This window comes from Clarias gariepinus, chromosome 18, assembly GCF_024256425.1.
Source record: "Clarias gariepinus isolate MV-2021 ecotype Netherlands chromosome 18, CGAR_prim_01v2, whole genome shotgun sequence".
Lineage (NCBI taxonomy): Eukaryota > Metazoa > Chordata > Actinopteri > Siluriformes > Clariidae > Clarias > Clarias gariepinus.
The window spans coordinates 22,164,768-22,281,100 of NC_071117.1; the positions used below are offsets into that span (position 1 = coordinate 22,164,768).

At 36.7% G+C, this 116,333-nt stretch overlaps 5 protein-coding genes and 1 long non-coding RNA gene across 7 annotated transcripts; 2 read left to right on the top strand and 4 right to left on the bottom strand.

Moving 5' to 3' along the window:
* Window positions 1-9,115: 9,115 nt before the first annotated feature.
* Window positions 9,116-22,436, top strand: knstrn (kinetochore localized astrin (SPAG5) binding protein). Its single transcript, XM_053477233.1, has 8 exons — window positions 9,116-9,248; window positions 9,370-9,488; window positions 9,599-9,625; window positions 9,712-9,811; window positions 14,271-14,385; window positions 17,745-17,806; window positions 21,857-21,931; window positions 22,015-22,436. Exons 2-8 carry the CDS (start codon window positions 9,382-9,384, stop codon window positions 22,144-22,146), a joined length of 618 nt encoding a protein of 205 aa, XP_053333208.1. The 5' UTR covers window positions 9,116-9,248; window positions 9,370-9,381; the 3' UTR covers window positions 22,147-22,436.
* Window positions 22,437-27,033: 4,597 nt separating this feature from the next.
* cfap221 (cilia and flagella associated protein 221) lies at window positions 27,034-49,151 on the top strand. Its single transcript, XM_053477265.1, has 25 exons — window positions 27,034-27,079; window positions 27,290-27,421; window positions 29,098-29,198; window positions 29,904-29,990; window positions 30,079-30,174; window positions 30,291-30,391; window positions 32,712-32,815; window positions 33,901-34,060; window positions 34,232-34,349; window positions 34,575-34,701; window positions 35,482-35,590; window positions 35,744-35,831; window positions 36,004-36,090; window positions 38,362-38,457; window positions 38,748-38,854; window positions 39,292-39,307; window positions 40,448-40,528; window positions 41,339-41,419; window positions 41,832-41,939; window positions 42,032-42,193; window positions 42,409-42,567; window positions 44,081-44,181; window positions 44,674-44,769; window positions 48,698-48,808; window positions 48,928-49,151. Exons 2-25 carry the CDS (start codon window positions 27,292-27,294, stop codon window positions 49,040-49,042), a joined length of 2,541 nt encoding a protein of 846 aa, XP_053333240.1. The 5' UTR covers window positions 27,034-27,079; window positions 27,290-27,291; the 3' UTR covers window positions 49,043-49,151.
* Window positions 49,152-54,375: 5,224 nt separating this feature from the next.
* Window positions 54,376-59,583, bottom strand: LOC128506343 (cyclic nucleotide-gated channel cone photoreceptor subunit alpha). Its single transcript, XM_053476766.1, has 5 exons — window positions 59,558-59,583; window positions 59,349-59,459; window positions 59,065-59,166; window positions 55,872-55,978; window positions 54,376-55,760 (listed from the first exon to the last, which is right to left on the bottom strand). Exons 1-5 carry the CDS (start codon window positions 59,581-59,583, stop codon window positions 54,376-54,378), a joined length of 1,731 nt encoding a protein of 576 aa, XP_053332741.1.
* A 14,463-nt stretch (window positions 59,584-74,046) lies between these two features.
* Window positions 74,047-85,018, bottom strand: atp1b1b (ATPase Na+/K+ transporting subunit beta 1b). The gene is made up of 6 exons (XM_053476552.1): window positions 84,681-85,018; window positions 82,560-82,688; window positions 81,643-81,798; window positions 78,662-78,846; window positions 75,902-75,985; window positions 74,047-75,427 (listed from the first exon to the last, which is right to left on the bottom strand). Exons 1-6 carry the CDS (start codon window positions 84,772-84,774, stop codon window positions 75,167-75,169), a joined length of 909 nt encoding a protein of 302 aa, XP_053332527.1. The 5' UTR covers window positions 84,775-85,018; the 3' UTR covers window positions 74,047-75,166.
* Window positions 85,019-90,870: 5,852 nt separating this feature from the next.
* On the bottom strand, window positions 90,871-101,933 carry mpc2a (mitochondrial pyruvate carrier 2a). The gene is made up of 6 exons (XM_053476449.1): window positions 101,865-101,933; window positions 101,005-101,229; window positions 99,298-99,338; window positions 96,804-96,888; window positions 96,055-96,166; window positions 90,871-92,242 (listed from the first exon to the last, which is right to left on the bottom strand). Exons 2-6 carry the CDS (start codon window positions 101,129-101,131, stop codon window positions 92,191-92,193), a joined length of 417 nt encoding a protein of 138 aa, XP_053332424.1. The 5' UTR covers window positions 101,132-101,229; window positions 101,865-101,933; the 3' UTR covers window positions 90,871-92,190.
* Window positions 101,934-112,876: 10,943 nt separating this feature from the next.
* Window positions 112,877-115,484, bottom strand: LOC128507061 (uncharacterized). 2 transcript variants are annotated; one of them, XR_008355770.1, is made up of 4 exons: window positions 115,335-115,435; window positions 113,339-113,465; window positions 113,074-113,211; window positions 112,877-112,975 (listed from the first exon to the last, which is right to left on the bottom strand). It is a non-coding gene; the product is annotated as an uncharacterized LOC128507061 (long non-coding RNA). The 2 variants fall into 2 exon arrangements; XR_008355769.1 differs by having other exon boundaries at window positions 113,339-115,484.
* Between the last annotated feature and the right edge of the window lie 849 nt (window positions 115,485-116,333).

Consider the following 116,333-nt stretch of genomic DNA (forward strand, 5'->3'; position numbering starts at 1 on the left):
ATAGAATTAAATGCAAATTGGATTGAAAAGATTCTGTTCTAAACAGATTACATATATAATAGATGCAAAATCATCAGGGGTAAAAAAAGGTGACAAAGATGCAAATCCACTTTAATGTAGGTTTGGTTCTTTACAGCTATTGCAACTGCTGTTTCTTTAATTCACAGACAGGGCTTGGGCTTTTTCCTCCGAAAAAGTTGCCACCTCTGATCACTCAATCTGCAAGTTATTGGCAAAGGTTTTATCTTGTTCCAAACATTTATCTTAAAAAGAAAAATAGAATAATAAATGTTGATAAAAGGTGGCACTTTGGCTGAGGAGCTCAACTTATGTTGTAATTATTGTTATAATGTTAATGTTATTAATGTTAAACGATTAGTCCCACATCCCCAACATCACCAAAGTTATACATGGACGCCCCTTGTGCACCATGGACGCCCCTCTTCAGTCGCTAAAGAATTTAGAAGAAACTGGAATTTTCTACAGTTTTGTACTTTGAGCCAATAACAAAAGTTGACTCTAACTTCCAGCCACCTAACATCTGCTATCTGTTATCACCCAAATGAGGGTGGGTTCCCTGTTGAGTCTGGTTCCTCTTGAGGTTTCTTATTGCCATCTCAGAAGGTTTTTCCTTGCCACTGTCGTCCTGGGCTTGTTCATCAGATCATTTTGATTTATACATATTTTCTTACACATTTCATCCTCGTTTCCCTAATTTCCTTTGACCTTGTAAAGCTGCTTTGTGACAATGACAACTGTTAAAAGCTTTGTACAAATAAAATTTAATTTCATTTAATTCAATTAGGAATACATTACGCAAGCTAAAATTATAACAAATAATGTTCACATCACATCCAAATTCTTATGGCCAGAATTTGCTAGCCTAATTAACAGTTCCTGGCTTATCGATTTACATCATTACTGGCTCATTATTGTCAGAACACTACTGTAAGATTATTATCTTGTTTGAGTGTAGCAATGCAAGCATTCATGTTTTAGCATTGCTACACTTAAACATTGAGTGGCAAAATGTATTCTGCATTTGCCCAGAACAGCTTTTTGACAGGTAGCATTTTTTCAAACAAACAAACCCACACGTAGCTCTCTTCCATCTCGACTAACCTGGGACAGAAGCCAACTCTGAAATCAAGGTTCTCATTGTATTCCCTATGACTGTCCTCGGGGACCCAGACCTTCGCCATTTTAGAAACTCATCAGAGCTGCACAAATGGCAAAACCAACCTATTTTGAGTTCAAAATGGCAACATTTACAGAAAGTGACAAACTTGCATAAGTGAAATATGTAAACTTATATTTTCTTTGTCAGTACTCTAGTAGGGAAAGGCAAATTTCCCAGTGGGCTTCTGTGCATATTGTGTGTGTGTGTAAGCTGCTAAACCCTCTGTGACACAATGTGTCTGTTCATGCTGCAAGTGGAGCTTCGTGCATTGATTCCATAAGGGGGTGGAAGTATTGCTTTAGCATTGTGCACTATGCTAACATGATTGCATCATATCTATACTTCAGACTTGTCTGATTTTCCAATTGTACTCTGTTCCAAGTACTGTATTGGATTGAGAGCTGGTGACTGGGAAGAGCAATGTACTGCATTGACCTACACTGTAATGTTCACAGTTGGTTTGACAGGATTTTGAAACATTTTAGGTCATGCCACATTTTCATGCTGAAATAACCATTATGAGGTGACAATCCTGGATGCCACATTTACATTTGAAATTTCCCTGTGCAGAACTGCTGCCCAGGTGAATTTGGCAAACCTGTTTTATTATTATTATTATTTTTTTTTTATCTGTCCAAGAGAACAATGTTATCTTTTATTGTTAAATGAAATTTTCCATCACTCCACTGCCCCTGTAACTTTTTGTTCTGCTATCATGAGTGTTCAGGTAGGTTCAGGTAGTGTTTGGTGATTTACTTGCTTAAATTAAATAAAAAGCAGTTTTGTTATTCAGATTGTACACTCACCTAAAGGATTATTAGGAACACCATACTAATACAGTGTTTGACCCCCTTTCGCCTTCAGAACTGCCTTAATTCTATGTGGCATCGATTCAACAAGGTGCTGAAAGCATTCTTTAGAAATGTTGGCCCATATTGATAGGATAGCATCTTGCAATTGATAAAGATTTGTGGGATGCACATCCAGGGCACGAAGCTCCCGTTCCACTACATCCCAAAGATGCTCTATTTGGTTGAGATCTGGTGACTGTGGGGGCCATTTTAGTACAGTGAACTGATTGTCATGTTCAAGAAACCAATTTGAAATGATTCGAGCTTTGTGACATGGTGCATTATCCTGCTGGAAGTAGCCATCAGAGGATGGGTACATGGTGGTCATAAAGGGATGGACATGGTCAGAAACAATGCTCAGGTAGCCCTAGGTATTTAAACGATGCCCAATTGGCACTAAGGGGCCTGAATGTAAAAACATCCCCCACACCATTACACCACCACCAGCCTGCACAGTGGTAACAAGGCATGATGGATCCATGTTCTCATTCTGTTTACGCCAAATTCTAACTCTACCATTTGAATATCTCAACAGAAATCGAGACTCATCAGACCAGGCAACATTTTTCCAGTCTTCATCTGTCCAATTTGGGTGAGCTCGTGCAAATTGTAGCCTCTTTTTCCTATTTGTAGTGGAGATGAGTGGTACCCGGTGGGGTCTTCTGCTGTTGTAGCCCATCCGCCTCAAGGTTGTGCATGTTGTGTCTTCACAAATGCTTTGCTGCATACCTCGGTTGTAACGAGTGGTTATTTCAGTCAAAGTTGCTTTTCTATCAGCTTGAATCAGTCGGCCCGTTCTCCTCTGACCTCTAGCATCAACAAGGCATTTTCGCCCACAGGACTGCCGCATACTGAATGTTTTTCCCTTTTCACACCATTCTTTGTAAACCCTAGAAATGGTTGTGCATGAAAATCCCAGTAACTGAGCAGATCGTGAAATACTCAGACCGACCCGCCTGGCACCAACAACCATGCCACCCTCAAAATTGCTTAAATCACTTTTTTCCCATTCTGACATTCAGTTTGGAGTTCAGGAGTTTGTCTTGACCAGGACCACACCCCTAAATGCATTGAAGCAACTGCCATGTGATTGGTTAATTAGATTAGCAATAATTAAAAAGCATTAGCATTAATGAAAAAAGGAACAGGTGTTCCTAATAATCTTTTAGGTGAGTGTACATGCCTATGTGTTTACTGCATTATTGATAAAAAATTCATGAATGCTGTTTACAGGTTGAACCAATATGAAAAAAACTTTTAGTCTTCCTAACTCCTTATGCAGAATATGTTACCTCCAGACACTGCTGCGTGTGGGCTTGTTATATTTTACTTGGGCTTGTTATACTTGATTATATATAATATCTCAGGGATACACCTTAATTAACCTTTCTTACATTTTACACTTGACTGCAATAATATGATCATGTCCATTCATTCTTTTTATTAATAAGCCATCAATATCTCACTGAGTTCAATTAATGTACAGGAATTTAAATGATCCACTTGTACTATACATATGATCATGTCCTTAGGATCAGTGCATTCCCGGTTAATATGAAAACTGTTATTGTCGCATGAAAGCACCTTAATGTACAACTGTTAGATTACCTCCCTGACCGCACTTTTAGATATCCTCTTTTGTAAATTTTTTCAGAGTAATTTTAAATGTACAGTAACTGTAGCCCTAACCTTGCACACCTTGTTTGTATCTTGTTTTTTACTTGTAAACTGACTTGTTTGTGGGGTTAATAAAGTATTCTATCTAATTATCTACAAACATACCTATCTATATCCATAACAACTATAAGATTGCTAAATTCTACTGTACAAAACAATAACTCATAAAATAACTCATTGTTCTATTTACTTTTTAAATGCCAGTAGTGTAGTAAGTGTGTAGAATGTGAAAATATCTTCTCTATGATAGGGGTTATTATTTTACCTATAACAATTCTGACAGTGTTACCATTTATGTATATTGCCAGTGAATACTGACCATATGTTTTAAGTTGTTGAGTACTTCTAAATCCAGTTTGAGCGGCTGTGAGCAGTGTGAGGATGATTATTGTACTCAGCTGTGAGGGTTCATGAGGGAAAAGGTGAAATAATGTATGTTATACACTGTATAATTCTATTATTCTATTCATTATATTGCCTAGGCTGTGCTGAATAAAGGACACAGCACTCTATACTGCACAATCCTGAGCCTTATATACATTTATTTAAAATAAAATAAAATCAAAAATGCTAAAATGCAAAGTTTTAAATGCCTTATTTATATTCTCTCAGCATTCATTCTGTCACAAATTTGAATACATGTCCATACTCTGGTCCACATCCACAGTTGTCTTTGACATTTTAAGGATACCTGACCTTTTGAATAGTTTATGGTCTTGTTTTTTTAGGGGAAAGAACATGATTTGCTAGCAGTCAATTATAATTACAAACTGCCCCACATGACATATAATAAACTACTGAAATACTTTGGAGATCCTTATGTAAGGAATGGCATGTGGAGGACAGCTGCCGGATTTAAATTAGGTAACACATTTACGCAGTTATTTCTGTAGCCTAGCTAACAATCCTCGTCACTGCTGGCAGCTTACTCAAGACAGAAACTTTAATCAAAACAGGTACAGGTCATGTTCATTAATTCAATCTAATTCAATAGATTTAAATCTGTTTGTATAAGTGTGTGTTTTCAAAAATAGACTTTACACAAATCTGGACTAAGATTTAAATCTCTAGAGAGCAAGTCAGAGTCATGAAACATGAGGAAGGAAACATGAGAGGAACAAGACTCTAAAACAAACCCACCCTTTCCCAGGTGACTACAAAAGGGCAAAAAGCTCTGAGTAGAAATATCAAACAGCCCCAGCCATGTGTCACAATATAATCATTTTTCAAAAGAATGATGTAGTTGTGTACGTTTTTCTTTGCATAAATAACAGGGGTGCCTAATTTTATTAACTAGTAATCCAAATGTAAATGTAGAAATTTGCACTGAGTTTTATTATGTTTGGAAAGCCAGTCGCCATGTTGTGTGACATCTGTGTGGGAAGACGAGGCTGAGAGCTTGAGCCAGATAGCGTTTACTGTACAAACAAACCAGATGGCAGCCAGGAACGGAAGGAAATGATTTTTGTTTTGTTGCTTTCTGAAGGCGCAAATGGATGTGAAAACTTAGATAAAGAACGGAAAATAGATTTGAACCAAAGGAGCATTCTGATATCAGCTCTGATCTACAAAATGGAAATGTTCAAATAGCACTGGTATACAGATGTCGGTATATTTGGTAGTTTTTAAGAAAATTTAATTTGGACTTTGCAGAAGACCAGTAACCAAGTGCTGAGCAGCGAGAGAGTGTCAGTGCATGTCTCTGTCTACACACAGTAAGCCCACTAATAATCAGAGAAAAGAAGAAAAACACCTGCACATGATGTTTCAAGAATGCCTCCCCTTTCTTTATTATAATCTATCTATAATCTATCTATCCATCTATCTATCTGTTTCTGGGTGAAATTTTGACAAGGCACTTTTCGATACTTGATGCTATCAAAGCAATTTGGTTGGTTCCATAAAAATAACAAAGCTCGGTACTCAGTGCAATAAAGACATCTTTAGAACATCCCAAAGACTTTCAATGAGGTTAAGGTCAGGAAGTGACTCCTTCACAGTTTAAGCCTGGTGAGTCTTTGTACTGTTGTCCTGGAATATGCCTGTGCCACCAGGAAAGAAAAACAAAACAAAACTAAACTAAACACTGCTTTTACAGTAGGTACTATACATAATACATGGTATAGGGTCAATCTGGACTCATCAGACCACATGCCCTTTTTCCATTGCCCCAAAGTCCAATATTTATGTTTCCTTGCAAATTGAAGCTTTTTTCTGATAAGTCTCATTAACAAGTGGTTTCCTACAGTACACTGTGTCTCTCTGTGTGTGTGTGTGTGTGTGTGTGTAAATGTTTAACACACACACATAATTAAACACAGATGTGATTTTTACTGGGCGGCACAGTGGTGTAGTGGTTAGCACTGTCCCCTTGCACCTCCAGGGTCCAGGTTTAATTCTCGCCTCTGTGTACAGTAAATAGAGTTTGCATGCTCTACCTGTGCTTGGTGGGTTTCCCCTCAGGTACTCCGGTTTCCTCCCACAGTCCAGAGACTGTAGACTTGTTTAGTCAAAGTTTCCTGAAGATCACTGCCCAAGTTGTTACAGGGAAGGACTTTGCGCATAATGATACTACAATTTCACATGATACCACACTACATATAATTATATAATAATGTAATTATAAAATGACATTGTCATATAATGATTTATTATGGTGAAACTATTTGATGTGAGATTAACCATACTGTATTAGCTGCATTTTTGTAAAATGACAACTGTCCAACTAGCAGAAGTGGACTTTTCACATGTGTCTTTGTGTGTGTGGATGCAACCAGAAGCCTTATAAGAATATAATAGATTAATAAATCTACAGTTTTAGAGGAAATCACAGAAGGTAAACATTCTAAATAAATCATGATGATGCCTCTCCATAGATCAGAGCCTGCATGTCACAGATGAAGGTGTGGCTATTTATAAGGATGATGCTTTACATAAAGTAGACCTGATTAGATCTGCCCTCAGTAACTCAATTTATTTCCACTTTTATTTTCCACTGTCACATTTATAACTAACCAAATTTCACCAAAGTCGATTCCGAGTTGAGCAAATTACAGGTGATTTTGTAGAGAAGTCTGTATCTCTTCATCACACTGGATTTGTTTGATGGTGGATCTTGACCACTCCAATATGGCAGACGCGCACACGCTGAGACAGGACGCGCACACGCTGGCGCCATACTGCTTAGTGCTAAACTGCTAATCTGCTAAACTTTCATCTGTCCTCATCCTCCTGGACCTGTCAGCTGCATTTGACACCGTGAACCACAAGATTCTATTATCTATTCTTACAAGCCTTGGAATTTGTGGAACAGCGTGGCAATGGTTTGCTTCTTACCTAAAAGAAAGGTCATATGAGGTAACATGGAGGGGATCTACATCTGCCCCACGTAGACTCTCTACTGGTGTCCCGCAGGGCTCAGTACTTGGTCCTCTTCTGTTCTCCCTCTATACCCGGTCTCTTGGTAAGGTCATATTATCGCATGGATTCTCATACCACTGTTATGCAGACGACACTCAACTTGTTCTCTCCTTTCCTCCCTCTGACACTCAGGTTTCCACCCGGATCTCAGCATGTCTGGCAGACATCTCTTTTTGGATGGCTGCTCATCAGCTGAAGCTTAATCTCAGTAAAACCGAACTGTTGTTTATCCCTTGTGACTCATCTCCAGGTCAAGACCTTGTGATATCCATGGACAACAACCAAATCACTCCCTCAACCACTGCCCGCAATCTTGGGGTAACCGTGGACAATCATCTGTCATTTTCCCCACACATCGCTAACCTTACTCGCTCTTGTCGATTTCTTCTTTACAATATCAGAAGAATTCGCCCATTTCTTTCTTCACAGGCTACTCAGGTGCTTGTTCAGTCCCTCGTTATTTCAAGACTGGACTACTGCAACTCGCTCCTGGCAGGCCTGCCTTTGTCCACGATTCGTCCTCTGCAACTGATCCAGAATGCAGCAGCACGACTCGTTTTTAACCTTCCCAAGTTTTCCCACACCACCCCACTCCTCCGCTCCCTGCACTGGCTTCCTGTAGCTGCCCGCATCAAATTCAAAACACTGATGCTTGCCTACAAAGCTAAAAATGGCCCAGCACCCACTTACCTCTCTGCGCTAATTACACCACGAACTGCACCACGTTCCCTCCGATCCTCCAGCACTGCTCGCCTCATCCCACCATCTCTCAGGGATCGAGGGCGGCATTCATCCAGGCTCTTTTCTGTTCTGGCACCTAGGTGGTGGAATGAACTTCCTCTAGATGTCCGTACATCAGAGACTTTGACTATCTTTAAACGACGACTCAAGACGCATCTGTTTCTCCAGTATTTGGACTAACCCCCCCCCAAAAAAAATAAATAAAATAAAATAAAATAAAAACTCAGATGTGTTGGACTAATGGTACTTAGTTATTAACCTAGTTAACCCAGTGTAAGTATGTATCCAATGTTGTAAACATTAAAGCACTTTTTGTAAGTCGCTCTGGATAAGAGCGTCTGCCAAATGCCTAAATGTAAATGTAAATGTAAATGCTAAAGCCGCGGTGCATCAGTAACACGCAGAGAGGGAATCAGAGAGAATCGTAGAGAATCAGCTGAGATTGAGACTGATCCGCAGTTCGAATCGGGTTTTTTTTTCAGATCATATATATATTTTATATTGCAGTACATCTGCAATTAGATAGATTTAAAATTAAAACAAACCTTTTCGACAAACTCCGCCTTCTGTGTTATGATTGGTTATAAGAATTCGGTGTCATCTGGTTAAATCCATAGTTTACAGTTTTATAGCCTCGAGGATCTTCTGGAAAAACGTTTTTTTTTTTTAATTTATTTATTTTATTTTGCTGAAAGCAACAACATACAATGCAAACCACATATAGTAGCCAGGGAGAATAAAAGGAGCAGTACATTGATAAAACACCACCACCACCAACAACAGAAGATTAATAAAATAAATAATAATACATCGCCAAAAATATAATAACAACAAGAAGAAGAACAACAACAATAATAAATACAATTTAGGAAAAACACTGTAAAGGAGCGCCAGAAAAAGAAACTAGAAATGTATTCCGTCTGGCACAAATAAATACAAAATTGTAAAAGCTTTGAATTAAAAAAAATAAAATTATTAATACTTTAATAACTTAATACTTTTTAAATATATGTCTTAAATGTATTTGATTTTTCAATACATGATGAAGATAAACTATCATTAAATTTACATTTATTACAAAAAAAATTGATTATAATAAGCAATTATAAAGATTACATTTATTATCAAATATTTATCCTCCTTCACAATTTTTTTTGAAAGCACCCCGATTATGAAAATGACGTAACTATTCCCACGCATGCGCTCCTTGCTTTTTTTTTTTTTTTACTTTGAGCGGCATGACACGGCCCGCCCAGCGTTAACGACTAAGTACTCAAGAAGAAGAAGAAGTTGACGGAAGTGACGCAAATATTTTGAACGCTTACCGCGCTGAGGGTTGAGTGTATTTCTGGATTAGTTTAACGCGGTCTGTTTATTCGGTAAGTTCTCAGTTTAATAAGAGTTAATTCTGATTCCATTACATACTGTGTGCAGTCTCAGCAGTGTATGAGCAGCGGTTAGCTTTGTGTGTTTATCTTCAGTGTGTGAATTGACATTTAGTCCTCAGGCATTATGAAGAGAGCGGACAGAGCTCTGGGTAAAGACACAGCGATTCCCTCACATCCTAACTTAGCATGTAAGAAAGTTAACACCAGGCCTGAACCTGAGACTCTGATCAGGTGAGTAGTGAGAGATTATATTAGTTTGTGTATGAGGTTTGTTTTCCAGGAGTTTATTTGTCACTAACACACTGCAGTCTGTGTAATGGTGAACTGTAATTCTTTTTCAGGAAGAACCCAGGCAAAAGTCTTAAAGGGTGAGCAGATCAAAAAAAGGATCATAAATATGTTTAGCAAAGTGATTTCTGTATTCATGCTGATAATGGATGAATTCATGTTTTAGCCCCTCAGTGAGATTCGGATTCCAGAGTGATGTAAAAGAACAAAATCGGCTCTTGGTGCTGATGAATGAAGATTTGCAGAAACAGGTTACAGATTTGAAGGTAAAGTTCATTAGTTGCTCAAGAGTTCAATCACAGCATACGACAATACTGTAACAGCATGTTGCATTTTTATGTAGAAATGTTGTGGTACAGCTGGTAAAATTGTTAAGCTCCGTTAATGGCATTACTAATGTATATCCTTACAGTTATATTTGCACCCTATTTATTAAAATGTTGTCTCTATGAAATAACCTAAAAGATTTCTTAAAAACTCTTAAACGATTTAATAAAGTTTTAGTATTATTTTTTAAGTTACTAAAAATATGAACTTGAAAGTTTTCTGAGGATCCAAATGTTTGTTTGTAGAAAGTTTTATTAAATGAGTTAAAATATAAAAAACATAAAGGTCACTTTTACACACATTCATGGCAAAAAGATAGTGTTGCCTTCTTTCATGCTAGGTTGTTTATCTGTCTGTCTGTTTGTTTATCAGTGCCTAAATGACAATTAAATAAAGTCTGGTCCTCACTAACGTACAGTACACTGTATGGACACTAAAAATAATTGGCCAGACCTGTAAATTATTGAATTTAGGTGTTTCAACTCAGGTTCAGGCCACTTATTCCCAGGGAGGGAAATCTTCATATGAAGATTGGTTTGCAAGCTTCAGCATACGAAGACATTTTTGACAATGCTGTGCTTCCAATTTTGTGGCAACAGTTTGGGGTCCTTTTTTATTCCAACAAGACATGGTTTTTAGTGTAGAAGAACTTGACTGGCCCACACAGAGCCCTGTGACCTCTACCCCATCGAGCACCTTTGGAATGAACTGGAGTGGAGATTGCGAGCCAGGCCTGTAATTTTCATCATAGGTATACTGCAACCATAAGAGACAAAATAATAATAAAAAATCCAGAAAATCACATTGTAGGATTTTTAAAGAATTCATTGGTAAATTCCTCGGTAGAATAAGTATTTGGTCACCTACAAACAAGCAAGATTTCTGTCTCTCACAGACCTGTAACTTCTTCTTTAAGAGACTCCTCTGTCCTCCACTCGTTACCTGTAATAATGGCATCTGTAAAAAAGACACCTGTCCACAACCTCAAACAGTCACATTCCAAACTTCACTATGGCCAAAACCAAAGAGCTGTAGAAGGACACCAGAGACAAAATTGTAGACCTGCATCAGGCTAGGAAGACTGAATCTGCAATAGGTAAGCAGCTTGTTGTGAAGAAATCAACTGTGGGAGCAATTATTAAAATGGAAGACATACAAGACCACTGATAATCTCCCTCAATCTTACCCCGGGGGTTAAAAAGATCACAAGAACTGTGGGTAAAAATCCCAGAACCACACGGTGGGACCTAGTGAATGACCTGCAGAGAGCTGGGACCAAAGTAACAAAGACTACACTCAGTAACACACTGCGCCGCCAGGAACTCAAATCCTGCAGTGCCAGACGTGTGTCCCCCTGCTTAAGCCAGTACATGTCCAGGCCCTTGCGAAGTTTGGTAGAGAGCATTTGGATGATCCAGAAGAGGATTGGGAGAATGTCATATGGTCAGATGAAACCAAAATAGAAATTTGTATTTGAAGGAGAAAGAATGATGAGTTGCATCCAAAGAACACCATACCTACATTGGAAGTGAAAACATTATGCTTTGGGGCTGTTGTTCTGCAAAGGGACCAGGACAACCAGTCCGTGTAAAGGAAAGAATAAATGGGGCCATGTATCGTGAGATTTCTTGATCAAAGTTTTTTTTTTTTTTTTTTTTTTTTTTAACTGTACAGAAAAAACACAAAACCAAACCCCCATCCCTCCAACACCAGACAAACACAAGGATGCCATAACAATCCGATGTCCATAAAAAATTAAAATAAAATAAGTAATCTTCCCCACACCCTTTCTTTACAGTACAATATTATCTGAGTTCATGCCCTCAGCAAAAGTTAAGAAAGACTTAACTTGTAAGCCAAATATTATAAAATATGCCAGTAGACCCTCTAACTGTTTACCTAATTTTTCTCCAGTTTAAGGCAGTACATCACTTCCCTTATCCAATGTTGGTGGATCAGGATCTTTTTTTAACTCAAAGTCAAAATTAATCTCCTAGCCAAAAAGGGAACAGAAGGCCAATATTTTAATTTTCCTTTGGTTAAAACTAGTGTTTTCTGGGGGCACACCAAACAATGCAATAAATGTAGATGGCTCTACTATCTCTCCAAATATTATAGAAAAAGTCTCCAAAAACATTTGTCCAAAACATGGAGAGTCTCGGACAAGTCCAGAATACATACAGCAGAGTTGCAGGAGCCTGCCTGCATCTGTCACATGTGGTGTCTATATCAGTTTTAATCTTAGAAAGTCTAACTTTTGACCAATGTAGATGATGCACAATCTTAAATTGTATTACAGCATGTCTAAAGCAACTGGATGATGAGAGAATTCCCCGTATCATTTTGTGCCTGATTTTCTCTGAAATTGGTTCATCTAAATCTGTCTCCCATTTATTTCTGAATAAATCTAAGGGTGTTGAATCATACATATTGAGTAATTCATAAATCCAAGCTCACAATTGAGGCAGAGCTATATTATTAATTAAAAGATATAATGAAATAATAACAACAGTAAAATGAATAAAAAGTAGAGAAAGAAACCTTAACCGTACATTAATAATAGAATCAGTGATGTTTCCATCAGCAGTGAAACTATTAAGTAAATATTGTTGTGTCAGAATTATCTGTAGAAAGTCTCCTGCTCATTGCTGAATAGTACCTTCTACGCCCTCTGGGAGGAGCTAAAAACAATGCAAACAAAAAGGTCACTGTTCCACTGAAGGGTGGCCTAGGCTGGAAAACGGTATAGACGGATAGAAGTTAAGTGTTTGCATAATTTTCAATCCTCTGCGGGGATAATGTGCTTCTTGATATAATGTTGTTCTTGATATTGACCACGTTGATGGGCCGCTTTCCACCTTTTGTATCATGATTTTCATTTGTTTTATTTCGGAGTGAAACTGCCGCATTATTTATAATTTACTTTTTAACGGATTGTATCTCGTTTTTAGGGGCACTGAAATCATCGACAAGCGCATTTTTTAGTTCAGTCTAAATTACTGCCGAGATATCTTCTTTTAATGAGCGAAGAATCTCTGATTTTCTCTGGACTCCCTGGAGGGTCTGGTGTTGCTCCAGACTGGGCGATGGTGGAGCACGAAGACAAGGCGACATTGGGCCTATTGTTGGTTGATGCGTTGTATTTATATTTGTGTAGTTTTTCCACCATTGACCCGCATATTAATTTTCACAATATTTCAAAGTGAAAATCATATCAAATTTTATATAGTGTTTTGTAAAATAAAGCGCTAAAGAAGAGAATAAAGAAGAGTTCGGCGAGAGCACAAGCCAAACATGTCCTACTCCATTGCCATGCAAGAGCGCCCCCGTATCGTGAGATTTTGAATGAACCTCTGTCCATCAGAAACTCAGAGTTTTATTGCCAAGTACGCTTGCACGTACAAGGAATTTGTTTTAGTGACAGAGCTTCCAGAACAAAAGACAAACGAAAAGAAAAACGGCATGACACAAAAAAAGGGGGTTGACATCAAATTGAGTAGGATGTGAGATACTTTTAAATAAGTTATATAAATATCTGAAATTTGTGGTATTATACAGTATATTGCACTGTGGTACTGTACACAATATTGCACAAATATTTATTGACAGTTAGAATGATGTTTAACTGTTCATGAGGGAGATTGCCTGGGGAAAAAACTGTTTTTGTGCCTGACTGTCTGTCCTGCAAGGGCATTTAAGATAAAACGTGGCTGGGTCATCAAGCATGACAATGATCCCAAACACAATGCCTGGGCAACAAACTAGTGGCTTTGTAAGAAGCATTCCAAGGTCCTGGAGTGGCCTAGCCTGTCTCCAGATCTGGCTGCCCAGCGACAGCCCCAAAACATCAACAGGAATGGGCCAAAATACCAGCAACAGTGTGTGAAAACTTTGTGAGAACTTACAGAAAACGTTTGACCTTTGTCATTGCCAACAAAGGGTTTATAACAAAGTATTAAAATAAAATTTAATTATTGACCAAATACTTATTTTCCACCATAATTTAGAAATAAATTCTTTAAAAATCCTACAATGTGATTTTCTGGATTTTTTTTTTCTTGTCTCTCATAGCTGAGGTATACTTATGATAAAAATTATGGGCCTCTCTCATCTTTTTAGGGGGCACAATTGGGTGGCTGACTAAATCCTTTTTTTTACCCCACTGTGTATGTGTGTGTGTGTGTATATATATATATATATATATATATATATATATATATATATAAACTATTTAATATTTTATATATATATATATATAAATTTAATTATTGTTATTCCAAGCATTTCTGTAAGGAACATGGCTGTAACATAACAAAATTAAATAGACATGAAGATCTTTTCTGATTGTATACTTGGACTTTTTTGCCTTTTATTAGTTGTTTTGTTTTCTCTGTGTAGGAAAGTGTGTCTGTATTAGAACAACGCTGTGGTGATCTTCAAGAAAACAACACTGAAATTAAAAAACATCTTAGAGACTGTCATGTACTACTTATTGCAGAAAACCTTGATCCAGGTAACATTTTTTGTTTTAATGAACTAAAGCATGATGTTTATGTCACAAGTCACTATAGTACACATCTTATATCCACCATATTACTATTTATTAACATGCATACTAAAGTTTGGTCACTTAACTATTAATGAAGCATATTAGTGGTATGAACATAATGGTGATGCCTTTTGAACAGGTGTGATGCAAACCCAATAAATTGATTCACAAAGTTCTTTGTTAAGACCCTAGCTTAGTGACCACCAAGTTTACAGAGGAGTCTGTCACCACAGCACCTTTAACTCTTTTACCTAAAGTAATCGTGTTCAGAAAGATTTTATTTTCAGCTACTGTATATCCATATCTGATGATACCAATTTTCGGGGATATCCACATTCATTGCATCATAAGGAACACCAGAACAAGGCAGAAGTCACTTGTCTGGCACTTGGAAGATCTTGACAGATAGCCTAATCTTCACATTCAAATTCAAATTTTATTTGTCACATACACAGTCATACACAGTACGATATGCAGTATGATATAGCTTGCTACTTGTATAGTCCATAACTGGATAAAATGAAAATGTAGGAACTGCACAGTAAGGAGCAAATAAACAGGAGTAGTGCTTCAGTTGTTTATTGTGTTCTACACATCTTGGCCTGTTTGGATTTAATTTCCAAGGTTTGTTTTGGTTAAAGAGTAATGCTGCATTCAGCTTTACATAAAAGCATGAGATGAAGTAGAGATTAGTTGCCCTGAAACAGATTTAGGGTTAAAGTACATTACTTAATGTCTTAACATTGGCAGCTTGGTGGTGCTAGGCTTTGAACCCTGGACATTGTTTATGCAAAGAGTCGAGATTTGCAATATTCTGACAAACGAGGAAGTTTTTTAAGACCTCTGCAATTTGCCCTGGCCACTTCCTGACTGATGGCAGCCCTATGTTGTATAATCAATGCTTGGAGTTTGTCAGAATTTTTGGGTTTTTGTTTGTCCACCACCCCTGAAAGATTGACCACAACTTCTTAATGGGAGTAACATCTGAGGACTTTCCTGGCCATGGACCCAACCTTTTGATGTTTTGTTCCCCGAGCCACTTAATTATTTTTTTTGCCTTATGGCGAGATGATCCATCATGCTGGAAAAGGCATTGTTCATCACCAAACTGTTCTTGGCTGGTTAGGAGAATTTGCTCTCAGAGAATTTTTTTGTAATATTTTTTATTCATGGCTGTGTTCTCAGTCGAAATTGTGAGTAAGCGCACTCCCTACACTCAAAAAAATAACTTGTTGAATGAACGTAATTAAATTATGGAAAGAATTTACACCTGATTTAATGGCTTTCTCTTAGCGTTAAGCAATTTTGTTGGCCCAACTTAATGTTCTTAGGTTCAGTCAAATTAATTTTATTAGGTTCATTTAACTTATTTACTACAGCTGCGTCCAACATAATTTAATACTGTTAACATTAATGAATAGCGTTGGTACAACACATTTTTCAGTTGTAAATTAAGTTGATCTAACTCAAGTAAATTTAAATTTCAAGCCCTGGTCAACAGAATTCTGTGAAGGAAGGAAGCAGAAGACAAACGGGATAGACAGAGATTTTTATTTTACACCAGCAGCAACTTACAAATGAGGTCTCAATTTAAAAAGATGTACAAAACATAAAACACCACAAATAAGTATTAATCATAGAAAAAAAAAATTAACACCAACAGAAAGTTTTGTAATTTATAACTGTTCGTTATGACTTTTAAATATGACCGTTAGAGACGGTTGGTCAGGAAACTCCTGAAGTCAGATGCAGACAGGACACTTTCACTCACAAACTCCTGTGAAAAAATACAGAGATAGATTCAATTAAAATTCATGATACTTAATTTATCAAATGAACAATATTTATACTTTCTTCCTCTCGCTTCACAACTCATGAGAACAGACCGAAACCAGAACCGAACCGCAGATTAAGCACGCGCATATAACCGTCGGGATTTTAAGTGTGATTAAAAATACAAGAAATAGCTTAAACCAAAATAACGTGACTAAACATCGCTGAACAGCAGGTGACATTTATGTTCAGTATTTGGTTTCTATTTAAAAAGACGGGAATTAATTCCTGCTTACCTTTTCCACACGCCCGCCAAACGTTTGTCTTCTCAACACGCTGTGTTCTCTTCTCGCGATATTTCCGGTTTTGCTATTTCCGGTTTTCATAGTGACAAGATCTCTCTGGTTTATCTCAACATGATTAAATCTAATACATGTTAAGTTGTTGAATTTCATGTAAATACAACATAATTTATTCATGTTCATCTTGAAAACATGAAATTATTATGTACAAAACACATATTACATTTTAGTACATGTAACAGGTAGCCATGTTCATTTTTTTGAGTGTAGGCCGACAAGAAACCCTACACATAAACATTTTAGTGTTTTCCCTGCTACCAGCTTACCTTATTCAGCTACAGTTGTGGTCAAAAATTTATATGCACTTATTATAAATAATACCTGGCCTTATAATAATTTCTTAAAACTGTGTTTTTTGTTTTCGGTTAAAAATGATTGTAAGTCATACATTTTTAATAGAAGAAAAACCCAAGAATAAGGAGCACACGATTTCAGTTATTTTGCGTTTTCTGATTGCAGCACAGGGTCATAATTACTGTATACATACAGGATCGAAACCATAAATGAAACCACATCGATTATTATTAATTTTATGTTTTTGAAAGTCCTCCAAGGCTTCTCAACTTCCTGTTAGTTTGTGTGACAGCACCTATTGGATTGACAAACACACCATACAATGGCATAGTCCAAGGAGTTCAGTACAGATCTGAGATTGAAGATGGTAACTTTGCATAGGTCGGCAATGTTTCTTGGAACCATTTCTAAACAACCAAAGTTGGGTTGGTTGGTTAGGAACCACCAAGACACAGGTCTGTCATGAAATTAAAGGTGCTGGAACACTAGTGTCCCAGTCTACAGTCACATGAGTTTTATATCACTATGGACTTAAAGCTTTCATTTAATAAAAGAAGCTACTGCTCAAAAGAAAGACACTTTTAAAAAATATTTTCTTTTTGTTTGTATTAAAAAAACTACAAATTAATTAAGCAATCAAACTTTTATTGATAATAAATAACAGTAATAAGGCTGTTTAACAATAACAAAACTTGCTTCCAAGTGCTTCCAAACCGCCGACATACTCCGTGTTTGATGCGTAATGACAGCGCAAACGAGACGGGAGGATGGGAGAGACGTGGCGACAATTTCGGCTTTTATTTTCGGCGCTTTCTTACGTTTCGGCGGCCGAAATTTCGGTGCATCCCTAATTTTTATCCAATTATGCATTAATCCACTTAAATCTGTATTCAGTTTCAGGGGAGAAATTTGGTGAAGCAGCAGAACAGAGGGCAGGACAAAGAAAAGAAGTCATGGTAATTTATTTATTTATTTATGTATTTGTTTGCTTCATTTATTTATACTTGATACTGAATTATGTGCTATTTTTTTATTGATACCTTTTTATTATAAAGTGAATCATTAATGATATTCTTAAGACAAGTGTTTGTCAGCTAATGTTTACATATAGATATTGGTTCAGCTGTTTTATTAAAAGCTGGTTAATGGTGGTATGAAAATTGTCAGGACAGTTGCAAAAGATTAAAAAATTCAGAACATGGCATTTCCTCTTGATGTTTGTTTGTGCCAATAATGTGCACAATTTTTGTGATCACTATTTTTCAAAATAAAAACCAAATAATGTATTCATGTAGATTTGTTCATTCACATTAATTCTAAACACATTACTTCACTGGATTCGCTGTTTAACATACCCCCCCCCCCCCCCCAAAAAAAATAAATAAATAAATAAATAATAATAATAATAAAGAACAAAATTACACACTTTGAATGATTTCATTCAGTTACTGTAGGCTTTAATTAGGGCACACGTTGGGGTGACTAGTTCATGTGTGATTGCTCATGCTATTAGAACCACCATTTCACAATTTTAGTCTTATAATATGCTCAGGTCTTCAGCCAAGTCTGGACTCATCAGACCACATGACATTTTTTCATTGCTCCAATGTCCAATCTTTATGCTTCCTATCAAATTGAAGCCTTTTTTTCCTGATGAGTCTCACTAACAAGTTTAATGCCAATCCTGTGAGTTCTCATCACACATTGTGTGTGTATATAAAAATGCCTTTACTTTAACTATTAAACAGCAGGTTTTTACTGTTATATTTTTAATTATTATTTTTACCATGTAACCTCACAAAGCGTTAATGTGGTCTCCTGTCATTTTTTTATTTAAAAAAAAAAAATTTCGGACAAAATGTCTTACACAAGTTGATGCTTCAGCAGTATGCTTCCAGGAATATATAATGTGTTGAAGGGTTCTTGGTGGTTGTCCTTATAATAAATATTACAATACAATAATTTGACCCTCCTGAAATGGCAACGCTATTTTGGCCAGTTTTTGTAAACTTGAATTTACTGAATGAACTGGAGAGCAGATGTGAGCCATAACAATGTCACTGCAGTAAAAGAGATTAAAAGTGACTAAATATAACTAGATTGGTTGGAAGGGCGCATCTATCGACCCATCATCCAGCCCTGGAGCACAATTTAACTTTTTCTCTGGCTGTTTACATTTTTTTTTTTTTTTTTTTTGGAATTCATATTGCCTTATAAGTAATGTATTCTCTTAGGAATGTAATGGCATATTTGTAGCATTTTAAGGTTGTAGGCAAAGCAATTGGGAGAAAAGCCTTTCTTTGGGCTTGAAAACTTTTTTTTTTTTTTTTTTTTTGCCTGACCACATCAGTCGACAAAGAAAAACAAAGACTGTTGATTTCTTTGTTTGAAGCTGGGCAAAAATTTGACCCTTCTGAAACGTTCATGTTCTTATTCGAATAAGAATATATATATATATATATATATATATATATATATATATACACACACATATATAACTATTTTTTATATATTTGTGTATATGTATGTGTGTGCGCGCACACAATAATGAAGAGACTGTTTTATCAAAAAAATTAACAAGGAATATCGATAATCACACTTGCATGAGCGCATACTAACGGAATTACTGCTGTTAAGTAAAAAAAAAAAACGAACCTGCACTTTACCTTAGAAAAGAATCACGACAGAGCAGAGTTTCTGTGTAAGGCAGAGTGTGCGCGTCTATGTGTGTGTGGGAAGCAGAGAGGAGGATGAGGGGGTGGTAGGGGGTTTGCAAAGGCGAGGGAGTATGTGTGTGTTGGTATGTGTGAAGGAGCACGGTGTCAAATTACATACACGCACAACAGGCTGATACAGAGAGGAAGAGAGAAAATGGATTTTTAACTTTCTAATGAGACTTTATTTTGCTTTATACGGGCGCACACATGTTTTATATACAATACACGCGCACTGTACACACATGCTTACAAACACAAAATAAAATATGTTTTACACACACACACACACACACACACACACACACACGTGGTTGATTATTCCAGTAAGAGATGCGCACTTAAACCCAGCAGGGGAGACGATTACCCACAATCCTACAGCAAAAGAGAGAGAAAAAACATTGGCTTAGTTGTAAGCACGTGACGCTTCTCTGTACTCGTAAACTTTGACTAATTTTCAAAGTAAAAATTTATTAAAAATCTTTGCTCGTCTTGCGGAACACTCGCAATCCGCGTTACTCATCATCCGAGGTTCCACTGTATATATAAGTAATATGCCTGTGAAATCAGGATGGATAAACTCCATATGTGTAATAACCTAGTCATTCAGTACATTCAGGTCGTCAGCTGACTTTTTACCACATTACTAATCCTAGACCTAACCAACTGAAGCAATCCCAGATCATCACATTGCCTCCAGAGGCTTGTACACTATGCATGGTGGGTGCATAGCTTTGTGCGCTTACCTTCTTACCCTGATGCACCCATTGCACTGGAATAGGGTCAATCTGGACTCATCAGACCACATGACCCTCTTCTATCGCTCCAATGTCCATCACATATCTTTATGCTTCCCACTTTTGACTTCTTTGGCCAGGAATTGCCAATGACATAAGTTACCACTTTATACACATTTTTCTCACACATACACACTTCCGTAAATTTTCTTTTCATTTTTGTGAAGCTGCTTTGAGACAATGACCATTGTTAAAAGCGCTATATAAAAAAAATTGAATTGAATAGAAGTTAAATCACTTAAAAAGTTTGACACAGATTCTCTGGTTGTTTTTGACTGTTGATCACAATTACTACGTTAATCAGAAAGTGCTTTATTTCCAAATTACCTTGGCACAAGCAATTTGTTTTAATGACAAGCTTCTAGAGAGAACACCACCACACAAAAATCCTTATTTATAAATATCAGTGGTATTGCTCAGTATTGCATATATTGTACATATTAATATTGGCTTTATTTTTTATTACATAGTGGCGAGAACATTTAACTGTTCACGATGTAGAAGAAACTGTTCTTGTGTCTGGCTGTCTGACCAGATGGCAAAAGTTCAAGGAGAAGATGGCTTGGATGCGAGAAGTCCAAAGTGATTTTCTGAGCCATTTCCTTCACTCTGAATATATACAGTTCTTGAAGTGTGGGCAGGGGAAAACTAAAAATCCTTTCAGCAGTCCAAATGTCCTTTGATAAGTGATTTTGAAGCTTAGCCAAGCCTGACAGAGCAGCTCCTGTGGCAGGTAGAACTTCCTCAGCTGCCGAAGGAATTACAACCTCAGCTGAAGCTTTTTGATAATGAATTGTTAAGTGAAAAGTCAATGTGATTGTCAATTGGCTTTGGGGTGAAAAAAAAAATATCACTATAAAACTTTAACTATATATAAAGTAATTCTGCACAACCAGAGCTGTACCTTTGTGGCACAAGGGGAACCTACATAATACTGGGCATGTTGTGTTGGTCATGTTGTGGCTGATCGATTGGTGTGTATCTCATATCTGGACAGGTTTCACAGTATCAAAATAATCAATGTTTTTCATTTCACTTGTCAGTGATTTTAACATAATGGTTGATCAGTGTATCGACAAGATGTTATCCAGACTAATTGCTGCCTAAATGATGAGAGTTCAGTAATTAGCACAGATTGACTATTTTCATCTTTTGTGTGGATAAAGAAAAATCTTATAAATGTATACTCTATGTATTACATTTTAAAATACTATTTCTACATCACAGTGTTGGCCTGTTGCAAATCATTGTTTTTTATTTTTATTTAGTGCTCGTACAAGTATTTTCCAATATGAATAAATGACCTAATTTTTTTTCTCTTAATGGATTTTATTTATTAATTTTATAATGTTTGTTATTTATCTTTATTTATTTTTGTTAAGAGCACACTTACGAATGAAATGTTTTGGCAAGTATTTGAAGAAATTGTATTGTATAGTATTTGAATTTTTTTTTATTTTATTTATCTTTTTTTCTTTTTTTTTTTTTTTTACAGACTGTTTCCCAAAACCTTTTAACCGAGCTGAAGCAGTTTGAAGATTTTACAAACGAGCACAGAACACATTTAACAGTAAGTTGCAGTATTCAGTCTTCTATATGCATAAAAGCTTTGTTGTATGCATTAGTCACTTTCTCATAAATCTGTGGTTCTAGGAGGTGCAGAACACCATGAGAAGTCTTAAAGGAGCCAGAGAAAAGCTTCACAAGGAGCGGGAATCATTTTGTATGTATGCAGAAAACATGGAGAAAGCACTGGAGGATGCAGAGAGGCTGCTGATAGAGTGAAAAATACAGTTTTTGATAGGAGAAGGAATTAGATGGTTATTTCATAAATAAAAAATTTTGTGCTCATTCTTTTTAAATAAAAAGTACTACAAATAAATTAGGCTTGTCTTAGTAATACTATCTCCTGCTTAACTGTATGTGATATCCTGTTCAACTTGTATCAAACTTCCCCACAAATAATTTTGTATAGTCAGTGTGGAGGAAAATAATAAAGCTTTATATGTATTAGCTACAAAATCACAAATAAATTGTGCATTATTTAAGTTGCTGAAAATATATTGGTAATTTTTGTTTTGCCTTTGCTTTTACTTTGTTTGTCTTCACTGCTCCAAACCAATGTTATTTGGATGGTTCTTACTTTTATACACTTACACACACACACACACATACACTGCTTCTTTTTTCCTTCTCTGTTCTTCTTTTTTTCCCCCTTCTTTTCATTCCATCTCAAATTTGACACAGTTAATCAGCTTGCCACAGTTTATCTATACATTTTGCCAGCTGCGCCTCCTAATCATTTTTTAGGACCGATCAGAGGGATTCAGGCAATTTTCAGTCTCTGATGGAGAATTTAAGCTAACAGATGATCTTTTCCAATCTAATCAGTCTGTGTTTAGACTGTTCACAACCATGAGTGAGTTTTGCACAGATAATCATTTAAAATTAACTATTTGCAGTTGCGTGAGAGAACCTTTTTTTTTTCTTCTTCCTTTAACTTTTTGGCCTAACTACAACAAATCCAGTACTCCACATGTACACAGCCAATCATGGTGATGGTCTTTAGCATGTGAGATATGGAGTCAGCAGTGTTGCCAACTCCAAAAAAGTCTAAAAGTAAAAGACTAAAAGTCAGTAGAAGTTGCTAAATGATATCATCGCGTAATTTACATGTCATGACAAAAAGTGAGTAGGAAAAAAAACATATTGATAGGATAGCATCTTGCAGTTGATGGAGATTTGTGGGATGCACATCCAGGGCACGAAGCTCTCGTTCCACCACATCCCAAAGCTGCTCTATTGGGTTGAGATCTGGTGACTGTGGGGGTCATTTTAGTACAGTGAACTCATTGTCATGTTCAAGAAACCAATTTTAAATAATTCGAGCTTTGTGACATGGTACATTATCCTGCTGGAAGTAGCCATCAGAGGATGAGTACATGGTGGTCATAAAGGAATGGACATGGTCAGAAACAATGCTCAGGTAGCCTGTGGCATTTAAACGATGCCCAATTCGCACTAAGGGGCCTAAAGTGTGCCAAAAAAACATCCCCCACACCATTACACCACCACCAGCCTGCACAGTGGTAACAAGGCATGATGGATCCATGTACTCATTCTGTTCACATATATATATATATTTTTATATATATATATATATATATATATATATATTATATACAGACCCATCAAAGCCTCCAAAAGTCTCCAGTAACACCAGAAAAAAGTTGCTAGATTTGTCGCTAGTTGCTTTTAGACAAGTCGCTAAGTTGGCAACACTGGGAGTCAGTCCCAGGTATAATTATATTTATTGTTATTTATAATGTTATGTATATTTTCAATAGTCAATATTAGATTAAACACATATCTGATCTGTATGTTTTTTTTTGTTTGTTTGTTTCTATTTACTTATATTTACTGGTCAGAAGAAAAGCAGCATGACCTTTATTGAGCATAGTACAGGCATGTAAATTGTTAATGCCTCCCTGTCTGTGTGTGTGTGGTGTATGTGTGTCTAAGAGAGAGAGAGAGAAAGTAAATGAGAATATAATATTATTAACAATTACAAGAATTTAACATGCAAGCTATAACAGAGTAGTTCATGGATTATTATTAGAAGTAGTACTGTACTAGTAGTGTTCATAGGCCCTTGGGTATACAATCTACAGTTAAACCCCAATAGTTTAATTGTCAAACTATTGATTGGGATAGACTTTAGACTTTATCTAATTTCACCATTAGCCACCACTGATCTACAGTAATCCATTGAATCTTGCTTCTGGTGGTAAACATTATATACATGTTATAATAAATATTTTATTAATAACATTATTATAGCCTACATTTTTTTTAATATATATATATATATATAAAAAGAAAATTCACGTGTACATTTCTAGAAAAGATTTGGGGTCCATATATTCCTACCTCTAGTGTTACTTTACTAACGTATTAACACTTTTTATGGTAATATCCAGCTATGTGAATCTCACTGATTTCTTAAATATAGTAATGTTATTGTATAATTTTTAGATTAATTATTAAGTGACAGAATTATTATGCTGCAGTAAAGAATCCAAACTATGTAGCCTACGATGTGTGATTGAGTGGAGAAACATAAACTCCACAGATTGCCAAACTGAGAGCATGGATCACTCAATTCACACAGATTATTAAAATGTGCTATGGATAACTTACTGTATATATAGATTAGATAGGTGAATACAGTCATAGTGCTTCTTCAACAATGACAAGCTGAGACTGAGACAGATCAGCAAATCAGCAGGTTTCCACAGCGGAATATCCAGTCCGGCACAGGTTTATGCCGAATGTCCTTTCTGACGCAACTCTCCCATTTTATCCGGGCTTGGGACCGGCACTGCATCCAGATCAGCAGTATAAGTATGAAAAAAAAAACACAACACTCAAAATACAGAGTTATCTAATATGCAACATGCACTTTCATCCACTGCTGTGTTTATCCGTTCAATGGCCTTGCCTTTTTATGCTTTTTGGGAAACATTTATTTATTTCATAAGGACACTTTAAAAAGCAAGACAAGGCATACAGATAGTAAAAAGGAATTCAATCAGGTGGCAGAAATTATTTTTCATACCATTCGAACACAATCTAATATTTGGAAACAGACACTTGCATGCTAATGGTCTACAAAATATCTATAGTTATAAGAAAAAAATATGTTATCAATTTTAAGGACAACCAGCTGGAAAAAAAAAATGCTCTCAATACTTAATTATTGCTCCTTTAAGACAAATTGCTGCATCAATGCAGCATGGCATGGAGGTGACCAGGTATTATTAAAGACCAGGTTGCTTTGATAGCAGTCTTTAACTCGTCTGTATTGTTGGGTCTTTGTTTCAGCAGCTGGAAAACGAAATTGGAAAGCACCCAAAATATGCAATAATCACATATGATCAGTTGATATTGAGATGCGTCTGGTACATATGCCAGGACCGTAGCCAGCCTGGTGCAAGGGGGGGTTCTTTTTTTTTTTTTTAAAGTGGACCTTTTTTCTTAGCATTTTGTATTTGAGTATTTACTCATTTTGTATTTCATTTTGAGGTTTAAATACTGCATTTTAGTGACATGTTCTGGATTATCTTGTCTGCTGGTATCATAATGTGCATGCTTTTGAAAAATACTACCAATAATGATCTAATAATAATAATAATATACAAATATTACGGAAAAAGACGATCAGTTAATGCACTTACAAGACTGTGGGATGAATATTTTTTTTTTGTGGGCTTCTTTTATTTTATGTTTTATTTAACAATTATTCATGATAAACTTCATTCGAATGCTGTCTACACCGCGTATAGACACTAGACAGCATCGCCTATGGTTAATAAAATAATGTAATAAATTTACTAATTTAATATAATAATTTATTAATTTAAAATAAAATGTTAATAAATCCTAATACTATGCATGCTCAAGCAGGTTTGTTTACGCATTGAACTCGTCGTTCTTTCTTTTCTTTTTTCTTTTTTTGATGGATTAACATTTTTAACATAATAAATTCACAGATCCATCAGATAGGCTCCTGTCTGTTAATGTTTATTTAAGATGTTACAGACTTGTCATAGCCATTCAGACTGCTCAAGAAAAGGCACAAGAGAACTATTCTGTGAATGATGTGGGGTTGACGATTAGCTACCACTTAACTAGCGTTAGCAATTTGATCTTGAGGTAGCAGACCTATTCTGCTTACTCTGTCTTTTTAAACATATGTTCAATATTCTGTGATAATGACGCTGCTGCCTGCTCCCCCTTCCGTCTCTCCTGCTCTTTTCGACCCATATTATTTACTGCTGGATGCCGCCTCACAGATTTAGAAAACGTCAGTTGCTGCGCGGACTTGTCACATGTCGCGTTTTTTTTTTTTTGTAAATTGTTTTGTAATAAAGTGTTATTTTAAATAATGACTAACAATTTAAATCTGTTTCAAAAAATAAAAAAATATATTAAAAAAATAATAACAAAAAATTCTGGACCTTTGGCAGTGGGGGGTGGGTCGTTCGAACCACCCGAACCCCCCCTGGCTACGGGCCTGTATGCCTTGTAAGGCCTTTACAGCAGCTCTAATCTGAGGTGAGATTTACTGTATTGGTGATTTCTGAGGCTGGTAACTGGTGACATCTCATCTACATGCACAGACTGAGGTGGAAATAAAGCCCTTGACCCTGGAGAGGTGCAAGGCGACAGTGCTAACCACTACTTTATCACCTTTCTACTACCATAGCAATGGCAGCAACAGGACACCACTGACCACACAAAATGCACACCAGTGAAAGTTTTTTTGTTTTGTTTTTAAAGCTTGAAAACAGCAGATTGTGTGTGTATATACAGAGTCAGCCATAAAACTGTATACACACTACAGGAAAAAGAAAAACTTATATAAATATTTTTAACACAAAATTTAGATAATATTATGAAAATCTTATTAATATTAAATCAATAAAGTTTACATCATACTATGTTTCTTTTTCAGATTACTTAGTTATATAATATATATAAGCTTTTATTTTGAAAACTGTTACTGGCGCGTGCAGCTTGAGCCGGTAGTGTCGACGACGTCCCGCTGCTTTGTTGCTATGGTAACGGAGATGTTGATACTGTGACACAGGAAAAGACGAGCGCGCGTACAACATAACAGAAGTAACCCGCGTCTCTAGCGCCCCCAGGCCGTTAGGTAACATGAACACATTGTTTTGTAATACAGTAAATTCGTTTTATGCGTGATATTTGCAAACAAACCTAACAAACCGGGTAGCTGCGCATGCTTTAATTAGCCTAATTAATAAATTGGCCTCATTATGAACATCGTATAGCGTTCAGTGTTTTATATATGTATAGTGAGATTAGTCTTGGATCTAACTCTCACTTCCTTATATTGGATTAGAAATGGAGGTAATGCTGCAAACTCCAAAGAGGCTCTCTGTTAATGCGAAGAAAAAGAAAACTCTCCCTCTTGGCCAGCTGCAGGAGGAAACACGCAGGTCCACTAAAGTCCCTCATCATCTTCTGGAAACTAGTAAGTGTCTAATTCATTTTAGATAATGGACCAGAGCTACAGAACATAACTTTAGGAAACCAGCAGTACATCAAAGTCTAATTGTGTCCAATAAAATGTGTCTTAATGAGCAGCCACATTAATAGGAACTCACATACAGTAATATCATAAAATTACTGGTCAAATGCTACACTTCAAAAACACCTAAAATAATCAGAAACACACGGCGCTCCTTTGAGAAAAAAATAAACAAATTTTACTAAGCTGTGTCAATGAAATAGTATAATAAGGTGTGGGAATTAAATACTGTGTTGTGGCTACAACATATTAACACAAGGAAATTAAATTGTACATGAGGTGTGGTCGGGAACATCACTTTAAATAAAGTAAAGCAGCTTGTATATACATTTATCTAATGTAATGTCAAGACACACACACAATAAAAAACCCTTTTTAATATTTTTTGGAAAACAACACATGGCATGTAGATTAACAACCATTTGTATAAACGAATGATTACCTTAATTTACTCTCTGGCACAATAAATACTCTACGGAGCCCCTCACCTTTTTAAGTTGTGACTATAAACTGCTCAGTTTCAGTGAGCCTTAGATTCCTGTTTCGGATTGGTATTAGCTGTTTCCGAATACAGGGGTGTAATGCCTTGCAGAATTACGGTTATGAAGTCCCGAAGTTTTTGGTAAAGTGGAAAAAAACATTACATTTCATTTAGATGTAAATGCGCACAGCATTTTGTGACATCAAATGCCACCAGACTGAGAAAGTCAATTCTTGGTGTTCCTCTGAAAATCGAGTTACTTCTTGGTATGTCTGTGCACTTAAAAAAAAAAAAAAAAAAAAAATCAGCAAAAATGTCAACAGTTCTGTGTTTCTCTGTCAATATGGGGTGCTGTGTGTACATTAATGAGGGAAAATTTTTTTTAAATGATTTTAGCAAATGGCTGCAACATAAAGAGTGAAAAATTTAAGGGAGTCTGAATACTTTCCGTTCCCACTGTATGTATATATACTGAGAATATTAGCTTTAAAATCAATTAACAAACAACCTTATTTGTTAAATATAAATCACTGACTATACGGTATGCTGTTTCTAAAAGAAAATATACATCAGTCATCTGTTAGCTGCCAGGCTAAATTATGTAATTCACAAATGAAATCACAGCATTATATTTTACATAATTGCCTACACATATCTGAAGTAATATTTAAAAGTTGAAGTCTTCAGCGACATGCTGCCTGTTTATTTCGTGATCTCTGCTTTTTCCCTGGTTTGTATTGGTTCAATTTTTTTTATAGCATTTTAATTAAAAACTTAAAACATTAATTTGAATTAAGTGATTAAATAGAGAAGATCATCCAAAACAATTCACAATAAACTGTATTTGTGTATCATGAAAAAGTTTTGTTGTTTAATTTAAAAAGTGTTTTTTTCATTAGTAAACAAGAGTTTATATAGTTGTTAAGTGAAACTGTTTTTTCACTCTATTATGCTGTTGAGTATCTGTGATTGGTTTAATTGAATAACTTTTAAGCTGTATAAAAGAAATTCTTTCACTTTTTAACTGAGGGTCTTTTGTGATATTAAATATCTTGCTCATATTAATTTGCTTAGATTTTTTTTTATTTGTTCAGGAAAACAAATACAACAACAACAAAAAAATATTTTCTCTCCACAGGGAGTTTTGCCAAGGTTAAGAGCAATAATGTTGTTGAGGCTGAACCATCAGAGCTGCATTTTAGTGGGTTCGAGGTGGGAAAGGATTACAAAAAAGTTGTGGTATGTCAAGTGCTCAACATTCATTTAGCAACACACAAATACTGTTTATTGGCCCTTAAGTTAGATATGAATAAATTAATTTGTAGAAGCTGTTAAACAAGCAATTTGGTATTTCTTAAAATCCTCTCATTTAAAAAACTATCCTTGAATAGTGCTGCTACTGAGTGTGTGAAAATTAACATAAGACACGACTAACTGACTTCATTCATTGTTGGTTTACATTTACAAAAAGATTATGCTGTCAAGTTTTAAAAGTTTGTGAATATGTTGTGAGATACAGTATGTAAAAAAGCAGACATTTGCTATTAGGGGCATTGACTGGAGAAATATTAAATATAAAAAAGCCACTGTTTATAAGAGGAATATGATATCATAACTCAGACAGTGTGAACGTTGTTTCTACAGTATGTGTAAGTTACAGGTCTGTACTTATTAATGTGTAGCATACTCCATGGTGTGCTGCATGTTGCCATGAACGTCCTGTTACTACCACCTGCTTTTCCAGCGCTGTATACTTTGAGTTTTATGGAAATTTGTTGGGCCAAATGCAAATCAGCCATGCGGCTTATGGGCATGCTAATTCATGGAAAAAAAACACTTAAGATTTTGTAAAGCTAGCTCAAATTTTAAATTTGTTCTAAAAGTGATTTAGGAAATTTAATCTAATTATATATATATATATGTGTTTTTTTTTTTTTTTACCAGAGACTGATTAATATTTCTTCTGAGGTGATCCACATCCACATACTTCCTACCCAAACTAAGTACTTTGAAACTGAATATACGCAAAAGGTAATGTTACAAATAAAGATCATTGTTAATCCCTGTGGTTCGTGGTAGAATGTATTATTTTTTTTACTTATTTTTACTTAATATTTAGAGTCGGCTAGTTCCAGGACTTGCTCACACTGTGACTGTGCACTTCAGTCCAGATGAGTGGCGTTACTTTTTTGACAGCATCAGGATCCATTGCAAGGTCAGGCTATTGTTTAGATTTTTTATTACAGATGTGTTAGATACAGACAAAATAAATTGTAACAAATATTTGGATGCCTAGACTTTAGATTGTGCTACACATTTGTTTGTTTTTAGGGGGAAGAGACCTTGCAGGTTCCTATTCATGCTTATCCAGTTATTGATGATCTTAATATTCCACCTTACATAAACCTGTTTCCTGTGCCACTGGGAAAAAGGTACCTGAACTTCTTTTTAATAGCTGATCACTGTTTACATCCATCTTTACATCAAAAAGTACATCAGGTACTTTGGGTCTGTACAGTATACTGAAGCATGCTCATAGTTAAACTCAGTTGTTAATTTATTTGACGTAAACCAGAGTTTTTATATATATATATCTCAACAACTTGTTAAAAGTAGCAAAAGTAGAAAAAGTAGAAAAAACATACACTCAACAAAAATATAAACGCAACACCTTTGTTTCTGCTCCGATTTTTCATGAGATGGACTTAAAGATCTAAAATTCATTCCAGATACACAATATTACCATTTCTCTCAAACATTGTTCACAAATCAGTCTAAATGTGTGATAGTGAGCACTTCTGCTTTGCTGAGATAATCCATCCCACCTCACAGGTGTGCCACATCAAGATGCTGATCTGACATCATGAGTAGAGCATTTACATTTACATTTAGGCATTTGGCAGACGCTCTTATCCAGAGCGACTTACATTTTATTTCATTACACATCTGAGCAGATGAGGGTTAAGGGCCGCGCTCAAGGGCCCACCAGTGGCAACTTGGTGGTTGTGGGGTTTGAACCTGGGATCTTCCGAACCGTAGTCCAATGCCTTAACCACTGAGCTACCCCTGACCCCCACAGGTGTACCTTATACTGCCCACAATAAAAGGCCACCCTGGAATGTGCAGTTTTGTCTCACAGCAAAATGCCACAGATTGAGCATTGAGGGAGCGTGCAATTGGCATGCTGACAGCAGGAATGTCAACCAGATCTGTTGCTCGTGCATTGAATGTTCATTTCTCCACCATAAGCCATCTCCAAAGGCGTTTCAGAGAATATGGCAGTACATCCAACCGGCCTCACAACCGCAGACCACGTGTAACCACACCAGCCCAGGACCTCCACATCCAGCAGGTTCACCTCCAAGATCGTCTGAGACCAGCCACTCAGACAGCTGCTGAAACAATTGGTTTGCATAACCAAACAATTTCTGCACAAACTGTCAGAAACCGTCTCAGGGAAGCTCAACTGCATGCTCGTCGTCCTCATCGGGGTCTTGACCTGACTCCAGCTCGTCGCCGTAACAGACTTAAGCGGGCAAATGCTCACATTCGATGGCGTCTGGCACGTTGGAGAGGTGTTCTCTTCACGGATGAATCTCGGTTTACATTGTTCAGGGCAGATGGCAGACAGCGTGTGTGGTGTCGTGTGGGTGAGCGCTTTGCTGATGTCAATGTTGTGGATCGAGTGGCCCATGGTGGTGGTGGGGTTATGGTATGGGCAGGCATCTGTTATGGACAAAGAACACAGGTGCATTTTATTGATGGCATTTTAAATGCACAGAGATACCGTGATGAGATCCTGAGGCCCATTGTTGTGCCATACATCCATGAACATCACCTCATGTTTCAGCAAGATAATGCACAGCCCCATGTTGCAAGGATCTGTACACAGTTCTTGGAAGCTAAAAATGTCCCAGTTCTTGCATGGCCAGCATACTCACCGGACATGTCACCCGTTGAGCATGTTTGGGTTTGCTTGACCGGCGATTACAACAGCGTGTACCAGTTCCCACTAATATCCAACAACTTCGCACAGCCATTGAAGAGGAGTGGACCAACATTCCACAGGCCACAATTGACAATCTGATAAACTCTATTATGTTGCACTGTGTGTTGCACTGCATGTGTTGCACTGCATGAGGCAAATGGTGGTCGCACCAGATACTGACCGGTTCTGAGTCCCCAGACCCCCAATAAATCAAAAAACTGCACATTCCAGGGTGGCCTTTTATTGTGGGCAGTATAAGGTACACCTGTGCACTACTCATGATGTCAGATCAGCATCTTGATGTGGCACACCTGTGAGGTTGGATGGATTATCTCAGCAAAGCGGAAGTGCTCACTATCACACATTTAGACTGATTTGTGAACAATGTTTGAGAGAAATGGTAATATTGTGTATCTGGAATGAATCTTTAAGTCCATCTCATGAAAAATCGGAGCAGAAACAAAGGTGTTGCGTTTATATTTTTGTTGAGTGTAGTATTTTTATACATATATTAATGTACAATGTCTACACTGTCACTGAATAAAAAAAATAATATCAGGTCATCTAGTTCACAGCTATGAAAGTAATACACACTATAAAAGTTCGCAGAACACAGCTCGTAAATGGAGTATTCTCAAGGGGAATAATTAAGGGGAGAAGAGATTTTTTACTTCTTTTTTTGTCTTTATTGTTTTTGTAGTTGTTTTGATGATGTGGGCTACTAAAACTCTGCAAGGCATGTTTTTTTGTGTTTTTGCTTAAAGGTCCACATGTGTGATTCCTCTGAGTTGCAGTTGTCCCGTAGACTTTGAGTTCCAGGTGTACTGCTTGAAGTCTCATGAAGCATTTACTATAAGTCCTTTGTCAGGTAATGTCACCTGTCCAAGAAATGCTCTTAGGCCTCTATGGTGCCACATGGTGGCATGATGTCTAGCACAAGGGATATTACTAGCATAAAGAGACGAGTTCTTTAGTTGCTGCAGTGGATTTTTTGGGTTCTTCAGTTCAGTGAATGTACATTACCAGCATGTATCTCATAACTCTGAAGTTGTTTACATTTTTAAAGATGTGTCTGAGGTCATTCATTAATAATTATCCACGCCTTACAAACATAGATATTTGCCATTAAGCCTGAAACCTAGCTATAGGAAATGCAGACTTAAGGCAGGAGTACTGTTTGACCATTATTAGCTTGATCTGATATTGTAAGACAAAATAGTCACAAAATAGTCAAAAAAGTTCAGAATCACACATAAACGAAACACGAATGTGTTTTCTCAAAGTTGACACCAAACACATACTGTACACTGCCCAGCCAAAAAAAACCCCTAAAAAGTCATACAATGTAATATTTCATTGCTTTTGCCTTGGTTACAGCATTTATTTTCATCCAGAGTTACATTAATTTTTATCCATAATCTTTTGATGACATTTTGTTTTGATGGTGGGAGTGTTGGTTGGACAGCTGTGTAAAGCCCGCTCCATGCCAAGGATTATCAATGGGGTTAAAGTCTGGCCAATCCATGTGTAAAAAATATCTCATGCTGCCTAAACCACCCTTTCAGAATTTGAGCGAGATCCTCACATTGTCATCTTGGAAAACGCTTGTGTCATCATTGAAGAAAAAAAGCGTTGATTGGAAAAACCTGGTCAGCAGTTTATTTAAATATTGTAGGCAGCTGATCTCACTTTTTGCACACATCATGTTGCTAAAGCCAGAACTGAACAAATGAAGTACCCTATATTATAACACTGCCCCCAAAGGATTGTAATGTAGGCACTAGCCATGACGAATACGCTTGGCGCACATGACGTGCATGGCATGGTAGGCATGGTAGGAACTTCCTTACTTACTGTACTGTATCTTCTTACACTAAAAATCTGAGACTCTTGAGACAAATGCCACACACACACACACACAAAATTTTAATTTTCTTTTCCTTGTGTTACTAGGAATCATCCCAGCAAAAGGGAAGACAGATTTATCAGTAACATTCACACCACAGCAGTATGGAACAGCTGAAATCACTCTACAGCTGGTCATCTCTCAGTTCAACTCAAAACCCTTCATCTGCACATTAACAGCATCATGCTCTCCTAATCTGATTATAAAGTACTGTTAGTTTTTTAAATTTTTATTATATTTCATACTAATGTTATGGTGCAGACATTTGGAATTATGGATTATATGTAATCATAACATACTGTATACAGTAACTATGAAAGCAATAATATTGTCACATCATGTTCGTAACTAAGTGTAATAGTCCTGCCTTTGTATTAGCCAACAGAGAGAAAAAGAAAAGAATGCTGAAACTGTTAAAAACATACAGACAGAAGGGGTTGTGTATCTTGTTGATCCTAAGCAAAAAGTTAAAGTGACACCACCAAGGATGGAGAAGGTATTCTGTATTAATATATAAACATACACACACACACACACACACACACACACACACACACACACACACACACACACACACACACACACACACACATATGCATATATGTATATATAGCATATACAGACACTGGAGTCACCTAATGTTTTTCTCATTTGAGTTTAAAGCTTTACAGTCTGAAATAATCATATTGTCCTTATATATATATATATATATTTTTTACAGCACACTAAGAAGATAAAATCAGACCCATATACACAGAGTTCTGATGTGGATATTTTCAGCCATTCTAGACTTGCTAAAATGTTGATTCAACACCAGGACAAAATGAGCTACAAGGATCTCAGACAGGGTGAGTAATAGAAATAAATTCATAATTCAACGGAATATCTACAGTACAGGAACAGGCCATCACACAAATCAAGATTTACTGTATTTAGAATTTTATGAAATTATTTTTCTCCATAGAAATATGTAGAATAGCATCAATATATTGTATGGTGCTTGTTTTTGTTTGTATGCTACTATATTTTACTTGACATTGAATAAAACCTGTTTTTGCACTAGTGCCATGACAACATTAGGTTACAATGTGAGATGGAAATGAGAAGGATTGGAAAGAGTGCTTACTAGGGTCATTTTAGGCCACGTAAATAGCAGAAATATCTTAGCTCTATTAAAATCGTTAGCAAAAAATATAACATTTTGCATTCTATTAACAAAAGTCCAGATATTTTGAAAAACTTTTTTCTAGGAAAATATTTGTCCAGCATTCAGTCGAATTCTTTTGTGCAGTATAATTACTGAAGATGGGAAATGTAAGCACAGTGATCTAGTGATTTACAGTTCTTGAGACCAAAAGGACAGTCTGTATGCACATAAATAGAAAAAGTTATGGTTGCTGTAGAAAAAGTGACTTTTTAATTTAATGGTCATAGAAATCTAATTAAAAGTTTAAGAGTAAAAACCATGGTAACAGGCATTCATAGTCACCAGGGGAAGTGATTTCAATTATGTGATTTAATGCTGAAGAAACGGGGCACATTACAGCTATTGAGGTGGAGGTTATTATTGAATTTTTACCAGCATTTACCATTAAAAAAAATATTTAAATGTATTTAATTTATTAAAGCCATGTCCCATACCAAGACTGCGCACCTGACAAGAGAGATGAAAGAGGCTGCATTTGAAAATCAAATTCAAGGAAATGTTCAAAAAGACAGAGCTAATCATCTTCAATGGTATGTAAAATATTGACATACAGACAGGGCTACAGCACCAGTCGAAAGTTTGGACACACTTCTAATTCTTTGATATTTCCTTTTTTTTTTAATGAGGGAATTCAATATATGCAGTTTTACTGGAGCTTGTAGGATTTTATATCATTTCTTTAGGCAGGTGCAGTTAGGTGATGATTTTTTCTCAGCAGAACAGAAAATAAAGATTCTGAAGAAACAGGAAGTTGCAGCTTCTGAGTACATGGTACTTTCTTTATTCAATTACCACAGAGTTCATGTTCAGTAACAAATGTTTTTATGTATTAATATTTATGTTTTTATTAACCTGCTGTATATATATATATATATATATATATATATATATATATGTTTTTATGTTTAAACAATGTGATTACATCTTTTTTTGTGTGTTTTAGATGAAAAAAGACATTGGTGGCAGAGAGATAAATATTGCCCAGACTACAAAACTATCATCTCGTCGTGTTGTGCGTTGCTCAGGACAGGTAACTACTGAGGAAAAAAAGAAATCAATGCCCACTTTTACATAAAGTCAGATCTGTAAGTATTTGGACATTTTTGTATTGTATTTTTTTCCTCTTATTAGGCTTGAGTTGAAGTAATCAAAATGTGAAGACTTTCAGCCTTAATTATTAAACAAAGCTGAAAAAAGCTTTAAGAGTCACTGACTAGCTGAAGTCTGGGCAGCAACATCAAAAGGCATACAGTATAGTTCAAATGTTTTACACAAGGCTACATTTATTTTTTACATTTTAGAACAATATTTTTTTTCCTCAAAACTGTGAAATTTTGTGTTCTTGCTAGAAAAATATCGTCAGGTGCATTTGCAAAACCCATCAAGCACCATGATGAAACTGGCTTTCATGCAGACCATTAGCATTGTTCTACAATGTAGAAAGAATTAAATAAAAAGAAAGAAAAATCATGAATGATCATGAAAGTGTGTCCAAACTTGCCTAAACAGGGTGATTGTCGGGTTGTAACTCACCAATAATCAGAAATGTTCATTGTAAGCATATATATGTTGAACTGGCTGAATAACTATTATAAAACATGATAAAAAAAATTCCCCTTCTCAGGCAAATTAAATCTCAAGCAAAGAATAAAACCCCAGCCCTCTGTGACACTTAGTTGTGTCCAACCCATTTTTTGCACATTGTAGTAACTGTAGGAGATCTAAACCCCCCAATGTTGAACTCGATGTTATGCCCTTGCCAAAAGGCACCAAAAGACAACTGTCATGAATGATTGCGGAATTCTTTTTTGGTGAAGAAAACCCCTTCACGATATCCAAAACACTCCGAAAAACATCAGTCTGAAAGTATAATTTCTGTATACCAAAAGATTATATAATAACAGGACCTAAGACAGGAGTTTAGACAACAGGAGGGAGTACTTACAGAGAGTAATAAGCAAGACAGAGCCTGTGCAAAACCTAGCTCTTAAGTCTCTCTATGGCCCTCTAGTGGGGTTTCCCTGATATAACACCAACACTCCACTCCAGAGTGCCACGTTATGGTCCCAGTCATCTCCAACAAAATCTTTTGTCTGGCTTTTTGATACAGAGGCTCTATTTACACTGGGCATTGGCATGGGCCAGAGCTGGGCATTGGCACTTAAATCCAACAGAACTATGTCTGTCTATGGATGTCTGCTCAAATCAACAATTCCAAAAATCAAAAATATGTAGGTTTACACACAGGCGTATATAAAAGTATATAAAAGTTCAACTGCAAACAATGATAATGATAAAGTTAAGATAAAGTTCTTTTTTATCTTTGTAAAAAAAAAAAAAAATTAGTTCTCTAGAGATGTTTTTTTTTCAGTCCAGCAAGACATTCTTTATCTGCAGAGGCAAGGTGGTTTGGTTTTGTTGTGATCGCCCGAAGTTGTCTCTTGGAGTTTATGATCTCTTTACGTTATGGCATGAGTGTGTATGGCTACCAATGAGACTGGGTCACTGGTGTTTACTGATGATGTGACTGCTGAAGGAAGTATCAGAATGAATTCTGAAGTTTTTGGAGCTATCATATTTTGCTCAGAGTAAGCTAAATTCTACAAAACTAATTAGACAGCCCTTCACAGTACAAATAGATAATGGCAGAAACATGCCACTAAAAAAAATCACCAGGCAAAGAAATGGAATGCTCTGTCAGTTTTTCACTTATTAAAGAAAAAGAAAAAATGCACAGATAATCAGCAACTGAAGGTGCTTAAGGAAAGACTTGGCAACGCAGCACAGGGCAGGAAACACAGCATTTGATGATGTCCACGAGTCCCAGACTTCAGGTTGTCAGTGACTGCAAAGTGTTAATCCTTCATTATAGTTTGGTGATGGTGGTGTACAGAGGCAAAAATACTATAATTGTATCTAAACACTTATGAAACCTGACTGTTTGCCAATCTGCGGGTTGCAAACTGGGCCGGGGCTAAATGAGAATTGGATCTCCATTGGATCTCAAGTGAGGTCAATCTAACAGTGAAAGTGATACACAAAATGTTTTAAGCTACTTATTTTCTTAAATATTTCATTGTGCTTGGGTGATTATTATGATTTAAAAGTTAACTTTTGTTTTCTTGTAACCAAACCAAATAGCACATAAACCCAAAGTATATAGGCCTATATATTTTTTCTCAGCAATCAGAATAACACGTGTGAAAGTATCCTAATAATAACTTATACCAAATATTTTGATATGCTTCTCCACATTACATTTTTCAAAGCCTGAACATAATGATAGTCATTTGGGTTGCAGTGGCCTGATTCCACTCCTGTGTTCAACATTTATGGTAGTGGCCAACTGGAGGTCAGAAGGCGTGTGCTTAGGCTCTTCCAACAAATTGTTCGTAAGGTAAAGTAGTTTATTTTTGGTAATTTAGGAATTATAATTTATCATTGCTTATATGCTTGTAATATTTTGGATTACAGTAGTATTAAGTAATAATGTATTTAAACTGTATTTTGGTTAGGATTATAGATCTCTTAATTTCGCTTTAGCTGGCAATGTATGGCATTTAAATCATTTCTAATAAAATATACCATGTAACCCATACAAAGGAACAGATGAGATTTTTAGATTATCTTTATTAAAGGTACCAGCTTATTAGAAGCCACAAAATACTCATCGTGTTATTTGTTTAGATTATTCTGCGTATTCGTATGGATAAGAGACTACTTCTATTGCGAGAAAAAGGTTCCATTGCAAAGTTGCAAGTTGGAGAAGGAAAAGACAATGGTGAGAGAAATAAGTTTTTGACTGTCTATTCTGACATTTATATAACATTTTGCTACAGTATACAGTATGAAGACTTTTTTTTTTGTTTTCCAAAATTTGTGTTTCATCTGGCAGTTCAAGCAGTAGAGCAATTCCTGTTTAATGTTTACAGCTGTATCACTTTTTAGTTTTACTTTTTGTAAATACATAAACATTTTTGCAGGAAAGTTTACAGAAATATAGAAAGAAACAAAAAAAATGAAAAAAGTAATGTAAAACGAAGTGTGCATCCTTTTGTATACAACTGTAGAAATATGAAAAGACTAATTATAAAAATCAATATTTCCACATTTAATTAAATATGCATAATAAATTCATTTAATAATTTATTGTAACCTGGCTAGATACAAACAACTGCACAGTACAGGTAGTGGGTTATCTCTGACCCAAATCAAGAGCAGTGTGCTAAAGGAATATTGTGGAGAAAGTTGTTTCTGATTGGCTGTTTCAGACAATATGTCATGCAGCTGTGCACATGGGCAAAGTACACAAATCCTGTGCTTGAGTAAAAGTGGAGATATCCTAGGTAAAATATTACTCAAATAAAAGGAGAAGTCCTCTGTTTACAATTGTAAAAGAAAATTCATTAAATTTATGAATCAAAAGTGCTAAGCCTTAGCTCACAGTAGCCATAAAGTCAATGGGAAAGGTGTATCCGGGATGCTTCTTGGCTATTTGTAATCGTTAACATCTCTGATTTCAAAAACTTGCTACAGTAAATGATTTAAAAAGGAAAATCATGCTATTGTGCATAATAGCCAGCAAGTGGCGATATTACTGCTTCAACTATTACACGACACCCTGATTATCTAACGCAATGCCTTGCAGAACTGTGGTGGAGTATAAAACTAAAGTGAAATAGGTAACAAAGTAAATGTAGTTAGAACTTTCACCTCTGGTGTGCGTACACACACACACACACACACACACACACACACACACAAACTTGCAGTGAACCCTGCTACATTTAGTCAGTGTTTTCTCTCTGTTTCATTGAGTAATATTATTTGCACTTTGCTGCATCTATACAGTACAGTATATATTTAAGCAGCATCACTCAAGAGGGAGTGCTGTTGTACTGAATAATGGCATGTCTGTGGTGCAGTCATAGGTACAAGAGGGTAGATCAAGTGCTGAAGATATCACAGATAATAGCAAATAATATTTTAAAGTGGCTATTAGTCTTTTTTTAAATTTTTTTTTTTATTTTATTCACTTTTGTGGGTTTGAAATAGCAATCGTGTAAAGCATATAAACTGGGAAGCAGTGCAGCAAGTTCATTACGCCAAGCTATTCATTAATGCATATTTGCTTTGCTTACTGTACTTACTGTAATACTTGTACATTATTTGAAGGCTAATTCATTTTCACACTACATAAGCATAATGAGGCCTTTGAATTATTCAAATGAATTGAAATTTAATTAAATGCAGGATTTTATAGACGTGTATGGGGATGTTGCATTCCAAATGTTTCAAAACTTTCCTAAAATGTGCTTGATTTTCGTATTTTACACTACGCTCCCTATGTTTGTCTCAAATCTCTTGTTTAAGGGGATTCTGGAGAGAAAAAAATACATCAGTTACCAGAAAAGCTGCTGCGTTTGACATCACCCATCTTTCCATCTCCAAACCACCCGGAGGAACTTGTGAGTACCTTTATAGCAATAGAGAAAATCAGACAATCAGAATTATGTGCAAAAGTGTTCTACTCTTGTCTCATCAGGCCATAACACATTTTTCCACATGATTTGGGGTGATTGTGTATATGTTTTTATTGTGTGAGGCAACCACCTTTTCTCATACATGTGGAGAAATCTGGATATACTGGACAACTGGAGTAAACTTTTACACGTGTATTCCTGCAGCAGCCATAATGTTGCCATAGGTATCTTGGCAACCTCAATTATTGTCTTGTCCTATTGTGTAATTTGTAAGGACTTCATGTTTTGGTAATGTCAATGTGGTGCAACATTTTTTGTCACTCATTGATGATGGCTTTTATCATGTTCCATGGTACATTTAATGTTTTGGATTCCCGGAACCAATGCTGTATTAAAAATGTTAAATTCAAAATATTACATGCACAGCTAGTTTTTAAATCATAATTTTTTACTTTAAAACTTTAAATCAAAACTGTTCTTTTTTCATTTGAAATCTGTTAGTTGCTTAATTACAATTAAGATGGAAAGTAATCAAATGGTATATATGGGTTTTTATATTTTTTATACTTTACAAAATTTATTACAATTTAATGGAGGAGACGTTTTATAGCCACTAGATGTTATACAGTTCATAAATAATAGAGTATTGCAACTGTCTTTTTGACTAATGAGACTAATGTTGTAGTAGATGTAATTTATTTATAGATATTTATTTGCAGATGCATCAGAAGTTGTATTAAGAATTTGGGACATATTTTCATATTAATACAGAAAATTCATCTCTTTGTTTTTTAGACAAGTAAGATGATTGGAAAAGTTCACGTGGGGCTGATTGAAGAAGATTTGACTTGGACCGTTCCATATTTTAATCTAAAGGTACTCCCTTGTCCTTGTCCTTGGAAATACATATATACAGCATATTTTTGGAAAAAAAAAGGAACAGTGCTCTTCAGTTCTAGAGAGAATTCTTTGAGTCTCGAGGGCGTATGTCTAAACTGTGCCAGGAAGGAAGGACATCAGCAATGACCTCAAAGATGCAGTTCTTGGAAGCATGAACAAATATATTTTCATCTCCAAACATCTTGAAATGTATTATTATAAAGTGAGAAGGATTGTTTAGAAATAGAAAGCCTTTAAGGCTCCAGGTGTGGTAGTATAAGGTTTTTTTTTTTTTTACGAATGTTGTTTTCTCTAAGCTGAGTATTATTTCTCAGCTGATTCAGTAACACCACTTGGAAAAAGAAAATTATATGCCCTGAAACTGTGGTATTAATGGTTACCTCACCAGGTTCCTCAGCAGTTTAAGTTGATGGGCTATCAGGAAGTAAACGTGTACGATTCCAAAGCCTTTTGTACCCAAAACCAAAAGCTTAGGCTGTTGCGCACAGGAGCACAGGTAACACAGTTAGTTGCATTCAATAATGATATTTCTTTTAACCTAGTTTAGTTTGTATTGTTAGTTTGACATTTGTGCTGCACATTTTACAGAATGAACTCCTGCCCATGATGATGTTTCCTGATTTAAATACCTGCAAGGAGGAGCAGCCACATGAAGAAAAGAGAGCAAAGCCAGACCTCAACCCTGCGCTCAGTTTCAAAACTCCTCATAATGTGTTACATCCAAAAAATGTCCACCCTCTTAGGATCTTTGTAAATACTTACCTTTATTTTTATTTTATCTCTATTTAAGCAGTGTAAAGGAATTTAATGTATTTTAACACTATTTGACTAACTGTCAATGTTAATGAGTCTTTAGTGCCAAAACTGAGCTACTGTATATTACATACCTTTTAACTAATTTTTGCTCATTATTGGGTGAGTTTATCATGATAACATCTTATGCTTACTGCCTTTGTTTACTTCAGAACCCTGCCCCAGGTGTGTGTGCCTTCAAACCAACTCCTTCATATCTGGAGAGTGACCCAGAGTTCCACCTTTGTCCACTTACAAGACACATCATCTGCAGTGATCACGTTGTGGAAGACCATAACAATAGCACTCCAAAGAAGTTTTTAGACAGAGAGGCAAGCCGCTGTAAAAAAAAAAAAAAAAAAAAAAATATATATATATATATATATATATATAATTATTATTATTATTATTATTATTAAATAATATATATATATTATTATTATTATTATCAGATGTTAGGAAAATTTAAAAATCGCTAAAATACCAAATAATACACTAGAAAAACTAGTTCAGTCTGTTATGTTTTTAGCTTTTAAAATATATGCATTTCTATGTACAATTCAGGTCAAGAGTTTAAAGTACAGTATATACTATAAGTCTATATAGTAATAAATGAAGGTCTTCAAGCTTGGTTTTTCACAACTTCACACATTTCATGTTCTTTTTGCAGCTCAATATAGTGAATTAAAATATATTAAGTTAATTGCTTTCAAATTACCTTAATGTGAATAAAGTAGATATCCTTACTTTACGTTCATTGTTATATATATTGTCATAGAAATAAACTTAATATATTTTAATTCACTATACATTATAAGAGTCCCAGTTGGTCAAAACTTTACATGTAGTATCCAGAAGGTTAAACTGAACCACAACTCAACAAAAAAAGGAGCTAGTGAATGAGATGCGAGCATCAGGTACAAAACTATGTATTTAAAAAAAATACATCATCACTGCATACAGGCTTATACTAGGACCCCTACACTAAGTCCTTTAACCAGCCAGATTAAATTTTGCAGATGGTCACCAGTCTTATGGAGAGATTGTTGCTGGTCAGGCAAACAAAATTTTAACATTTTTGGCCATTTCGATCTGTGCCTTGTATAAAGACAAAGGATAAGGCTTTTAAATCATAAGAACAATCCCAGCTTTAAAGTATAGAATTTTCACCACAATATTTTACGGTGCAATGCTTAAAACGGGACTCTGAGGACGTTTCTCTGATGTACTCTGGAAAATAGATCATGTGGATGCTTGGAGCAAGACATGAACCAAAAAGTTAAAACATGGTCAGAACTTCAGTACAGTAGGTCTTCCAGCAGGGCAGTAAACTCAAAGTCCTGACCATAGAATATGTTTGAACTGAAAAAAAAAAAAAAAGTATATCTGAGCACAGAAGCCAACTAACCTGACTGTAATTTCTGTTATGACAAATGAGCAAAGATTTCAGGAGAGTACTGAGAAACTTTTGCAAGGCTACTCCAAGAGACTTGGGCAATTTGTAGCAATACAATGTAATGGCAATGACAACATATACTAACAAAGTATGTACATTTTGATCAAAATAAATTATATATTTATTATGGGAAAGCTGACAAATGTTTATTATGTATTATTTTAAAATGACCTTTTATGGAAATGTTGTTACTTTAATTGATTTAACACCCTAAAGTAACATAAAATATGTGGCGTTGTGGACAATTCTGTTTGGCTGCATTCATGATATAAGCTTTTGCATTAAATGAGCTCCGCTTTATCGTATATAATAATATTTTTAGTTAGTATATTACTGTACTTCATTAAACATAAAAAAGAAATCTATTTATTTTGTGATGCACCCTGCAGGACATTATAAAAGGGACCATGCTTTGGAAGGAGTTTTCCTGCCTGGAATTGAATACTGTTTCCTTTGTTCCAGCACAAACAAGCAGTCAGAGCCCACGAATGTAAGAACACGCATAAACATGCACACAAACTAGCTATCTAAAATTTAAAAATTATATCTGTGAAAATCAGTGACTTCCAATTTTGCTCCCAACTCTAACATTAATCACTTAGCATGCCTTCATGCATTAAATAATACATAAAATCTTCAGTAAGCCTTTCATTCTAAACTCTCTTCTGGCTTTGAGAAATACAAACTACATGTGCCACTAGTCCATCAAAAGAATAAAACAGTTGTAATTTTTTTTAAAATAATAAACTCCTATATTGTTCTGTTGGCTTGTGTAGTTAGTGTGCACTATCCTGTGTATATATTGTCTTGTGTATTTATTGTGTATTTTTGCATGTGCATGTCATATGGGAAAAAACAAAATGAAGAAAAATCACTTGAGCTGATTATTAAATTTACTTGGCCAAGTTGATAAACCTGAGACATACAATCACATTTTCTGCTAAATCATGACTTGAATTTAAGTATGTGTTTCTATATGCAGGTGTGATCCTTTCAGTGATTTGCTGCTGCCCCTGGAAGCCCCATCATCAATGAAAGACCTTCCTGAAAACATGAGAGAAGAAATTTCATTTGAAAAGTAAGCTATAATTAACTATATATATATATACAGTATACATACAGTATATATATATATATATATATATATATATATATATATATATATATATATACAGTATATATACAGTATATATATATAAATACTGTGTATATATATATATATATATATATATACACAGTATTTATATATATATACAGTATATATATTATGGCAAGCCGTAAAATATCAGGAAAATATTCATGAGAGAATCAAATTAAAACTCTCTATATATTGAATGAAAAGTCTGAATATATTGATTGAAACATGACGTCATCGAAACACAGCGCCATCTTTAGAAAGAATGAGCGAGTCCACGAGAAACTTGGTTGCTGTGATTTTAAGAAATGAAGAGATGGTCAACACGTTAGTGTGCGGCCCAAAGTCCATTTCCTCCTCTTTTACACGTCCGAGTACTTACACTAGTGTTGTATAAAGTGATGTTTGGTAGCGAGAGTTAAGATGGTTAAGACTCACTGATTCGTATTCAATTGATGTGATGTGCAAACAACAGAATTAGGCGAGCTCGTAGCCAAGAACATTCACAGAGGGGCGAAATTCATTAGAGCAAGCCACAAAGAAACTGACCGTAATAGCCTAGTTCACGACAAAACGCTGTGCTTAAATACAATGCAAATTAACGCAACTGTGACACATTAGGGAGGAAAAAATAATAACTCGTGGCGGGTTTAAACGTATTTGAATGTGGAAATCTGATATTGAGTGCAACTTACAGCACCACTTTGGGCCGTACACGCACTCACTAACGTGTTGAAAATCTATTCATTTCTCAGAATCGGCGAGACAGGGGTAGCTGCAGATCGGAGTAATGGGCGTGTCAAAAGGTTGGGGCGTGCCGAAAGGTCTTTATGATTGGTTACGCAAGGTGCCTGTTTAAAGGCTAATATTAAACGCTATTGTTCTTTCTAATGCGTTTACGTAATGCAGCCAATAATCCTCTATATTAAAATTCCATTTTTTTCCTGTAAAATATCGATATTACAAATATTCCTTTCTAAACATTCTACTGCGTTGCCACGGGTTACTGACGTCATCCTCACGCATTTGAGTCATGGTCGTGGCTAAAAGGGATATATAGCTCTAACTTGAAACTAACAATGAAATGAATTGTTATACCTATTGGATCACATCAAAAACTAATCCTTTCTGTAATACAAAAAGTTTTATTGTTGTATAGTGTGAGAAAAAAAACGTTAGATTGATGTGCGCATGCCCAATAGAGCTCGAGCTGTATTCCTTCTAGCCTTAACTGTATTAAACCCATAATCAAAATCAAATTACAATTATTTAAAAGAATATCGTACCACAAGCTGTTCATAAAATTTTAATGTAATTTTTATATTTTTGAAATACTATTAACTTTGTATTGGTTAAACAAGACCAAAAAAAGTTACAGAATTAGTCATTCAGAATGTTTTGAACTGACAGTTGTTTTTCTGTAGTTTTACTAAAAGTGCATAAAAACTAAAAACATTCTTGTGTATACTGTTGTTCACTGTTTTTTATACTGTTTTATATTGCTTTTTATAATGTCACTTTAATTAACTAAAATAAGCACACTTGCACTATTCTTAATGCACTGTTCCATTTTTCACCATATCAGCCTTCTGTGTTGCAAACTGTCCCTTTTTGCAGAACAGTAACTCAATTATCTTACCTCTGTTGCTCTCCAAGTTTGTGTTATTTGTGTAAGTTTTTTTCAGTGTTATTTGTAACAAGGGTTGAGAGAAACGTAATTTCAATTCTCTATATGTATGCACTGTACATGTAGCAGAATTGAAAATAAAGTTGACTTTGACATTGCCTGATAAGGACAAATATGGTTCATAAAACACCACAGAGGAGGAGGAGTACAGTTTAGTAACCTTTGAAGTGGCACATATTCAGTAAACAGACACAATTTTAGCCAATAAAACATTTTATTTAGAGGCACAGCTGCTTCGTTTAAGACTGTACTCCACCCAACCTGTACACTCAATCTGCTTATTTTTACATTTATGGCCAACGCAGAAGCTCCTTTCACCAATGAGAAACCTTTCGGCACGCCCCTACTGTACCTTTCGACACGTCCCCTACCTTTGACACACACCCCCTAACTTTTGACACGCCCCCTAAATTTCCGCACACTGATTGGCCAACGCAAAAGCTCCATTCACCCACCAGTTTCTTTCGAACATGCCCTCTACCCTTTGGCACACCTATAGCTCCAGCCTGCAGTTATCCCTACTTGGAATCCGCATCAACCAAGTTTTTTGCTGACTCACTCATCCTTCCTAAAGATGGCGCTGTGTTTCAATAACATTATGTTTCAATCAATATATATAGATTTTCATTCAATATTGTAGTATTTTACCACCAGAAAGAATGTTGGAGAGACAAGTGAGCTTAACTGCTGCCCAACACAATGGCTGGGAGGACTTTATTTTGCACAGCACAGTATAGCATGAGCAGCACATTCACACAAGAACATAATCCAATTCAGCCTAAACATGAACCAGAACACATTCAACAGGTCACACACCCTAACACACAAACCAGGCCAAAGCCACCAACCCAAACACCCTTTCCCAACAGGGTGAACACATTGACCCCCCCCCACAATGCATGATGGTCGTCAGCTGCCGCTCCGCCCACGCCACAATATATTTAGAATCCATATAATATATTCATATATATATTAAAAGAAAAGTCTGAATATATTATACAGTATATATATATATATATATATATATATATATAAAGAGAGAGAGAGAGAGAGAGAGTTTTCATTCGATTCTCTCATGAATATTTTCCTTTACGGCTTGCCATTATATATATATATATATATATATATATATATATATATATATATATATATATATATATATATAGCCTAAATATATATGAATGATCACAGATACCTTGAGAAAGTGACTTTGTACGAAATTTTCACTTAACTATTGGGGTGAATCTAAAGGGCCTTACAAGGAGATTGGTACCAGTGACCTTAAGTACACGGCTGTATGGTGTAAATAAATCAGCATGTTAACCCTGGGTGAAATATACCTCATTTTTTAAGGCAACCAAAATCTAAATTAAACCAGTAATTACCAGAAATACTAGAAATTTTATTTAATTAATGTTACATGTCTGTTCAGTCAGGTCAAAAAGAATTTAGACAGTGACAGGATTTCTGACTCTGTATACCACCAAAATAAATTCAAATTAAACAATTAAGACGACTGAAGTATTGAATCTTCAGCTTTATTTCAAGTATTGCATTAACTATTTAACTATTTCAGCCATTTAATCAAAAGACCTTCATTTTCAAGTTCCAAAGTAATTGGACAGCTAACTGAAACAGTTTGGTTTGTCAGTATACAAGACTACTTTAATCTTTGATTTTCTCTCTCTCCTCACATTTCCAACAAACCTTTTTCATGTTGCATTTTTGCCTTATGGGATCATTTTTTTCATGCAATTTATGGTATCATTATCTTGTTCAATTTCTGTATCAAACTTCGTTTACTACATGTAGGTCTGATCCTAGGGCTGAAGTACAGTGGACATATTTCTTTTAAATAAAGGCCAGTAATTGGTCTTCAGTACTGTCTCTGTGCTATGATGAGGCCTAAATTCTGAATGATCCATTTCATATGAAAATGTGGCCATATTTTCTATATGTAATCTGAGTCTTAGTATTAGATCAAGTGTGTGACCAGCACATAGTGATTTTAAAATTTGCCTTGATCAGGAGTCAACTAAACTTTTGTTATGTCCCATTCATTTTTCTTTATTAAACTGGAAGTATCTGACTGCCTCCATAGTGATGGATGAGTGTGTAAAAAAAAAGATTTGATGAACTGCAAGCATTAAAAAATGCATTTAAAGAAGTGTGTTCTCCCAACAGGGCTGAAGGTTTAGAAGTCAGTCTTAATCCTGACATGGTTCAAGCTAAGTTTGATGCCTTGGAAATGTCACTATCTAAAACACTGACAGAAGATTCCATTAAGGATGACAGGTGGGTAATTAAATCATAGCATGTTTTCTTACAGTTGTAAACTACAGTATGTACTTTAAAAGAATAAAACAACAAAAGATATAACTAAAATAATATATCTTTGTCTGTTTACTTCTTAGAGAAGCACATGAAAAGCCAATGGAATCAAGTTTAAAATCACAAGCCAACAAACTGGGGTCCAAAGTCTTAGCACGGATGAAACTCATGAAATCTTTGAGCTGCCATAGACTTTAATCTGCCATAGACATACAGTATCATTGTGACCAATTATAGCTTATTTCTGTGTAGTATAATTTGGGTTAACAATAAATCAAGTGATCAAATAAAAACACATAATCAAATAAAAACTTATTTTGTGTATTAAATGCTCAAATAAAATTTTGTTGGAGCCATTTGTGTTTAGTTTAAATTAATACAAACTGCAGCAGGGATATGGGATTATTATACAGTATATTCTACCAAATCTTTCAAAAATATCTAGCCAAAATAACATGATAAAAGGACAGACCATGTTATGGAAACAAAGCTGCTATTAGCAAAGGTGTACATACACAGTAAGGAATGGATATAATTTTTTAATATTTGATTGCATATCCCTAAGTTAAGTATTTTTATTTACCTGTGTTTTAATATTTGTTATGATTAAAACAACAACAGTAATAACAATAATAACAATAATAATAATAATAATAATAATGTTTAAAAGAACCTTTACTGTACTGACCATATAAACATTATTTTTTAAAATAATTTTCCTCAGTGTAGCGTCATGCTGCATTTGTGATGTCTTGCACTTAAGAATTTGCAAGTTTTTAAATAGCGATCATGGATGCACTTTTATATTTATAGGCTTGAGTGGCTACTGGCACTGTTCTAATATCGTGTACTTTAGACAATCATGCAACATTTTGGATGAAATTGGGAAGACCCCTTTAAATTTAGTCTGGTTATGATAGACCTGTTGTTGTGTTTTTCTGCTTTAATAAAAAATGAAACAGTTGATGTTTCTTGACATTATGCAGTGCCATATCATTTATTTTCATCCAGAGTTGCATTAATATTGGTAAAGTTCATATATTAATGACAGGAGGGTCGAACCACTCCATGAAGTCTTCCACAGCATATCCCAAAGAGTTTCAATGTCACATAATGTTACTGAGTCTAGACCTGAGAAACTGAAGCAACCTTTGTAAAACTGCATCCAGGGACTTACATTGTGAGCACTGTATGATTATGGACATCTTTACATCTTTATAAGTTACTACTTATAGGGCAAATAGGTTACCTTTTTCCATTGCTTCAAAGTTCAATGCTCCCTAGTATTTTTATACTGTGATTAACATCATTAATAAGTGTTTGTGTTGCGCTGTGAATGTGGAAATGCTCTTACTTTCACAACTATAATATGTATATAATTCATTACTATACACAGCCGAAACATTAATTACTGCACTTTAGTAATTCACAACATATTATCCCCCACAGTAATAAAGTAATTAAATCTTAGCTGGACTCAGTCAAAAATTTTGCGAGTAAAAATGGAGTTTGACCTGGTGACTGTGACCTTATGACTTACATGGTTTTCATAGTCATCAAACTGCTCAGTGATCCCTTTTGATCATTTGATACAGGTATGCCTTAAACCCTTATTTATATCCTCTCAAGACTTTCCTTAACACACCTGTAAAATAACAAACGCCTAAATTATGGCTACAGTATAAATATTTTAAACTAACAGTTATAAATGTAAAGCCCATAATTTTCATTATTTTCTATACCTTCTTTATCTACAGCTTGTGCCCCCTGTGCGAATAAATTAATTAATTAATAAAAGAATTACTGCGGCTAAACCTGATCAACAAGAAATTTCCCCCTAATAAATGTTACTCTTTTATTTTTCCAGAGCTTTCTTTTATAGAATTTGATAGATTGCAAAACAGCTTTGAATCCACAGACTTTAAGGGAAATAAGTATTCAGATACATAACGTTTTTCATATAAAAAGTAGTCACAAGGGTAAAAGAGTTTAAACACCACAAATCTACATCAATACTTTGTTGCAAAGCTATTGTTAGCAGTTACAGATTTGAGACGTTTATCGTAAGGAGTAATTCAATTTTTACTATATTTGAGGTTCAATTTTGGCCAAATCTTATTGAATTCTGAAAGGGTATAATTCAATTCAATTATATTTGTATAGCGCTTTTAACAATTATAACAATTATAAATATATAACAAATATAACAATTGTCATTGTTGCAAAGCAGCTTTACACAATCAAAAGAATTATTAAGTTTGTATGGAATGTGAATGCGTATGAATCAAAATGGTCAGTTTGTCCCTGATGAGCGAGCTGAGGGCGAGAGTGGCAGGAAAAACTCCCTGAGATGGTAATAGGAAGAAACCTTGAGGATATAAGGGCATCATTGATAGATTTGCATTTTAAAACCCTGTCAGGAGATCCACACTTTATCTTTTCTTTTAGAAAGCAGTCTTGGATTATGTTTAGAGTTATCTTGGAGATATATCACCCTTGACATGTAATGTCCTAGTACCATTTTCTGTAGGGTCATGGACAGACATTTGGAGGGGCTTTTACTCCATGCCAAGAAAGTGCAATCTTAAAGTTTTACAGTAGATGTCATTCAACAGTATGAACCTATAAGTTGTTTTAAATATTGCCATTTAATAAAGCACAAATCAATTTATTTATTGGTTTGTTTGTTAAATATTTCAAACTGTAAAAAATTGTTTACAATTTGAAATATTAAACAAACAAACAAACCAATAAATAAATAAAGCCTACAAATCTTTTGTTAATTTGTAGAAATACGCTTAACATTGTCATATAAAAATCTTCTTCCAAAGAATGTGCATTGATATTTTAAACATCTTGTAAAATGAAATATAAAAAGATTTTGCATACTCAAAATTATCTTTAAAAAAGTGATTGTATTAACATCTCAATTCTCCACGATTAAATAAAACGAATAGCTCTATTACAGTATTTAAATTTTTATTTACCCTTTGTTTGTTGCAGGGAACAAAGGACAGCTCTAAGTCGAGGAACAAATTGTTGTTTTTTCCTGTTTAATTAATTTTTTTAATTTAAAGTTTGAATGAAGTTTATTTGTCATTAATTTGGCCCAGGCAATTTTTTTTCAACCTTATTTAGGTATCTCCAGGTGGTACCATCTATTATCTGTTATCAAATTTTATGTCTTATCAAAATTGAGGAAGCACATGTGCATAAGTATTCACAGCCTTTGCCATGAAGCTCAAAATTGAGCTCAGACGCATCCTGTTTCCCCTGATCATCCTTGAGATGTTTCTGCAGCTTAATTGGAGTCCACCTGGGGTAAATTCATCTGATTGGACATGATTTGGAAAGGCCACACCTGTCTATATAAGGTCCCACTGTTGACGGGTCATGTCAGAGCACAAACCAAGCAGGACTGTCACAGGCACAAATTTGGGGAAGGTTTCAGACAAATTTCTGCTGCTTTGAAGGTCCCAATGAGCACAGTGGCCTCCATCATCTGTAAGTGGAAGGAGTTTGAAACCACCAGGACTCTTCCTAGAGCTGAGTAGAGTGGCCAGAGAGTCTCATCAGACCTTGGAGGAAAAAAAAAAATTAATCCTTTTTAAAATAAGGCTGTGACATAACAAAGTGTGGAAAAAGTGATGCGCTGTAAATGCACTGTACTTTAATCAACAGAATAACTTAATACAGTAACATTACATTTTGCTTTAATTCTAAGGGTCCTTTTTTCGGCCAATATTATAATTTAATGCAAAAGATTTTAAAAAGTATGTACAGTATTAGTATTACTAAGCACAAATACAGAATGATTCACACAGACACTTAAATTGGCAGAAATACTAGTACAAAAGAAGCCCATGTATTTATAAAAACCCAAGGGTAATCAACAGAGAGACCTGAACAAGTCTAAGCAGGCCCTGTAAGTGATTTAGCATTTCTGAGAATCTTTAAATGAGCACTATTGTTTACAATAAATAGTACACACTATGGGCTTCCATCCTTATTTTGTGGTTATTCATGTCCTACATGTAAAATTGTCTTCCTGGGTTAAATATGGATTAATAGCTGACTTTTACATCAAGATTAACTAATAATTATTATTTCTGTAGATAGATATTGTATTTGGATGGATGGATGAATTTCAATGCTGTTCTTTCTTAATAGAGATGTACATTTACCTTTTAGTAGATAATGTGATCAATCTGTAGTGGTCTTGACACAGTTTAAATGCAGTACATTTTCTCCAGGAGTCATTTAATGAAACACAATTTTTAAATATCAAATGACTTTGTTGGTGATGGTTAGATTGTAAAGCTTTGTTTTTTGTTGTTAATAAAACCTTTAACATTATTCATGTCAAGTCCCATGGGTTTTTGTTATGTTGTCATTCTTCTATATAACTCACAAACATTAGAACAAAATGTCCTTTGTTAAGGATCATAATGCAGCACATCACGATACAGTAGAACATCATAAAGTGCAGATTCATTTAAGAAATTTCCCTATGGGATTAATAAAGTTTGAATCTTGAATCTTGAATCTTAGTTTAAGAGTAGTACAGGAAAATATACAATGAATACAGCAGACACTACTGTAAATACAAAGTGGACAGGGCTGGCTAAATAAATAAATAAATAAATAAAGGTAACACCGGATGGAAAAAAAACACTGTATTGCCATTTCTATAATAAAACAAGAATTCCAATAATGGAGTAAAAATTTATAATTATTTAAATTGGTTAAAATTTATTTTTTAAGCATTTTACAGTTTCAATTTTTTTAAAAAGTTGCTCCATTGTTAATATATTGTAGCAATCAAAACAATAACTGTTTCTTTACTTTTTCCACACACACACACACACACACACACACACACACAATTGTTAGAGTTAAACATTGCTATGGCATAAGGACAGCATACTTTTTGTAAAAAAATTTTAAAAATATGTTATATTACTTTAGACAAGCTTGTAGAGTGCTTTACATCTTAAAAAATATATTACACAATATTTCTTTACTTTTGTTGTCAAGAACTCATATTAGGACATCTGTAGTTACAAAAATGTACCTTTCATCTCAAATTATACATGATGTCTGTGGGAAACATCATATACTACATTGTAGAATTATTAAAGAAATCTATACTTTGATAATATATGCTTTACTGCAATATTTTTTGCAATATTTTTTGTTTAACCCCTTAACGTAAAGCTTAAAGTTTACACTTTAATCACTTCCTGATTACTTAATTTCTTGAAAAAAATATTTACTTATGGATCTGACTGTAATATTGATAAAAGCTTTGTGGCTAGGACAAATGACATCAACCTTGCTTTATTCTTGGCACATGAAGACCGTCAGTTGTACATAGAAAGTGGTAAATTTTGCAAAGATAAGTTAGTGAAAAGTCACTCACTATCCATACATTATACAGTACATGCATGCATTACCGCAAATAATAATATTTTGAAGAATACGTCATCATACATCATGCATTTAAGTGTATTTCCATGAGATCCAGACTATTAGCTTTTTAAATTCTCAATTGCATTGAGTTGTTCATTTAACCAGAATGCTTTAACTCTGGCCTCCATATTGATAAGCTTTTGCTTGACTCTACCCTGCCTGGCTGCCCACTCTGCTGATATGTGTGTTAATTTGGTTTGTATTGTCTCTACATTAGTTTCCATTTTGGCCACTTTGTCTTCCAAGTCTATGGCTTCTGTCTGGTTTGCCAGTGTCTCATCAATCAAACCATCCTTCAACAATATGGCCCTACCTTTTTCTTCCAGAATGCTCTTGGCCTCTGGATATTCAGTCAGGGCCTCCATGAGGTCGTCTTTTGAGAGGGCAAAGAGGTCAGAGTAACCTACACTACGTATGTTGGCAGTCCGTCGATTCCCAGCTTTACTGCCTTTGATGCCCAAGATACTAATCTCACCAAAATAGGCACCATCACTCAGTACTACAAATTGTGTTATGCCATCATCTGCTACCACAGCCAGGTTACCTTCTTTGATAATATACATTTCACGACCGATGTCACCCTTCTTGCAGATATAGTCTCCAGGGCTGAAGACCTGCGGCCGAAGCTTGAGCACTAGCTCGATGAGCAGTCCTGCCTCACAATCCTGAAATATACGCACCTTCCCCAGTGTTTCCAAATGCACACTGATGGCAATCTCTGCCTTTAGCTTATCTGGAAGGTATTTAAGAACTTCCTTTTCATTGCAGGTCTTGTCCTCTGTCCAAATGTAGTCAAACCACTTGACAACACGGGCCTCTAAATCTTTATTGACCTTACGGAACTGCATGTACTGCTTTATGGAGTCAATCTGTTCTTGAAATAGAGCACGCGAAGCATTCATGTTGGCGATCATTGCACCAACATTAGAAACAATAGTGGCGAAAATTAGCACACCAATGAGAAAATCTATAATTACAAACAAATACTCAATATCCCTAACAGGTGGTGGAGTTTCTCCAATAGTGGTCAGGGTGATTGTGGACCAGTACAGACAGTAGGTATACTTCCTAAACAGGCGGCCATACTTAGGATCGCTAATGTTAGGATAAACCCAGGCATCACTTCCAAAGCCAAGTGTTTTGGAGATAGCAAAAAAAATGCATGCATTCCAATGTATGATTATTAAAATATAGAGCACAAGGTTGCCGATTCGATATATATTAGGAAAGTTGGTCCTTGTCTCAGTTCGGTAAAAAAACTCAAAAAGACGAGCCATTTTAAAAAGGCGATTGAATCTCAGCTCTGGGCTGTCAATGCCAAACTGCAACATTAATAAGTCTGTTGGCATCATGCTTATCAGGTCGAATTTAAATTGAGGTGTTTTTTTGTAGTGTTCCCACAGCCTCTTGGAATCTTTAACGAGCAAGCCTTGCTCCAGAAAACCTAGTAAAACATATATCATGTAGGTTTACTTTGGTAATACAGTGAAATAACAGGGTATACTGTTATATCAAAAAGAATAAATGTAGTGCATGAATATGCCATGTGGTTTACCTGTTCTGGATCTTATAAAAGTGTCAATGTAGTAGATAACATCTGAAGTATAGTCCAGTGCTACCCATAGCATGGTGTAATCTTTTTGGAGCTCATTGAAACAGGATCTAGAACATAATCCTTTTATTTAGAATAATAATACTTTAAATAATTATAATTTTTAACACAACTGTATTAATAAATGTGCACACTGTCCTGTTATGCCTTGATAAATAGAAATACTCAACAACTGGATTAATAAATGATTAATACTCAACGACTGGATTAATAAATAAACCGAATATGTTTCAGATGTTTACATGAGAGAATCACTGCAAAATAACTGAGATAGTTGTGGTGTTACTGAATAAAGTATTACTAATCCTAGGGTTGCATGACCCAGCCTGGGCTTAAGAGGTGGCCAGGGACTGGGACTGTGCTGTGTTGTTGTTTTTTTTTCTTTTTTGTCAGCATATGTACCTGGTAAATTAGAGCCTTTTGAAAATCAGCTTTGGGACAATGCTGATTGCATATTATATGATATATATAAAGACATTTTTTATGGAATTGTGGCAGAATGTGGCTATACTGGGGACATAGATAGAGCAATATTAGGAACATTGAGGTGTTTCAATGCTTATGTAAAAATAATAATATATAGTGTTAACCATTTCTTAGACTAATAGTATATGAGGAAGCATAGGAAATTGTATAATTCAAATAATACTAGGCTTGCCGTGTGTTAGGGCGAAGTTCTAGACAATCTGCAAGAGCCTTGTAGTAGGGCTGCTTTTGTTCCAAAATGCAGGGAGCCAGTTCAGGTCTGGAGTGCAGTTAGCCTCATGTTCAACTCCCAATTAAGTTTTTATATATATATCTCACTAAATGAAAACAAGGATCTGTTTTAAATATCACCTCTTTAATTCAATTTTGTTGTGTAAAAACAGAAAAAAAAAGGATTTAATTGTAGGTTGTCTTAGGATTAGGCAAAAGCAACCTCAGACAAACATCAACATATAACTTTTTTTCACTGTGCCATAACAATAACTTAAAGTGATTTCCCACACAAGACTAATCATCTCCACGTTTGTTGTTGTTTTTTGCAACATTGCACAGAAATGAACACTCATTGACATTGTTCATCTGTGCACACACCCCTACGCACTGTAGACCGGACAATCATGGACAATGCACATTTGCACACACTTGCACACATATTGCACATTTGCACAAACAATGCTTAATTGCACTTAAGAACAGTTTAGAACAGTTGCACACTTCATTCATTCCACATATTATTTGCATTTAAATTTATTTTTGTCTGTACAGTTTATTTTTCTTATATCTTGAAAACTTGTATATTTTGTTCAACTTTCTTATAGTTAAGATATTTATTTATTTATGGCCTCTTCTATTTTTATGTTTCTCGTTATTATTTCTTGTAATCTTTTTTTTTTTTTTGAGGTCACGGGCGGTCATGTAAGCATTTCACTGCATATTGTACTGTGTATGACTGTGTGTACTGTATGTGACAAATAAAATTTAAATTTGATTTGAAATTTAAGTTATTAATTAATAATTGACAACAGTTAACAGCTAAACTGTCTTTCACATTGTTTTAGTCCATTTTTTTACAACATTGCATCACTTCATTGAGATTTTTGAGCATTTGCTTTTGCACAGACCTGTTTTGCACAGACATTGTTCCAGAAGTCTTGTGGTTTGTTCAGATGCAGTTTTAAGAACCTCTGCCATGTTTCCTTGTTCTTCACAGAAGTGTTTCTTTTCCTTGCAACCTTCCTTGCAGTACTACAGTACTTCTTCAGTCTCCTTCTTGTTGTGTTTTCTTGGACTTTAAATTTAACATGCTCAGTGTAGGTTCTGAGATGTAGTTCTTGTTTTTTTTTTTGTTGTATTTCTCTGAGCATTGCACAGTCTGATCTTGGCCTAAATAAGCTGGGGCGTCATCTCCTGGGAAGATTGGCAACTGTCTTGAATGCTTTCCACTTGTGAATAATCACATCAGTCTAATATTCTTGCCAATAAAGGAAATCATGCTTTATCACAATCTGCTCTTATATGAGCTAATCTCAAAGTGGTAACGTACCTGTGCATGAGTATCTTTACTGTACCTGCACCCACCTCTGAGGAAGCCCACAATAATAAAAATATGCACACAACTCTCAATATTCGTGCAAATTTACATTAAACATTTCAATCACTAATTTGATTAACTTGATTTGAGTCTTTTTAACGCTTTGTAAAATCAGATTTGTGTCAAAAAGCAAAAATAAATTAACTGAATTAAGTGAATCTAAATTAACCTAAAAAGAAATAAATAAAATAAATGAATAAACTGACCTTAAATGCAGAAATTGCAGAATATATTTAGTATTCTCAGTGTTTCTTCATTGGTCAGCTTTTCAGTTTCCCTGCAGAGGTCTTTGTTTGAGGTGTGTAGGTGGTTCTTACGGGTGGTGTTAGAAGGGTGTTACAGGACTGTGTCCTCATTGGCCAGTTAATTGTATAGACATCTAACCATAGATGGGAAAGTATGTAGACCTTTTTTCCTTTGATAAAAAGCACTATAATGATGACATTTCTCAGATGATTTCACTGAGACATTTTATAGAACATTATGACAATAAACTATGTATGGATTAGCCTAATTTTCTGGCTTAATACTTATAGTGATGTCCAGATATGATGTGATATAATTTATTGTACATGAAATGTACAAAAAACATTTTTTATTGTTCTAAACATACCTGTATCTCTCAGTGAAGTGTCAATGAAGTGACCTTAAACATATTGTTTATGTTTTGCACTTTAGATTTTTTATTTTTGAATATTTTTTATTTACTTTCAATTTCTGATTTCTTAATGCCAATAAAAAGAGGCCACGTCAACAGATGAAATAGATAAACAGATACCGCACATCTTTCCCTAACTCATGCTTTCGATATTTTAGAAACTAGTTATTGGTTTAAATGTTTAAAATGTGTTAAGCTGTAAGCCTCATTATGCAATGATGCAATTTTGAAGTTTGCTCATTATACAGATGTTTGAACATACAGTATATTAATGTTATACAGATTTTTTTATATGCACCGATGGCAGTTACTATTTAATTTTTAGTATTAGGGGAAGTGCCTTGGAGTAGTTTTATAGTCAGGAAATTTATTTTATTTTTTTGTGTAAGCTTTAAATTCACCTGGTCACAAGCATCATCAGATTGTAGAATGCAGGCGCTGCCACAATGATAAGCCAGTAATAATATAGGTCTGTAGCGGGGTCCATGATCAAATAATCTTTTCTGAAAGAAAATATGAACATATTTATCTCTGTCTCAAACCATCAACATTAACATGATAATTCCATACTTCCATACAGGTGAGGTCGCATATTTAGTGCTTCCTCAGTCTATCTAGTGCAATATGACAATTTGCATGATATTACAGCTTCAGATATCTGAACCCATCCACTGCAAGTACTTACATTTTTCTCTGTTTATTTTGTTTTACTTCTTTGTCATCTTTCTTGTCAACCTTGTGTTTCCTTTCTCCATCTTGTTTGTCATCTTTCGTGAGCTGCTTGTCAGTCTTTTTACTTTATAGTGGCAGACCATATGATTATAACATCATTATAAGCTTATTAATGTAAGCACATTTTAATATATTTCCAAAAAAAATTTTTTTTTCACTTACTCATCTGTGTTGCTGCATCTGTTCATATTGAGTGTAGCAAGTCTCCAGTGGCTGGTATACTTGTTTGAAATATCAGTAATCACCAGAAACTTTATTTCTGTATAAAGCATTATCAAGCAACAAGCCTTACCATACAGTATCTTAACATAAAAGTTATTTTACCTATCTAGCCTCTTCTGATGAAGAAATAAAGACTTAAATTAAAAATCCTTATTATACCCAACAAAATATAAGCAATGCCATATGATGAACAGCCTAATTTTTCCTGATGTTTAATACAAACCACAACAAATTAAAATATCCCTAAGATGGCATTATTAGATACACCATACACTATTATACTAAGATCTATCAAGAGAAAATTGAGTGAAAATGGTGAAAATTATCATTAGCTTTATTTTTTTTTAAATTTAGACTATTTAAACCTTGCCTTATCCCCAGTCCTGAAACCAGCTTTTTTCTTTAGGATAAATGTCTTAGTAAACCAGGGTTTATCACTGTTGTGATTCACCCAGTTGAAATTCTCCTGAGTATTTTTATAGCAGAATATGTTCACTGAAACTGGTGTCACTGCCTCTGTGTATGAGTATACAGACTGTTGGAAGCAGCCTTATGTCATGCACACTCAGAGCGCGACCGGCACTAGGACCCGGAAGTAAGGCGGTCGCGAACCAGGAAGTATAAAAAGGGTAAACAAACCTCTACACTCTGCTCAGTCATTTGAGTTCGCCCATGTCGCCTCGGACCGTTTCACCGAACCGTGAGTACTCACCCTCTTGGGTTTACTTCCAGATTGAGTGTGTGTTTATAGGACGCGGGTTAGATTTGTGTCTCTCCCTTGCTCCCCATTTGTGAGAGTCCTTAGATCAAATAGCGTGATTATCCTGCCTATTCGTGTCACTCCGCGTTTGGGTTTACCATTCACGCTACAAAGGGCTAACCGCTAAAGCTACGTCTTCTGTTCTCCTCGGGTTAGTTCATGACAGAATGACTGAGCCTTCCGCGGTAAACCCAGCGGAGCACGCGCGTCTTTGCGATGTGGTGGATCGGCATGCCAAGCTAATCGACAAGCTAACCGGGGATCTTACTACTCTGCGCCGGAGCATCCGAGACGTCGCGGCCTTGCGCCGCGAGGTAGCGGAGCTTCGGCGGGAGAACGCGGATCTCCGCGCAGCTGTTGCTGGCGCGGCTAGCCGGCCCCCCGCCGCGGAGGCCGCGGCGCCGCATCAACCCCCCCCCCCCTCCTTCTGATGTTTTTCTCGCGCTTCCAGATAAATGGAATGGCACGGACGGGAAATGCAGTGTGTTTTTGACAGCGCTAGATCTGGTGTTTGAGTTTAATTCCACCAAATACTCCACCGATCGGCTACGCATTGCTCTTCTCGTCTCGTTGCTAACTGGGCAGGCAGCTGAGTGGGCCACGGCGGTACTGCGCTCCGACTCAGACACAGCGCACTCCTACAATGAATTCTCACGTCAACTACAGCTCACTTTTGAACATCCTGCTGGTGAGGTGGAGATCGGTACCAAGCTTTATCACTTGCGGCAGGGAGAGTCGTCCGTGAGTCGCTACACGGCGGATTTCCGAACCCTCGCCATCCAGACCCTGGAGGGTCTCATCCAATTGGCCCTCCGGATTGACCAACGCATGCTCTCGCGCCCGAAGCCAGCTCCTCGGACCCTGCCGCCCTCCATGTCCTCGCCCACCTTCTTCACCCCGGCCCCGGTTTTCGACGCCCGATCTACCGTCACTTCTACAACCACCGGACCTGCCGGATCTCCACCTCCCGCCGTGGTTAACACAGGAGCCGGGGAACCCATGCAATTAGGACGCGCCTCCTTGACCGCTGAAGAACGGGAGCGACGATTTAAGGAGGGACTCTGTGCCTATTGTGGGTCAGCGACGCACCACCGAGCTATCTGTCCAGTTCGACCGGGAAACGGCCAGACCCGGTGAGGAAGGAGGACCACTCGCCGGGTCATATCCAACTCTCCTCCACTTCGACCGATTCCTCCCGTCTCACGGTTCAAGTACACCTCTATTTTGGCCACAAACAAGTTAGGAGTACTGCGTTCATCGATTCCGGTGCCGCAGGTAACTTCATTGACTTCTCTTATGCCAAAAAATTGGGGTTAGAATTCGAGGCGTTATCCCAGCCGGTTCGGATTACCGCCGTCGACGGTCGGCCCCTCTCCACCAGTCCCATCACCACCCAGACTCGTCCCATCACCCTTATCATCGATAAACATCAGGAACAGATCAACTTTTATGTCACCCCCATCTCCTCTCCTCCAATCATCTTAGGTTTTCCGTGGCTCATCCAACATGACCCTCTCATCTCCTGGAGGCAGAACCGGATTCTACAGTGGGGCGCGACCTGTACCGAACTGTGTCTACGGGCTGCGGCTGGGACGTGCTCTAGGGAGTCCGAGGCCCCCGATGTCGATGTCAACGCCATCCCCGCCGCTTATCGGGACCTGGCGGAGGTCTTCTGCAAGAGACGGGCCACTCATCTTCCCCCTCACAGACCGTACGACCTCGCAATAGACCTTCAGCCGGGAACTGTCCCACCCCGCGGCCACCTCTACTCATTGTCATCCACAGAGATGCAGGCTATGGAGGAATATGTGACCAACGCTCTCCGCCATGGTACCATCCGGCCATCCTCTTCGCCTGCTGCCGCGGGGTTCTTCTTTGTGAAGAAGAAAGGAGGCGAACTTCGCCCATGTGTTGACTATCGGGGGCTCAATAACATCACCATCAAGAATCGACATCCGTTGCCTCTTACCAACTCAGCCCTGGACGTCCTCGCTGGTGCTACCATTTTCACAAAGTTGGACCTCAGGAGCGCCTACAACTTGGTACGCATCAGAGAGGGCGATGAGTGGAAGACGGCTTTCATCACCCCTACAGGACACTATGAGAGTCTAGTGATCCCATTTGGACTGTGTAACGCCCCCGCCGCTTTCCAACATTTCATAAACGATGTCCTCCGGGACATGCTAGGCCGGTGGGCATTCGTTTACCTGGACGATATACTCATCTACTCCCGTTCTGTTGATGAACACATCCAGCACGTCAGGGCGGTTCTAAAGAGATTACTTGCCCACCAGCTGTACTGTAAGTTGGAGAAGTGCGCCTTTCACGAGCGCTCCACCACGTTCCTGGGTTTTATCATCTCGCCCCAGGGTGTGGCCATGGACCCGCAGAAACTCGAAGTTGTGCGTCATTGGCCCCTACCCAAGACCCTCAAGCAACTTCAGCGGTTTCTCGGGTTTGCGAATTTCTATCGTCGCTTTATCCGGGACTACAGTACAGTTGCCGCGCCACTGACCGCCCTGACTCGCCCATCATCTTCCCCTTTTCGACTAAACCAGACCGCCGTCTCTGCCTTTAAGAAACTCTGCTCCCTTTTTACCACTGCTCCTATCCTCCTCCACCCGGACGCCAGTAAACCCTTCGTTGTAGAGGTGGACGCTTCAGATGTGGGCGCTGGAGCTGTTCTCTCTCAACGAGGTCCAGATCAGAAACTACACCCATGTAGTTTCTTCTCCAAAAAATTCGATTCCACTCAACAGCGATACGGGGTAGGGGACCGCGAGCTGTTGGCCATAAAGTGGGCTTTGGAGGAATGGCGTCACTGGCTCCAGGGCGCCAGGGACCCATTCATCATCTGGACGGACCATCAAAATCTAATCACCATCCGAAACCTCAAGCAATTAAACCCCAGACAGGCGCGGTGGGCTCTATTCTTTGAGCACTACAATTTCCATCTCTCTTACCGCCCGGGGTCTAAGAATACCAAGGCAGACGCACTCTCTCGTCAACATGAAACTGACAGCCCCCGGGTAGACCCCGCGCCTGTCCTACCACCCTCAAAGATCATCGCACCCCTACTATTGGATTTGGAAACGAGGGTTCGCCAGGCGCAGACCACAGAGACCGAACCGGCAGGTGTGCCGCCTGGACGGCTCTATGTGCCCACCAACATGAGGTCCGAAGTACTCCAGTGGGGCCACTCCTCCCCCATCTCGGGACACCCGGGCATCTGACGCACTCTGCAGTTCCTCCAACGGGACTTCTGGTGGCCATCCATCGTGAAGGACGTCCGGGAGTTCGTTCAGGCGTGCCCGGTGTGCGCCAGGGCAAAGGACACCAACCAACCTACCTCCGGCGAACTCCAACCTCTCCCCGTCCCTCGCCGACCCTGGACGCACATCGCCGTCGATTTTATCACGGGCCTGCCGGCCTCCGAAGGAAAAGACACCATCATGACCATCATCGATCGGTTCTCTAAGGCCGTGCACCTGGTGGCCCTCGCCGGACTCCCATCAGCCAAAAAGACAGCGGAACTGATATTAGAGCATGTAGTCCGTCTGCATGGGTTCCCAAAGGACATCGTCTCGGACAGAGGCCCCCAGTTCACTGCCAGGTTCTGGAAGGCTTTCTGCCGTCTGATCGACTCCACCTGCAGTCTATCTTCTGGATACCACCCTCAGACTAACGGTCAGACGGAGCGGGCCAACCAACAGCTGGAGCGCTATCTGAGATGCTTCATAGCAGACCGACAGCGCTCCTGGGCTCGCTACCTCATCTGGGCAGAGCTTTCACACAACCTCCACGTCTCATCGGCCACAAAGCTCAGCCCCTTTGAGGTATGCTACGGTTTCCAACCTTCAGTGTTCAACCACCAAGAACCGGAGGTCGACGTACCGTCAGCCCAACAGTTGGTCCGCAGGTGTCGGCGGTTGTGGAACATTGCCAATCGGGCCATCCACCAAGCCAACGCCCGCTACACCACCCAGCATCGCCGCCGACACCCCCCGGGACGATTGTACCACGTAGGTGACAAAGTTTGGCTCTCCACAAGAAACCTCCGCCTTCACACTGAATCCAAGAAACTTTCACCCAGATTCATCGGTCCCTACCGCATCTCCCTTCGGATAAACCCAGTCACCTACCGGCTCCAGCTGCCTGCGGCGCTCCGAATCCACCCAGTATTCCACATCTCCCAACTCAAACCTTTCATCACATCACCCATGATTCCACCCACCCCCCCAGCTCCTCCTCCCCGGATCATTGACGGTGGTCCCGCCTACACCGTTCGCCGGATCCTCGACTCGCGCCCTCGGGGTAGAGGAATCCAGTACCTGGTCGATTGGGAAGGTTACGGCCCCGAGGAACGGTCGTGGATTCCGGCTCGGTTTATCCTCGATCCTGAACTTATACGGGACTACCGTCGTCGGGTATCCTCCACCTCAGGACCGTCTGGAGCCGGTCCTGGACAGGGGGGTACTGTCATGCACACTCAGAGCGCGACCGGCACTAGGACTCGGAAGTAAGGCGGTCGCGAACCAGGAAGTATAAAAAGGGTAAACAAACCTCTACACTCTGCTCAGTCATTTGAGTTCGCCCATGTCGCCTCGGACCGTTTCACCGAACCGTGAGTACTCACCCTCTTGGGTTTACTTCCAGATTGAGTGTGTGTTTATAGGACGCGGGTTAGATTTGTGTCTCTCCCTTGCTCCCCATTTGTGAGAGTCCTTAGATCAAATAGCGTGATTATCCTGCCTATTCGTGTCACTCCGCGTTTGGGTTTACCATTCACGCTACAAAGGGCTAACCGCTAAAGCTACGTCTTCTGTTCTCCTCGGGTTAGTTCATGACACCTTAAATCATCCTAATATGTCAAGCTTTGCCAAGCACACAAACAGCTCCTCCACAGCTTCAGCTTTACACAACTTTGATGTTTTGTAGGCTGTAAGCTGACTAAATGACCTACTTTTCATCCCTGGTGGCATGAGCATATTCCAGGAAGATATTACCAGAATACATGTTAAACTGAAAGGGTTTTTGAGAAGATGAGAAATAATTCTAAACATAAATCAGCCACCAGTGTGAAAGTACACTATATGGATGAAAGTAGGCCAAAGCTATTATTTATTGGATTCCTACTGGCAGTTTGGGGAAGGCCCTTTTCTATTCCAACATGACTGTGCCCCAGTCAAGGACTATAAAGACATAGTTTGATGAGTTGTGATGGTTTAAAGAACTTGACTGGCCCTAACACAGAGCCCTGTTACTTCTTTTTATTTAAAATGAATATAGCAGAAAAACAACAACATCCTGTCTGTTGAGTGTCTGCAAACTGAAACAGTATGTGAAGGAGAGTGATCAGAGGAAAACAAAACAAGGATTTATAAATATGAGAATTTACACATACATAAAAAAATGAGGATGGGTTCCCTTTTGAGTCTGGTTCCTCTCATGGTTTCTTCCTATTACCATCTCAGGGAGTTTTTCCTTGCCACTGTCGCCCTCGATTTGTTCATCAGGGACTATCTAACCATGGCGCATACACATTCACATTTCATATAAACTTAATAATTCTTTTGATTGTGTAAAGCTGCTTTGCGAAAATGACAATTGTTAAAAGCGCTATACAAATGAAAATGAATTGAATGAAATTAAATATTATTTTTTTAATGTGTGTGTAAATTCTCATTTAAATAGGTATAGATATATGTCCTTGCATTCCTAGATTTTGAGTGGTTTGCACGCTTTGCAATTTTAACATATAAAACACGTATGCTCAATCTTCAAAGTAATAGGGGGCCAGTGTCCTTTAGATTTTATGTGTTGTGTGTTCTGAGATGTTTCTCTGTTCTAACCAGAACACTTTTTTGAGTAACTGTAGACTTACTGTTAGCTCAGACTAGTCTGTTTTGTTTTCCTCTGATTTCTCTCCTTTCACAGACTGTATCAGCTTGCAGATGCTCCACAGACACGATGTTGTTTTTTCCTGCTCTATTCTTGTTAAACTCTATTGTGTATAAAATTCAGGGACTAGCACTTTCTGAAATACTTAAACTAGACCATCTGGTACCAACAATTTTAACAAGGTAATTTTTATACATAAATTTGTTTATTTATAGAAATAGCTGTTTTTTTCAGTAAAAATGCATAAGTTAATAGATTAGCTGTATTAGCTAGATTTGTCTAGTCCATTCATAAATGAGGAATAGGCTAATAATCTCTAATAATGTCTTTTTTCCTGAGATCTAGGTGAGATGAAATTCTCCTGAGTATCTATAAGACTAAGACACCCACTAGCTGTCTTCTAATAAAGAATAAAGACCTGTCTAGTAACAAGGTATTTATTTTGTATTAACAATTTTTTTTTTTAGCTAACATTACTCATGACAAATGTTGTAAGATATTAGCGGTGTGTTGGTTGTTGTTGTTTATTGCTATTTATAGTTTATTTTTTTAATGTAGAAACTTTTAATTTTCTTATATTTGAAAGCATCTTTGTTTTAAATCTTTTCTTATTTTATCTTAAAGATGTTCCTAAAATATATATTAATATGTATATAATATGTATGTAATATATATATATATAAATAATTTACTTTGTGTACTTCAATGTGAAGTCATAAAGCCATTATAAAGACAGTAAATGTGATTAAATTAGCAATTCAAAATAAGGAAAAATGCATTTATTTTTTGCTCTTTTGTATATTTGCTTTTTTGTTCCTATGTACTCTATACATTGTTCTGTAGTTTCTGTTTTTCTGTAGTGTGCTTTTTAATAAAATATGAAAATACAGTTTTAACAGAAAAGTAAAAAATGAATTATTATTGTATGGCATAAATAATGCAGTCACAACCACTGAAAATGCAGTTTAAAGACTTACCCGAGGTGAGTAAAAATCAGTTTGGTAGAAATCAATTCCTTAGTAGAAATTAAAATGGTCTGTTCCAGTGTATTTTAAACAGCATTCTGGCAACTTTCCAGTGGACTATGAGCTATTTTATATGAGATTTGTCTCACTAGTCCCTTGGCATTTTGACCTGCTGCTACTGTATGTGTGAGGTGGAGGAGATTCCCCTTATGATGCACTATGATGAAGCAACGTCTGACTGCACCCAAACCAAGAACACATTTATATAGTCTTCCTTATAGAGTATTTACACATTCTTCTTGTTTACACATCTTTTGTAACTAGAAATACATTTCTAGCAAAATGTTGCATGAAGTAAACAACTAAAAAACTTGTTGCCTAAAATAAATTGTTTAGTTTATAACCAATAACAGCAAAAGTGTGGCAACCATTTTTCCTGTTTTAGTACAGTAGTCTGTTTTCTTTCTAAAAATAAATACAAACTGATTATTTTGGCTATGACTTTATGTAATATGAGCATAACATGCTGTACAAATGTATAAGCCTTGTTTACAGACCTTGTTGAGAAGTCAGCAGTAATTTCCACACTAATGTGTGTAGGTAATTGCTTAAGTCCCTTGACCCCTTAAAGTGATTGGTTCCCCTGAGATCCCTTGTTATTTACCTTGGACAAAGATAAACATACTGAAAAACAACATATGATAAGAGCAAGTTGACAGCTAAATAAGCTACCTCCATTATTGCAGTTTTGAGTTTTTTTTTTGTGTGTTTTTAAATGAACCAAGAATTATTGCAAACAAACAAACAAACAAACAAAATATACAAATATTGAGTCACAACAGTGTTAAAAATGCAAATGGCAAAATAGTGTTTCAAAATTGTTTAGGCAAAATAAGTGTGAATTTTGTGTTTTTTTATGTGAAACAGAAAGCATTTCCTGTAAATTAGATCAAGGTGAAAGTGTTGACTTTTGGTGCACAGAAAACAAGATCATGAAGAAACTTGAGGTTACTTGTCTTGGTGTTCCCTTTGGCGTTATACTCAGAATCCTATTTCATTGATGTCAAAAACAATCATAACCAATTTAAAAGACAGTATATATCTACCCGGTGTAATAACAAATGGTGGTTAAGAGATGATAACCAGTGATACAGTAGCTTTACATCCCATAAAGGGATGAGCAATATGGCCTGCATGCCCCTATAATAAACTTAAAAATTGGCAGGTGCTGGCCTACGGAGCCATCTGCAAACCCTACATGACAAACTGAATGACTGCCAGGTACACCTTAATAGTAGAAAAGGTCTTATGTTTATCCACTTGCTCCTGGAGAAAAGAAAGAATGTCTGGCACTGAGCATTGGAATAAAGTAATCTATTCCTCAAATACTCACAACTCATTTACAGTATATAAAGATCTTGTGGATGGTGCTGTGGGAAAAGTGTCAGTGACCCTCTGGGGAAGCCCCATCTTGTCTAGATCCCACCTTTTATAAACTAATCTTCTAATACAGTCTCATAGGGTGAGATGCATCAGATGGGGAAGGAAAATCTCCTCCAACATCTAGTGGCAGCTTGTCGTCAGTATCAGTGATGATTCCCTCTCTTAAACTCTCATCAGTGTGGGTAAGATAAGGGCTAGGAGAGCAAATAATGGTGAATGATGCTTCAGATAACAAGTTTGCAAATTAGCATATGCAGCATATGGGATTGCAGCCCACCCTGTCTGTCTATGTACTGCCTGGGAAAAGATTCTATTCTAAAATTAGGGAGGGGCAGTTGCAAACTCTTAGCCATGTGGTGCATTAGCACTCTCTTGTGGTGATCCTGTGTTTTGCAGTCCTGACTGTACTGTGCATGTGCAGAATTACACTGATGAAGCTAGGGGTTTAAAAAATATATATATTTTTTTTATTTTGCTATATCAGCTCATTGGCCCTGAATTGACATTGGTTGTGGTTTCCTTGGTGTATTTCATTGGTATGTCCGAAGAGGTTATTACACAGTCTTTGTCATGACTATGTCATGTGCCTTGGTGTGTTAACCTACAGTGAAGACTTCTTAGCATGAAGCCAGTACAATGTTTAAAGGAACCAGATCCTACTATTACTACTTGAATGTGTTGGAGCCCAAGGCACATGAAACATTCTTTTTGCAACCACAGGGACACAGCTTTGGAGGTGGTTTGTGATGTTGGGGAAGATTTTATGAGCTACAGTGTATTATGGCTAGTGTGGTGGGTAGTGAAAGTTTATTTAGCCTGGTCAGCTAATGTGTGGTTCTAGGTCCTTGGTGGTAGGAACTCCCAGCCCATGCTATGGTGCAGTGGGGCAGTAGACTCCACCTGCAAGCATGATTACCAGCCAGACATTTATCAACTGACCATGTGCCTGTCCATTTTTTCCTCATGGCTTATTTTATTACAGGGATAGTGGAAAGGATCAGACAAAGCTCTTCCTACACTTCCCACACCTGCAGTATCTTTCCACACACAGGACATGCATACACAATTTGCCTATGGATATTGCATACGTTTTGTAAAGTTATTTCTCTTTTTCACTATAGTGCTTACTCTACAAAAATCCCACACAGTTTTGTTAAGTACTGTATATGACAATGTAAAACAACATATTGATTTCTTAGAATGTTGCTGCATCAAGTCTGTGCAGGTACAATCAATCATTTATACTTCTGAACTGGTGTGTTTGTGTCGCTTCACAACAACAGTAATGTCGTCAATTCATTGGTTGGCCGAGAGGGTTTCTATAACACCATGTTCATTCTCTTCACCATTCTCTAATGACTTTTTTTTTTTAAATGACACCTGGCTGAATGTCAATACAAAGCAGCCCTCAAACAAAACAGTAATAGTAAATGTGAATAGGTATTGTCAGGTGTTTGTTAATTTTATTTGTATTAAGTAAAATTAGGAACTTTGAATATATAGCAAATATATGCACAGTTAAGCTGCGTTAAAGATAACACAAGGTTGACACAAGACCCTATGCTGGTGCAGGTCCTGGGTTCCTTCTGGTGCATGACAATGCTCGGCCTCATGTGGCAAGAGTATTCAGGCTTTTCTTGAAGAATGAAGGAATTGATACCATTGACTTGTCCCTACGCTTGCCTGGCTCAAATCCAGTAGAATCCACAGGCTGCACCTCAGACGGTCCAGGAGCTCAGTGATTCCCTGGTCCAGATCTGAGACAAGTTCCCTTAGGACACCATCTGCCGGCTCATTAGAAGCATGTGGGGGGCCATATGAACTACCGAGTGCTGACCATTTTAAGTTGCTGCAATGATGGAATAACTTACAGCATCATTTTTAAATCATTTTGCATGATTTTTTGTGTTATGATTTAATGTGTTTGTCTTTAATTTTTTTGAGCAGTGTACAGTAGTACATAGACAATGAAACTGAAATGCCTGGCTTTGGACTACAATAATTAATTGGTATGGTGTAGGGCCTCCTTACAAGTCCTGCACAGTGGCCAGTGGGATTTTGAGCCATTCTTCTTGTAGAATAGTGGCCAGGTCCACTACGTGATGCTGGTGGAGAAAAATGTTTCCTGACTCGCTCCTCCAAAATATCTCAAAGTGGCTCAATAATATTTAGATCTGGTGATTGAATCAGTCAGACCATAAAAGATGTTCAACTTTACTTTCATGTTCATTAAACCACTCTGTTACCAGTCTTGCTGTGTATATTGGTGCATTATTATCCAGATAAATGGCACCACCTTCAGGATACAGTGTTTGAACCATTTGGTGCACATGGTCCTCCAGAAAAGTTCGGTAGTCCTTGACAGTGACGCACCCATCTAGCACAAGTATTGGCCTCCATGCTTTACTCTGGGCATGCAACAGTCTGGGTGGTATGCTTCTTTGGGGCTTCTCCACACTATAACTCTCCCGGATGTGGGAAAGAGAGTGAAGGTGGACTCATCAGAGATCATTACCCTGGATAACGTGGCTCTTGACTTGCTGTCTTGTTCACAGAGGCACCAGTGAGACGTGCACCAACAATTTGTCCTCTTTTGAACCCGTAATGTTGTGTGCATTTCCTGGAGACTATTCCAGGAGACTTAGGGCACAAGGCATGGTAAACCCTGAAGGGGGTGGGGGGGTGAAATGGGAGGGTTGTATCAGAAAGGGCATCCGTCGTAAAACCTGTGCCACCCTTTCAGACCAAGGCATTTGAAGGCATTCAAGTCATGCAGCACTGGTTTTCCAACATCCATTTCTCTTCCTCCTTGTCAGTGCTTTGACAGACTCTTGCCACTTACACATAGTGGAGAGATTCTGGAGTAAACAATGGCTATATGTAAGAAATGTGAGTGCACCATGGTGACCATGTTTTCCACACAAAGGCTGGGAAAAAAAAAGAAAGATTTGTGTGACCCCTTGCCGGGAGCAGCTAAAAGACCAACAACAGCAACAACAACTTTAATGAAGTATGTATTCATGTCAACAAATGCCTTTTGGTGGTCATTGTTTGGGTTATTGTAAAAAAATGTGTGCTGAAAGGCCATGAGGTGGTAAAGTCAGAAACAGCAAATATATGGACAGTAAAAATTGCAACACTGGTATTATAATAAATGGGAAATTATTTAAGTGCATGATAATACTTTTATCATGGTCAGGGTTGTGGTTGATCAGGAGAACACTGGTCATAAGGTGGGAATACATGAATGGGATACCAATAAACCATAGAGAACCACAGACACACACATTAAGGTGCAACCAAGGAGCAAAACTATCAATTTTGGACTTTGGTATGTAGGAGGAAACTTAAGAGACCATTTGAACATAGGGAGAACATACACAGAGACCCTGAATAAATTTGCAAGCTTGAACTAAGCATAAAATAGAAACAATTTTTCTTCTTTTTGGCGTTGTGTGAGTCACTTCCCCAGGAGCAACTACTGTATATAGATGATGTTGGACCTGTCAAATATACTATATGTAGTAGTATCCAGTTCTGGAAAAGTAAGGTGTGTGTGGAAGTCATTTTTAATTGGCTATCAATGCTAGCACTAACTTGCTCAGATTTATGATTAAAGATATTATTAAACTATTACAAATGCTGACCAGAAGGTGGGTAGAGACGAGTTACTTTTACTCCATTAGATTTACTTGAGTAACTTAAAAAAAAATATATATATTACTTCTATGAGTAGTTTTACTGCACCATACTTTTTACTTTTACTTGAGTAGATTTGCAAAGAAAAAACGCTACTCTTACTACACTACATTCGGCTACACTCGACCTGTTACTTTTCTAACTATTTTTTGTACACATGCAGCCGGTGGATCTACCACATGACTGTTTCACCAATCGGATATAGCAGTAATAATCACATGACTCCGTTTAACCAATCAGGTCTTCAGCCGGTTTTCTGTAAATTCATTCTACTGTGAATCTGTCCTACAAAAGCTCACTGCGCAATGCGCAAACAAAAGTTTCCGGATCTTTCTTAAATTTTGCAGAACGCCTATAAATCCATGCCACTACTAGTGGGATCTTGCAGTTAGTGTACAATCTTGCAGTAAATATAGAATGCTTTTTTCATGTTTGTGTGATTATACGTATGTTACCTTGAACTGTACATATAATGTTACTTTAACTGTCTATGAATATAGACACGCCAACACACGTGTGATGCATCCCTGGCATCATATACAAAGCATGTTTCGCTTGCAAAAGAACAGCTTTATACTGCAGTGTCTTCTCTATCGGCGAAAAACAGACACACTTCAGCAAATATACTTTTTAAAACTGACATTTACAATTTAAACAGTTACTCAGTACTTGAGTAGTCTTCCAATCTCTTGATCCATACTGGTCCATATTCTTTGATTCCTGGTCAAAAAGATGACGTTCAGCCTCATAGACTTGCTTTACTCTCCAAATCCAGTTGAATCCAGTTAAATGCCTACTTTAGATCTCAGATCGATATACTATTCAATATACTATTAAACCAGTAACAAATATAAGTGGCAAGAATGTGTATTTACTTATTAAGAAAATTGGAATCAACATCCATTTCTCTTCATCCTTGCTATCAGTGCTGTTACAGACTCTTGCCACTTACACATTGTGAAGAGATTCTGGAGTGAACAATGGTTATATATTTTAGAAATGTGGGTGCACCATAGTGACCTTGTTTTCCACACAAAGGCTGAGAAAAAAGAAAAAAAGATTTGTGTCTCTTTTTTTGATTGTTTGGGACTAGTTAAAGACTTTGTTGTTGTTTTGGACATGATTGGACTGGAGAGTTTGCTGAAACCCTGTCTACTGTTATAATCTATCTTTTGGGTACCATGCCAAGATACACACATGCTGTATGGAACATAGCTTCTAAAACCATTGAAAATGAGCTGCTAGACTGTATGATCATGAGTAATTGTTGATGATTTTCAACGTCCTATTTTGGGGCTACACTAACACTTTATTAAATAGTAGAATATAACAGAAGTCAAATGTGATTTTGTTTAAACCTATTTTGTCTAACCCAAACAAAATCTTATATCACAATCTTCTATGGACTACTGACAGTTATTCCAAAAGGTCCACCTTCACCGGTCTTGTAAGTATCATAGCATTAAGTAATATGTAGTACGTACTGTACATAAAAAAAACAACATTTTTTCACCTTTGCAACACGTTTTTCCAATTTTGTTGGTTTTACTTGCTCAGCCAGCCCAAGGCCTAAGTTTAAATGAGGTAAGAAAGAATATATAGACAACATGCAACACCATAATTATAATCAACAAATACATAAACAAGTTGTTTGTTTCCATTTTTATTTAATCTCGCTTAATTCCATCCAAAGAATTAGCTCTTTCTCCAAAGCAATGTGCACTTTTAGAGAAAAGGCTTACACTTTCTCAACAATCTAAAGTTATCTTTATGCTGTGCTTTTGGGAAATTTCAGCATAAGAATTAAAGGGAGAGACAGGTTTGATGGTAGACTTTGACTGCACAATTCTACAAAACATTTTACAGATGGGTCACTGCAGTGTTTATAACATTTTTATGCTGTCGTAATATTTTTTGTATAATACCACACATTTGTTGCAAAAAAATATAATAATGTGCAATTATAGAATTGGATCACCTTATACACACTCTTAAGACCTTGTTTTTTGATTGATGCATCAGATCAAGGAGTACAAGAACATTATACTCAGTACTTCCAACATGGGTTAAACAGGTTTACATTTAAAGGCAACATTTACATACATTCAGTGATTAAAAAACAAAAACAAAAAACGACTATCCATATCCACTGAAACATTAAAGAAAAAAGAAGCATGACGTGTATTAATAAAACCTCTAAAATAGCTAAATGAAACACTACCACATTTGTGTTGACAGTGAATAAGAACTGCACAGTTAACAAAGCTAGAACAGCTTTGGCTTGCTTTGAAATAACCTACAGAACCTATGTAAATATCATGCATTGTTTTAATGGAAGAAAGCCACAAAAGGTGGCAGTACAGGAACAGATAGATAAACTGTGTTGATTACATTCAGGGTGGACTTGATGTCCCTTAGATAAATTACCTTATTTTTAGTCTAGTTTCAGAATAGACTGTTATTAGAATATTCTAATATGCTATGGCTACTCCTTCAAGCGTTTGCATTCTAACTCTCTACAGAAGCAGAAAATCTTGCACTGAAGCAGACATAATTAGGTCTCACATTATAGTTCATTAGTCTAATTGTTGAAACTTCCTCTGGTGACGTTTCCTAGGGCAATTTCTGACAGGAAACATTTGTATACTGATAAAAACTTTCTCTCAGTAAGACTGTGGAAGACCAGTGAGGAAATTGCACCTTGGTAGACCCCAAGTCTAGAGAGTTTTTATTTTGCCTTAAAACTGGGTGAGACTGATGGTACTGTGCTCATAATGGAGGTCAATAGTTGTTAATTTTTATTTTTACATCAAAACGCCCCTGGTAGCGATCTTTGTCACTGTACAGTATGTTCTCACCGTACACTTTGCACTCAATACGTATCTCTTGGTTCATTGTAATGTTTACGAACTGAATGGCCACCAAAGGTTGTAGGTAGTGTGGGTGCAGAAGCTTGCCATAGTAAGGATAATACTGAAGAGGGAATCCTCCACCAATTCCATAGTATTCCACTTGCCCAAGCAATTCTTCATCTTCTTTTTTCTACAAATGTTTAAGAGATTACAATATGAAATCCATTTTACTATTTACCAAATCCCACACATTAGTATACTGTACTGTATATAGTATATACAGGTGGTACTGTATATACAGTATATCACCTGAATGCCACCACATATTTTTAAATGCTTCTTAAACTATGTCACAAGGCAGTTGAACACACTTGGAATTGCTAACCACCTCACATACAAGGGCTCACAGATGCCAAAAATTGACCCTAGCTGTAATTGTCTTTATAATGACAATTTCATTGTCTCTAGATATGTATTTCTTAGTCAGGGATGACTCTGGCTCCCCTAATGGCAGAGTAAATGCTTTATTTTTGTACCACACATTACAAATGTGATGATGTTTAAAAATCAAATGAAATATCAAACATAATGACTTCCTTTTAGAAACTTACAAGTATGCTGGTTATTTGTAAACTGTTGGATACCAGCAAAGGATTTTACTTACCTTACTTGTGCAGTGAAGAGGTATCAAATTAGGTTGAACTTTAGACTTGACCTCTTCTGGGACACTGTCGTTGGACTGTGGTGGCTAAAAAAAAGTCAAAGTGTAAATGACCAGCCCAATATATGGGTTGTACAATGAAACTGAAACACTGCCAATTTAGTGTTGGAGGGTTCATGGTTAAATTTGACCAGCCTGGTGGCCAATCTTTAATGATGCACATTCCATCACTAAGAGTGTGAAGGTGTAATTAGCAGAGTAATAGCACAGTTTTGCTTAAAATATTGCAATACACATGACATTATAGGTGGCATATTAGAGTTCAAAAGAGGACAAATTGTTGGTGGACGTCTTGCTGGCAAATCTGTGACCAAGACAGCAAGTCTTTGTAATGTATCAAGACACATGGTATTCAGGGTAGTGCACCTCAACTCTCCTGTTTCCACCAAAACTATTCCTCAGGAGCTCCACAGGGTCAACGTACACAGCCGGGCTGCCAAAGCCAAACCTTTGGTCACTTACGCCAATGCCAAACATCAGTTTCAATGGTACCAGCAGCAAAAATCTTGGGCTGTGGACAATGTGAAACATGCATTGTTCTTTAATGAGTCCACCTTCACTGTCTTTCCCACATCTGGGTGGATCAGTGATGGTTTGGGCTGCAATATCATGGCATTTCCTAGGCCTCATACTTGTGCTAGATGGGCGCGTCACTTTCAAGGACTACCAAACCATTCTGGAGGAATGCACCCAATGGTTCAGACATTGTGTCCTGAAGACGGTGCCTTGTATCAGGATGATAATGCACCAATACACACAGCAAGACTGGTGACAGAGTAAAGTTGAACATCTTCCATTGCCTGCACAGTCACCAGATCCAAATATTATTGAGCCACTTTAGGGTGTTTTGGAGGAGCGAGTCAGGAAATGTTTTCCTCAACCAGCATCACATATAGTGACCTGGTCTGGACCAAAATACTGGTATTTTGCCGGAAGAATGGCTCAAAATCCCTCTGGCCACTGTGCAGGAATTGTATCTGTCATTCCCAAGATGAACTGATGCTGTATTGGCCGCAAAAGGTGGCATACTAATGAAATTATTGTGGTCTAAACCAGGTGTTTCAGTTTATTATCCAAGCCCTGTATATGCAATATAAACCCGATACCAAAAAAGTTGGGACACTGTACTAATTGTGAATAAAAACAGAATAAAATGAAGTGGGAGTCTCAAATTTCATAATTTTATTCAGAATAGAATATGGATAACATCTCAAATGTTGAAAGTAAGACATTTTGAAATGTCATGCCAAATATTGGCTCATTTTGGATTTCATGAGAGCTGCACATTCCAAAAAAGTTGGGACAGGTAGCAATAAGAGGCCGGAAAAGTTAAATGTACATATAAGAATCACAATTTGCAACTTATTAGGTCAATTGGCAGCATGATTGCGTATAAAAATAGTCTCTCAGAGTGGCAGTGTCTCCCAGAAGTCAAGAAAGGCAGAGGATCACCAATTCCCCCAATGCTGTGGCGAAAAATATCAGAAAGGAGTATTGCAGAGAAAAATTGCAAAGCATTTGAAGTTATTATCATCTACAGTGCATAATATCATCCAAAGATTCAGAGAATCTAAAACAATCTATTCGAGTAATGGTCAAAGCCGGAAAACCATACTGGAAACCTGTGATTTTCGGGCCCTAAGACGAAACTGCATCACATACAGGAATGCTACTGTAATGGAAATCACAACATGGGCTCAGGAATACTTCCAAAAAACATTGTCAGTGAACACAACCCACTGTGCAGCCGTTGTCGGCTTAAACTCTATAGGTCAAAAAGAAGCCATCTCTAAACATGATCCGGAAGCGCTGGTGTTTTCTCTGGGCCAAGGCTCATTTAAAATGGACTGTGGCAAAGTGGAAAACTGTTCTGTGGTCAGACGAATCAAAATTCTTTTTGGGAAACTGGGACGCCATGTCATCAGGACTAAAGAGGACAAGGACAACCCGAGTTTTTTTATCAGCTCACAGTTCAGAAGCCTGCATCTTTGATGGTATGGGGTTGCATGAGTGTGTGTGGCATGGACAGCTTACACATCTGGAAAGGCACCATCAATGCTGAAAGGTATAGCCAAGTTCTAGAACAACATATGCTCCCATCCAGATGTCGTCTCTTTTAGGGAAGACCTTGCATTTTCCAACATGACAACGCCAGACCACATACTGCATCAATTACAACATCATGGCTGCATAGGAGAAGGATCGGGGTACTGAAATGGCCAGGCTGAAGTCCAGATATTTCACCCATAGAAAACATTTGGCGCATCATAAAGAGGAAGATGTGACAAAGAAGACCTGAGACAGTTGAACAACTAGAAGCCTGTATTAGACAAGAATGGGACAACATTCCTATTCCTAAACTTGACAACGAGACGTTTGCAGACTGTTATAGAAAGAAAAGGGGATTCCAACTTATTTTCCCCTTAAAATTATAAATTTTTTCAGTTTAAACATTTAATATGTCATCTATATTCAATTCTGAATAAAATATTGAAATTTGAAACTTTCACATCATTGCATACTGTTTTTATTCACAAACAGTGTCCCAACTGTATTGGAATTGGATTTATATATATATATAAAATGTATGTATTATTCATGAGCCTCTAGGATGTGCCTTGGCTTTAGTATTTAATTTTTAAAGTTTTATGGATAATTTTACATTAAAATAAATGTAACATTATGAAAATTCAGCATACACACCTTTGGTCTAAAATTTACAATCCTATTAAGTTTGATAATCAGACAGGGTTTTCCATCACTGAATCCAAAATACTGATCCTCAGTGCCTGAGCAAGGCCCAAGTAGATCCTTTCGGAATCGACATGCCTTTCTAATACCTATTTCACTTTCCAGATCTCCTCTGTTCTTATAGCCATCAGGTTGCTCTACATGGAAAAAGATAAAATTATAAAAAGTGAGAGAGAGAGAAAGAGAGAGAAAGAAAGAAAGAAAGAAACAAGAACAGTCAACAATACACCAATATTGGAATTAATAAGGCACTGCATCATGTACTGTATGCTATGCCTACATGCCTTTTTTGTTAACAGGCTGTTAACGCAGAGCTGAAATGCCCTTCTCATTATCTCTGGAGATTTTATTCATGCACCCCCATCCTCCAGTCTACCTACACTTACCCAGTATGTTTCATGCCACACCAGAGACAATAAAACACTGGATTAATTTTATGCCAACTTTAAGAATGCTTAAACTGCAACACCCCTCACCCCTTGGGAAGATCAGATCGCAATCTGGTTCATCTCCTACCTGTGTACAAACCCCTTGTATGCAGGTAACCGGCTGTTGCCCACACAGTAAGGCCATCGTCTGATGAGACCAGTGAGGCTTTGAAAGACTGTTTTGATACAACTGTGTGGGAGGAACTGTGTGATCCACATGGGGACGATATTGACAGCTTAACAGACTGTATAACGGATTATATTAACCTAATGTATTAGGAATGCACAGTGTTTTCCCAACAAGTCATGTATTAACTCTTGATATAAAGACTCTCCTTAAAGAGAAAAAGAGGGTTTTTAAATCAGGAAATGAGGAGGAGCTGAAAACTGTGCAGAGAGAACTGAGAAAGAAGATCAGGGAAGGAAAGGCATGCTACAAGAAAAAGATAGAGGATAAGCTGCAGCGGAATAATGTTAGCGGTGTGTGGAAGGGGCTCAAAACTATCACTGGTCACAAGAAGTCCAGCTCTCAGGTGAAGGGCGACCAGAAGTGGGTAAATGATACGAATTTATTCTTTAACAGATTCCATCAGCTAACCACCCCTGCCCCATCTAATCCCCCCTGCTGTAACCACCCATCTCCTCTTTCTCTGCGTGAATCTCAGCTCTTAGTCAATCAATTGTTGGTGGATCCTCATCAATGGATCCACTTCAGTTTGCCTATCAGCCTGGCATTGAAGTGGAAGACGCTGTCATCTTCCTCCTAAATAGGACTCTTTCACACCTGGAAGAGGCTGGAAGCACAGTGAGAGTCATGTTCTTTGACTTCTCTAGTGCTTTTAACAGCATCCAACCTGCGCTTCTGAGGTAAGAGCTGGAGTACATGGGAGTGGACCGTCATCTGGCTTCCTGGATTCTGGATTACCTCACAAACCGACCACAGTATGCAAGGACTCATGACTGTGAGTCAGAAATGAGTGTCTGCAACACTGGAGCCCCACAGGGAACGTACTGGCTCCCTTCCTTTTCACAATCTACAGTGCAAACTTCATGTTCAGCTCAGCAACTTGTCACCTGCAAAAGTCCTCTGACGACGTCAGTCTGATTGCAGAGGATGATGACAGGGACTGATTCAGAACTTAGTGGATTGGTGCCAACAGAACTGCCTTCAGCTAAATGCCGGGAAGACAAAAGAACTAGTGGTGGACTTCCGCAGGCACAAACATACTTCTTTCTCACCAGTGAACATTTAGGGAAAGGACAGAGAAGTGGACTCGTATAAAAACCTGGATGTTCATCTGAACAGCAAACTGGACTGGACAGACAACACAGATGCTATGACTCTTTTTGTTAAGGAGACTAAGGTCTTTTGGAGTTCAGGGAGCACTACTGAAGACTTTTTTTGACTCAGTGGTTAGGTCAGCCATATTCTATGGAGTAGTCTGTTGGTGCAGCAGCATCTCTACTGCAGACAGGAAGAGATTCGACAAACTTATTAAGAAGGCTCAGTTCTGGTGATTCCCCTGAATACTGTACAGGAGGTGGGAGAAAGGAGGATGGTAGCTAAGCTATCATCATTGCTGAAGAATGAGTCTCATCCCCTGTATGAACCAGTTACATCTCAGAGCAGCTCCTTCAGCGACAAACTGTTACATCCCAAGTGTCTGAAGGTCTTTTCACCCTGCTGCTGCTCTGTACAGTCAGAGCTACTCCCAGTGAATCAGTCTCCATATTCCACACAGTTGTATACCGCTATATAATGTTACAATATCTGAATTTTAATTTTTACAATTATTACAATATCTTAAATATGACATTACAATACTATCTTACAATACCAATATCTTATCTTAGATTTGGGTGCAATAGCAACTGTGCAATAACACCATTTGAAACTGCAACATTACCCTAGTGCAATTCATTGCAACAGAACTGTGCAATAACATTTTAAACTGTGCACTACTGGCAATAGCGACTTTTTAAACTGTGCAATATTACCCCTGTGCAATTTGTTGAAACTAGTGCAATTTGTTTGTTTGGAAGTGCAATTATTGTTTTTTCTTTACTTTTTCTCTTTAAATTTATACACTGTTCTATTCCTATTTTATTATTTGAACAATTTCTTTTTCGCTGCTGTAACAAAGAAATTTTCCCGCTGTGGGACGATTACAGGGATATCCTATCTTATCTGAACATGTTTATTCTGAAACATATTCAGAGTTCTGACCTCTGCCATCAACAAGGCATTTTTGCCTAGAGAACTGCCCTCACTGGTTATTTTCTCTTTTTCAGACCACTGAAAATGCTTTGTAAACTCTAGAGATGGTTGTGCATGAAAATCTTACACCAACCCCCCCTGGCACCAACAACCATTACATGTTTAAAGTCAATTAAATCACCTTGCTTCCCCATTCTGGTGCTCGTTAACCTTAAGCCTAGACAATCCTTCCAGTATAGTAGATTATAACAAAATATAATTTAAATAAAAAATAAAGGCTAAAATACCTCCACAGTCTTCAAACTTCAGTTGATCACGCTGGATTTCATCATTATAAGCCTGCAGAAACGTTTTTATAGATTTTGTGGTTTTCAAATATGTAGATGGATCATTCACGGTGAAGAATATCTCTGCTTTCTCCGAACGTGGAGAGTGAGTAAGTCCTGCACACCAGTAACATTAAAATGAAAAACTGTAAAAACTGTATATGTATGGCTGTCATAAACATAATTTAATTTCCACAATTTAAGTTTGACAAAAGATTACTGAAAACCCAGAGCTTGTGCTATATTTTTTATGTAACATTTATTATATGACCACCATCTTAGAATAAAGATTGATTAAATCTATACAGTTTTAATATGCATTAGAAGTAAAACACCAGAGTGTTACCTAATAAGAAAACAATCTTTTGTAAGGGAGATTTGTTACACCTCATGGTATACCTGAATCCTGTTGTCTCCTGAATATGACTGCGTGTGTGAGTGCGAACCAATTTATGCAACCAATCAGGGGACAGGCCCATAAAGTATAAACATAATATTTGGATGAAAATCCTTTGCAGTGAGCCTGAAGTCTGGAACCCATGGACATGAAGGTCAGGTTTTTATTGTAGTTACCTTCAGTTGCTGCTTGTTTGTGTATCTTTCTGGCCTTCAGTTTAGTGTTCAGTACATGAAAAGCATGTTCTATTCGATCAAGAGCACTCACATGGACTTATTCACACCAGTGTATGGTACAAATATTTGAAAAAATCAGCAGTGTAACATAACTGGTAGCTGGCAGTGGACTTTTTGTATGCTTACATTTGTTTATGCATGTTTCAAACCCTTAAAGCCTGTCCTGATTTGAGATAAAGATGAAGCTACCGTTTCAGAAGACTAAATGTGGGGAATGCAATGCACTGACACAGAAGAGCTTTTACCTGGAGGAGTAATTCTGTCCTGCCAGGTGGGTTTGTAGCTACTCAAGGTAAGAAGAAGTGCCTGGATGGTGCCAATGAAGATTCCAGCCAGGAAGCCATAAAAGATGACATAGAACAAGAGGATTTTTGCTGTCAGGAGACAGACAAACAGGAACAGTTTGTAAGAACAGACCAAGACACAGGATTTTATTACTGTCACTATATTTATTTTGGCAATTAATATTGTACATGTCACTTCACTCTAGTCCTTTTAAAAATCTAAAATGGAAGGATGTGTGAAATCACACAATTGCTTCGCTTTTTGGATTTTTGATAACAGTGGTAAAAATCAGCATATGGTGCTACATTTTTAAACCCTGGGAATCATAAATTCATGTTCCATATAGAAAGGTTATGTGCTTCCACACACACATAACCTTTCTATACCTTCCAACTGTGACTGTATAAACAAGGTATAAATTATACAACATAAATTTTACTTTAAAAGAAAATACATTTATTCTATTTTTGACAGATACTTGTTAGTATAACATAGGTAATGTACCATTTAGTGAGTTGATAAAACATTTGTTACAAGTGCGACACAGTGCTGGGTTTATGATGATGTTTGCTTTTTTTCCATTAAAAATATAATATGACAAGAACAAAATAACTTTCATGTAGTGTACTGGTTTGTTTACTGTGTGAGAAAACCCACCAAGCACGGGGAGAACATGCAAATCCCATGCATACAGACCCCAGGTGGGAATCGAACCCGGACCCTGGAGGTGCAAGGCAACATTGCTAACCACTAAGCCACCATTTACGCAACCAAGTTTTGTCCATTAGGACATTAAATTTTATTTCAAACTGGGGTCTGTATGCATGGAATTTGCATGTTCTTCCTGTGCTTGCTGGGTTTTCTCCCACAGTCCCAAAACATGCAGATTAGGCTTACTGCCATTTCCAAGTTGCCTGTAGTGTGTGAATGAGCGTGCGAGTGTGTGTGTCGTGAGATGGATTGGCACCCTGTCCAGAGTGTACATCGCCTCATGCTCTCCTGGGATAGACTCCAGGTCCCCTGTGACCCTGTATACAGGATAAAACGGTATAAACTATGATTATAAATTTACACAACCACTCTCTGACTTAATGGGTTATGAGACTGAACTCAGAATTGACCGATCATGTTGTAACTCATGGTTCATAAGGAGCTATCATCATTCAATATCATAAAAAAGTAAAGTTGACGTCATCATGGTTTTATCCACTCTGTCGTCAGCTTAACAACAGGCAGCACAAAGTAATCAATGAGCTGCTATAGTTGGATGCGGGATGACCGCTGGTGAAATATTAGATGAGCAGTTTGAATCCCAACACCCCAAAGAGTAGGCCTTTCACCTTGAGTCACCTTGGACAATGATGCATTTTTAACCCCTACCATGCAACGACATAAGAATGAAACATTTGATATCAACATTTTCAAATGCACTATAGTATGCTTGGTTTGACATATTTGCTGAGCTGTTATAATCAGTGAGGCCATGTTTTAAGTCTTTATCAAATAAAGGAGGAAGACTCAACTTAAGGCTGCTTGTAATAACCTCAACCACTCTTTCTTACAAAAGTGACATGACTGTCTTCCTGACAGCCTAATAACAGCATGATCTTCACTTCACTACGTCATGATCCTTTATGACCTTTCTACCTGCATCATCAAAGACATCGCGTTATAAACACTGCATATAAATGTCAAACTGTAATGTGCTGTTGAAGAAAAATATTAACACAGATAAATAAATAGGTAATATCTTTCAGTTGCGCGCTGAGGTGTGGGGACATGTGAGAAAAGATATGAAGGTATCCATTTTAAGCGAGATTGTTACTTTTCTTCATTTAGGTCGGTAATGTGTGCACACACAGCTCGTGGCTGGAGCGCGTCATGCGTTTGCTGCAAAGTCAAATCTAACAGGTTGCGTCGTGACCAGACAGCAGACAGCCAGACGGCACCCGGACCCGGTGGAAAGCAGACGCTCGGGGAAATAAAAAACAAAACAAAACAAACAAGCACACACACACACAGTGAAACATTTCTACGCAAAGAAGCCTTACACTTTCCTAAATATCTACATATATTCTTACCCCAACTGCCACCGGTGCGTCCCAGAAACTCCCTCGTATCGGAATTCCACATAAACTTCTTCCATCCTCCGTCACCTTTATTCTGAGCAGGCATTTTATCTTCTATGGAGCTACTGCTCTGAATGTCCCCTTCCCTGATTAAATCACCACAACGCCCTTGATGAAGCCTCACCACCCCAAAGACACAGAGCGGTACCCGGGTCTCCGCAAGGTGCCCTGTGCGTTTTATCCGTCACGGCGCGGAGACACGCCCACAGCTCCCCACGCGCATCCACACAGCCGCTGTCCAATCAGAGAGAAAAAGTTCCACCTATGCAACATTTACGTGGAGGATCCAGTCAGGAGGAGGAGGGGGAGACGCGATTTACTATAGCACGCAGATCTGTCCTTGTGGGCACATACTGGCGCTTCTGACGCGCACAAAACATGCCACGTGATGACGTCAGTATGCGATGTGACGGGAGTGTGCGGTAATGCTACAACCGTGTTATCATATATCATTTCCTAATAATAATAATAATAATAATAATAATAATAAATGCCAGTCGTTGACGGTTAAAAGGTTAAAACTAAACATAAGCTGATGAACTTTAATGTAATCAGTGATATTATTATTTCAGGTTGAAGTCCACGTACATGTCTGTCTGTCTTTCTGTACAGCAGAACTCTCTGTCTAACTTATTAATACAAAGAAAAATAAAGTTTTGTAAGGTTGAGTATCTTACGCCTTGTCTACACTAAGTTGTACTTCTCCCGCCCTACAATACACTCCCTGTTCGGTGATCTGAGAGTGAATCACAAGTGAGAAATCGAAAAAGTAGATCGGATACAGACGAGGTTTTGTCTTAAAATGACTCCAGCGGTGGTTAGCACTGTTGCCCTGCACCTCCAGGGTCCGGGTTCGATTCCCGCCTCGGTGACTGTGTGTATGGAGTTTGCATGTTCTGTCCATGCTTGTGGGTTTCCTCCAGGTAGTTCTGTTTCCCCCAAAATCATGCAGATTACGCTAATTGATGTTTCTAAATTGCCTGTCGTGTGTGTGTGTGTACCCATCCATGGTACACCACGCCTTGTGCCTGCAGGTGTGCAGGTGTTTGTTTAAATTGTGCAAGTAGCTTATTTAATTTAATTTAATTTAATTTAATTTAATTTAATCTTATTTTATCTTATCTTATTTTATCTTATTTTATTCAATATTATTTCCTTATTTATAACTCTTTCCCTTCTACTGGATAACAACCGTGAGCAACTGTAACGAAGAAGAAGCAATTTTCCTCTGGGATTAATAAAGTTCTTTGAATCTTGAATCTTCATTATATCTTAAAAGTATAATATTTAATCTGGCCCATAACTGTTCATAACATCACTTTTACTAAACATTTTGATTTCACCTATGGTGCGGGTTAAACTTCAGTCAGATATCCACAGTAAGTACTGTACTGCTAAAGTTTCATTATATTCTGTCCACAGGTCGATTTAAGATGCACCCAAAGTTTAATGCATATACAGTGTCAAAACTTGTGGTTTTACAATTTGGCACATAACTGCTCATAACTTCCCTTCTACCCAACATTTTAGTGCCTAATGCCTAAGAAGGACTACCAAAGTTTAATTAACTTCTGTCCAGTCATTTTTTTCAGACTGGTTTAGGGTCCTCCAATGTACAGTATGAAGTGTTAAGACATAATTGAATGAGTGAGTTCTGACAAATGTATAGACCAAACCTTTTTTTTTTTTTGTGAGTTCCTATCCAGGTGCATTCCTTTAAATACATAAAAATGCTTGTAAACTAATATAAAGCAATTGTTATATATAAAATCTTAGCAAAAAGGGTCAATATATTAATTCACTTTCCATACTGCTTATCCTGTGTAGAACCATGTGCAAGGAAGAATGCGGTATGTGCGTGTGGTGGGGGGGACAGGACTGGAGCCTATTGCACAGGGCACAAGATGGGAGAACCATCACAGTGGGGCACACGCACATGCCACTGAAAATTTGGAAACACCAGTCTGCCAACAATGCATGTCCTTGGATATTGTAGGAAAACAGCAGTTATACATGACTTGCCACACAAAAGAACTGGAATAAATCACTGAATTGATGATTTTTTTAATATGCTCAGAGTGACATCTTTAATAATTTAGTATATAATAATTTATTTTGAAAATCATATTTGCACATATTTCTTTTTAAGGCTGGCAATAATTTTAAACTTGATCATGTTATATATGTTTAGTATGTTTAAACATATCACTTAACATTTCTTCCACACTAAGTCCAATCCCTTATCTAATGCATCTCATTTTGCACACTGACCACCCAGAACTGTGCAGTCCACCAGAGGTCATCATTGTACTAACCGGTGATAATCTCTCCTAGTTTTGATCTCTCTCGCTCTCTCTCTCTCTCTCTCTCACACACACACACACACACACACACACACACACACACACATACAGACAAAGGGGGAGCTCCATATTCTATTTAGTGTGGTATCCTGTGTGCGATAGATACACAGCATCTTAAAATTGAAAACCGTGTAATTAAATTAAAAGAAATTGTAATTTAATAAAAAAAGTTAAACTATTTACTGGCAAAGTGAAATAATTCATGTATTATTTCACTATCAAGTAAACCACAGACGGTCATCACTGATTCTGCTGTTTGCAGAATGCTGGATAAAATCTTTTAAAAAAAAAAAAAAAAAAGCCTATGCATGGAATATTGACTGGTAGTAAAAAAGTGGTAGGTAAAGGTGCACAAGCTACAGGGATGACTATAATCTAAAAAAGAGCGACTGCCAAAGCCAATTTAAAAGCCAATTTAAAATATACTGAGGCTGAAGTTAGTGCACAGAGAGAGCCACCATGTACAGATGTCTTTTAAAAATGAGCGGCAACTACTGCATTCCTAGTATTAAACCACTCCTAAAACTTAAACAAAGCGTCTTACCTGGGAAAAGAAAAAAAAAAGAACCGGACCTTGGCACAGTGGTCCAAATTCCTCTTTTCAGATGAAAGTAAATTTAGCATTTAAAAAAAAAAATCAAAAAGAGTGAAGAGCCACAGAATCCAATTGGCTTGAAGTCCATTGTGAAGTACCATAGTTGGTGATGATTTGAGGTGCCATGTCATCTTCTGGTGATTCGCCAGCCAATTTGTCTGGCCTGAACCCAATATAGTGAGATTTTTCTTTTTTCCTTTTTTTTCTTTGTCAGAGTAATTATGTAACTTTGGGTTTAATTAGAGTTCTGGTTATTTTTTTTTTACCCTGGCTGGCTGCCTAAGCTTTAACCCCTTTTGCAAAATAAGAGAGATAAATAAACACAAAATGTCATATTATGAATTCATATTATATTCCTTCACTGTCAAGTTCTTTACACTAAACATTCAATACTACATTTAAATTAAATACACTGCCAAGCCAACACAAAGGTAGTGATTTAGATTTAACCAACTACATACTTACTTAGAACCTGTTAGTGAACAATTACAGCATTGATTAATATATTTTAGTTGGCAACAATTCCTTTTAACTCTAACCGATGCAGGGTGTAGTTTCTCATTTCTTATACATGTCAGAAGGCATATCCCTGGTCATGAAAATAACTGTTAAATTTGTTTCAGAAGAGTGGATTAAAAAGGTACAAACATAGCAAGGGGTCAAATCATTTGCCTGCATCATAAAAAGAAAACAACTAAGGATATTGCAGAAATTACTGGAATTGTGTTAAGAACTGTCAAATGCATTATTAAAAGTGATAAACCATTAATTAGCAGGAGAACTAAGGTCAGATTAAATCATGTGCATGATTGTGACCATGCATGGAGGAGATCACTTAAATGCATGGTAAAGTTTTAGTATTGAAGAAAAAAATAACAGCTATGTAAGAGCATTTCCTCAAACAGTGTGATGAGCACAGGATTGGGATCAAACATTTACATTGTCAAAAAAAAAAAAAAACCAAAACTGTTAGTGAAGCTTAATGGGAGACAGTCTTATGGTCTGGGGTTGATTGATTTGGACACGGTTAGACTTAGCAACAATATGGGGCAATAAAATGGATTTAACTAGCTACCTGAATGTACTGAAAGACAACTGATTGATTTTTTTGGACATTTTTACACAAACATCGATGACCATTGAAAGCCTTTGGTACATGTTGGTGATGTCATTAAATAATGTTGTTAAAACAATGCTACAGTGATTGTGCACAGTAATAAAATCTAAACGCAATCCAATGAAGTATAAGACTTGTGTATTTTCCACATACAGTAGACGAGTACAGGATGCAGGACTTACATACTGTACATATTTTCTGTGATATTCATTGCTTGCAACCTTATACTTTATTTCCCTTATGGTTTTTCTATTGTCCCACTATACAAATGGAACAGCTACTTGTGAAGTAATATATACTGTACATGTGGCCAGTAGCTGAAATGCATGATTTTTTTTTTTTTTTTTTTGTCATTTTAGCTTTCCTCTAATGCTGACAAGGACATACTATATATAGCATGTAACAAGAACAGCTAAAAGCTGAGTTTGCTGAATGGTAGAAAATGTTGGATGGCCTGCATGTACTACAACAGCCTGCCTGTACACAACTGCAAATTCATTATCAGTGACTAATTCAATTCAATCTTTAATTTAGTCTTATTTATATAGTGCTTTTAACAATTGTCAATGTCGCATAGCAGCTTTACAAAATCAAAAGAAAATTATTGAAATTAGTATGAAAAATGTGAGAAAATAGGTATAAATCTAAATGATCATATTGTCCCTTCAGATGGTCAGATTGTTAACTTTCATTTGTATTTAGAGTAGTGATAAGGAAGGCAAGAATGCAGTGAGCAGTCAACTAGAAAGAGTTGCTTAGTGACTTGAAAGTGTCTAAGAGTGTGACGAGGTGAGTGAGACAATTAATAATAAACAATGAAATGTAGCAATGAACTTGAAAGCATTCAGGCAAATCTTCGCTTTTTTACAACATGCAAAGAATTCAGCTATTTATGTTTACTCTAGTACATGAACAATAGAAGTGGAAGCATTGTATAGGACTATTTCTTTGCAAACTGACATTACACATCATTAAAGGAAACATGAAACAAGCAATGCACTATAGGACATATTAGAGATGAGTAGAGATATAGGCACAGCACTTAATAGAATAGCAAAAATAAAACTGTCTAAATATTTATTGCCCCCTCTTTACCTACTCATCTAAATGCTCACCTTAAGATGATGATAAAAGTGCTTCAATATTTTTTTTTACTGTAAGAGGATGATCGTTTAATGGAATGGGTATTTGTTTCAAACATTCATACACAGGTGCATTATATTTATCCCCAACACTATAAATAACATTCTTGATGACATCACAGGCCTTGCTATTTTTGTACCTTTTTTTTATCAGAAGCTTTCACACACTCATATCAGGACAAAATGCATAACTTCTTTATCATTACAGCCAGATGGTTCACTATCGATCAATTTCTGTTAAGAAACCGTGTGTGTGTGTGTGTGTGTTGAACTAAAACTGCTGCTGTAGCATTATTACATTTTGACCTTGAGACGTGTGATGATTCGCCATTTGTGTTGCTATGGAAACTGCCACTCATTGCTCAGGCAGATATTCTGCACCTTGGAGATCACTAATACACAAAAATGAGCTTTATGTTATATGTAATTGTCATTCGCACACATAGATGTATTATGTCGGATGTTATGGCCGAATAACAAGCATTGTACAGTAATTAGCCCAGCCAGGGCTTGACAATAGCCAGGATATCAGGCAGGCATACAATGTGTTCCCATGAGGCTGGCAAAAGAGAAAAACATTCCATCAATTATTTATTAAAAAAAAAAACATGTATTACCTATATCTTGTTGTGAACAACCCAGTACAGGATGACATCGACCCAGGACCTCAATATCGACTCAGCTCTCTTTTACAGTATCACAGATCCTTTACTCATACTTTAGCTTATAAATTATAAATACATTGACAGGGAGGAAGAAATACATGTTGAAGTGTCTGCTGGAAACATGCCCTGAAATTTATATGCCAGGTTTTTATCACTTAAATAATGTACCGCAAATATACAGTTTTTCATGTTTTCAGTTCTGTATCTTAGATTTCCATGTTTATGTATAAATGTTGAATTTGGTACTCTTTTAGACAATTTTCTTTTTTGAAGAATTTTATTTTGTCTTTTACAGTGAAGAGTGTTAGGTGTAGAAGGGTCCGACATGGAGAGTTTGCATTTGGTAGTAATAGTGGCAGTCTCAGGGCAGCCACAGACAGAGGCGAAACACACTTACTAATCATGTTTCTTCATATGATGATTAAAATTGTGTTGACAGAGTGAAATATGCAGTATACAAGAATATTTATCTTAGGAAGGAAATATAATTAAGTTGATTATAATAGAAAGAGTCATTGTAAGAAATATTCTTCATTTTTGTTCATTTTTTGTAAAGGTAATAAAGTCTTTTGGGGTTTGGCAGTTGGCAGCTAGCTTTTCAGTCCATTACTGCCACCTACTGGACTGAAAGGTGTATCAGTAGTTAGACAGGATAGGAAAAAAGCTGTAAAATTATCACAAACTATGCCAGATTTATTATTTGTTATTTCAAGGTATTGTTCCTGAGAACAATTAGCAACCTGTTAGCAAGCTTATGCAAAGTAAGGATTGTTATTCTTCCCATCGCTGGTCTTCTCCATTAGGATTCTTTACAAGAATTTGGTTTAATCTATGATTGATTAAACATAGTAAGATGTTTTTAGCATAGGTCTAAACATGGATTAACACCAACAAGTCCAAAAAGTTACAATTCTGACCAGTTGATCTGAACTACAGTAATAGAAGGATAAGTAAGCAATATCACACTTAAGGTCATGCTGAAGTGCTGAATATCAGCAGTGCTGTAATGCCGTCTTTATTTAAGCAGATTCCTTCTGAAACTGGTGAAACTAACTAATTGTGAATGGCAGCGCTGGCAACTGACGGTTAGAGTAATTAACAGGAATGAAAGTACTTACCGGTACTATGCAGCCAAAAGGGGAGAAGAATAAACCATGGAGGTGATGGTAAGTCTTGTAATTTCGCTTTATATTTACACTTATTGCAATTTAGAATATGTCTGCACAGACTAGCAGTTAAACCTTAAAAAAATGTGTACAACTCCGTAAAGCCAACATGTTTGACATTACCATATCAACATAAGTATTTAATTTTGGTTACAAAAATTAATTTTCCTAAGAGCCAGTTGCAAATGTATTTTATGATGCTTCCCTCACAGCCAATACAAAGCATTATGTCAATATTTGACTATAAATATTAAAATTTATGGAAACATGTAATTCTTATAAATATTAAATCTGTCATATTTTAGCAGTCATCAGATACAGTCATCAGTACAAGGAATACAGAAGAATAACAATGTATTAAGGCACTATATTAGTGACATGATGTCATCCAGGAAAGTTAGTTTTTTTCAGCTTTCAGCAGGACGGTTGCACTTCACCTGCTGTCTGCTTTAATTGCTGATTGTACCTATAAAACAGGGAGGCATCTCTAAATAAAAGTAAAAGCAAAGCTGGCTATATAGTTCATCATTCTGCTAAAGTTACACCTTACACACACTGTATACTACATAAAGTATACTATATAATGTATACACACACACACACACACACACACAAACACACACACACACACACAAATCTATACTTTATTTAACATGAATTTATATTAGTACTTTAGTAGATTTGTATAACAGTTTAACAGTATAAAGTTATACAGTTTATATAATATAATATAATATAATATAATATAATATAATATAATATAATATAATATAATATAATATAATATAATATAATATAATATAATATGCATAGTCCCTATAAATGTTTTATTGTTATATACAGCAACTTTATTTTCCTAGTGCAGGGGTTAACAAATTAGCCTTCACAAGCTTGACACTTTCCCTACTTCATCCATCTCATTTTAACCATTATTGAGTATCTTTAAGATGGGGACCAGAGGTTATGTTCCAAATTCAGGAGGCTGCCCAGGAAATGTTCTTTTTTCTCCAGGGAACAGGAGAGAACGGCCCCAGATATTATTGGAACCTTGTGTTAAGGAGGATCAATGCTAATTCTGTCCTGACCATTGAACAATGGACCAGCTATTTACCCTTAAAAGGATCGAGGAGGGCTCATGAGAGTTTGCTTAACCAGTTTAAAAGGGTGTGTTGACCCTTCAGGTACCGCATCAAGCACAGGAGTTCAACGTGAGGGTAAAGTTGAGACAGAACTTGACAGATCAATGCAGTTTCTAATTACAGTGTATGGGTCTTTCATTGTGAAGAGAGAGCGGAGTCGAAGGACAAAGCTATCAATTTACCAGTCAGTCTTCATTCCAAACCTCAATTATACAAGGTCTTGGTAGTGACTGAAAGAATGAGGTTGCAGATACAAACGGCAGAAAATGAAAGAATGTCAAAGAATTGCTGCTTCTTTGCAATGAAAGTAGTCAGTTAAGCTGGTTTGGGCAGCTGTCCAGGATGCCTCTCGGACGACATGGAGAATAGCCTGGGCAAACCAAGGACTATATTAAGAGCTTATACAGTATCACTTGCCCCAGTCACACCCTGCTCAGTCCTTTGAGGATGTTAATCTTGCCCTGCCTCTCACAATTACATGATGCTCTGGTCAGGCCCTCCCCAACTGCCCAAAAGATCATGTTAGTGTGTTAATGTGTTAGAACCAAATAAATTAGCAAATGTGAGGATTTGATAGATCAAGGGCCAAATTGTAATGGCTAAACAACTGGAACAGGACAACTCCAAAACTGCATCTGTGATGGTTAGCACATACCAACAGTTTTTTAAGGAAGAAAAACCAGTGAACCGAGTGATGGACAGCCAAGGCTCACTCATACACATTGGGAGTGAAAGCTGGCCTGGGTTGTCAGATCCAATAATAGAGCTACTGTAGCTTAACTGTCGAAAAGCTTAATGCTGGTTCCAGTAAAAAGGTGTACAGAGGGTCACAGTTTTAGTAGGAAAAGTGGGAACCTACTCAGTATTAGGCAGGTGGTTATGATGCTATGGCTGATCGGTGTATATATTGCCCCAATAAAACTAATTTTTTCTTTAGAAAACTCCAGTCATGTTCAAAAGTTAGTACCCCCTCTTTTAATAATATGTATTTTTGTGTATAAACATAATTTAAAAATCTGATCCTATCAGGTCTTGGCAAATACAACCTCAGATAAGCAACAGTTTTTTTACTGTGCAATTATTTATTTACCAATAATTAAGCCAAAAGGAAAAAAATTGTGGGCAATACTGAGTACCACTTACTCATACCACAGATTTCAAGAGGGTAAGTTGCAACCAGATGCTGCTCTGCCAGATGCTAAGTTTTGGTATGTTGCTGGTCTGGACTGTGTAGGTGTGTTAACACAAGCCAAGAGGAAAGACATACAGTAAGTAATGGTCTAAGAGAGCCAACTGTTACTGCACATCAATATGGAAAGGGTTATAAAAACATTTCCAAACAATTTGGAGTTTATTGTTCTACAGTGGGAATGATTATTCACTAGTGGAAAGCATTCAAGACAGTTGGCAAGCTTCCCATAAGAGTGGACGTCCCAGCACATTCAGGCATTAATAAGCATTTTAAATGTGACAGTCCATGACAACACAATTGGAAGAAGACATATATGGTTTGTTAGGAAAGGTTACCAGGAGAAAGCTTCTTCTTTCTAAAAATAAATGGAAAACCACAAGCCATAAGGCTTCTGAAAAAAAATGTCGAAAGTAGAGTTGTTTGGCCGTAATGTCCAGTGTTATGTTTGGCAAAAACCAAACACTATTTTAGCAGGAACACCTCATACTCACTGACAAGCAGTGGAGGGATAATGATTTGGACTTTTTTTTTTCCAACCTGAGGACCTTTGCCCCCTCCAGTCAATGAGTCAGCCATGACCTGCTCTGTACACCAGGGTATTCTAGAGGCAAATGTGAGGCCATCTGTCCGGCAGATCAAGTTTGGTCAAAATTGGATCATGCAACAAAACAATGAGCCAAAGCACACCAAGAATCTACATCTGAATTGCTGAAAAAGAAAACAATTAATGTTTTCGGAATGGCCTAGTCAAAGTGCAGATCTCAATCCAATTTAAATATTGCAGTGGGATGTTAAGAGAGCTGTGCATACAGTAAGCAAATGCTCAAAAACTTAAAAAAAAAATGAATTTAATATCATAAAGAAGAATAGACCAAATGTCATCAACAACAGACAACGTAAGGAGACTGATAAAGTCATTAAGGAAATTATTCCTTAAATGTATTGCTGATAAAGCTATATCTACAGTCTATTGTATCATGGGGTACTTCTTATTGCACAACCTTTGGTTTTATTTCTTGTTAAATAAATAATTGCACTGAGAAAAAAGTTATATTTGTTGTTTGTTGAATGTTGTATTTGCCCGCTATGATCAGATGATTTTATTATAGTTTTAGATAAAAACAAAAGCTTTTATTTTTTTTTGTTTTACAAAAAAAGGGGGGGGGGGGGTATTTGAAAGTTATTCAAAACTAACTCTTGAATATGACTGTATGTGTTAGGAATTGGTAAAGTTTAGAACATAATGGAGATGCCTGGCCAAAAAAGGTTGAATTGAAAATTTAATTTAAATGAGTAAATATCACAAGTATGGTTAATAGTGACAGTAAAAGCATTTTCAAATGCACAATGTGATGAGAGGAGTACACAGTATTGGGCCTAATCAGTTGTGTGGCCATAAGAATACTATTTGTTAATGAGTCTAATTAAATAATAAGATTTCAGTTTAAAAGGGAGCATAAAGGATTAGACTTTGGGACATGCAAATAGGTCACATGGTCTGAGGAGTCCAGACTTATCCTATACAAGAGAGATTGATGCCTCTGAGGAAGTGCATGAAGCAATACACTCATCATACATAGTGCCCAAGTGTACAAGACTTTGGAGGCAGTGGGGCAACAAAAGGCAAGCAGACTACATGAATGTACTGACCAGCTCTTGACTCAGCCTTTTTTTAGCCATAGTCGGGACAACAAAGTCAAGATTCATGAGGCATATTTACAGTATGAGGAATAACTTTCATGCATCTTTAGGATGTGTTGAAGAAGCTTATGAACTGAAGTCTTAGCCAAAAATAGAAGCAACTCTGGACAGAAATAAATGTAACTTTGAATAAAGTAATTAAAAAAACATGATGAATGTGTACTATAATCAAATCTAATCGTGATCCCACAAAATAGATTGTACTTTTTTGTTGGACAGGCAGTGTAGGTATGCATGGACACTTACCTCCAAATTCTCAGGAGTTGGGTGCTTCCACATAAACCCAGGAAGAAATTTACTGCAAAAAGTGCCCAGTTCTTGGGAATGATCACTAAGCAGTACCGAGACCAAATGAAGCCTAGGAAATAATATTAAAAGCAGAAGCAAAGCAGGTGATTAAAAAAAATATTTTGTACGCACCTTAACAGGTTTTTCATGACTTTAAAATATAATGTCATAAATCTTAATGAGAATTATCATCACACAAATGCTTGCTAGAGAAATTTGCCATGCCTAGGATGTGAAAAAAATAGATGATGGGCACTTCACACTGGTGCTGCCATTTACTCATAATAATGTGACTGTGAACTAATAATGAATCCAGAATTGCTGCAATAGCTACTGTACCTAGATGTTAAATACTGTATGCTTTACACCACAATATGCTTCTATTATACCATTACCAAATTGCCATTGGCATTTATACCGGTGAGTCCCCTCTACAAAAGCTAAAGGAAAATTCTGTTAAGTTAAACTTTATTCCAGAGAAGACCCTGTCAAATAAAATCTTTGTGTCCATTAGGCAGAGAATATTTCATTGCTTTAATCTGACAATTTCTTTTCTGGTAATTTTTGCCCAACAACAGTCAGTATCTCATATACTTCATTTTTTATAAAGTAAAAAAATTATAATAATAAAGTAAAGAAAAAAGTGTAGCACTGTTTCTGTTACTATATGTGAAAGAGGACACATGTGTCCTGAAATGATGAACTACCTGTTGCAGTGATGACACACGATTGGGAGAGACTCAGTTTTTCTGGTGGACGTGTCAAATCAGAAAAACCAGCAAAAACCAATCCCTGCAGAGAGATGATACAGAGTACACATATGTGACCAAAAGTCTAGAAGCAGCTGACCATCACATTACAGATTCAGCCCACTTTGAGTGTTAGCCCTAATTATTTTTTAGGTTTTTACAAAATTTTGGAGTGTGGCTGTGGGGATCTGTGTTCATTCCGTAACAAAAGCATTAGTGAGGTCAGGCACCGATGACAAGCAAAAAGGTCTGTGATGCAGTCAATGTTCAAATTCATTCCAGTCATTCAGAGAAGATAATTGAGACTAAAGCTCTATGCAGGCCACAAAATTTGCACTGTAGCTTTTATTTGCTGATAGTTACATGTAGGCATTATTTAAAAATAACAGAACATGTGTCTGATGTATTTCTTCTTCTCGAGGACTAAACAATTATAGATGGTAATGTCTACTCTTGGTTTGAGCCATGAGTATTGCTGTTAAAAATGATAAACAAATATGAAGACCTTAAGGACCAGAGGGCTATCTACAGGAAAAAAGCAAGCGATTTTGAAGCTGAGAAAAGAAGAAAATAAATACTGGACATTGTCAAAACAACAATTTGAAATGTGCTAAGAAAGAAACCTCTATTGGACTCATAATTAGACATTTAATAAAACCATAAAAAAAGTAGGTAAGCAGTGGTAAAGTGCTCGCTCTATCATCCGGAGACCGCTGGTTCAATCCCCGGGTGATGCTGTTACCTCTCACAGCTGGAGGCCTAGAGAGAACTGATTGGCCAAGCTCTCTCAGAGGGGAGGGATGAGAGGTACTTAGCACTCCCACATTAATCACGGCTCCATAGCCAATCAGGCAATACTAGAGGTAATAATAGATGCCCCTGGTTGGCTGGAAGAAGCGGCTAACGCTTTCCTCCGAGTGTGTTACTCCGCCCCTAACGGTGCGTGAGCAAGCAGATTGAAAAGATGCGGTCGGCTGGCGTCACGCAGTTCGGAATTGGCCACGACTAAATTAGAGAAAAATCAGGAAAAAAAAAAAAAAAACAGTCATCAGTGACATCACCAATAACCTCTTTTGAATCCATAATTTAACAAATGTTAAATGCACCTGGGTACAATTAAAATGTCAGGTCATCTCAATATCAAAAGACCTGTTCCTGGAAGGCCCCAGTGTTACAGCATTACAAACACTACGGAGTACGTATTGATCTGGGTTTGGTTAAAAATATCCCAAACTTCAATCATCCTAAAGAGCACCACTAAATCCAAAAATGGAAATAACAAGTCATGATGGTGAGGAGACAAGAGAAGTGTGGTTACAAAAAAAAAAAAAAAAATCCTGTATAAGTAGACCTTATTCATAGAAGCAAACAAGAAGCCACAGGTACCTCTAAAGGAGCTCTAAGGAGGAATTCTGTTCATTGGGCAACACCAGCTGGACACGCTGGCATTTATGAATGAGTGTCAAGAACAAAGTCTGTTTGACAAAGTGCTAACCCTAACCCATCCCTACTTATCAACCTAAGAAGACCATCTCCATAGTCCATGGTGCCAGGAATGCTTTTAATAGCAAAGCCTGGGAAACTGGTTGGGATTGAAGTATGAGACCAAACCCAATCCTAGGAGAAAGCCTGTTCCAGTCTGTATGAGACAGTGGCAGTGCCCTTCAAACAGAGCAAAAATCTTGGAGTGGCTCACAAACAATAATCTGAATGCACTAGAATGGCTCAGTCAAGGCCAAGTTAACCACCTTGTGAATCTGTGACTAAAGTTTTTTTATTGCTGCCAAACAACTGCCAGAAATAAGGCAATTTTTCCAAGAAGGAATGGACAAAAATATCGCCTCAAGATGGTTGCACCTGATAGAGACCATTTCTGACTAAGATGCATGCAACAGTAATTGCAACCTAAGCTGGTCATTAAAAAAGGGGGTGTCTGTTTATAATTATTAATATTAATTAATAATAATTTACATCATATAAATTGCACCTAGTAATTGCACCTAACATTTCTAATGCTGACAATAAAACATATGCAATTTCATTAGGTGATATATTTATATATATACAGTGTGTGTATGTATATATATATATATATATATATATATATATATATATATATATATATATATATATATATATATATGAATATGAGAAACCAGAAAATACATACACACACACACACAGATATATATATATGTGTGTGTGTGTGTGTGTGTGTGTGTGTGTGTGTGTGTGTGTGTATTCTCTGGTTCTTCATATTAGATTTGCATAAGCCATTACAACAACTACAGCTACAGCAGCTGACAGATGGATAAGCTAAGTCACTGGTACGAAAATAGCTTTCTGCATGATGGCAATATGTGACTAGACTGCCTGGTGAGTAGTTTATAGTCTGAATATCAGTTGAGAGAGAGAGAGAGAGAGAGAGAGATTTAATAAGAAGGTACCTCACCCATTTAAAAACAGGTGCCCAGAAGAAAACTGTCTTTGGTCCTAGAAAAAACAACAACATAATAATAGCATTTACTTTTTGCTCTCTATAGGGGGAGTGAGTGAGCAAATATTGTGTCAAGCACCATTTCCATAAGTTATGGGAAATAATGTATGATGGCTAATGGCTAAGATAGTAGGCCAGTGTTAGACCTAGGACTTTAATCCTCACCTCTGAAAGTATTCTGGGTTTAAAGGGCAACAATCAGTACATGAAAAGTGTAGGTACACTGAACACATTTTATGCTCTGATTCATACCATCAGAGGTGATAGTAATCTAGATGTGTAATATTATTCAAGGAATTCCATATGAATAACAAAACAAATGTACAAGATCCCAAAAGTGTGGATCCACAGGCAATCAAATTATGTAAAATTTGATGTAAAACCCATACCTGGGAATGAGTTCTATTTTATCTTATGTTGTCAATTCTAAAGAAATCTTGTGGGAAAGGAATAAAAATAATAATGTCAAATTTCATGTATGGAAATGCCAATGGACTTTTGGGTCCTCGTACTACTGGCCAAATATACTCTGTATTGGAACTTGTTAGTCTATTGACTGTACTTGATGTTTTAAGTGGAAGATTGAGATTGGTCTGTAAACTGATAGTATTTCTTTTTATTTGGGAGATTGTTTAACTTTTAGTGGGCATAGTTCAACTAAGGCAATCACCATAACTTAGACAACCAACTTTTATGTGCGAAACTGGTACAGTTAACAAAAGAACATGGCTGCAGGTGGATTTGGTTTAGAATAAACCAAGAAAAATACACCATAAAAAGATAGGAAGAAAATAAAACTAACTTTACAAAATATAGCACAAACATGTTTGCAAATTGAAAATGTTTTTGTGATTCAAAATCAATGTTGCACACATGCTTGTGAAAGAACTGAGAAACCAAAGAAATCAATGTTAAGCAGAGGATATAGGTCATACACAAATTATTTAATATCTAACATACCTAACATTTTCTCTTATGGCATTATTGTTTGACAAGCCAAAGGGGAAAAAAAGTTTGCAAATGTACATTAAAGTATTATTTCATAGGACTGATATACTGAATAGTATAACAGGAAGGAACTTGCTATTTGTTGTTCCCAGGTGCCAATGGACACTATGTAGGTATTGGGTTTAGTAATGTATTAAACAGAAAAATAAGCAAGGCAAAATGATCCTTTTAGTCTCAAGTTAGTAGGCATGTGTGAGCTCGAAAGATAATAACAGAGCTCCGGCTTAAATGAGGCACTGGCCTATGATTTGCTGGCGTTATCTGTTGTGCATTATGCCCACACAGTGTTTGAGTTGCTATTGTACATTCATCACATGCATTGTGACCTTGTAGATAATTCTGCTGTTATTTTATATCTTGATTCAGTTAAGTGCTTATAAAGACTGAAGATGTACAGTGGCTCAAGCTATAAAAGTGAAGTAATCACGGTTTTGCTTTGAAATCAATTTCCTTTATTAAATATTAGTTTTCCCCCATGTTTGCTCATGGCAGTAGACTGCGCATGTTTAACATGTCCAGTAGCACAGGTGACCAGTAACACCGCTTGATCAAGGTCAAGCACATTTTTATTTCTACTACAATAACAGCCTCCTCAGAGGTTCTCACCTTATAACCCATTAATCTTGCAAAACTGTATGAATAATATGTGATTACCTGCAGGGTGGTTGTACAGAGGTCTCAATTTTCGCGGAAGCACAAGCTCGATTTTGTCCAGCGTCTTGTGATATGTGACTCTTAGACCACTGGAATAATAACGCAGGAAAACCCGAGCGCCGTTCATACTGATTCTAACTGTCGAACTGGATCCAGAGAAATGTCCAGTCACACGGAATCTGCTCGGGCAAACGTGCGCACGGTCTCCCCACCCTTCAGTACGACCTATCACAATGTCGTCAGAAAAAAAGGCGTATAGTCACCAGGCATAAGAGTGCTGCTAAATTTTAATCTGGGTTAAATGTGTCCTGCAGGTTGCAGTTGCATTTAGACGCCACGTCATGCAAGACACGAGACAGCAACACTGGGTTATAAATCGGTAATTACTGGATGATTAGTAATTCTGCATATTATTATTATTATTATTATTGCAAAAAAGTGGAATTGTGGAATAACTTAAAACACGTGAAGAATGACACGAAAAGTGACAGTTAACGCTTCCGCTAAAGAGAGAGAGAGAGAGAGAGAGATCCGGTACAGTGTCGTGAACTGCACACTGTACAAATGTTCTATCTTATAAAAACTATCAAATCTGCTGTGTGTTATCCAGAATTCTATATATTCTGTCTAAAATTACAAAATTGTATACAAAATTGTCCTTATAGACTACAAACTTCCGTAGCAGGAACAGAAACAGGACATTTCAAAATGCGTTCAGAAAAAAGAAGGAACAGTTGCCTCAGAGATCAAATAAACTTCACGCTGTCAGTTTCTAAAAGCCAGATCAGCTTAACTCTGACTCAGTTACTATGGCAACATACTCTTTGAAGCTAGAGCGAGCAGGTGTAACTTAAACTTACCCCGAGTTTCTTCTCCCCTTTACAGTACTGTAAGTCTGCAAGTGTCAAGTCCACGTGTGACTGTTTCCCCTGACGATGGGAGTGTTCTGTTTAACATCAGTCACGCTGAGCAGGTTTCACACACAGATCTATAAGCTTCATTAAAGGAAAAAAGTTCACAGCCAGTATCAGTCTAAGTAATAATTTATTTATTTTGTATGAAAGGACATGTGATCCTGTTATTTTGTGGTGTGTGTTATTGTCTATAGCATTTTTACAATTACAGTGCCATAAAAAGTATTTGCACCTTCTTGAAATTGCATAGTTGTCACAATTAAATTATTCAGAGAACTAAACTAATTTGAATATTATGCAAAGATAACCAGAGTAAACACAAAACATAGTTTTCAAATGATAATTTCATTTATTGAATAAAAAAAGGATCTCTGTGTAATATTAAAATTAGTTTGATGGTCTGAATCATTTAGGTGTGAACTAAAGTCTAAAAAACTAAACAAAAAAACGGGTAAATACTTTTTCACAGCACTGTAAGTCCTACTCAATGAATAATCCTGATACCAATCCTGACCACACTGCTAGCACATGCCCGATGAAAGAGCAGACAGATATACAATACACCATTGATTCTGATTGACACATCACCTCCCCAGTGTCCGATAAAGACAATTTAATGTTTTAATCAGTTTTCTTCATTTCTTTTTCCAAGTTAACCTTGGAGTTAACAACTGATTCACAGGGAGCTATAGGAACAAAAATGACATACGAAAATGCATTTTATAATATCAGGTTTAATTACTTTCACTGCAAATCATCATCATGGAGGTATATTATGCTGTGGAGATAGATGGACTCCCTTCCTGATTTTAATTTTGAGCATTGCTCTTTTAAGAGATAAAAGGCACTATATTTATTTTGGTACAACACTATCATTAGCTGTTAGATTTTATTTGTAAGGTGTATCCCGAATATGCCTCCCTTTCCTTCAGCATGAACCCTTCAGCTAAATTGGAGGAGAAACTTAGGGTAAATCAAAATAATGTGCTAGAGAGCCGATTAGCTTCACAGAGTATGTTGCAATAATAATTCATCCAGAATCAAACAATCAAACAGGCTTGTAGAAACCAGAAACCCTGAGTCTCCTCAAACTCTTAGTCAACTAACTATATCTGTAACTAAACTGCTTTCTAAAATACCCAACAAATGTTAGCTCCTCCATGGTTATACACATAGGGAGGCGCCACATAGGCTACTGACCTGTGTGAAAACAGTTTTTGATCTCTCACTGTTAGGGACATTCAGTGTGACTGAAGCAACTTCACTCTTGTTGAAATCAAGTGCCATGTGAGACTGGGTAGGCTGGCAATAAACTCAATGCCTGCTTTTGAAGAAATCGACTGTCCACCTCAATGCAAGAAACTCATCAAAGAGAGAAAAGTTGAGGTGTCTTCGAACAGCAAACACATGTCTACGAAGGCAGCAGCATCGTCAATAAAGATCACAATGTTGCCCAGCAAGTTTATTCTGACAATAGCAGATCTGTCATCCTCTTGTCCAAAAATGGTTATATTTTGCTCCTCAGTATGTGAAACAATTTAAAAAACTGGAATTTTAGTTCCAAGTAGCTTCTCAGTGAGAACATCTCTTTCAGTCAAGTCTTTGTTTGCTATTATAACCTTGATGTAGGTCCAATTCTAATTTATTTTCTTGAATTTGTCCATATAAGAGTAAAATTGTCTATACAAAAGAGAAAATGTATTAAAATTTTTCCGTATAAGAGTGAAATTTGATTTTTGTCCTCCGTCATAATGAGCCATTCATAAGCACATGCACTCTGCTTTAAAGCAATTTAAAAAACACAACTTAATAATAAAAACATTTTAACATTATATAACTTAGCTGCATATTTTTGTGGTATGATTTGGTGAGTCAGTACATTACCTGTCCTCATTTAGTGTAATCATTGTATACACTATATATATATGTATATATATATATATATATATATATATATATATATATTATAACAATATATGTGATTTATATATGTCGCAACATTGTACCCACTACACCAACACACACAAACTGTGAGAGGCAGGCTAAGAAATATATAAAGAATTTTTGCCACCTTCTTTGGACTCCTGAAATTTGTGTATCTTCCCAAATGTTTAACGGATAAGGTTATTGCCATCACCTTCCATCTGGGCCCAGATAATAAAGCAGCTTAATTTCTAATCAATGTATGTGGGTTGTTCGGCTGGTGAGTAAGGTACGGACGATTATATTATTTATTTATTTGCATTTCAAATGTCAGTTGTACTTACTGGAATAAATACAATCACATGCAGCTGTTGGTTTACCTTAATACTGCACTGCTACAACTTGCAGAACCTGCCCCATGCATGGTAAGGTGTACGGTTAGTGTTGTATAATGCACGGATATGTGTGAGTGTACACAGAACCAGTGCCTTTATTTTCTAAATCTTTATCCAAGCTTTTCTGAAAATTCGGCAGCACTGATTTTGCACTGTTTTAACTCTGACTATTGTACATATATTGCCTATTGCATTTGTGAACTTTGTACATATTGTAAATATGTATTTACATAGAAAAATATTTAGGATCCTGAGTGTAATTTGTGTATTTATGTGTAACATAATGGTCCTGAACGCTTTCACTTTTTTTGACAGCACTACTAGTCCACGTTTGGTTTGTCCTGTGGAAGTTTCTTGAACGCACGCAATAATCCACTTCACTTCCGAGTTATACGATTTATTTGTTGCGACTTTTTGATGCTGCTTCAATGCCTCGGGAGCTACGAGTTTACAACGGTACAATTTTGTTTTCATCGCGAAACTGCTGCTGAGAGAGAGCGAGAAAACTGCTGAATATCTCCTCTTTTGCCAAATCCGCCATCTTGGCGTCTAGATACTAAAGGCGCATGCGCTAGTGCGTTTCCTCTTAAGCTTGCGTAGAGCAGAAGGCGTTTCCAAATAAAGCCTCGTTTCGAGGCATGTGTCGTTTCCCTGAAGGTCACGTGGTCAACGACAAACGATGCGTCGCGTTTGTCTAAATCACGGAATTCACAATCCTTCGCCGTTTTACTGGTTAAAGGAAAGTTTCGGTTACTGTGGTGAATCATTCGGGTCAAACACAGTATTGGTGCTGATTGTATATATAATTTTATACATATAATACACAAAAGGTGTGTGCCAAAGACGCTTCTTCTAAAGTCTTCCATAAAAAGTTGCTAATTCAGCTGTTTTTGGAGAGATGATTTTATATGTGCCCCCAAAATGTAAATTTTCTGCGTTATACTGTCTCGCGTCAAATAATAATTATTTAAAATGCAAATTGTTAATATGATAATCATATCAATAATATGAATATTGATACTAAAATTGGAGCACATGACACTTATCTGATAAAAATATAAATGTGTGCATATTTACTGGATCAGGAGATAAGTAACATTAAGTATTAAGAAAAATTGTGTTATATGATCCTGTGTAAAAATTCACTTTTTCACCTAGGTGAGACGCTTTCTGGTACTAATACCACATTTGGCCGTTTATATTGAAGATTTCTTTTTTATTATTATTCAAAACTAAGATTGCATTTCACAATGAATTTTACATTTAATTCTTATCTACTTACATAAAGAAGGAAAATGCACATAAAAATGTTTTATATTGATGACTTCAATATAATTTATAAACTCTAGGGTTATTACTGTGTCTATTTTTATAAATATATATGTATTATTTTCTTTCCCTCTTTATAATTCTGTTTATTGTGTTTTAATTATTTGTGTTTAAATCTTTAACACTCTAGCGATTTTATATATTCTGTTTAAAGATACCAAACAGAGACCTGTTAATTGTATTTATGTTCATGTTTATATATCAAAAAAGAAAGAAAAAAGGACGTATTTGTTCTTTCTGTTGTAGATCTTCATCACCCCCCACCCCCCCCCCCCCCCCCACACACACACACACACACACGCACTGACACACGAATGTCAATGACGACTCTTGCCTTGCTTTGCAGCCTGCACGTCCATCTTTAATATTCTTAGACAAAATTTGTCCACTAGATGGCAGTACAATGAGCCCTTAAACGAAGCTTTACGAAATGGAAATTTTGGTGAAACTATTGGCAGAGAGCTTCGACACGTAACTGAGATTTCACATCACCATCACTAACAGAAACCAAATCTACATTTCTAAAATACACCTGCGCGACCAGAACTCACATAAAATATCCTGCAGGGAATATTCCCTACGGCCCATATAATAAGTAAAGAATTACGACATTAAATACAACAATATAATGTAAATATAATGAATTACATACAGTATCACAGTACAGTACTGCCATCGCTGCCATAATTCAATGCGAGGTTTTAAAAAAGGGGTATTGAAAAAGGCAATATATATATTATATATATAAATCATAATAAAATTATAATTATAAAATTATATAGTATTATAATTTGTATACAAACGTATATTTTTAATTTACAAATTATTTCCTTTTTTAGTATTAATAAATATTAATTTTTATATACTTTTATTGCACGTGATTATTATGCAAAAATGTGACACTTGATGCAGAAAAGGACGTGCTATTACGAGAAAAATGTTACGTAATTATGAGAAAAAACACAACGTGATTACGAGAAAACCCACGTCACTGCGGGAAAACGATCACGTCATTCCGAAAAATAAAAATGTTCTGTAGTTTTGATATCTCATCTGTAGATGGCGCACATTAATTGTGCTCTATTATTATGCTTTTCACGCCGTTATTTCACAATTCCTAAACATAGTATATTACACGTAGTTTCATATTCATTCATCAAAAACTTAATACGACAAAGAAATTGTTAGGATTTAAAAAAAATTATGACTCTGTGAATTTATGTTAATGTACACAGTGCTTATTGAATGTAACATTATTTCCTAATGATTAAAAAGTAAAACAGAAAGTAAAAATAAAATAAAATTTAAAAAAAGTAAGAAAATTTACTTCTGGACCTTTAAATAATTGTTAATTGAACTTGGCATATAAGACCATTATTTAAAGGTCCAGAAGTAAATTTTCTTATTAAAATCTTAGGATGGTATATTTTACGTATGCTTTCTCTTTATTTTCCACTATTTTCTCCTAAAAATAAACAAACAATTATATAAAAACCTAAGTAAAACACTCAAAACCATTTAATAGGAAGAAATTTTCCTATATTTCACTTTTATATTTATGAAAATTAAATCCAGTAAAATTTGTGCTTATTTTATAGAGCATTACTCCTCTCTATCTAAACATCTAAACAATCTGACAACTCCATCGGAAACTACATTATACAGCCAAAAGTCTAGTACACACATATTTGTTTTTACACATCCTGTTCCATGATTTATTCTTCCCCCCACACCACCCCCTGCTGTTATTATAAACTCCCTTTTTCTGGGAAGACTTTATGATAGCTATTGGAATGTCGGGATATGCCAGTTTAGTGATAAGAACCTTGGTGACATCATGCAAGAAGCATGTACGGTGATTTACAAATGTTTGAGATCACATTACAAAACTGAACATTTTTTAAAATTAATATTAAACAGAAGACTTAGGAATAGTCAAATATATAAAACAAATAGTGTACATTTTTAAAAAGATTTTTCTTAAGATTATGCGATTTGCATTTAAATGTAAGCAAATGTTTATTGATTCTGTTGTAAGATTTTCCCTATGCCTAATTTCTTAAATTATGTGTTCGGATGAGATCTAAAATGCGTCATAAGGATTTTCCCAAACTTCTGGAGTCCATGTCAGCCCAATGCACATTGATTTTTACTAATGATTTTGTCGATAATACAATTTAATGAAACTTGCTGTATTGAATTAGAAAATAATTAAAAATAGAAGCAATTTTACTATTCGTCTTATCCCCAAGGAAATGTTAATGCTACAGTACAATATACTGTAGGTAGAAATTCCATGCAGCTGTTTGCTTTTAACTATAGTACAGAACCATATATGGTTGTGATAGTAAGACATCTACCATATATGGGTGAGATAGTTAAGCCTTTAATTGTTACATATACATTGCTGCAGAGGTAAATTCTTTCTTCACACATACTGATATGCATTAATCAGCCAAACAATTACAAATCATTGACATGTGGAGCAAATAATATTAAATGTCTAGTTAAAATTCCATCTTCTCATTTGTGCAGGAGGATATACAATTGGAATTGCACAGGTTGAGTGGTGTGTATTACTACTGCACTGTAAACCCCAATTCTCAAAGTAATTAAACACATTGAGTACTCTTACAATTAATTCAAATTAATAGACCTTGATGAGTATTTAGAACTTTGATATTTATGAGTTTGTAGAAATTACCCTTTCAGGTTAGCTGAACAAGTTTGATATTTTAAGCCAATAATATTCATAGATTATGTACTTTCAGATTTACCTTAAGAAAAATTAAGAAATATATTTATTTGATTTGTAACAGGTCACTGGTGGCTCAGTGGTAGGTGTTTCGCCTGCCATATGAAAGGCCCAGGTTCGATTCTCAGCCACTGGGTGAAGTTCCTGTCCCAAGCCCGATAAAATGGGAGGGCTGCTTCATGAATAGCATCTGGTGTAAAACCTGTGCCAAGCTTGTTTGTGGACCGGATGGTCCACTGTGCGACCTGTTGCCGGGAGCAGGCAAAAGACCAACAACAATTTCTTAGATTTGCAGCGACTAAAAAAAAAGAAAAAAAAAATTACTATTAAATAGTATGAGTTAGGCTACTCATTAATGCAAGTAAAGACTGATTAATATGAATGAGTACAACAAACTCAAAAACTGATTTTCTTAAAATTGAAAACATCATTACTCAAAAAATGTGATGTAACTGATTACCTTAAATGTTTTGAGTTTTGCCAACTTATTTGTGGTTATAGTGTGTAATACACACCACTTATCCTGTGCAATTGTATTGTATATTGTATAGCCAGCAAGTGAAGAAACAGTTTTCGAAGTTAAAGGGCTATGAGCAGAAACAATGGCCAAATGTAAGGTTCTGCATAACCTTGACTGGGGTCAATTATTTAACCAAATTGTGATTGCTCAATGACCGGATCAGAGCAGGTCTTATGGTATGCAGGCGGTCCAAGGAAGACAACTAGTGAACCACCAACAGTGTCATGGGTGCCCAGGGCTCACTGATGTGCATGGAGAGTGAAGGCTAGTCTGTCTGATCCAATTCTACAGAAGATCTACTGTAGCACAATTTGCCAAAAAAGCTTAATACTGGGTATGATAAAAATGTCAAACCACCCAGTGGCTGGGTTTCTGGCTGAGTATAGAGCTGCATAGCCTTAGATGGATCAGAGGGTCCATGCTGAACCCTGCCTAAAAATGAAAGCACCTAAAAAGAGCATGAGAGCACCAGAACTGTTCTATTGTGCATCTGTGGAATATGCTTAAGAAACAAGTCAGATCAATAGAAGCTCCACTTCATTACATACAGACCTTAAAGACCTGGTCAGTACTTTTTTTGCCAGTGCCTACACCATATTAGGCATGTGGTTAAATGTTTTGGCTGATCAATGTATAAAATGCACTACGGAAATACTCAATATGATATAATTATGCTTAATTACACTAAATAGCTTTGTGAACTTCTCATATAAGCACTCATATGAGTACCTGTTTTTGTATGATACAGCATATGAATGTACAGTATGGTCAAACATATCAGAGTTTTATTTATTAAATTAAATTATGTAATAAAATAATAAATTATATATAATATACATATAGTGCACATTATGTTCTATATTGTTCATATGTTCTAGATTTTTTAGAAAATTTTGAAAATTACAGATTACAGTTAATGAAAAGAAAAAATCCAGTATCTCAAAATATTTACATGTAGGCATTTGGCAGATGCTCGTATTACATTTTTAAAAAAAATCTCATTACACATCTGAGCAGTTGAGGGTTAAGGGCCTTGCTCGAGGGCCCAAGAGTGGCGAATTGGTGGTTGTGGGGTTTAAAGCTGAGATCTTCCGAACCATAGTCCAATGTCTTAACCACTGAGCTACCCCTGGCCATATTTGAATGATTTCATTTTAAATTGACACTACTTATTATTATTTATACAGACTTAATACTGTGTTCTAAGTTTAGTTTGTTGCATTCATGTGGAAGACTGCTGACTCCAGAAGCCCATCACGGACAACCTGCACAATGAGGGGGGAAGGGAGGCAAAGGGGAATCCACAGAATGAGTGGAATGAGACTGGAGTCAGTGCAACAAGAGCTACCACACTCAGATGTCTTTAGAAAATGGGCTACATAGTATCAAGCCAATCCTGAACAAAAGACAACATCAGAAGTATCTTACCTGGGTTACGTAATGAACTGGACCGTTATTACACAAGTTGTCCAAAGCCCTCTTTTCAGATAAAAGAAAAATTTGCATTTCATTTAAAATACCTAGCCTTAACCCTAACCCAAAGTCCCAGACTCTAAAAGAAGAGTCAATAAAGTGGCACAGAAACCAATTTTTTTAAGTCCAGTATGAAGTTTCCAAAGTCAGCTATGATTTGAGGTGCCATGGCATCTGCTAGTTTTTGTCCACTCAAGGCTAAAGTCAACACATATGTAGGGACTAGCAGGCCACCTCAAAGGGAACCATGAATCTGTTACCTTCCAGCAAAATGCACCATGCTGACAACTTCTCTCTGTGGTGTAAAGCATCTGGAGACGTGACCCAGTCCAAAGAGGAAACCCATATGGCTTTGACGGTTGACGGTGCACATCATCAGTAAACAAGGAAAGAAACATGTCATTAGTTTCATGTCTCCAACTCAGATGGTGTATATCTGCAAAGCAACTTCCTTGCACAAGAGAGAAATAGTTACACATCCCCACTTAGTGGAAGTCAGCAAGCAGCCCCCTTGAATAAGGAACAAGCCAGTTACACTACCCTCTGGCAATTGCTGACCCCACGAAATGCGTTTCTTGCTTCACCTTTTGGTCACAGAACAGAGAACATACAATGCTTTGGGGACACATAGAATATTAACCAGTTAAAGTATGCCACTAGGGCAAATATAAAATATATGTATGTGCTTATATAGAATGTGTAATATCTCTGTCTAGGGTTCAACATGTTTATCATAAACTTAAAGAGTGTAATCAACCTGTATAACCCTTGCTATAGATAAATGTATGAAAAGGTATGCAAGACATGGGATGTTTGATATCAAATAAATTCTATGAACATTGATGTGTATAAAATTTTTGTCAAATGAACCAGACTCATTTTAATAAATTTTCCCAAAATACAAAAACCCCACTGGGATGGCCTTCCACATGACAGATCAAAGTACTGGTTAATGTATGCAGGAAAAGGAGGAACCATGCGGGTATGGCTACACCCACAACCACCTTTGATTGGGACAAACGGCTGTATGAACAGATCCGCAACATGAGGTCAAAACCCAAGGTCCTGAGCAGCCTTAAAGGAGATTCGTCATGGGAGTAAAAAAGGTAACTAGCAAGCACAACCACTTCCTTGATACTCACGGGCCGTACGGGCACTACTCTACCTCTGCAGTCGCCATCCGTTCTTCACAAACTCTCAACGAGTCTTCGTGCCAGAACTCCAAAGTCCTGCATCGAAGAAACCCTCAGAAGAAGTTCCAGAGCGCCACCATCGGTAACCAGGCAACCAACGCCTCACCAAAGGGCTTTTCCAAAAGACGTCATCTCAACCTCAGCGCACCAACCAATCAGCGACAGCGTGATTCCCTTCGCTGGAGGCAACTCAGCAAAACATAAGAGCTAAAGGCTGCTATCAAAGCAACCTGGTCTACAAAAATGCCTCTGCCATGCTCATTGCCATCATGCTATGCTGCATTGATGCTACGCTAATAAATTGTGCTACCCTGACTAGGTATTGCATGTATAAATGAACATAATCTTAAACGTCTGTACTGGATTTTTGTCTATTGATTAATCTTAAGAAATATTCTACTATTTTGTCATTTCCATGAGCTACTGTATAAACCATAATCATTGAACAACAAAAAAAGCTAGAAACATTTCTCTTTACATCTAACAAATTTAGAATATAGGTTTAACTTTTTAAACAATTTTTAATAACTAAAAGAATAAACTGTTTCACATTCTTTAATGTCAAAATATCAAGATGCATTAGTTGTATTATCTCTTATAACATCTCAAGCAGATCATTAGTAAATCAGTGTGGAATAAAAAGTCCCCTTCATCTTGCTGATAGAATAAGACATTTTCTGCCTTATGAAAAGATTTTTCATTATGTTCTATAAATAAAGCCTTTAACAAATTCAACACTCATTGTTTTTCTTGCTGAAAGTGAAAGTGCCCAAACATACAATACACAGAACTGCAGATTCTCACACCGGGTTATGTATGTTAGAGTAAAAACACCACTTATGTAATATTATAACACACAGACCTTATTACAACATGACAATGTTCCATTATAATGTAATAGCACTAACACACAGGGGATAAAAAGGAGAAAATATTGAATGTTTTAATATTAAACATGTTTTATTATTTACTGCATTTGGTGTACCAAGTAGTGGCTCACTTAGTGGATCCAAAAAAGGATGAAGACAACAATTGTCAGAAGAAGTATATTCAGACTGCATCTGTTACTCCTATCTGGAATCTCCTGAACGTTATTCGAATCACCTGTGAAACAGAAGCTGTGTCATTTCAGCTTGTTACATCTTTGTCGCAATTATTTATTTACCTAGTACTGTTGTAAGGTTATTTTTAACCAGCTTGAACATCCCAGACAAAATTGCATATAAACATTTAATGATTTAAAATTATTTAAAGTTCTGCTAAATTACTTCTAGCTGCACTGTTATTATTTAAACTTGCTTACATTCTGAAATAGTTTACAAGCGTTTCCTGTGGCTGTCCGATATTCAGACGTAAATAACAAAGCTCATACCTGTCACAGTGACATTGATGACATGTCCCATAGCTGAGGTTTGGGAACGCTGACATTTAGCTTCACATTGATAAAAGCCAGAGTCATTGAGAGTCAGCTGGATAAATGTAATAAAAGCATCTTGTTGCCTTCTCATATTGCTTTTAGTCTCATTAATATTGATCACATATCTGTCAGGATCAGTAAGTGTCTCACATTGTTTTCCTGGAACAGTTAGACACCATGAGACCCAGACGTTTCCACAAGGCTCTTCTTCATATTCTGCTGTGCAATTGAGAGTCAATGACTGTCTCTCCATTCTCCGTATTGGATCTCTTGAATATCTCACTCGCACTGTAGAGGTCACATGAACAAGATACTGTCTCATTTTAGTGCAAACTCACACAAGAAACAACAGAATATTGCAACTGACATATTTCCCATATTATAAATATATTATAAAGGTTGCAGCAGGACTTACCCATGCCTTTAGGTAGAAATGGAAATGTAGAGATAGTTATAAGGATTAAGAGCAAAGCAGTGGAACATGTGGTCGGCATTGCTGCTCTGTTTTAACTATGTTTCCACCACCCACCAGGTCACTTCCTCTTAAACAACAAAAGATTACAAACAGCATTTTCTGCTGAGAGCAAGGTCACAAAGCTACTTCAGCTTCTTTTTTTACAAGCATGCAGAGTACTGTAACATCTACCAATATAGAGGCGTAACATTTAGTTAACCAAGAGAAACCACGAGAGATGCTTTCTAGCACAGGACTGATTGTTTAACTGAGTTTTTTTTTAATTTTTTTATTGGTAAGCATGAAACTTAATTACATTATAAAATTTTTAAACAAAGATCAGCTCTAAAACCTTACCACCCATCTTTTGAAATAAAAAGAGATGATTACTGGACAGCAAACATCAGGGTTAAAAATATAAGCGTTCAAAAAAAGAAAAAAAAAAAGCTAAGCATTTAATTTTTTTTTTTTTGCACGATGAAGAGAAAAGTAGTCAGACAGTACAATGTAAACTAGTTGCAAACTTGGAAAGTTTGGTAAATAATATATAATTACAAACTTTGCCTTTATTTGTGCAGATGAGTCTTTAAATCTGGTTAATAATAAGGATTTCAATATACAGTTCTGGTCATAACGTATAATATTCTTTAGCAGAATTTGTGATAAAAAAAATTGTCAAAACAAAAATGTTTTATTTTAACAGGATTCAAAGTCACTATAAGACATCACAAAATAACATAGTCATTAAACAAAACATACATAATACCAAAATAATAATAATAATAATAAAGAGATTGTCCTTATCCAAAAGTATGCATAGTTTCAATATTGTGTATTCAGTCTTGTGCATCAAATTCAAATTCAAATTTTATTTGTCACATACACAGTCATACACAGTACGAAATGTAGTGAAATGCTTACACAACCGCCAGTGACCTTAAAACGAGAATTAAAGCTTATAATAAGTAATAAATATGAATAAAAGAAATACGATTTAAAAATTAAATAAAAAAATAAAAATAAAATTTAACTAGGAAAAATAGAACTAAAAATAGATAGACTATCAGTGATAGTTTGTGCTATGCTGTAATAACCGTGGATTTCCTCACAGGTGTAATTCTGCCCATTCTTCAAAGGCCTCCAGGCCCTATGAATTCCTGCATGCAATACACTTTGGAGATCTCTCTTGTGCCTCAATGATTTTGAGGTTGAGAGATTCAACCTAACATATTCTCTTATAGCCACTGAAGGGTTGGCTTGTCTTCTTGCGTTAAATAACTGCCATATATTGGAACATCAGCTGTTGAATTCCAATGTCCTCCAATATGCAATGATACCCCCAGAACATTAGAGATCCACCTCATACACACTCAATATGGCACAATAGGGATGTTTTTGTTTTGGCATCCCAAACTATTTTTCTGGCAGTTATGCCTGTAATCTTAGTTGATTTCCTTGACATTGGTTAGGTCTCAATACACTGGAATTTTGATCAGTCATATTTCCTTCCAAAATGTGTAATATTTAAAAAATTCTCCCGGGGAGTATAAACTTAAGAGCAGAACTGTATTTATATGTATTTAGAACAACTCAAACAATAGTTCTTGCTTAACCACAAACAAAAGGTTGGTATGAATGGTAACAGTACACAGGAACTGTGTATATGGTAACAGCATACACAGGAACATACACAGGAAATCGACTTAATCTAAACCTAAGAATGGATGCATTTAAAAACGTGTTGTAAAACAAAGAAAAACATGTAAACATTGATGTCTGGTGAGGTTTCTTTTAAGGAGACATTTATTTAACATATATTCAGGGGAAAGAAAGGACTTTGCTATACCTTATTTCTCAGTAAAATGACAAATTACAACTTGTTAAAAGAAAGGGTGAAAAATCTGTTCATTCCTGTTATCATTTACATTACAGAAATGATAATCATTCCAATACTCACATATGCTGTTGCTCTCTCCCTCTCTCTTTCTCTTGTGTTATCATTTACATATCATACTAACACATCACTTCTCTTTTTGACTCCTGCAAGGACTGATGTCAAAGTATTATGATCACCTGCTCAATGCGTTAGGTGCTGTCCCTTTGTGTGCTTCCAAAACAGCTGCACCTTGCTGAGGCATGGGCTCTATAAGACATCTGAAGGTGCCCAGTGGTATCTGGCACAAAGACTTCTTGTTTTGTAAAACAACAGTAATTGATTGAGTTTGAATCTTATAATATATAAAATTACATTAATGGATTACTTTGTTAAGTTCTACTTCTATCTACTTCAAAAACATGTCATTTAAACTCAATGACACAGTTAACTAGAAAAATGTATAATTCCCCTACTGATCACATGCCTAATGACTTGTTTATTACTAATCAGTTAGTCTATTTTTGTTCCTGGTTTCAGTTAGTTTAGATTCTGTTATGTAATTGTGGTTATTTCCTAGTGCTATCATTTACTGTAGTTACTGTTTCATTATTCATATTGTTATTTCAGGTCCTAGTTCCTGTTTTCTGTTGAGTGTCTCTACTCACCTTATTAATTAATGACGTGTCAGCATGTGCTTTGTCCATTTTTGTAAAAGACAGCAAAACCTAAACTTGTGCAGATTCTCTTCTGCTCCCATTGTTTAGGCAGGACACTATACAGAATATTTTGGCTAGAGCAAGGTGGCCAATCAGGACAGCAGCATGACAAATGTATTGAATGAGAATCTAAGGGGGACCCCAATGTTGCAGCTCAACCCACTCTCTGGGTATTCAGCCTGCACGACCACAAATCTTTCAGCTCTCCTGAAATTGTTAGCCCATATCCCTGCCCTTCTGGGAATGTCACGGTGCTTCCCAACCATCCAGATAACATCATGGTGCTTCCCAGTTGCTTCTGAGAAGCTCAGCTTAGCTTACAGCCCTCCGAGACCCTTACTGCGCCGCCTTGCCCTAATTGGCC

Coding starts and splice junctions, on each gene's coding strand:
- knstrn (XM_053477233.1), top strand. CDS start 9,382: ATGAAGAGAGCGGACAGAGCTCTGGGTAAAGACACAGCGATTCCCTCA. Junction 9,626..9,711: donor CCAGGCAAAAGTCTTAAAGG/GTGAGCAGATCA, acceptor TTCATGTTTTAG/CCCCTCAGTGAGATTCGGAT. Junction 17,807..21,856: donor GACAAAGAAAAGAAGTCATG/GTAATTTATTTA, acceptor TTTTTTTTACAG/ACTGTTTCCCAAAACCTTTT.
- cfap221 (XM_053477265.1), top strand. CDS start 27,292: ATGGAGGTAATGCTGCAAACTCCAAAGAGGCTCTCTGTTAATGCGAAG. Junction 41,420..41,831: donor TTCCATATTTTAATCTAAAG/GTACTCCCTTGT, acceptor TTACCTCACCAG/GTTCCTCAGCAGTTTAAGTT. Junction 42,568..44,080: donor AGAAGTTTTTAGACAGAGAG/GCAAGCCGCTGT, acceptor TGCACCCTGCAG/GACATTATAAAAGGGACCAT.
- LOC128506343 (XM_053476766.1), bottom strand. CDS start 59,583: ATGAACAGATGCAGCAACACAGATGA. Junction 59,167..59,348: donor CAAAATAAACAGAGAAAAAT/GTAAGTACTTGC, acceptor ATTTTCTTTCAG/AAAAGATTATTTGATCATGG. Junction 55,979..59,064: donor CTGATGATGCTTGTGACCAG/GTGAATTTAAAG, acceptor ATTATGTTCTAG/ATCCTGTTTCAATGAGCTCC.
- atp1b1b (XM_053476552.1), bottom strand. CDS start 84,774: ATGCCTGCTCAGAATAAAGGTGACGGAGGATGGAAGAAGTTTATGTGG. Junction 82,689..84,680: donor ACGCACCGGTGGCAGTTGGG/GTAAGAATATAT, acceptor GTCTCCTGACAG/CAAAAATCCTCTTGTTCTAT. Junction 75,986..78,661: donor TTGTAAATTTTAGACCAAAG/GTGTGTATGCTG, acceptor ACTTTTTTTTAG/CCACCACAGTCCAACGACAG.
- mpc2a (XM_053476449.1), bottom strand. CDS start 101,131: ATGAACGGCGCTCGGGTTTTCCTGCGTTATTATTCCAGTGGTCTAAGA. Junction 99,339..101,004: donor TCTGTACAACCACCCTGCAG/GTAATCACATAT, acceptor TGTTTTTTCTAG/GACCAAAGACAGTTTTCTTC. Junction 92,243..96,054: donor CAACTCCTGAGAATTTGGAG/GTAAGTGTCCAT, acceptor CCTGTTTTATAG/GTACAATCAGCAATTAAAGC.